We start from the raw sequence: 143,337 nt of genomic DNA on the forward strand, positions 1-143,337 counted from the left end.
GAGCCGTCTGCGGCGGCGGCGCGTTGCGCGTTTAGCCTACCTGCGTTACGCGGACGCGACTATCGACAAATAGCCGCTGAAATGCAGGCTTTCCACAAAGTTACACGGTCCATGCATGTCTGCTGCCCCTCCATGCACTTCAAAAGCTATATTTCTATGTGCGTAATGTGCGCGAACGTGGCTGGAACGCGGTCGCCAGATTCACCCAAAGCGCCTGTCACACTAAATGTGAGCGGCTCACCCGAGAAGGAGCCAAACTTACCTGAGTTCAGCTCTTGACACACACAAAAAAAAAAAAAACCAGAAAGTGGGCTTCAGGTTCCCAAAATGTTCCCTTTGTTCTTCTTAAGAGAAGCGTCCTTTTCCTCTGAAGTCTACGGTCGGTGGCGTCTCAGGAAAACCATTGATTCCAACTCACAAAGTCACTATTTCGGCTTATTTGTTGATCATTTGTTCTTCTGAATGAACAAGAAGTGTATCTGTGTGTGTGTGTGAGAGAGAGTGGAGCTGTGCTTTCTGCAAGAGAAGAAGAAGAAGGAGAAGGAGAAGAAATATACGTGTGACAAATTATGCTACCAAGAAACAACACATCATTATCCTTGGGCCTGGGGCTCAGTGAGTCGTAACGAGAGTAATAGGAAATCCACGGTTGGGGAGAGAAACGGTCGTGCATGGCCGGTGGAGAGAGACCGCGCAGGGGTATGGATGCTGGAGAGACTCGCAAAATTATGGCTCAAGGCTATTGTAAAAACTGTCGAGCGTAAATGACTGCGATTTCAAACATCTATGGAAGAAAGAAAAGAGAAAAGGGGGGAGAAAAAGCGAGTATTTCCCTCGCTGTTATAGAGAGAACCGTCAAGTTTTAGTGCGCATTGCTAATTAGTCAATTTCTCTCTGCCTTCACAGCCCGACGACTTTGCTGCTGAGCTGAAACTGCTAATTTCTGGGACCAGCCTCTTTTTTTGGCTGTGAACTGGATGGATGAATGGCTTGTCTCGCACAAATGACAAAAAGCCCCTGCCTTAATCTCCATCCAAAATAACCCCTCATCTCATTCTGCTCCTGCTAGTCCTTCAAAAAAAGAAGGTGCTTTAAGACACAAACTCAAGTTTTGCATCTGTATCATAAACACCACATGCACTATATTATAACCTACTAACATTGTTTATGATGTTTAATTAAAGGATGCAAGATGACCCCGTCTGCCCCTTTATTATTATTATTTTTATTTTTTTGTAATTCTGTGTGAAAACATAATAAAGCCACAGACACAGTGGAGAAATAACCCACGCCCAAAGTGATGCAAAGTTAAAAGGCATATAAAACAGCATGAAAAACAAAGTCTGACATAATCTGATGTGCCTTCAGGTGTTGTTGTGCAAAGTCTGTCCTGAGGCTGCAGGCCTGGAAACACAAAGCGATGGAACCTGATACGGCATCCATCAGAGCACAGTCGCCCCGCGGTGTTTGTGATAGCCCTGCCTGCAGATTCAGATTCCATAACAGACATTCACAATCATTGACTCTCAAAAACACACATTTGTACATTAAGTCTCATGTTAATGGACACTTTTGGTGTTATTAGCGCACACAGAGTAGTGGTAGTCGTATAGTTTGACCCCCCCAGGGCCGTACCTAAGGCTGGAGGCCAGGATGCCTTCTGCTAACATTTTTTTTTTTGGAAACAAACCCATTTAATCCTAACATCTAAATTAAGATTTAATCTTTTGTAAGACCCTGTTCATAAATAATCAGTTAATGTAATTCTAACAATTAGTGAATTGACATCAGATGGTTGCAAGGTTAAAAATAAGTTGGAAAAAAAATCTACACTTTTGCAAGTCCAATTAAAAACAACAGTTTGAAATGACTTATTAGGACAGAATTAGCTGTCAATTAAATAAAGAGCTCAATTAGAGTACAGACAACTTACACACAAGGACTCCCACGGGACCAGGCGTGACAGATACCTCACAAGTTATGAAGTGACAGATAGGGATAACTGGGTTTGTTCATGTTCTATGAAACAGAGCAACACCGTGCCACCGTCGGAATAACAGGCCATATATATAGGCGGCGTTTGGAATAGATGGAACCACAACGTGATTTGACGTTTGAGCATTTGACAAGCACAACGCCGGCATTATATCCCCCACTTCTACTGGAAAAAAACACACAAACTCTGCACGATGACTGATTATCGTACGCCGGCTCGGAGATGCTAATCATCGCTGAAGGAAGCCATAATGCCGTAGTATTAATTAGTTACTTGTTTGCATTGTTGTGCACAACTAGAAATGCCTTACAGTCGCCCCACAGTATTCCACTTTGGAGTCGCGTGCACTGTTATCTGTGTTAGCGCTCAGCTAGCACTGCATTACCCAGGTCTCGAGTGAGCTATTCTAATGCAATGAAATGGCCATTTCCAACTCTTTCAGCTCTTTGTAGCAACTCAGTCTCCCGAGGCCACTGGTCTTAAGATTGCAGGGCGTTTATGGTTGTAAGTTGTTGCAGTGTGCAGAGAGAGGGGGGGGGTGGGTGGGTGTAGGGGGGGGGGGGGTCATCAGATAAGAGAAGAATTTCTAGACTAATTAAACCCTTTGAGACAAAGAATCGCACCACAGTGATTTACAACTCTCTGTACCAGTTAACCCGATTCATATTTATCTGTCATATTACTCAGATACCATATCTACCTCTATGGGTAAAAGCCTTTTGTCTGAATGTTACAGGAGCATGAGAGGAAATATCAGAGAACATAATGTCAGTTATATGAGATTTAAACATTGCAGTTAATTCACGACTTTTCAGAAGCTGAAAAAGGTGCAAAAAGATCCGTGCCAGTGATTATCTTAATCTGCCGAAACTGCTAAATAAGACCTTTATTTTATTCTCAGCTGCTGCACAACTTTCTGCAAAATGCTGACATTATAGCATGTACGTCTCCGCACAAGCAACAAATCAGACATTTCTGTGGCTTTGAATAGCTGATTAAGGAGCGAGCATTTAATCTAATCAGTGCGATGGAACAAAACAAAAGGAGCAGCTCCAAAGTTGCGAATTGCAAAGTCTACCAGGCATAATTCCTTTTTGCTGGCTGCTGCAGAGGGGTATGCTAAGATAGAAAGTATTATTTTCCTAAATGGAAGGTGTCAGATGGTCACGGAGATGTGATCGGCTGTTCAAGATCACTGCTTCCCATCTGCAATTTGTGACGTGTGAAAGATTCAGCCCAAATGTGCTCACCAAGCGTAAATCCTCAGCACTTTCTCTTATCGTGGAAAAGCAAGATAACCAGCTGTTTACAGATCAGAGAACATATCATATTAATATCATGGAGAGGGCGATAGCATCTTGTTTGTAAAATATTTTGTTAACTAAGTGTGGTGTGCTATAGCGAGCTATAAAGTGGAAGTTGTAATTTATGTGTTGGTTAAACTGTTATAATTTTAAGGGTTTTTTTGTAGGATGGAAAATATTTAAAGGGTGAAAATGTGGAGATGCTGCAGGAAGCCCCTAAAAGAGACTTATGTGAAGTCAAATTAATGCAGAATGCAGGTTAGAGAAAGAGCAGCATTACACCTGCAGTTAAATTTAAATGCAATATTTACCAAAAACACATACGAGTTTTATTTGATTCAACATCTACCTCCATGTACGGTATATCATCGCAGACGTGTTCAGTTATACTGTATGTGTGATATGATATGATATTAAAATGTGATGTATGATAATGCAGTGTGACTGCTTTAGACATGGGGGCGGGGTGAAGCATTGAGATTGGACGTTCCTGATTCAGAGTCCCTGTTTAACTCATGATGGCGACGGTTTGGTATCTCAGGAGAGAAGCTTTGGCATGAAAGTAACAAGTTCATTTACATGCAGCATTAAACTATTCTTAAAAGTGAGGCGATGATGGAGGGAGGAGGTGAGATCCAGCAGCTCGTTCCCCTCCTAATTGGATTTACACCTTCCACATGGTGATCATCAAAAGGTTCTAAATTGTTCTTGGTATCTTTATACACCAACCATGAAAAGTAAAAGTGAATCGGCGTTGATAACTGATTTTTGAATCCATAAATGGGGTTTTCAATGTTAAAATGTAATATTTATTACTGACTCCATTCTGGATCTGATCCGAATGTAATTCGGTGGTAAGATAGAGGCCCCCACCCTACATGACGGTGTCAAATTCCATAAACATTGGTCAATAATCAACCGAGATATTTAGAAACAAAGTTTGAAGCTCCATTGACTGCAATGTTACAGGAAATTTCAAACTGATCCATAATCCAGGATCTCTTCTGGATCATTACCAAAATGTTATCACCTGTTCCTGCTAACATTCCAAACATTTCCTAAAAATGTAATCACGATCCGTCCAGAAATCCTTTTGTTATCTTGCTAACGGACGGACCGATGGACAAGCAAACGCCGGCGATTACATAACCTCCGTCTTGGTGGAGGTAAATATTTTAGACATATATTTGGATTCTGGGACTGATTAGCATCTACATGTCATTTTAGATTACAGTTAGAGACGATTCATAAAAAGCTCTTGGTGTAATAAATTGGTGGCTCTTGTATTTGCCATTCAGGGGGTACCGGCGGCCCGCTGCCTGAAACCCCCAGATCCCCACCCATGGTGTAACCACCACAGACACGGCTCAGAGCGTCAGCCAGCAGCCGCGAGGTGAGCAGAAAGGAACAGGCGGTGTCCTCTTCAGAGTGAGCACAGGAGCGTGCACGTGTGTGTGTGTGTGTGTGTGACATTTCTCAAATGACAAAAAAGGATGCCAGTTGTGCAGCTGAAGTGGGAGGAGACATAGAGATGGTGTGGAGACTCACCTGAGGGAGAGTCTGGGCTGTTGGGACTAGGGCTGTAGTGGACACCTGGAAATATGAAGGGGCCACAGGAGGTGGTTTGGGGGGGGGGGGGGGGGGGGGGGCTGGTGGGAGGCAGAGGGTTGCTGTTGCAAAGTCTCCCCAGCGTGATGCATCTACCTTCAGGGTGGCAGCAGGCGTGGAGTGGGGTGCGATGGAGCGAGCACGGACTCAGTGGCGCGGTCACCTGGGGACGCTGAAGCTGCTGTAGCAGGACTGATAGTTATTTCTTGGGAGAATTGCAAGATGAGCCACTTTGTATTAGCAAAAAAAAAAAAAACCTTCTGCTAAAACTATCGATGTTCTGAAACCTGTAAAGAACAAAGTTAGGGTGACACTCACCAGAGAAGCAGATGAAGCATGATTTAAAGTTTAGATCACCCCCCCCTCCCCCCCCCAAAAAAGGAAAAAAAAAGATTGTTAGAAACATGAAATGTAAACTACAGACACGAACTCGGTTTCTCCATTTTACATTTCAATGTGTACATTTCTCCGTGAGTCAGAATTAAGGATGTCGGAGTCAAACTTCAATAAATCACTTTGGCATTGGGAAGCCAGCAAATTATTCCATATTGATTTGAAAGTCTCAGACATTCAGCTTTTTTAATTTGCAGCCAGGCTTTTCTGTTGCGACTGTTTGAGTCGTATGCTTTAGGAATTCAGTGTCTAATATGGTCAGCACTCCCAATTATTCACTCCAGTGACAAGTGAAACAAATGGGACCAACCAGTGCATCCTGCATTATCTACACCCCTAGGATTCCCCGACAATAATTAATACAATGGCAAGCTGCTGTTACCAGCCCTGAAAACAGGAGCTCGACAACATAAGCTCTTGAGAGGAAATCACATCTAGCAGTGAGGTCGTATGCGTTCGGGCCATGGGCAGCCAGGTCACATCCCGCCATAGGAATACATCCGGGTGTAGGGTGCCGTTAGCATCATCAGGGTATTACTCACATCGTTACACCGTGATTGTAAGGTACATGGAATATGCCAAGAATGATAAGAATGTCGCCCTGACCACAGAGATGCACACGCAAAGCAAAGCCTGTCCCATATAAATCATGGAGGCTCATTAGTATGTCACATGATCTCACTGAAGCAGCAGCGCTGACCGCCTCGCCGCTATGGTGTGTTACTCCATTTTGCTAAAAATACATGCAAACAGGAAAACTATAACTTGTGATTTGCACAGTGTAATGTGAGCAGTTTGATCAATACATGTATATATTTCATTGGTCTGTCAATGCAACAAAATCAATTTCATATATAATAGAAATAAATGACCAGTGTTATACGAGTTGTAATGTAATCACAGTAACCCCATCTTATTTTAGCCCATGAGGATATTAACAGGTTTGGGTTGTTTTTTTTTTAATTATAGAGGAGCACATTCCCCTAACATCCATTAAAGGAATGCCACGCTAATTTTAAATCCTCGCAGCAGGCATTGGCATCAACAGAAGAAAAAAGTGGATGAGTTTCTCTTTAACAGCTGTAATTTGTGTTTTCCAATCACCATGCTGATTTCTGCTCATTATACTCCGGTTTCACACCGGTAAGTGAGCAAAGTTTGGATTGATTGACTCTAATTAACTAAAAAATGTTCCAAGCCATGGATTTATTATCATGCTAGCTAGCCACAAATGTCAGAGACTTTCACAAATTATTATCCTGTTAAGATAAATATCTTTGAAATCAAACAAGTGTGGAAACACGAGGTACACGCTTTGCTGTGCTGACGAATGCGTTTGGCATGTTTTCTGCAGAGTTCCACATTAAAGACTCACCTGGGCAAACACACTTGTTCCAGTGTATTGTTGAGCTGCAAAGTATGACTGAGTGACAGATGCTTTCGTCACCTAAACTTTAAAGAAACGCTTTCCCTCATAACCCACGGCTGTTTGTGGCGATGGGAGGGTGGAGCAGATGTTTTAAACGCAAGCCGAAGGATATTGACTGCTGCCATACAAAGCAGAGCAGAGCTGCCTGGTCTGCTCCAGAACTTGGCTGTGCCTCTCTCATTGATATTTTAGACGTAGCACCGCTCTCCTCTCACATTCTTACCTTGACTCCATCAGCTCTATGGCTCAACTCTCCACTTGCTCATGAACAAAGGCGGGAAGGCTTGAGCAGATGGCTCCTTTTTTTTTTTTTTTGCTGGATTTAAAAAGATTTCCGTTTTTGGTTAGCCTGAGAGGACAGAATGTCGCTCTGATTCACGCCAACGATCAGAAGCTGATCACTGAGGTGAAGCCAATCGAAACGGGCCCATCGTCTGCATGATGGCGCCGGGCTGAAATTGAGAATCATGCTGCTTGTAAATCAGATCTTCCTGACGCTGCTCTGCAAAATGTGCTTTCATACAAACTGCAGAAATATCTGAAAGCGGCTTTGATGTAATGGAATAGATCACAGTGGAACTAACATTTTACATTTCCTCACCAAACAGAAACAAACATCCAGCAGGAGAAAATACATCTGAGCTGTCAGACAGCCTCTTCGGTGTTTCCACAGTCCCGACTCTTTTAGAGCAGCAGCATTTTGAGGCACGTCCGGAGATAAATGCGATGACATCTAGTTGTGGCTCACTTTCATTTATTTAGGGGATTGATTAGAGGTAAAGCGAGGAGATAAATGCATTGGGGAGGCACTTTCATTTGAGGTATGATCATACAGCCGGTAAGGAATATGAGACGGACGGAGCATTTTTCTCTTCAAGGTGCTTTTGGATCTCTCCTGACATCATCGATTTGGGAGAGGCTCATACGAGGCGGACACACTTAACTTTTGACTGTTGCTTTAGGAAGCATGTGCTTAAATTCAAGTCTGCAGAAAAAACGGTTTTTTTATTGATTAAGTACTGCAAAAGCTTGATTATTATTATTATTATTATTTACTGAAATAACAGACATGATGACAATCCCCAGTTTGAGATGAAATGACTAGAACATATATCAGTTGTATGTTTCTTATGTTGTTGTGTTCACACTGCCCCCTTCTGTCCACACGAGCAGAAGAAGCATCAGGCATGACAAAACAACAACAACAACAACAGCAATTCTATCAACCAGATACAGAAGGACAAGGAGGGCAACACATATTTATAGGCATCCACCTAGAAAACTACAAAGAAAAGCAAAAGCATGTTTAATCCATCAAGGATTATGTGACCCTTATAATTTCTAATTAAAACGATAAGTAAGCAATGGCGAGATTTAGACAATTATTGATCTTGCAGGGACATTTTTTAGTTAACTTTTAAAGCCTGTATGGAAGAGACATTAATGTTCTGTACATTAGTGGGACACTGTTGAGACATTATGAAACAAAAATCAATTTTCCACAAGTAGTAAATGTGATTCAGTTAAGATTCCAAATTGAAAACAGTGTTTCCCCGGGGTTCCTTAGGAAGCCGGTGGATAGTGCACACACAACATCCTTTCGTGCACACTATTTACCCCTGGATTGCTTCAGGCTAATGTCTCAATAATTTTCCCTCCTTTCTCAGGTCCTTCCCACAAAGGACTTAACTAATGATCCATGGACAAAATGAAGCATTAAAATTTATTCATTAATCATTCATCTCCAGCTCATTGAAAATGCTAAACTTCCACAAAATTAAGATTGAATATTGAAAAGTGATTGAGGGAGACAGCTTTCGGAGAGCGGGGCGAGTGAAGGAGTCTGGACCGCGGTGACAAAAAAAAAACAGGGTGTGACAAAGAGACGGCGGTCTCCGCATGGGCATGGTCAAGGTGGTCGAGGTGAACGCGGCGCTAGTTAAGGTCACAAGGTTTCACTAGTTGTAATTAGATCTTGGAATCTGGAGAAGCGTAGAATTTCTGTCAACATTGCCTGTAATTATTCTCTTTTCCAATTAATGGTGACATAGATTAATTATCTGATGAGGCAAAGCCAATTGCAATCATTCACCCAGCTAAAATTAGATCAGTCCTGACAGCAGCATGAAAGTCACCTGTTTCATTGTTATGGATTTGCTGCAAGTAAAGGGTGTGTGTGTGTGGGGGGGGGGGGGGGGGTGCTAGGGTAAGTAAGTTGTCTGGTCCAGGTGAAAGTCCAATTATACCGCTATTTGAACCGAAGGCATCCAGTCCTTCCTTCCTGCTTCTGGACTGGCTTGTTGTTCACTACGGTGGCGTCGGTGCTCATAGAGTCGTCTGTCAAGGAGCTCAGGAAAGTTGAGATGAGCTGAATTTCTCCTGACAACCCCTCCTGTTTAAATTAGGGACAAAATGTAATAAATGGAAACACGCTAATTAGAGAAATGCTGTTGTCGAGAAGACAAAAGTACAAACTCCTTGTTCTGCACGCATCACACGCACAAAGCTGACGTCGGATCAGAAACGGCGAGAGTTAAGTTAATTTCGTTTTTCTTTTTCTTTTTTGTGGGGAAGGAGAACGAGCGGCTCCTGGTCAACCATGTCCAGGTTCAGTGCTCTTCTGTTTTAAAAACCTCAGCATCCAGTTTTTCTATTAAACTGTCTGGCACTGTCAACCAGCTTGGGAATCTGAACTGGCCCAGCCATGCAGAAATTCTCTGACTAACAATTATATCAGCAACAGGATCTTGGATTACTGTCCCCTGGGACTGGGGCAGTGGGCGTCTGCTCCAATCATTACTGGCCGTTCAACAAGGCTCTACGCTGCTCTCTGCTGTTGGCCATTGTCAATTATGCCATCCCTAGTGTAAACTTGCAGAACACAAAGCTGAACTGCCAGTTCTGGCAGGGGTGTAGCAGGATGACAGCCACCCCCCCCCCACCCCCCACCACCACCACCACTCCTCCCCCCCAGCCTTCCTTAACTCGAGCTACTTTTGAGCTAACTGAGATTCGTTATCTGAATCGAGGAAGACGTTTAGGCATGACTTCTCTAACCTGACCTCTCTTGTGTTCTGCTCACGGGGTTAAGTGGTTATGATGGATTAGAACAGGCCTCACTGGGATCCCTCCTGGTTTAAACTCTGGTTTTAACTGGTCAGTTACCGGCTGTCATACTGATCAGTGCTGCTGGTCTGTGAATCATATGTTGGATTTAGAACTATTGAAATACCATATGCATTACTGCAGTCTTCGCATTTAGATCATTGTGTAGCTTGTGAGATTATGCCTGCACCATAACCTTGTATTTTCTTTGGTCCTTTTTTCCATAAAGGTTTTTCTACATTAGACCCAGAGCTGGGCTGTTCATGAGGAGCCAGTGAATGCCGGCTGCTCTGACGAACCCTGTGCTGGGCTGTGACGGGTGACGGTGTGGTGCGCTTGAATACACCGGCTCTTTTGTCCTTCACACTCTGCAGCTCTCTGATAGCTCCTCCCCCAACTGTGCCATACTCCTCCCTAGCTGCCTTGAGCTGCGATCTGCTGGGGCCTTTTGAGGCTGGGCCGGGGAGACACGGCTGCTCCCTGTAATGTCTGAACCAGACCCATCAAAAAACATGTCAGCAGTGGGAGGGGGAGGAGGAGGAGGAGGAACGGAGAAAGAAACCACTTAATAGTGTTTTTAATAAGCACTCCTCTGAAAGACCTCTAATCAAATCTGATCGTATTTTGCCTCCAGCATAGCTGATGAAGAGGAATTTAATATTTTTTATTTACAGATTGCTACTAACAAACATGAACAGTCAGGAGTTTGAGATGCCCTCCTGTTCAGAGTTCAGATACATCATTTAAAATGGTGAAAGGGTGTCTGGGTAGTATGATCGCATTCCACCTGGCTCTGCGGTAATGCTGGACAGGACATTTCAGAAAGATTCATCACTGTCTTGCTGCCCGCTTTGCCCTCATTTCACATCGCAGCACAGATTAGACACCGATTATCCTCTAAATGAAGCTCCTTACTCTCCAACCTTGCGGAATCTGCCGCTACTCTTCCTTGAGAAAGAAGGAGGGTTATTCTATTCCCGAAGAAGAGGCTGCAACACAGATACCTTCCATGTTGTTAATTCAGAACCCATTCTGATGGCTATAAAAGCCACAAATGCCCCTGCTAATGGGGCACGAGAACAAATAATGCGATGTGACCAAGCACAATGTGTTGGGTATATAGAGTTATCTCGCCTCACACACAGAGTCACTGCATAGGTACTCTAGCAGACGCATCATCCATCACATCAGGCTGTGATCTGATGAGTGGATGTATAGAGTGTGTAATGTGGCGTTTTTAACTCCACCATTGCAGCAAGGCACAAAGCTTTGGTGAATGTTCGCCCGGCTGCCCTTGCCTGGTAAAGAAGACACAAGGCGACTGACTAGCAGGACGAGGCTCAAACAATGCTGAGCATAACAGAGAGTCACTGTAGTATGAGTAGAATGCCTGCAGTCGAATAAAGGGATTTACCATTTTAATGGATGCTGACAGTTTGTGAAGTTTTCCGGCCTAGTTTTACATGTACAATGTGCAAATACCTGGGCTGTTTTTATTTTCTGGTTGGTCTCTCGAGAAAGAGCCTGGCACCAGTCCAGTTCACCCTGGCTACAGAGGCTGCGTTGTTTGAAGTATTTCACCAACGCTTTGTGCATCCTCTTCTGCAACAAAGAGAGCTAGGAGAAGAGAAGGCAGAGAAAAGGAATTGGTAAGGCAGGAGAGGAAATTAATGGCAGTGTTCAAGAAGAATGATGGAGGGGAATAGAGAAAGCAGTCAATAGCCCATTCTGCAGTACACGGGCCTGACAGGAATTTCACAGTCTCTTGGTTTCTCTGCCCACTCGTGTGCACTCATCAGAAACCAGTCACATCTGGCTGCCAGGATGGGGGGTTAATTTTCTCTAAATGCTTCAGCAGTTTTGTTCTAGCCGAGGCAAACTCTGTGACTGCAAAGCTGATGAGTAAAATATTTCTACTTCACCCAGTTTAACTTTATACCAATCCCCTCAAGACATATTTTACACATACACACAGAGCCATGAACCCCCCACTGAAACCAGAAATTATTCCGAGTCTCTCGGAAAGACATGCTGCTTGCTTTATTATTTGAACACAGTTTCAAGCAAAGAGGTTTAAACTCTGATAGATGCCACTGCTCCCCCCCCCCCCCCCCTCCATCTCTCTACTCTTCCTACAAAGCTTATCATTGCTTGGCAATGTGTTCCCCAGTGCATTGAAAACTAAAGCGAATTAGCTCAGTCATCAGCTCCTGAAGGAAAAGACAATAACGAGAATGCTCTTTATGGTGGAGCGTGTTAAAACCCAAGAGCCAAAAGTCTTCACATAAACGAACCAATGCAACATGTAGAATGGGATCAATAGGATTATGAGGCGAGGCACACACAAGCCAATTGAGATCAGGTTCTAATTAATCTTTAATTTTTGCTGATTTCAACTTATATTTGTGCATCTTTGCATGAATTATTAATCCTATTCAAACATGTTTTGCATTATTAAAGCCTTTGCTTAAATGTCATAAGGACTAGATGAAGTAATTGTAGAATTGTTAATTGATTTCAATTAAATTGATCATTCTATTAAAATGATCCCAATGACAAGCACAATCATATGAATGCTGCAATCTGTATACTCATGTAGAAATAAGATATCTTATATCTTATATCATATCTAGTCTGTTAAGTATGCTGAGTTTGGAAAAACCTTCAAATGAGCACATGTCTGTGACTCAGGATTTTCAAATTCTGCTTGTAAAAAATATTTATGGATGATGGTTATTGGATATAAATAATCATACAGTGCAATAAATAATTTAGTGATATCAGTGAAACTTGAGCTCTTTGCTTACATAATAGCAATATTACATCATAACAGAAAATGCCTGAACTGCACTGAACACTCAGCACTTATATAAAGCAAAATGTGCTCTATGAGTGCTGCACTATTTTTACTGCTGCATGAATGCTAGTTAGCATTGGTGTGTATGTAACATTCTGTTCTGAGCTAATGCAACCATTTTACACTATGATGTGCAGTTTAATCAACAGAGCATGTTATGACATAAACATTATATTTTTAATAATAATCGAAGATGAGTGCAGAGTTTAAAAGCTTTCACGTTAGGACTATAGTCTACTCTACATTGTTAATTTATACTTTAAGGTTTATTTAAATTATATGGTAAAAGTCACAATTACAAACCAACCTCCAATCATTAAAAATGTATTAATGTGTTAACCGCTTTAAAACTGTTAACTTGAACTGCATATCAGGGATGCTTCCTATCAGGACTATAATTTCTATATGAGTACATTTACAAAGAGATGGTTTTCCTTGTGTCCCTTTGTTGAATATAATAAAAGAGATTCTGGGCTCTCCAAACACAATGGGTGTGAATCATCACACACACACACACACACTCATGGTTCAATGTCCTGATCTCACAGATGATTCTGCAATGATAATCTATTTACCTTATAGCCTCCAGTTACTAACAAATCAATAAAATGCACTAGGTGTACTAACTGGGACATAAAATACAAACATTACAAGGATGATTATAATTTTAAAGTAGGAAAGGGAAGCGTTTAGATTTTCTATTTAAATCAGATGTAATTGGCCTGCATCTTCATTTCCGACACTTTTTTTATTATTATAATCTTGTTGTAAAAATAAATACATTCAGACAGGAAACACTAGCTGAGATGCTGCCGTTTTATGCTTGAAACAAACAAAAGTGAAGGCTGAATCTGGAGTAAAGGAAAATCAGGCTTTGATCATGAGCGTGGAAAATCCTGTCCACAGGATTTTATTTTTGCATGCATTTTTCACTTGATAACATTCATGCAGTCAGATGAGGAATTGCTCAAGTAAAGGTATTAGTCATTCTTGGAACAAATAATATGTATTTTTCATTTCATTTTCTTTTCCCTAGTACTATGGCTGCTATGCGTAATTCTATTCCAATTAAATAGTGTCAAAAACTATAAAGATTAAAGAGCAGAATACTGCTGTGCTGTCGTTCTCATTTTGTCAAGACCTCTGCACCTCGTTGTGTGAACTTTACGTGTCCTTGCTTTTGATCTCTAAACAGGGATTTGTGTGAGTTGTGGTGATCAGGGGCAAATTTGTAAGACCGACATAATTAAACATTTGACCACCTTGTACCAACTACAATCAAGAAAATGGGGCGCTGAAGTATTTACATGTACCATCAACCTCTCTTTTTACTCCCCTTGGTGGCAAAATTACATAGTGATCATTACATTGTGTCACATCCATCATCCTCCCCCACTCAAGTTATCTTGTCATTATTGCATTGCTGCAGTAACCTCCAGACAGGTTACTAAAATAAAACACTTTTAAAATTCCTGCCCATGTGAAGAAGAGCGATCAAGTGCAGAGAGGAATGGCATGAATATAAGATAATAACATAAATCATTATACATTATATAGAGCAGGTGAGAGGTATAAATACATAAATACAAGTCATACCTTTGTGTAGTAAAGGAGATGTTTGTGTGTGTGAATTTTCTCAGTCAGTGAAGACACCGCCTCCTTCTTGGCCTCCATCAGGATCTTCTGGAGAGCTTCGTACCTGCTTGCCAGTTGTTTGTTTTCCATCAGTGCAAATTTTAATGCCTCCTACATGTATTGAGGAGAAAAAAAGGTTATATATAAGAGACAAATGAAAGCTATGTGTCACCCACATCTGGAGTGATCTGATCTTTTGATTCTGAGTAATTCCAATTACATGAAAATATTCAGTACTGATTCAAGAACGGTTTATCTTCTCCTAAAAAAAAAAGATCTTGCCATGTTGCTCTCACTAAATCCATTTTAATTGAGTTAACAGGAGGGCAGTATGACTGATTAGTGTTTCTGTGAGACTAAATAAATGTAACTAATATAAAAAAGAATGGCATTTAAAAAGGGGATAGGGTTAGTCAGTTTGTGACATAATGGCCAATAACAAGTACAGTATAACTAATTAATTGGGTCAAAAACTGTCCATGAATCTATCTGGTATTCCTGATTTCTGCATCTGAAAAAGGTCAACAATATACTAAACTATACAAGGACTGGAACCTCTCCCACCTAAATGGGAATTCAAAAATTAGGGCCAGTACTAAAATGTTTTATAGTATGTTACATTGGCAGAAGAACAACTGCTGCGGTTGCATTAAGCTGTGAGATGTAAAATGCAGTGAATGATCACAGAGATCAGTGTACAGAAGGAAAAAAGAATGTATGCTGAGAAGGAAAAGAGAGTCAAACAGAATACTCTACATAATTTACAGTCAAAATACGCCGAGCGTATACAGTACAAAGTACAAAATGTGCTCTCTGTATTGGTGATCTTCATTAATATATAAAATACAGACATATAATTTGCATTTTTCTGGGAAATCAAACACAAAAATCGCAGACTGTGTCTCTGCATGTCCTCTGCTCTTTTGAACAATGTTTCCAAAATATTGAGTATGAGGCTCGTGACTGTCTCAAGTCTACCTGCAGACATAATGAAGTGTGTCTGCAGTAAAACAGAACAGCACTAAAGTGATGCGTTTAACCCAGCAGAAAGAGGGGCTGTAAACATGACAAATGCCTGCTATTGATTTCAGGTTTAATTACTCCATGCAGCACTGACAAAGCCCATCTGACGCTGTTGTGAAGTGTAACTGGAACAAATTACGCTTCAATGACCATGCAAAACTGATAGCGTAGGCAGTTTGGATTGTTTACTTTGTTTTCGCCAAATGCCAAGCCTTGATCGAATCAAAGTATAGGTAGAAGTACGACAGACGTCCGTGTGTGTAGGGGTTCAATTGAGAGGAGGCGAGATAAACTGTTGCACCTGAATGTACCCCTGCCATGCAAACACATACTAATTACCATCCAATTACTAGTTATGCTGTCTAGTTTCTCATTTAAAGAGGCGCTGCAGCCTTCATGAGTTAAAGGAATATAGTATTTAGTCAGAATTTTTAGAAGAAATCTTCTTTTTGAGTATTTGAAAAAGCCTAACCATCCTGCTTCATGCACTCGGATTTCTGAATGCACACTCTTTTTATTATGTTATGCTAATACAGATATTGCATGAGCTATATATTGGTTTCAATGATTAAAGTAACTATTTTTCTTGGAAGTTCAGGCTCTCCAAGATCTTTTTATTTGGCGAGAATCGAGTATTGTTGTTATATCATCTTATTTCGTCAAGTGAAGAGACTAAACCCTTTTTTGCATGGGTAACTTTTATCTGGCTAATGGGAGTTGTGTCAATGAGGAAGACTTCTAATTCTTAAATTGTCTCACGCCAACAACTTCTTTAAAGTTGCTGCACTTGGATGCATGGCAGCTTAAGCTCCATTGCCTTTTCTTGTTTTGAACTAATGCATTCTTGATCACCGTTTAATGAAACTATATACCACATGGCGATTTCACATTAGATAAGCCATGTGAAACCCCCATCAGCGAAGAGGCTCTGGCTGGGGCTGATAATCCTGCAGATGAAAACCTTACAATGAATAGAGGTTTCTCGTACAAAGGAGAGTTCAAATGAATGCCATTCTGTGTTCAGTATACGAACGTTTTCACAAGAGCCTGTTTAGACATTAATACGAAAAAATCCAGATTATATGCTGATTTGACATTGTGAACTATACATTGTGAGTTAACACTAAACTAGCTATTGAGAACACCTGCCTACAGGTAGCTAAATAGGCTCTGCATCACACCACGACACGCATCATCAAATTTGTCCAGACAAAAGACTATAACTAGAGAGAGTTTTCATTTGTGGGGAAAAAAGACACTTAAACAAGATGGACCTTTCTTTTCTCTGCATCATAAGGGATGTATTGTGACAAGTAATGTGCTGACACTAATCCACAAACAAATAAACAATGAGATGTTTTTAACTGTTTGTCTCTGATTGCACAGTATTTGACACATGAGAAATCATGTATTTGCAGAGAGTTATGGTGAACATTTCGTTACCTCTGTGTCTTCCAGTTCTTTTTTTCTTGCTATAACATGAGCAGTGTGTGTCTGCATGGATCGCTGTGTTTGTCGGTGGCAGTTATTAATATCAGACTGCAAGGTGCTCATTATGAGAGCAGCTGATTGGGTTTTGAACTGTGCCACATCAAAAACACTTCTGGAGAGGAAAATGAAACGCAAAAAATTATAAACCTTATCTATCTATCTATCTATACATTCATACGTGCACACAAATAGATAGAGTTCAAATAAACTGGATAATTAAAGAAATACCACTGTACAGGAACGTTTTGTCATTATTCGTTAAAAAATAAAATAAAATAAAAATATAACGAGCAGTGCATGTAACTAACTCACTGAAGTTGGGCTATGGCCTCTGGCATGCTTTCTGCTAGTCTTTCCATTTGATCTGAGGCAGCTCTGTATTCCTCACTCTTTTTTTTAAGGTCCCTGATTTTGCCCACGGTGTCATCATTCCTCTTTATAGTGGCAGTGTGTAAATTCTGAAAATAAACAGTAGCATTAATGTTACTTGTTCTGTTTTCAAAGTGCTTAAAGCAAGAGATTAGTTTGTTCAAGAAAAGAAAGATGACACGATAAATAGCTGAGACCAGCTTTATGCCCAATGAGCTTTGCAGAGGAAACCTGAGACTGTTCTAATACTGAAGAAGGATTGCTTTATGCAACCCTTAGCTCTTATTTTCTTACCTGAGCAGCTTTCAGGTAGTCACATTTGAGTTTTTGCTCTTTATTGAGGTTGACTAATGTGTTCCTGTGTTCACACTGCATCTTCTCCAAATGTTCCATTAATTCCTTGATTTTCTGTACAAACCAACATTGATCACAAAAGCAGTTGTCTTTATCTCTGAATGCACTTTTGTTTTTAACAACCGGCTTTTTTAAATTATCACAATTAAGATTTGTCAGTACCTTAACTTTTATCTCCAGAGCCTTTGTTGCTGAGGATGCGTGCTCAAATTCTTTCTGAAGCTTTCGGTTAGCTAGCTCTGAGCTCCTTCGCTGTCGATGCACTTCTTCATTTATATTTTCACACTGATCCTGATGCACAAGAAACCACAAGGCAGAATGTTGTTAACTTACAGTCTTACAGTAAAGCATGTGCAGGGAAGGAAAATAGAAATACCGGTAGTCAGTGTGCAACATTTTGCAAATGAAACATTCAGACATTTAAAATGACCTTTATGTAATGTATAATGATCAGTTTTAGGACTGAGCTTTGTGAAGCTTCTTCGTGGTTCTCTCCACACAGATATACCATTAGTCCGCGCCACATAAATTAAAAAGTCTGCAAAATGTTAGAGATGTAGATTTTAATAATAATGAATACATGAAACTGTATTACCACTGATTTAGATGTAAACTTTACCTTCAGAAGCTCCAGGGCATTCACCTGACCTGTTAGATCTTCCCTCAGTTTCTCTATCTTTGCCTGTTGGACACAGACAGAGCACCGAAAAACATTTAGGATAGCTTCACCCATACAGCATTCATGGAACATGCACATTTGCTGTCACTGACCCTGGCCCTCTGTTCTTCAGTGAAGGTGAGTCGAGCCTGCTCTTCCAGGTTAGTTTTGACAGCACTGTGTTGGGCCACACATTGGGTCACTTCCTTCTTGGCCTTTTCCACCTGCTCATCATTGTCACTGATTTTTTGGAGCATCTGCTTCTTTTCCTCACGCATTTGTTTCACCGCTTTCTCACTAAGATAAATCACGCAGAAAAGGAAGCATAAACATACCATTGTATGTCCCGCTGAATATAGTCCCAAATATGAGATGCTGAATGTTTCTCAAATGTACCTCTGTAATATTTTTATTTTATAATCTTCTATGATTTGCTCGTACTCAATATTTTCTTGATGAAAAGCTGCAAAAACATTGCGTTTCGAGTTGAGCTGCTCTTCTACGCAGGAAACCTCTGCTTTTCCAGTGAGTCTCTGCAGAAAAGGTAAAATACAGCATGCAACTCAAAGGGTGCACTTATCCAAAACAACTCAGAGCACCATGAATTCAGACATTAGCATGCATACGGTAGCCCCAGTGAGAGTCCAATCGTAGCCTGGCAGTTATGTGCCATGCTCCACCCAGTGAATGAGCACGATGCACACAAGTGGCCAAAGCAGCGGCAATAATAAAAAGGCTTTTAACACTCCTTGAAATACTTACAGTTTTCTCAATATCTTCTTGCAGTGCAATTACTTTTTTTTTTAATTTCTTATTCCGTTGTATTTCATTCCCCATTTGGAGTTTCAAATGCAAAATCTGTTAAAGAAAAATATTAAAACATTAATTTGAGTACGTTTGTTATTTTCAAAAGCCACCCTTCTTTTTAAACTTTGTAATTCAAAATCGGTTACCCCGTTTACTTCAGTTTTCTGAAGTTCCTGAATTTCAGGGACACGCTGTCTAATAGCTGCACACTTTGCTTCTGCAAGGGCGACCTTCTTTTCGGTAGCCTTTATTTCAGCACAAAGACCTTCCTCCTGAATCTTCAGTTGGTTTAAATCATCCCTGAAGAGGAAAAACAGCTTCGCATTATTGTTTTTTTTTTAAAGTGATAGTGCTGGGGATTGTCACACAGTGCAGTCACAACATTGTATGTTATCACATGGACCCACAATGCTCTCTGTAGAGCAAGAAACCCATCTACAACTCTGTGTGTAAATTATATGGAATATGCAGCCCTTACTGTAATAAAGAGAGGTAAAAAAAAAAAATAGTTCTTGGCTTTGTCATTACCAAAGACAAAATGTAAAACTTTACAATCGGCCCTGTTCAAATCAGTTCCAGCATCTGTTTGTGGCAGGTTAGATGGTAGTGATTACAGTAAAGCAAGGCTTAAGTGGTGAACACCTAAAGACCGGCAGTGGAGAAAATGATTGGAACATAATTTTTTAAAGATTGTTTAATTACTTTGTTCTTTTTTACATAAATTATGCAAAACATGTTTGTTGTTCACACAAAGTAGGACAGATACTCACAACCTGTTAGCCAGCTGATTCCTTGTCACCATCAGTTCATGCTCCAGTGATTTCTTTTCATTGTTGGAGTCCAGCTCCATCTTTTTCAACTCATCCTGAACCATGGCGAGATCACTTTGTGTTTGTGAGTATATTAAATCAGCCTGTAAAAGATTGGAGCAGTTACAGTAAGACCGTTAAATCCCCTGGATATTGTTAGAGAGCAATTTTATAAAGGCATTGATAGTAAAACAATATATTAAGCTGTTAATCCATTTTCCTATAGATTGATATTCCCATACCTACAGGGAGATGCTTCCATGTAGGTAATGGCTAATGTTAGAAAATCTAGAAACCTCATGATGACTGTTTATTTCAGACTGACTGTTGATTAGCAGGGTTACACAAAACTTACAACAAATATGATTTAAAAAATATTGAATATTATGGTCAATTCGGTATTTAATATGATAGTGTTAAACCTGCCTTGGTGCAAACAGAACCCATCAATTTACCATCTACAAGATGTAGCCTAACTTGTACTAAAGAAATGAATGCATGAAGAGAAACAAAAAGTCAGAGAATTCTGAAACTTATTAGGATTCTTCCTCTGGGGACCAAAAATGCCTGAACTAAATTTCATGGCAATCCAGTCAGTTGTTAAAATGGAATGATTTTCCTCTAGAGCAAAATGTTGGATGAACACCGGACCATTAGACCAACAGACACTTGCAATCCCTAAAGCCATATTAATTGTGGATTAAAAATGGAGTTAGAAAATAAAGAGTGTCAGAGCGAGATAGAGCAAGCGTGAGACCAAGAAACTAACGAGAAAATAAGAATGTAACCTTATTTGGTGTCTATTTAATTGTGCTTAATTGCTAATGTATAAAATGTACCTGAGTGTGCTTTCTTATATTGAAAGTAAATGGTTCAGGATTAATATGCAGATAAAATGTAGAAATTAGAGAAATTACTAAGGACATGTAAACATTTCAGAAAAAAGGTTGTGTCAACTGTACTATGCTTATAGCAAACGCGACCTGTTAGCTGGTTAATCTAATAAAAATACACAAATAAATCAAATGAGAGTCTACCTCAGCCTGTGCAGCATTGATTTGCGTCGTGACGTCTCTCAGCAAGTTGAGGTTTTCTCTCACAATGGGAATTTGTTTTTTGGCAAAGCTGACGTCTTCATGTAAGCGCTGGTTAAGCGTCTCAGTGTGAGACAACTGCTCCTGGGCCTGGTCAAGTTTCTCTCTTTCCTGTTTCAGCCGCCCTTTCAGTTCAGTGAGAGCTCTAATGCTGGCCTCATGCTCTAGAAAAACATTCATCAAACATTATGATGTTTCATTTGACTTTTCAAGATGTATCATAGAAGACAGAAGAAATAATAATAACTAGCGTCTCGGTCACTGACCCTTCTGGACAACAACAGAGTGCTCTTGTTGCTTCCACTGTGAAATGCTGTCAACTCTGTTCTCCAGAAATCTTTTTCTCCTCCTCTCTTTATGGAGAGCTTCCCCGGCATGCTGCCGATCAGCCTCCAGCCGCTCAATCAGATACACAACCTCTCCCAGGACCTCATCTATTTTCTTCAGTAGTGGCGATAATGGACAACTTTCTAGAGGGTTAAAAACTTTACAAGATTGACACGCTCGGCTGCACTGAAAGAGTATTTTCAAAGCAATACACAAAAGCAAAACGTACAGAAAAACATACACTTAATCCAATTTAAGGAGAGGTGGACACTAAATAGCATCTAATTATTATTATTATAATGTAGTCTTGGAATAAAGGATCTAATTCTAAAGCTTCTCCATGTACAAGCTGAACCTTTGTATTCATTCTCTCATATGTGTTTGCATTTGTGAGTGTTTTCCTTTACATAGTGTGATAAAAGATAAAATATCTGAGATATGACTGGATTTTTTTGATGTTCACCTCTTGCACTAATTGCGATGCCTTTGATGGACAACTCTGAAACAAGTTCATTAGCAGAGTCTCTGGAGGGAAATCTGTTAAAAAGGAGTTACATTTTCACGTCATATCTTTTTGCTCTACTGTATGTAATAAAAACCAGTAAAAAAAAATAAAAGATAGCAGAGGACTTCACCTTAATGTTTTGTTGTCCTGGTGTTTGTCCTGGTCCTGTTTTTTCTGGTATTTTCCAGTCTGAAATAAGACAAAAGGAGAAAAAAACACTCTGAAATTGGTTTTTAATATTTTCTGACAATCTTTCGCAGATTTGATGACATTTTGCAGGTTACCTGTTCATACCAGTTTTCTACTGTCGCCTTCAGCTCTTGGATGTGGTAAATGGCTTTGTTGACGCATGGTAAGGGACTGTTGAGCAGAATGCAAGTGCGACGTCTACCGGAGCAGACTTCAAGTTCGCCGTGTTCATGATCTTGAAACACAACAAAATGAAGTTCTGTGTATCCAACTTAATTTTAGGTTTATGAAAACAAATAACTGATATCAGAGAAGTAACGGAAAGCCACTTCCACCTACTAGTCATGGACTGATCTGAGTTTTTTTGATACCTGTTCAAAATGATGATTGACAAGCATAAAGCAACCAAACCTGACCGAACCTGTAAACCAGTTTTATTAATTATCAGTAGAATTATCAGGACGAGGACTGAGCTGAGAGTGAGCGCTGCAGGACTCTGCCAAATGTTGATCCTGTTGCTCCTCTCCTTCTCCCGAGTCACACTAGTAGGGAGAGCTAAGGAAAGAAAACAAACTAATTGTCCAAATGCGGTTGCAAAAAAATTAACCTTTCAATATTTTTTCTAAGCTGACCCTAACCCACCCAACCAACAGGCTATGGGTCGCCCTGCATCATTACTAGTGATAGCTTTCCTTTTATGTAACAGCACAAAGACCCTTGAGCATGATGAGCCAAGCCTAAATGAGAAAAAAACTAAGAAAAGAAAGGTTGTTGGAACAAACACTCAGCCATTTTCATTAACTTTATTTTGAAAAGTAATTAGATAAATGCATTTGGCTGTGAAAGATGTTCTGTGTGGTCCTTACGTTCTCCAGATTCTAGTTGCATAGATATTGCAATAAACTGGGATCATCAGTAAGAGGGAAGAATCAACTCATTTTTATATCTCTCAATGAAAGTAAGGGCAAAATCCTTAGTGGTAAAAGGACGCCATCTGGCTGACAAAAAGGTTACATAACACCGGTGATTCAGGAATAAAAAAATGCCAGCCATAATTCAGCAGATAAATATTTATAGCCAGAGAGTATATCGCTGTGAATCGCATTGTGTACAGTAGGATATTAAAGAAGTACATTATATTCAGAATATCAACTCTCTGTATCAGTATCGTAAACTGCAGTGTAATATAAGGTTGTTGTTTTTCTTTAATCGCTGTGAAGCCCATAATATATATTGCTTTTTCTATTTTCACTTTGAAGATCCAACATCACCAAACTGTTCAGACTACACGTTGTTAGTACGATTATTATTATCATGACTATTATCATGCTCCCGTCTCTGGCAGCTGAGGCTTCAGCGGGCGCTGGGAGAGCTCTCTCTGGATGCATCCTCGGTGGGAAGAAAGTTACGATCAACTTCCTCCCAATAATCACTATACCCTCAAAAACCGGCGGCGATGCTGAATAAACAGCCCCCCAAACGACATTAGGTTCTCATGTTTTAGAAAAACTAACAATTATCCTCTAGAATGAAAAGTCCTGCTGAACTGATGCTGATGTTCCCTAACCTGTATCGCTGCTGGAGGACGGGTTGCAAAGCGCTCGACTGTATTAGTGCTTTAACTTATCTTCATTATTATTACCATCGTTACCGGCACGACCATTAATATTATCATTATTACTCTGACTGGTTTGGCTTGTTCTTGTTCTGTTTATAATCTATCCCAGTTCCATCCACCTAATAGGTTGGTTACCACAGAAACAAGCACAAAGCCTACAACAAAATTTCTGGTAAACTCTTTCTTCTTTTTATCGATTATTGCAAGATAATTTTATTTCTGCTTAAACTAATTGACTTATTTTCTTTAACTTTACAGTAACCTTCTGTGCAGCCTTATTTACGAGGCACGACTTGACTGCTGGGCCTCGGAGGAACGCATTCTACTGAGTACTTTCTACTTAATTGAGGTAAATTGTTACAAGACCCCTTAATTACAGTTATCTGTCCTCTGTGTGCAAACCGACGGGTAAATAATCCACTAGTGGAGATAAAAACTACTCTTTCAAGGACCTACAGCCAGACAGGTACTTTAACATGAAAGTACTAATAGCACTCCTTAATTACCGTACTATGATACTGAAGTATTATCCGTTGTGCCTATCTGTATTGTTTTTTGACCTGTATTGCACCGCGCAGAGCCCATTTAATTCAATTGCATCACTGTGTGTAATGACAATAAAGTGATATTCTATTCTATTCTATTCTATTCTGTTGTGTTCTGTTCTGTTCATTCCACTTGGAGAATACAAACATTTTGAGGGCAGATTATAATAGAAGAGTAATTTCATTCAATACAGAAATGAGTATTTGTGTAAACTCGCTAATGGTACAGGCAAAGACAAAACAACGCCAATATGACTAGAGAACTTTTCCCATCAGAGATGACAGTTATCTCACCATGATGCTGCATTGATTAAGAGAATGGGCTGAGACTGAGCTGACTCAGACCAACGCAAGAACAGACGAGGACAAACGGAGGGGACACCCAAAACGAAGGCCATCTGTAGCCGAGTTGTTCAAATGAATAACACAAGAGTGACAAAACAATCAAAATGCCATCTGGATGATATCCACCGATGACAGGGTGTATGTAAACAGACTGATGTGTTGCACCACTGCCTTCTACGCGCACCAATTATATCAAAGTTAATTAGCATTCATTTCTCTTCATTTTTATTGATAATCTTAAATTATGAAAAATGAAAAGCAGTCCAGATGGAGCACTAACTGGACAAAAGCTTACACCCGGGCCAGTTATAATATGTGGTCTTCACACATCATGCAGCACCTTTCAGACCAGAAGGGCACGATATGCAGTATTTTTCTCTGTCGACATTTTGCAGTGTGGTACTATTAGTCTTCTCACCTTGTTCAGTCGGTTGTTCTTCCCTTGATGGGAATCTGAGCGGCTCGACGTCTGGCATTGAACTTTGTGTGATCAGCACAAATTTAGCATTCAAGTAGATGATGAAGTTCATCAACCTGAAATCCAAAGAACAAATGAAATACAACTGGAAATAATAATGCACATCTTAAGTTGCACATAAGATTTATTATCAGCTCAAACTTTCAAGGACATTTTAAATTTAAGTTGCAACTGATACCTTCATCTCCCGCAGTCGCTCCTTTGGGTAAAGTTAAATACACGACAGCGTATTAACGCAGCTCATCATAAATTAATGCGCACTGGGGGGTCGTTGTCATGGCAGGAAAAGTGAAAGCGAGAAATGACTGGCTATCGCCTTACTTCTATAAACATATCTTTTAGCTGTTTTTAAGTAATTAATTGCTATTCTGCGTGAAAACGCTGCTGCTGTGTTTTCTCCATAGGAATAAACTAAAGTCGGTGTCAATATCGTGCACTGGTTGCTCAGCAACGAGGGGCTGCGCTAGTGAATGGTGAGGTATGTTTGAGAACAGCAATGACGTCATGGGTTTTTATTGAAGCGACACTTACAGTACAGTACAATAGAATCCGAGAGGGCACCGAATTAATGTAGAACTGATGCCACATATATGCAAAATGAAACAATTATTAATGAAAAAATTACTGTAATGGATTATATTAATTTATATTCATGAATAATATTTTTAAATATATTTATATAACTTTATTCGACTATTTTGTTTTACAGTTCTTACTGGTACAAGGTGACATTATGTGATGCAATTGCATCTACAAATGTATTGCCATCATTTTGAGCTTACCCGAGAATTGATTGCAAAAGGTTTCGCTGGCTAATAAGTTCAGATAATGACCAGCTCATGAGGAAAATCATATTCGATTACACAGCCTATGAATTACATTTTAGTTCCTATGCGTCTCTTCATATATAAACACAACATATAAATCGCTACACGAATGTAGGCAAGCGTTTTCAAATCCAAATGCTTCAACGACCATAATTAGGAGGTAATAGTTAATTAATAACAGTAAAGGATGTCACAACATGTGGGGGGGGGTCCACCCCTCCCTGTTAGAAAAAAGACTGGCTACTAGAATTAAAAGAAGACATTAAGACTTCTTGCTGATCTTAATGTTCACAGCAGTTTCCTGAAAGGCTATTACTATAGATGACGTCATCTTCCTAAAGCACCAAAATAAATAAATAAATAAATTCGAAAAAAATCGCATCTTTTAAAATCTCCCCCCCCCCCCCCCCCCTTTTATTTTTATTTTTATTTTTATAAAAGTTTCCTATTTTGATATGGAGCTTGAACATTTTTGGCAGAAAGAGCTGCACCTTGGCGCAAAAGAAAGATTCCGCATTACGTCATTGCGAAGGCCACGCAGAGGACGCAAATGCTGCCCGTGGACCGCTCGACTTGCTGCACGAACATTTCCACGACAGCACCAGCGCGAAAGGAGAAGCGGGCACAGCAGCGATGCAGCGATGCAGCGATAAACGCTGATCGCACCGGCGGGACTCGACCTGCCGTCGGATTCCTGGGTAGAAACCAGTGACGCTGCCCGACATGCCCTCGCGTTAGACGCTGGTAAGTCCCGCTGCAGCTGCTGGAGGCTGCCAGGCAGCGGAGGAGCGACTTTAACCTGCTGCGCTTCGTTACTCCGGGTAGAATGAGGTCGCCGATCAAGTTACAGCGATCGAAAAACGTGAATGTGTGAAGATAAAATAAAATAAAATAAAAAAAATACAAGTGCAGGCATGTTTTGCTGTAACAATGAGACCTGTCTATCGTGCGCACAGGTGTCTGTGCGTGACAGGTGATGCCTGAGCTCAGCGCTGCCTGTTGCCTTTTTGTTTTACCTTCGGCTGGCATTGCTGTTTCTTGTTTGCACCTCTTTCTCCATTGCTTGTTATTTCAACACAAACTGATTCTGTGAACACATTTTTTTTTCTTAATTGTTTCCTGAGTGTGAAACGTGCAGCACAATCTGTCCCGCTTAGCCTGTCTATTAGATGCGTAAAAACATGTGAATCTCATCATTCGCTGGAGCAGCCAGTCACCGGCCACTCACTGACTCACCGTGGAAAATAGCACGGAATAAATGTTGACGTGTTTATGTTATTTTCAATTTAGGTTGGATTTTTGTTTGTGCGCAACGTAGATTTTCGCTGGCGAAGAGCGTATCAGCTGTGCGTAATTACGCAGAAGCAACTACACATTAAAGGTGAAAAACTGGGGCTATAATCCTTGTGAAAATATTTATTTCCACATTTATTATCATTATCTTTATATGAAGTAAAAAAAAAATCATAACCTGCAATGTTATTGATAAGACTGATTGATAATTAATACTCTTATGGCTTGCTAGCAGCCTTTTGTTGATAATCAACATTAGCTGGGGATCATTCCTAGCCTCAAACAGAGCTAACATGAATTAATTTTAGTTGTAGTAGGAAAAGCTTTAGTTTTAATCATTCTTAGCAATGGGCTGGTCCAATAAATTACCAAGTGACTGGGCCATGAATTCATATAAGCTGCTGGGCATTTCACATTTATCAGACCAGCAAATACACACTAGCCAGATTCTTCACTGGATTACAGCAGATCAACGCCAGAACGTGGGTCCTGCAACATCCCTCGCTCCAGCATACCATAAATGTTTAGGTGTGCTTTGTTTAAAAGTTCACACGGTTTGGCCTTTTTTTGCTACTGAAACCCTGGTGATCATCGTGCAGCGGACAGACATCACTGGAACAGGAAGATAAACACACACACACATACACACACCTACATAGCAAACACTCAGCACAGTGTCTTTATGGCTGCGTTGAATGCTAACTGATTAGCCTAAAGTCAGTACTGCAAGCGTTTTCGTTCTGGTCAGGGGATGGGATTGGGATGCCGGCGTAGTTTCTCGTCTCCTGATGTAAAAATAACTCTGGCCAATCGGTGGTAACAGCTGCGATGAACTGCACTGACTGAGCTGGCTCCTCTTTAACTCGTATTGGTGTACAGTACTTGTGTTTGGAAATGTTGCACGACCATCTGTCCGGTGGAACATAAATTAGCAGCATATTCTATTAAAAAGTCTTATAATATAAATGACTAATCGGACATTTTTTGTTGTTGGCCTGATATGCACTTCGGTATCCAGCCAATTGGAGTCTGTGTAACATTAAACGTTTGAGTCATGACTGGAGACCCTTGGTTTGTTTTTACCAGTGCTTCAATCCTGTGAATTCCTCCTGTAATTTGAATGGTGCGCGATGATTTGTTCTTTTTAAAGGGCAGTTATTTTTCCAACGCTGCCACTGCGGCGGTACCACGGCGGAAGAGTAATGTTTGCTGGGGCACATGCCAGGATTGGAGGTTTGTGATCCGCAACTAGAGAGCCAGTAAATCTGCGCAAGAATGTGGAGCCTTCTCGTTTGCCGTTAAAGATAGAGGCAAGCGCGCGCACAGAATCCCTTCCTGACAGTTTGTAATTTCAGATACCGGTATCTTGAATTGGTCTTTTTTTCAATTCGGGCTGCATTTCTTATATGTTTTCATGCGAGACAGGCGATGTGTGTGATGTCGACTTGGTTTGTAATGACTTGACTCAGGCGAGGGAGGGGGGGGGGGGGGAGGAGCACCGCCATGGTGCTCTATGAAAGGTATGTGGATCTACTTGTTCCCTTCACCCTTGTACGGTTTCTGTCGGCTGTGTTACGTCTGCGTTGTAAGAGCTCAGGGTCGCGTTGCTGCCACGGTGGATGCGCTTTCTGATGACGTGGATAAAATGGCATATCAGAGACTTCATCGGGATGGCATTGGACTACTTGCTGCCTGTAGTGGCCCAACTAACATGTGTTGTTATTATTATGTTATTACACAGCTTTTCTGTTTTGTTGATATGCCATTAGTATTTACCTATTCATAATGTTATCGGCGTTTGCCCAAATTGCACCTGATTCAGCAATTTCTGGTAAAATTGTCATTTTAATCTTAAAATCCCTTTTTAATCTAGGCTTCAAAGATTCCTGGCGCTCCATCGACTTGCCTGGCATTAGAGGAAGAGCACAGGAAGGTGCCCAGGATGCCTACGCTGTTGTTTGCTTTTTAACACTCTGTGATTTCTAATTTCCACAGCGTAGGTCACTGCGGCATAATATTGGTTTCTCCCAATTACTGTCAAAAGTAATTTGAAATTCCATGCCTGAATGACAGACTTGCAGGAAATAGTGTTTTCAGGCCACTCGCCCAGGAAGTGCTCAACTATTGTCCCACCAAGCGTTGCATCGTAAAAGAAATTCACTTTAGGAAATAATATCTTCAAACTTTGTTCCTCTGCATTGGAAAGATGGTACGGTGTGCGTGTCTGTGTGTAAGGGGGGTATGGGGGGTTGACTAGTGCTATGTTTTTACAAACAGAGCGGCTGGGATCCTTGCTGCCATGGCAACAAACCACATGACTCGGTGTATTAGATTGCCTTGAACCTAGTGCAGTGAGGCATGGTGGGAGCAAACTGCTCTGCCCCGTTCCAAAGTCTTGTCCTTGTCTTGTGAAAGTTTTATTATGTTGGCCACTATAGGCTCACATCCGACACACACATTAAATATAATTATATACTGTATATTTAAATATGTACCCATTTAATAATGTTTCTTCTATATTAGAAGTCGTCTTTCATTTAAAGTTTGAGGGGTTAGCCTCAGTCAAACCCGCACCCATCAAAAACAAACAATCAAACAAACACAATTGTTGTGTTACCTTCAGATGCCACTGTTAGGTTTGTTGCATATAGTTCTAATTCGTTTTACTCCAAGAGCTTAGGAGCATTTAGTGAGTCAATAGAGTTTAACGACCGTGTGAAAGCTGCGTCTTCATGGAGATTGAGCTGGTCTGTTCCCAAACTTAACCCTTTAGGCCTCTTGAAGGTTTGTGACACCAGGCGGCTACCTTCTTTTGTCTGTCTGGAAATCGAACCAAGCATTGGTCAATATGACATGATGAAAGCTACTCGAGAACGATAGGGGACAGAGAGGAAATGTTATTTAAATGATGCAATATAGTGCACTATTTATTGTTTTATCACAAGGTCTTGAATGTGCAATGCATGAATGTGCATGCGATGTTGAGTAAACCAAAGCCTGAAAAGCACATTAAACTCAATGCCCAACTCCAACCCAACTTATGTTGGGGTTAAGTATCTTGCTGAAGATTATCGGTATGTAGACGGGGGGGGGGGGGGGGGGGGACCACCGACCTTCCAATAATTGGAAGACGCTCCCACACCTAAGCCATTTATTCCATTCGTTCAGCATGAACATTGGTTCATTGGAACATTTTAATTTGTCTGAAAGTTCAAAATAGCTGGAAAGATTCCATATCTACAACACTGCTTACATGCATACACACATGCATGCATTCATAAGCTGGACTTCACAATGATCATACATTCCTGTGGTTTGTCTACTCCTGGCGAGTGTTGTATAGATTCTGTATAGATTCTTCATACACAGTCGCTTCATAATTGCTTTGTGATTTTTCTGAAAATGCAATTCAGTTTGGCGCTTAAATACAGGATGAAGCTGCAGCAACATAAATATTCATATTCTGAACAATGTCTTAGCTGAGCCTGTTGCTGTTACAGGCAGCAGTACACGGGCAGTGACATCACTTTCTCTCCTCTTCATCAGAATGATTGAAGACTACGGTCGGAGTGGCGACAACATGGCAGATCGAAGGCAACTGTTTGTGGAGATGAGTAAGTGATACAGCGCCTGATCTATGTCAGACTGTTCTTCTCGATGGCAAGAAAATTTGAGTAATTTCCCTCTTAAATCTCATTTCAAGCAAATATCACGGAGATTAAATCTTGCCACTGTCACCGACATTCCAAATACTGATGGAGATGAGAGGGCTGTGACCTCATGCTCTCCAACGTCTGACAGTACAATGATACATCTCTACAGAGACCCAAAGTGTATTTTAAAATATACTTTTCAGAAATTACCTCATTTTGAAATAACTATTTTATTTAGCACTAAGCCTAAATCTGTATTGCAATTTCATACTACATACAAAAACTGTGTGTACCAACATGCATCAAAGTCTTTGTGCATGAAATGGCACAAATTGGAAATAGCTCAGTATGAAAGAACTGGTCCAAAAATAAATTACCCACAATCAGACCTCTTACTGTGAAGAGAAGTATTTCATTAAATATACATACATTTATTTGCAGTATTTATAATAATATTGTGTATGAATTTGTTTTGTATATTTTGTCTCTATTTATTCTATGGATTTCTTATTTCATTGTGTCATTTGTTTATCTAATTTTGACGATCTTGGGCCTCTGGCTCCAAACTTCCACATCATCCGTGGCATTTCTCTCATTAACTCATGAGAAATTCTATCTCAGGGGCTCAGGATTTGGACTCGATACGATTATCAACATACAGAACAGCCTGCAAACTCAGATTTGTGCAGAAGAAATGCAATTGTGAGTATGACGCACAGCACATTGAAATATGCCACTGCAGTTATAACCCCTCCCCATCAAGATATTCCTCCTCGATTTGCTCTCCAGTACATTTGGTCGACATTTGGAACGTCATCGAGGCTTTCCGCGAGAACGCCATCAATAGCATGGACCTCAGCGCCGACCTCTCTGTGGCTCGACTCGAAATGGTGCTGTCCACCATTGTTTACCAGTTGAACAAGCGCATGCCCACCACCCACCAGATCAACGTGGATCAGTCCATTAGCCTGCTGCTCAACTTCCTGCTGGCAGCCTATGACCCGTGAGTATGGAGTCTCTTGACTGGCAGCGGCTGGTTGTGTGTTTTCACGTCTTGAGGTATTGGCATGAGTTAATGTAGTGTGAAATATAACAGCTTATTTACCGTCATACTGTCACAATAGGTACAGTAGATCTAAAAAAATGCAAAAAGATGAGCAAAGCATGTTTACGATGATGGTCACTGTAATTCTGTACGTTTGCTTTTCTGTAACAATTGATCATTATTTCATGGTGTTTTTAGAATCTGTAACCGCAATGTAAACTCTGTCCCTCCTTTTAGGGAGGGCCATGGCAAGCTGTCTGTCTTTGTTGTGAAGATGGCCCTAGCGAGCATATGTGGAGGGAAAATTCTGGATAAATTGAGATGTAAGCAAGAGAGCAAATCTTAATTTACCTTTAATTATGAAAAATGATGCTCGAAACGCCCACATTAGCTTAGCTTTAATAAATAAACCGATTGTTCTCACCGTTTCCAGATTAAATAATGTATAGCTGTTGTATTCGTAATGCAAAGTTCTTACTGTGTTATTTCTCTGTTTGGCCTTCACTTATAGTACACAAAAGAAGCAATGTCCAGCACTTCATATAGTGGGCGGAGTCATTATATTTATTATGTGAAGGATAGCGTTTATTACATCATCTGCAGAAATCTGTGTGAACAGCTTCAGTGGCTTGTGAAAACAAAATCAAAGGAGGGGCTGTATTGCTGTGTTTTACAACAATTGACTTGAATAACTGCATTTAATGTTTGTTTTCACACAATAAGTGGGATAATTGTATTGTGTTACGCTATAATTAGCTGATTGTGGTGGCGACTGAGAATTATTTATTTGTTTAATGTCTCCCTGCACTGTTGCCAGATATTTTTTCGCAGATCTCGGATTCTACTGGAATAATGGCGCGCCCACAGTTTGACCAGTTTCTGAGGGAGGTTCTGAAATTGCCCATGGCAGTTTTTGAGGGACCTTCATTTGGTTACACTGAACAAGCAGCAAGAACCTGTTTTGCACAGCAGGTGAGAAACTACTAGAATAATGTAAGTGAACCAGTGACGTTTTTTATTTAATGCAGTGAAGCATTTTCCTCTTCTCTGCACCCCACAGAAAGGCGTCTCCCTCAATACCTTCCTGGATACGCTGATGTCAGACCCGCCCCCTCAGTGTCTGGTGTGGTTGCTGCTCATGCATCGGCTCGCCAATGTAGAGAACGGTAAGACGTCACACAGAATATTCACAAGCGCAAGAGCCGGCGGGGTCGGGAAAATTAAAGTTCAGCCTTGCATCGTTATCTTTAGCCGGCACACACGAATCAAGCGTCGACAGGGAAACGCACACAAGATAATAAGATGACCTAAAGAGGCCTCACTCCCCAAATGTAACTGTGTGTCCGGCTAATGCGTATGTGTGACGCACTCGTCCTCACCAGTAACCTCCATGTCTGCGGGGGACGCACTGACGCGCGTTCACGCTCGCGTGCACCATGCCGCAGTCATACTGACGCGTGTCGCTGAGATACGATGAAGGTTGTCGTCTGAGCAGACTCGATAGCAGGAGATAAATGAATCCTTCGCTTGTTGCAAATGTGTGAAGCCATTGCCTTTGCTACCGCAGCCGTTCTACCCATCTGCATGCATGCATGCACGTGTCGAACCCCTCCTCTCCTCCTGCAGTGTTTCACCCCGTCGAGTGCTCCTACTGCCATACTGACAGTATGATGGGCTTCCGCTACCGCTGCCAGCAATGTCATAATTACCAGCTCTGTCAGGACTGCTTCTGGAGGGGGCATGCCAGTGGTTCCCATAGCAACCAGCATCAAATGAAGGAGTATACGTCATGGGTAAGGAGAGGAGAGGGAGGTGTGTCTGCACTGAACCAGACGTTTTTAAAGGTGTTGAATGTGTTTTTTCTGATGATGCCGTGTGTTTCGGTGACATCAGACTCAGCCCCTGTGTCTCTGTAGAAATCCCCTGCGAAGAAGTTATCCCATGCCCTCAGTAAGTCACTGAGCTGCGCATCCAGCAGAGAGCCTCTTCGTCCTATGCTTCCTGAAATGCCAGAGAAAACGCTCAACTTAGCTCACATAGTGTAAGTTCCTCCTCCAGCTTTGTTTCCTCCTTTGCAATGCTGTAACTGAAGGCTCTAGTTCAGTCACGATTTTCTTGATGCTGCCTCCGAGTCTGAGGTGATCCCAGTCGATCTCATGGGTCAACTAATCGATGAGGATTAATTATAGCCCTGGGGATGCCTGTAATCTCTAACGCGGCTGCCATGTCTTCCTCCACTTCACGGGTGGGTTGTGTGGATTTCTGAGTGATGAAACCGCCTATGTAAGCAAATATGGCATCTTGCACTGCACACGGACAGACTGAGACCCCCCCCCCCTCAAAGACTGAAAGCCATAGAAGGTCTTTACTTCCTGTGGCAATAAAAATAGACAATGCATCATTGTGAACCTTCAATTGTTTCTATTATATTTCTATCACTACACGATGGGCAGATACTTAATTTCTTCTTTCTAACTTTGTTGAGTTTTGCACCGTTGCAAATAAAACATCCAATAAATGTATTCTGATTCTGATTTGTAGCGCTCTAGTGCTGTTCATTAACGACCCCCCCCCCCCCCCCCCCCACCACCATACTTTAGTACCGGTATTTAAATCTTCAAAATGAAGGCACATTTGGATTTGTTTTCATGTATTGTTGCAATATTTTATAATCCCCTAACCCAGAATTGCAAACAGTTTTCTTGAGCTAAATATTATTTAAAAAATGTACATATACTGGGTTTTTGTAGAAATGGTATACGTACCTGCGACCAGATCAGCAGCTGCAGAAAATGGATGGATGGATGAGATTATCTGATGGTGCATATTGTGTTTCATTTAAACATAAAAATCCTTTTTTTTCCCCCAAAAGGATGCTTCTTTTTGAATATAAAAATAACTGCAGTATGTTTAAGATATTTTAGTTCCGTACTGCAGTTGTTACTGATACAAAGATAACTGCTATAATTTCCTATCAGACGGGGGGGGTTATATTTATATTTAGTCTGGTTTCTGCTGGTTGTAATACATTATTTCCATTTCTTTTTTTGTTCTGTACTTTCCTCAGAGATACATGGTGAGTTTGCATTGATTATCTAAGATCCCAAACGTGTTTTTGCACAGTAATTCAAACTCCCATCCATGCTATACTGACACTCTCTAGCATCAATTTCCTTCTATGTGTTTGCTGTGGTTATTGATTACTTCCTCCCCTCATTGCATGTTTTCCATTGTGCATTGCACCTTTCATTGTCAATCGCATCTGACTTGCACATGTTGATATATGCACACATGATTATCCACCTTAAAGGGAATTATTAACAATACCAACTCTTTCCTGCTTCCCGTCCAGGCCGCCGAGACCCGTGAACATCACCACTGACTACTCCCTCTCCCACTCCATGCCGACATCAGGGAACCCTTACTCCACCAAAAAGTGAGTGCAGCAGCCAATCAATGGGTGTCCTAGAATTTCCAGCAGATCCTTTCAGGTTTCTACGCTACCTGAAGACCTTGTGCTATAAACTCTGTCTTTGCTTTCTTTTATTTCCTAAAGCGTACGCATAAACGTTCAGTCGTGTATCGCTGCGTTCGTTTTTTCTTTTCGTTGTGCTCTCTTGTGCTGAATGTAAATGGCTTGCCTTGCAGCAAGAATAATGATGCTGGGCAAGGAAAGCACTTGACTGGGGCTGCTCTCTACCTGTTGAAAGGAAGAGGGTAAGTGACACAGGTGTGCCAATGAGAATGACTCTGCAGCTCCGACGCATGCGTGATCTAATATAGATAATAATCGCGGGGCATAAACTAGCGTGCTTATCGTCCTAAGGAAACCATTAGTGGATCCGTTTTCTTATAGAGGAGTTTTATATTGTCGTAGTCAAGGGGCTATTTGAAAGATGCCAGATGAAGCATGCATCATAAAGATCATTGGCAATTATTTTGAATCGTCTATTAAAATCTTTTCATTCACATGGAAATGGGGAATATTAAGCTTCTAACGTTGGCAGCCGAGCGATGCCCGCCGCATCATCGATGTGGAAGCTGTAGCCGTTAAGTAGTACACATTCCCAGGCTCATTGTTCATGATGTGTGTGAACAGGTTTAGGTAAAATGGGACTGACTTGTTTCTTTCCTCTTTGCTTTTAATGCTGTATTTTCTTAGGATGAGCATACTGTATCAGAGATACTGGTTTCTTTAGTAAAGGGCTGCTGCGCTCCGGTGCGCCTGCACCTTATGAAGGCAGCGTTTCTATAGGGAACACTACTCCCTTTCATTAATCAGGTTGATGGAAACATAGACAGCAGTGAAGAGTGACTGGAGCGCATATAAGAGGATCTGGCATTGCTATTTCTGCTTTCAGAAGCTGAGACACCACGTAGTATGGATATTTTAGGTGGTGTGCCCTCTGGAGGTTGAACTAGCTTTTGAACAGTACCATTTTTTGTTCCTTGGCTTTTAACCCAGTTTGTGTTTTGTACATGCGTTCTGGTGGTCTTATTCCTCTTTAGTGAAAGCTTCCTGTCTGTGTGAATGCAATACCTGCTAAACCTTGAGCATTTACTGACACGTGTGATCATTCAGAGTAAGTAAATAATCATTGTGATTTTATTTTATTGTGATTTGGCAAGTTAATTGAAGTGAGCTGAAATAGCTAAAACAACTGAATCTGCAACGCTTGTGGTAACAACATCTATTTGTTTAAATTGATTTAGATGACCTACTGCTAAATGCCTAATTAAACACTTTCAAACTAAAAAAAAATACAGTTTGACCTTACGTTGGAATCAAGACTAATTATTATTAATATTATTCTATTTGTTTTCTGGAAGGATTAACCACAGGATTTTATTTCTTTTTTTGTTGCTGCTGTTTTGAGACATTTTACATTCACAACTAAACACTATCTTGGGGGCAGATTGTTTCACTCAAATATAGTAACCTTCTATAGTTTAAATAATAGAGCAGAGAGAGATTGATGCTCATAGAATGTAAACAGTGCATGCATTTTCTAGATTTTGCCGTGCTCCTATTCTTCATGAGCCTTTATCGCTGTTGTTCCGCCACAAACACACCGTGGCCTCGTTTCCCTCTAGTCACAACACGACTGGTTGTTTTCCAGCCTCTTCTCCTGCTTCACCTCCTTTCGGTGCTATCTCCCCCCCTCCCCCACACCCCTTCCCCGTCTATTGTCACCTGTGCAATGTGATGTTTGACGTGTTTCGAACCCTGCACTGTTCCAGGTGGAACTACAACCTCGATGTTGCTGACAGACTTGCTGATGAGCATGCTCTGATTGGCCTCTATGTGAATCTGCTCAAAAACAACCCAAGAACATGGTTAGTCGGTGTGGACTGTTCTCACCAAGCAGAGGAAGCCTTTTGCTCTGCTGCCACTCTGTAACCCTTCTAACATAACCTTATTCATAGTCTGTTACATCCCCAAAACTGCATGCTGTCAGCCTCAAATGTATTTTTATTCAGCTAAAACACTTCCAGTTCAATTTGAAAAGATTACAACTACTTTTTGCTCAATACAATAAATTTGGTGATTCTCCTGGGCTGTGAGTTTGACATGTGGTTTATCCAATCAGAAATGGTTTTAAGAGTTCATTTCTGCAAAGAGAATGGAAAGGCCGTGGGCCTTCACACAATTTTGTTATGTTAGCATAATGACAATAAAGAACCTTGAATCTTGAAAGAGAATAGATTCTATCTTGGGGGAAGCTACAGTTTTCATATTGGGGTCCTTAAAAGACCTTGCAACTATGCACATACTACATTAAAGATCACTTCAATGTATTGTTTGCATAATTAAAGTAATTTTAACATTGTATGACTCCAATTGTTTTGGATGGTAGTTTAGGAATCAGTGGCAATACTTTCAATGCTTTCAGCCTCCGTCCTTAACTGGGACTCTCCTCATTTGCCCAAGATGAGCGGATTGTCTGGTGCGTTTGGTCAAATACCAAAATGAAACTAGTGCGCACACTGACTGGCCTTTCTCTCATCACTGAGGATATTACACATTCTCACCTCATCCCGTGGGAATAGACTTGCATTGACATGCTTGTGTGTGTGTGTGTGTGTTGTAGTGTTGGATTTGCTGCCATCTATCATCTATTATATTAACAGCTTTGACAACCTCCACACATCTTCACATTTCTCTACACATTTCAGTGCATTTGAGTGGTTTCATATATCAGGTGGGCTTTTTTTCTTCTTCAGTGATCAGACTGTTTAAGTATCGTTCTGATCTTTTTAAATAGCAAATGATTTCTCCACCTCCATTTTGACACAATAACCCAAAAACATTTCTGCTTTTGTGGTTTCATGTAAGTAGCTTAGCATGATTGCTGAGACCTCTGTTGTAAAACTCATGAAGCTTTCCTTGAGATGATTAATCTAACTCTTGAACAAGCTATATATTTGCAGCATATGGTGCAGCTGTGTGCTAACTGTGAATCCCATCTCTATTTTCCTCTTCATCAGTTTGCTGGAGAGCAGCAACCATCAAGATGAGGAGCACAGTCTAATCGCCCGCTATGCTGCTAGACTGGCTGCCGATGCTGCGGTGAGACGCTTTATTGAACACGTTATCTTTCATTTGTGTCCAGTGCTAAAACTCTACTATATTAATGAGAAGCAGGCACCTCGTTCTATCTTCTCTTTCTACCCTATCATTTCTATGTCTGTCAATGCTCTCAGCAGGTATTGATTGATGCCCCCCCCCCCCCATGATTCAGTGGTAAATCCACTGATGTTTGTTGCTTGGTTTTACTCATAGGCTCAACAGCAGAGGCTTCCCACAGACCTGCCCTGCTACCTCGATGCCAACAAACAACAAAGGCAACTCATTGCTGAGCTCGAGAGCAAAAACAGGTTTGGGAAGACCGCTCCAATGGTGCTGCTCAAACTGTTCTATTTGCCTCTTCTTTCCATTCTAGAGCAAGACATTCAAACTGTATTTATTGTTGGACACCTATAACATATTTAACACATTTATATTTTACCCGGTCTTGCATTTCTGTCTGTTCCAGAGAAATCCTGCAGGAAATCCAGCGGCTGCGCCTTCAGCATGAGGAGGCCTCCCAGCCTCCACCTGACAAGGGTCTGCATAACCCCACCCTGCTGGCTGAGCTACGACTTCTCAGGTGACTGCTTCCACCCTACTCGGTGTCTTTTTGCAAAGGATCTTTTTGCTTTGGCTGACATGCTGTCATCGCTTGCTTTTCTTTTCTGTCCCTAGACAAATTACACAGCATATGCCAGCATCTATAGATGCTCAAGCACCCCCCCCCCCATATTGCTTTTGACACGCAGTTATGTATCATCACGTTGAACAACTTGTTTCCTCTGTTAGGCAACGCAAAGATGAGCTCGAACAAAGAATGTCTACTCTGCAGGAGAGTCGAAGGGAACTTATGGTGCAGCTGGAGCAATTAATGATGCTTCTCAAGGTACTATAGACAAACCCTTCATCTCGTTGACATCACAGCAATAAGACACACAATACAGATCATGTTTCTTCATGATTACTGAATGAACAAACAATATGTTTCCGGCCGTACCACATGAGGCTATTGTTACATTTGCTTCTTGGCAAGGAGAAAACTTTGTTGCATATTTATGGACGTCCTGCATGTACTAGAGCTTGTTTTTATTTATTCTTTGGCTGTTTTTTTGAGACAGATGGTAAGCAATATGTCCAGATGATGAATTTCCGTCGTGATACAAATTCTTCCCAGCTGTGGGTGATCATGCCAGCTAACGTAAAGCAAACGTGTGAGCAGCACGACCAGTAGAGGGCGGCTACCTTTAAGGGTGGAGCACTGCGGAGGCCTCGTTTGTGCCTGACTGTATAACTAAGGGACATTCTCAAACCTTGGATTTATTTAAGCTTCTGAGCTATTGATGAAAAATGTTATGTATTTATATATTATGTTTCATATTTTTGCATTAATATATAATCTCCATGCATGATGCTGTGATTTTGTAAATCATGCCACATATTCTACCGAGTAATTATGTCAAGATGAGGAATCATCCTGTCAGATCAGAAGCCCAAACAAAAAAAATAAAACATACAGAGGTAATATAGTTATAGTTATTTTAGCTAATGTTATTTTCATTTATTATGATGGAGTACAAGTTCAACAAAATCTCAAGAGCAGTGCATTTAGGCTTTAGTTGAAAAAAAAATTCAGCTATTTTGAGCGTGTTATTTGTGCTTTTCTCTGAGTATAGATGTAAAATTGGCCTTTCAAAAGTCTTCAGTTTAATTTGTTGAAACCTGCAGAAGCACTTTTCCCCTTTAGAACACGGTTTCTCACTTAGAAATGCCAACACAGTGGTGCTGATAACACTAAAATGTGGGCCGTATGTGCTGCAGACTCAGGGTTCCGGATCTCCACGCTCTTCCCCCAGCCACACCATCAACCGGTCGATTCCCACACCGATCCACTCGGACTCAGCTGGCACGACCCCGACTCACACACCTCAGGACTCCCTCATGGGCGTGGGAGGGGATGTTCAGGAGGCCTTTGCTCAGGGTAAGCATCTGGAAGACTAATGATGGCCAATGCGTGTGTGTAAAAAGTAATCACATTACTTATGCATGCTTCAAAGGTCCAAGGAGAAACTTGAGAAATGACCTACTCATAGCTGCTGACTCCATCACCAACACAATGTCCTCACTGGTTAAGGAGCTCAACTCGGGTACAACTAAATTAAGGAACACTTGATTTGCCCTCTGAATTTTCATTCCACAGCTGCTTTAAAATGATATTTTTCCCACAGAGGGTGGAAGTGAGACTGAGAGCACTGTGGATTCGGACTATGGGCGTGGCGACCTATTGGCCACGCACTCTTCAGATTCCTTTTTCACTTATAAACCAAGGTACGTTCAGGCTAACAGTGAAGGCTTTAGGTGGCTCATTAGTCATTTTTATGTTGCATCTCTACGGTCACAACTTGTTTAACCAGACTCCTCTTCCACGCGTTTCTCCCACTTTGGCACGTTTCGTTGCTCCCAGTTCAGATTTCCTGTCATTGTTTGCCACATTACCTTCAGTCGTCAGACTCATCTCAGATTATCTGTCACAGGAGAGCCAGCACTGCAGAAGACATCTTTGAAAACGATCTGGAGCAGCAACTGGAGAACGACCTCAACCTAGAGGAGCTGATGCAGCACAGGCAGGAACCAGAGAAAGCGTGCATGGTGAGACCGAGATGTACATTTTATTATATTAATCCTTGCCTGTAATTACTCCTACTTGGATGTGTTGCCATCGTTTTCTTATTGTGATCCAGGTGACGCTGCAGCAGTAACTGTATTAGTTCATGCCACTGGTGAGTACTGACATTGAAAAACACTGAGACTGACTGTGCTTGAAAGTCTCACGATTTCATCTATAATATTTTGTGTATTGTTAACAGGTCAGCAACGAGAGAAGCAACAACAGTAACACACACTGGAACAGATGACACTGGGCCGATGGTAGAGAGCACTGGCGACGTGACGGATTTAAGAACAGATGGCTGAATCCAACCATAGAACACATTTGTGTAAAGAGATATTTTTTAACCAACCACTTATTTAAGGTAATACTGTGAGCTGATGTAAATAGATTAATTAGTGATCTGTCTATTATACCACAGGTGCCATAAAAAAACATCACTTTGCGGAATTATTTGTCAATTTTTAGTCTTTTTACATATGAATGGTCAAACGAATGTACAACTACACTGTTAGTGAAGGATGAACTTTCAAATTCTCATTTCTGAAAACTAAGAGCAATGTTTAAGTGTTCATCTGCTTTAAAATACGAGATATGTTACAGATTATGAAATGTCTGATATTTTATAAATGTGCAACTTGTATCATTATTCCATCTATTTCCTACTGTTTTTTTTTTGTTTAATTTCTATTTTATTGCTTTTCAATTTGTTTATGAGGCAAGCCAATCCGATATTTGTCTTTTATGCGATACATCCATAGTAATATAAATGAACGCTGCCTTAACTGATTGGATGACCCCTGAAAGGAAAGCATTCAAACTGTCAATGCGGCATGTAGCTAACAATGAAACACATCCGTTGAGCAGCAGCGCTCATTGTCTTCACCGGACTTATGAAGCTGAGCTTATTACATATGATGCTGGGAAATTAGTTTATTTTCTGCAGATGGCTGCGAATATGTAGAATTTGCATGTGATTTATCAAAACATAATGTATAGATGGATTGGTTCTATTATGTGGAGTATTTTAAAATAGAAAAAAAAAAAAAGAATTTCAAAGCACTCAGATTCAAAAGTTTACATTGGTAAAGGGCATTGAAGAAACTGTGTTTACTATTAACAGTTTATGAGTTAAAGTCAACCATACATTTTTTTGCAATTGCTCAGTTTGTTAGCAAATGTGCACACATCTCTGTGTGACTTGCACACCATCATCATACACACTCTATGTACTTTCTGAGTGTCACTTTTTTGGAAAGTGGCAAACCGATCTAAAATCGTAAATGTGTGAAATATATCTAGTTTGATTTTTGAGTAAGTTCATAGCGGTGATTTTGCATGGTGGTGATGCATAATAAAGTGTTGACACAATATCACAATTTTTTGTTTGCCTGTGAACTCCTTTCTTCTTCCATCCCAGAACGGCACACTTCATTTGGCTTGGTTTGGCATTGCACATTTATTATCTGTCATAAATGCACTGTTGGCTGCCTTCAACCTATTGTTTGTAATGCATCACATAGACTCACTATCTGAGATAAGATAAAAGCCTCAATCAATATTATCAGTTTTTTGTATTAGTACCTGTAGTAGTAATTGTCTTCTACACAGGTACTGTAAAGAAAACTGATAATAGATGGGTCATCTATCAATGTTTTTGCGTAAGCGGCATTATCTGGAAAAGTGAATCTTCCCCCTATTGATCCTTTCATTCAGAAGAGAATCCTCTTGGATAGGAGGTGAAATTTCTAGCTTTTTTTTCTTTTTTCAATTCCGGTTGACTTAATTCAAAACATAGATCCTACAGATACTGTATCTTTCCCCTTGTTCCAAGCGCATTACTGCACCCTGGTGTCAGTACTGAAGTCATGCAGTTGTGTGTCAACGGGTGAACATCAAGTTATAAATGCAATATTTTCTCTCTGTAATTGACTCTGTTAAAGACAATGCTTCTTTTGGTCACTAAAAAGCAAAGTTTATAGTTAATATGTTGCTGTATTTCCCTCTTGTAATAATAGTGAGGATAAAAATATAGAGTATGAATTTGTGAAGTGGTTTAGTCTATGATAGTTTATAAAATGTCTAAATAAATAATAACAATTTAATACTTGTTCTACAAGTCCATTCAGATTTGCTTTGACAATTTTGCTGGATCACACCAAATGAGCAGGCTATTCAATTTGTTTAAAATTATTTTAAATGGTTCTGCTTATTAATATTTTTTGTTACATTTAATTACAGTAACTGTAGCATTACAACTCAAAACAACAGATGATGGTATGGTCTGATATCATGAACTAAGCCATAATTGCACATTATCGGATTTGATATTATTTTTTAAATGCTTCTCTATATATTTTTTAATATATATATATATTGTTTTTTAATGTTATACGTGTGATACTATTTAATTTTGGGGGCGCACGTTCCGTTGAATAAGTATATATTTATTTACGAGAATTTACTGCGTTTCTCTTGAGGGAAAGTGATGAGACAGAGACAGGAAGGAAAGCTGTCTAGTATTCTGAATATTTTGAACGCATCGAGACACGATTGGTCAAAATCCAGGAAGCGATCACTCGCAAGCCAATGAACTGCAAGACCGATTACAACCTGTCCAATCAGCTACGTTCACTCACCGCTTTGCTTTGGTGGGCGTTTTTGAGGGTGGGGTGACTCAGCCGGAACAGAAAATCTCAAAAACACATTATAACCTGCGGCTCGCAGTTCACTGGTGAGTTTATATGTGTTTCGCTGTCCAAATCTTTAAATATTATTTGAAAGCGTACAATATATGAAAGCTGTGGAGTTTTATTGTGTGTGTCCTTTGATACGGATCCGGTTCAGCCCGTTTGTGGGCTGTCACTGTATTGACGGAGTTTGGCAGCAGCGATATTAGCTTGTCATAACTTGGTCGTTAGCTTTAAAACACTGTTACTATCGTTACTGTAAGCGACGTCTGGCTTTGATAAGCACTCCTTTGTTGCTCTGTCATTGTCTAAATATATAACCGCTAGCTTACAAATGACTCATTTCGAATGCTTTTTTATTTTATTTTTAACACACAGTGTCCGTTTGAATGAATGGTTTGCCATGTTAGCCGTGTAGGGTGAGAAGTCCCCTTTGTTTACAAAGGGACGATCCTTTTCCTTTGCCACGAATATTCCATAACCTGAATGGTAAACCCAACGAACACGTGTTTCATATTCCCGATGAGGAAATGTGACTCCTTTGGTATTTTCACAATGTTTAAGGGCTCTTTGGGTGGAGCTGCCACCTCTCACACAGACGCTCTCCTCCATGCACGGGGAATGTTGAAGTGATATTATGAATGGAAATAGCAAGAGCAGGTCTGCCTTTCCTCCAAGGTGCCAGTGATTCAAGCAAGCAATAAGAGCATGGAGGCCAAGTAGAGTAGCTACTATATCCACATTGTCTTTCTTCCATGCAGTTGGTCTGGGTTATTATTACCTATTGTATTCAGTTCTGAATAAATACATTTCTTTTAAAACACAAAAGCACATCATTCATTCCCTGGAGAGGGCATAAATAATCCTAGCTTCTAATAATAATTCCTGCTTGCACCACCCTTGTGAATGGACATGTCTTTTCCTCTTTTCCTCTTTTTTTTCTTCCTGAAGTTTGACACCAGATACACTATATTGTACACTACACACTACTTGTATTCTACAGCCTATAATCATTTGATATATATATATATTAAAAGATTTAAGAGTAGATATTTAAGCTTTTCCACATTTGCTTTTTAAAAGAAACAGTGTGAGTAGTTTGAGCTGAAGGAATGTGGCTGATGATCCAAATTACGGCCACAACTTCACAGAGAAACACTTTGGAGTTTGGACCATATGTTTCTTTTTAAATTCTCTCGTCTAAATCCTACCTGAGATTAGGCAACTTAATCTATGAAGAATGCAAATCCTTTTGGAAGCTCGTACAACAAGCATTGATGGACAGTTTAATATTAAATATTCTACTTGTTCAATCCTAAATGTTTTCCTGATACTTTGAAATGGTTCTTTTTCCACGTTTTGATTCGACACATTTAATTGATTGTTTGACTTGTTACTCTTTAAATTAAATGACAAATGGTCAGTCACAACTCATTATTGTAGCCCTAAAATGATCGTGACATAGTTTAATCAGAATGATGTCATAAATTAATCAATTACTTTATGTGGCTGTTAATGAAAACATTTTAAAACATCTATCACACCATTTGTTGGCCTTATTTCCCCTTATTGCATCGATTAGCATTAGGATGCTTCTTTTATTTGCTCCTTCCTTCAATCACGTTTATATTACTTTTATATACTTTTATATACTTTTATATACTTTTATATGCATGAATATCGCCTCTGAGCATTTGATTACGACTTCCAGTTGATCATCATCATTTTGCGGACTGAAATATCAGGAACATCAGTCACGTGGTACAGGAACAGTCAGCCAGCCCCCCCCCCCCCCCCCCCCCCCCCATCAGTCACGTGGTACAGGAACAGGCAGCCAGCCCCCCCCCCCCCCCCCCCCCCCCCTGTCAGTCACGTGGTACAGACTAGTGCAGCGACGTCATTAGGTAGAGATTTGTGGAGAATAAGCAGACCCGGAGGCGCGGCGCTTTCGGAGCATTTGCGTCGGTCTTCTTCTTCTTGTTATTGTTCCCCCCCCCCCGCCGCCCCCCCCCAGCCAGAGGGAGAACAGTGCATCTGTTCAACATTATAAAGACCCAAATGCCCGGTCCCACCCAAGCCCTTTCCCCAAATGGAGAGAATAACAACGACATCGACCCGGACAACGGATCCAACATCATCCCTTACAGGAAGAACACAGTGCGTGGAGAGCGCGCGTACAGGTAAACGCGGACGCGCTTTGATGTCGTGTGAGGAGCAGATCAAACAGGAGACGGAGGTCTCCGGCCTGCTCCTCCTCATCGCGGGTTGCTTTTAGCCTCGGCTCGCCACGTCCTGTCAGTCCGCGCTGCGCGCTGCGCGCTGCGCGTCCCGCAGATCCGCTCCCGCTGGTCCTTCTGGCTGTGAATCACATTATCGTTATTATTGTTGTGATTGTTGTTGGTCTGCAGTGAATGTTTTTGGTAGATTTTGGAGGCGAGCTCGTGAAATGACAGGAATACAGACAAACCGCCCCCGTTCGCTGCTTCGAGATTATTCCCACAGTGACGCGACACAACGCGGATTGAGTTATCCACCCTGTGTGTGTGCGCGTGTGTGTGTGTGTGTGTGTGTGTGTGCGCGCGGGGGGGGCTGCTATGGTACAAGTTTATATTTTTTTTAATTCAGGCATTTAGCCTGATATCGGCTGCCCGGCTAACAAAGCATGCTAACAGCTCATGCATCCGCTTTGTTGACATGCGATTGGCTGCACTTCCTTCCTTCCCAGAGAATCATCCAATCAAAGTTCTCCCCCTGCGCTGCTCTGATAACCTGCATCTAACGCAGCAAGGCTACTGATATCCATATTAGCTTAGCATGACGATGATTTAGCATCATTTAATAGCTTATCAGTCGCTGCCTGATCACGTGACTAACAGGGCTGCTTAAATGACGCTTTCCTGTCTGTGTTTGCAGAAATAATCGAGCCACATTCTAGTTCTCTTTATCATCCGTTGATCCCGTACATCATCAGTAACCAATCAAACTGTTTGGAGGAGCTGCATGGGTTAAACTGATAGTTATCTTTCATCAACCCTAACCATAGAGTACACACACACACACACACACACTCTGTATGGTAAACACTGGGATTGAGTTAGCAGATTACATTGTGAGTCTGGATTGACTGGGCTGTGAAACTGTCTGATGCATTTGGCACGTGATGTGATATTTTGGGATACGCTTTAGGCCTTCATATCTGGAGAAGCGTCTTTCAACCTTACGTTTACCATGCGCCTGGGACTGGCCAACGTCTTTATGTTTAGCGACAGAGTGGACTTGGATTAATATAAATTAAGAAGAATAATAAAATATATTTGGAAGCGGTCTTTGCATTTCGACTGGCACAGATTGGTTTTACCAAACTGCTGGAATTGTTAATAAGTGGTCTTTTGTTGTATAAATAGTTTTGTTTCAATCCACCGTTCAACATCTTGCATTGCGGTTTGTGTGTTTGGTTAAAGATTGACAATAACTGGCCACTTGATTTGTTTGAAGTCAATCTTATTGTATGTGAGAAACTAACCTGAGCCAGGAGGAAACCGCTTTTGTCCTTGAGACAGTGCTGCTTATTCATTGCTATAATCTATGTATGCATTTTTATTTCTTTATTTTTTTGTTGCAGCTGGGGGATGGCGGTCAACGTATATTCTACCTCAATAACCCAGGAGACGATGAGCAGGCATGACATCACTGCCTGGGTTAACGATCTCGTTTGCCTAAACTATACGAAAGTGGAACAGCTTTCCTCAGGTGAGAATTTAATTTTAAACACTCTTGAATCTCCTCTTCCTTCCTGTGTTGTTTTCTGTAGAGGGGAAATGCATTTTGGAGATTGTGCTTACCTGTAAAGAATAGAACTCGTCTGATTGTCTGTGTAAGTTGACGTTTAGATCGACCTGTGGGAATGGGCTCACCTCTCCTGGGCACAGATCGCGTCTATAAATAAACCTGTATCATTTGCACCTGCTGTGACCAGGCAATCCGATTTCAGCCCCACTCCTCTCTCAGGCTCAGAGGTTTCTGGGACTTCTTGTTTCGTGCCGTCTAGATGTGTTCATTGTACATTTATGCAACAGTGGACTCAATGCGCGGTTGACCTGGTGCCCTCTTTTTCAGTCGGATAAAGGTGTTAGCAATGCTACTGAGAATGAATCCTGTTTTTTTTTTTAACCGGGATGTGGGAATGAAAATGGCTCAAAATGTTGTTCTTTTGTCTGGCAAAGGTATTCTTAATGTATCTGCACCTCTATTCTTTCATTTTTCTTCACTTGGCCACTATTTTATCATGTTTTTAGGAGCTGCCTATTGCCAGTTGATGGATCTGCTCTTCCCTGGCTGCATCAGTCTTAAAAAGGTCAAGTTTCAAGCTAAATTGGAGCACGAGTACATTCACAATTTTAAATTGTTACAGGCATCTTTCAAAAGAGTGAATGTTGACAAGGTGAGTTTGATTAACCCGATCTGACCCTTGACATCTACAGTTGTGGTTTTGCTGAACATTATATTTTGCTTATTTATGTTTGGATTTTCCTCCCCTTCCCCTCTTTTAGATTATTCCTGTTGAGAAACTGGTCAAAGGCAGATTTCAGGATAATCTTGATTTCATCCAGTGGTTTAAGAAATTCTTTGATGCCAATTATGATGGCAAAGAATATGACCCAGTTGCAGCCAGACAAGGTCAGGATGCCATTCCCCCACCTGACCCTGGTGAGCAGATCTTCAACCTGCCAAAGAAGTCCCAGCATGCAGCCAGCTCTCCTACTGCAGGTAATGCGTGACATTAGTTCATTTTGCACTCCAAGCACAGTGCGTTTGAAATAGTTCCAGACATCTTGGCAAGTTTTTATATTTGTTACCTTGTGAGACGTGAGAAATGCTAACATTTACATCCATCAACAATTCCTCTGATTTATGTTCCAAGATCAGAACACAGAAAACGTAGAATGTCCTGCAAATGAATAATTTCATTCCTGAATAATAAACCTTTCTTTTTTACAATAGGCGCATCAAGGTCGAGCTCTACAACCCCCAAGTCCTCGACACCGACATCCCGACCTTCGTCAGCCAAAAAGATCCCTGTACCATCCGCTCCTGCCAAAGGAGAGAAAGAACTGGAAGCACAGGTCACACAACTTACCGAGCAAGTAGGTTTAGGAAACGTCCCGACGGCTGCGCGTCATGTTTCACTATCGTTCTGAAATCAGCAATCGGGCAACCATGTTGTTCTCTTCACAATGGTGGTCGTTTGCCTGATCTCGTGTCCTTAGGAGTCCAAACTGTTGGAATTTTCTCATTTTTCCTGGGTTCTTTTATCTCGTTTTAAGAGGTGTACGGTCAATAATGAGTCAGGATTATGAAACGAATCAAGTTTACTGAGTGTTTTCAGTAATTACAAAGTTGGTAAAGGAATGCAGCGCTGGACTCTTGAACAGGGGATTCTGGAGGAGAGTCCCGATTGTTTTACAAGGAGTGATCTTTCTAGTGGACGTTGACACCCTCAATCCAGGCCAATTTTATTTATTTATTTATTTGTTTATTTAACAGGGACAGCGCACATTAATAAACATTTCTGTAAACGTGCCAGAATTAGCCAAAAGGCTATTTTTCATCTGTTGTCCCTGGACAGAGATTCCAAGGCCCCCAAATATATACACATATGAAATAAAATTTATAAAAATACAGATATAAAATAACCACATAATTAAAAACTCTATCAAATAAAACAATTTCAAGTAACGGTAAAACATAATGTCTATCAACTCAGATTTATAAAGCAACTAAAACCAATGAAGATTTTCTGAAAGACTGGTGGAACCCTCGTAGATGTAAGCTGTAATTACTTGCAGAAGGTCTTCTAAATCTTTCCTTGAACCACGAGAAAATCGTTTATTTGCTGTAAAATGAAAATTCATTTTACAGCTTTTCTGCTTTTCCTTTTGTTGTGTTCTGTGTCAAAAGGATATTTATATGCAGTTATATTTTATACAGTGAAAATATTTGTTCCGATATGTGGCAGTACAGGTATATGAATAAATGAAACTCCAGCTGCAGGCAAGTACTTTTCATAGACATGCCTTTAAATGTAGAACGCACACTGAAACCAGGCTGTGACTTTTGTTTTTGTAGGTGAACACGTTAAAGCTGGCACTGGAAGGAGTGGAGAAGGAACGGGACTACTACTTCAGCAAACTGCGAGAGGTTGAGCTACTGTCCCAGGAACAGGGTGAAGAAAATGCCCCTTTTGTTGAACGGTTGATGGAGATCCTTTACGCCTCAGATGACCAGGTCAGTGACCTCAGATTGAATTCAGCACACTTTGAGTGATTTTTATCCTGGACTTGGATGCATTTTTTTGCAGCAGGAACATGTTGGTGCCATTTTTCCTAGTGGTTAAATCATGTTGAATTTATTAAGCAGTTCAAAGAAACAAAGATCTCTTTGTCTTTGTGTGTGATTACGTAAGCTTTCCTTGCGTTATACATCAGTACCAATAATACTAAGCTATTTATGCTTTTTTGTTTTTTAAGGAGGGGGCAGAGTTGCCTGACGGTGATGGACAGGAAGTGGAAGAGCAAACCCACGAGGAGATACCAGATGATCAACAGGAAGAGCAGGATGAATACTGACCCCATTTGTCATGCCCTTCTTTTTTCTATGTGAGAGCTGTTAAAGGATTTTAATTTTTCCTCATGGTTCTTTTTTTTTTTGGTCTTCCAAGACTGAGCACATGAAGCAACCTCCTGAATAGGATCACCATCACAGTTTTTATTTTTTTGTATCCCTCTGCTCACTGTTAAATGTTTTTTTGACTTTTTGTGAACTGCTGTGGCAGACAAGCTCAGACCATCACAGAAGTCTCTGAGCACTCGGTGAAGAGTCGACTCAAGAGCTACCGTAGATGTGACGAAATGCAGAATTTCTGACAGGTAACTATGTATATGTCACTGCAAGGGATAATTTTTCAGTGTCTGTCCTTTTCATTTTGATTTAATTTTGCATATCAATGATATTAATCAGACATGCAATAACAAAAGCCCTGAAAGGGCTCGTAGTAGCTCTTATTTAACCTCCCATGTGTTGCACTGACATTCGACTCTGTGTTGGACAATCTGTCCACGGACCCTCACCATATTTATTATTATTATTATTATTACTATTAGTATGCCTTAGAAATAGTTCTACATTGCATCATTATGAAGGAGGACAGGAATTCAAGGAATTGTGAATAAATGTGGTTTCATGCCTCTCAAACACAGATAATCAGTGTCCTCGCATCACACAAGGTGGTTTGCTGACAGTTTACTTGGTATGCCATGATTGTAGAGAAGGAATAAACATTGTGGAATAGTCTTATGATGCAGCATTGTAGGTTTTAAAGCTCTGCTGGAACATGTGGTCTGTTCGGTTTTAGTTCATTTCTTTTTAAACACAGGTCTGAGGTAGGTCAGTCATTTCACTGAGTAATTTGCCATGCTATATTCCAGCAAGTACATTGTATACCCTTTTATTAATACAGTACTGCATCTACTAATATTAAGCTGGGCAGTGCACCATAATAAGTTAGTCATATATTATTGTGTAAATGAAAAAAGAATGTAAACGCGTACTGTCAATAATTAATCAATGGTAAATGTTCTTTTTCCGTGTCCCACTCCGAATGCATTCCCCAAAAATGTGTTGCATGTTTGCATTTTTTTGTGAATAACTTGACCTGCTTTTTACATGTTTAATAAAAAAACAAATGTTAAGTGAGCCTTATTTCCAACCTACCAAATGAACGTGTCAGATGGATGAATACATCGGCGTCCACGAGCACTGTCACTAACGGTGCAACGACTCAGTCGTGAGAACTGACGTTATCTCCTGCAGTTATCAGTAAGCTATCGAATGCAGTACTTTAAAGGTGGGTGGTTTATTATACCTGCTCATATGTGCGCCACAGAGCCATGCAACGCAGAGCATGAGTGCAGTAAAAGAGGTATCCATTCTTTAATTGTTTTACTCGAGTTAAAGTACTAACAGTAGAAATAATTTTAACTCTAGTAAAAGTGGCATGTATTAATGAAATGTAGTTCTGTTAGTAGAAGCCAATTTTACTGACCTAATTTTAGGTACTATTATTATTTGTGCTTAGTGATGTAGATTATGTGACGGAAGGCACCTTGAGATTCTACCTGACTGAACGACGCCTGACGGGGTTTACGTGGTGACTCATTAAATCCACTGGAAGGTCCATCGTTCGGGATGCAGAGTTTACGCACGGACGGCCTCCGGCCCACGCTGTGTAGTAACTCAAACGCACCTTCAGATTGAGCAAGAGGAGGCGTCCTGCTTAGCTTACTAGTATGCTAGCAACTGGAAGCAGGAGGTAAAATAATATTAGGTAACGTTTTGTGGACACACTCGCAGTGGTGAAAAGTTATTTTTTACCTTTTCGCCATGTCTTCAAGAAAGGTAAGAAACACGCAGCTATCTGCTCTATGCTGATTCTAAAGGATAGGCTAGTTAGCTTAGCCACGGCTCCGTTAAGTTTCCATGTGTGTACTGAGTTTCCTTCATGTCTCAGAAACTGTCTTTTTGATGGTTGTCACAGTTAACACTAATAATAATAATAATAATAATAATAATAATAATGCAGGGCAACCAGGGCCAACAATAAGAGCTAAAGTTATCGAACGTCATGTTGCACTTTAAAAAAAAAAATGTATTTCAACATTCAAAATATTTCACATAACTGTAAATTCTCTATTTCATTTGTTCACGTCATTGTAAAAGCGTAAAAGACTCTACAAGGACCTGAATGGTGTTTCTTTCCCGGACAATGTCGGAAGCAGTTTACAAAAAGTGGGAAGAGAGCCATCATCATCATCATCATCACTTTCATTCATCTCTTCCGCCAAGAGCTGGAAGAAGTGTGGAGAAAGCTTTGAGGACACGCCAGGGATCAAGGTTGGATCATCTGTGTTGCATTACCCCCCCATTACCCCCCCCTCCCCCCCGATTCTTTCACGCTGTTGATGCTCATTGTGTTTGTGACGCTCCACACAGACCGGCGTTAACTGTAACGAGGACGCCGTGCACATTGCGTGGACCTCCAGTGACAGTGACCGGTCTGACGAGGAGACCCCGGATCGGCGCCAACGACGTCCTCGTAGTGCGGGGAACGCCACGGCGCTTCAGTCGTGCACCAGAGAGCTGCACCGGCTCCGTCCTGATAATGGTACACACATGCTGAATATGACCTCATGATGTATGATGTATTTAGGTACGTATGTCCGTACCTAAAATACGAATATGGTGATCTTGAGTGGGCGCAGTTAAAGAAAGGATAGAAATATTGTGCATAAGATGCTGGTATTTGACATCAGACCTTTCACATGTGCTGAGCTAAAATAAAGACTTCTCAGACATGTCATGTTTACCACAACGGACAAAAAGAGAATTATCAATCATCCCATCCGACATCCTGCACTTTCTTCATTTTCAAAGGGGCGAGTCAAACTTATAGCGGTTGTTTCTGTGAAGTATTTGATATTGTTTTGTGTATTCCTTCAGGAGAACTTCCTGTTATCGACACGGACAGCGATCTCGAAGAATACGAGGAACAAGTTGAGGACAATGGGCAGCAAATCTCTGACTGCGACTCTCTTGACGAAAACGCTGAAAATGTGAGTGAACAATATTTATTTTATATTTGCTCTCATTCGTTCGGCCGCCTCCTGGGAACCACAAGTGCATGAATAATCTTGATATAACCTCCCTGGAACAACAACAATACGTTAGTTTGGAGGATGTACTGTGTATGACTCGTGTCATAAAGGTGTTATACGCTCAGATTGACACTAGGGGGTACCACATTACCGTTTACGCTTCACATGGCCTGTTTTTAATTAGAAGCGTTCCGTGTGTTCAGTTTTGCTACAAGTAGAACCAGAAGTTTTAGTACTTTTCCTGGTGTCCAGTAACACAACAGATAACATTGTTTTCACTATTCTAAGCCTGATGGGCTTTGCCATCAGTTTAGGCTATCATGCAATGAACATATTTGTGTTAAAATATAGTAAAACAATTATTGTGATATTTTGTCTCGCTTTTAGTCTTTGTATCCGTGTCTTTTTAGCTGTTTCGGCTCATTTTATTATAGGTGGCTTGCAGTCTCACACCAGTGCTGCTCGGGGAACGTTCCAGATTCAAGTTATGTTCAAAAGAGTCAAAGTTCACAAGCTGGAGATGGCAGTAAACCAGCGATTCAGTGTGTAGGGAAAAGCCACCGCTTATTCATGAGCCAGAAAGTTGGACGTAAAATGGATGGAAACGTATGAAGAGGAAACGGTTGCTTCATTTTGAAAAGTATTTAAAACACAGCGGACTTGCTTTACATTTGGTAAAATTATGAGCACACAAATGGGGTATTATTGATTATTAACTGTTTTCAGCTGCCTAAATGTGGGGCTTCACCCTTTTTGTTTTGATTTAAGCAAATTGGACATTTTTAGGGGGGGTTGGCCTGTTTATAAAACAAAATGAGTCATTTGCTCAATGACATCACCAAAGCTCCGGGAAATTGGGATGGGCCTTCTTTCCCACTATTCCATGAACTTTGTGAGAACACGCTATATAACAAGAGAGAAGAGTGCGCATTGTCGTTAAAACGATGTACACTATTGTGCACTCACTGAGCTGTCTTCCTCTTGTGGGGCCTCCTATTGGCTGTGCAGACTTGGAACGACTGCTCCTTCTCAGAAGTCATTCAGGGACCGTGTTTGTCCAAGGCAGGGCTGGCATGGAGAGAATGTATAAGGAGTGGTGGAGGCTTTGAGACGACACGCAGCGTTTCACCACTTCAGCACGCACTATAACGCACAACCGATCAGATACTTGCTGCCAGATTACTGAGATTGCAGTTTTATGCTAATTTCAGCAGAGGGTCTTGCAATACTGCAATCACTAATGAAATGAGGTTCTTCAAACTGTGCACTCACTTTAGTTGTAACGACAGCCCGTGGATGAAGCGCCGAGTTTGCAGGCCGTGCAAAGGAAGCCTGTAACCAGATTAGCATCGACGCCACAGACCCAGCTACTTCCCCTCGTCACACTTTTTCAGATTGCTGCTATCAGCTCTCTGGGGTCAAAGACGACTTGAGATCACCTGACATGAGACTTTTGGACAGAGATCAGCTAGAAAGACGCTTAACTTTAGTTTCATGAATATCGCTGCGCCTACATTTACCGGTATGTGGTGTTATAACAGTTTGGTTATCACTCACTGCACTGTCCGTAATGGGATCAATATGATGAAGCGTGGAGTTTAGTATCGTATTTCACTACGCACACAGCAGAGATTTATTTATTTAGAACAGCAACGTGCTACCTAGCTTGAATCCTTTGGCATGTTTGCACGTGCAAATTAATCCGGATCTAACAGGACGCAGAGAAGGATCCCGGTCCAAGTTTATTGCAAAGTGACTCGCATGATGCATGCCCGCCAACTTTTGTTTTCATTTTCGTCGCGCTGAAAACGCTCATCCGTGTCTGTGAGGCGGCCGACTGAGTGTCCGCATCGCAGCCGAAGCGTGTCGCGGGCTTTAACGGGACGTCTGTCGCCGCCACATCAGCGTCACGTCAGACCGGGGTCGCGTCGATAGAGCGGAACAGCAAAAATAAATCTTTTTTACTACAGCAACCATACGAGTGGGCGATGGTACGCAGAGCTGTGTGCTTTCAATGCGTTCAGCAATGGGAGAAAACATTTTTGAGCCCGGGCCAGGAACATTGTGTTCCTTATTCTCTGTGGCTGGTTGGAGTGTGACGTCTGCTGGCGCTCAGCCTAGCAGGGTCATGTTGATTCAAATCAGAGAGCGCGTTGGCTGCGAGGGCTGCGAGGGCCTGGTATGCTGGTCTTGTCTGCACATGACAGGAACTCAGGTTACTCGTGGATTTTTCCATGAGAACCGATCCTCTCAGGTGTAGTGAGTGGTGATGCAGCAATAAAAAAAGAAGAAGATTATTTTGTTATCTTGTAAATGTTGATCACATCCACCCTCCGTAGTTTAGAGCTTATTGATTACATTTCATTTTTATTACTTATTATTTATTTGCCCAAAACACTCGCGATAATGTATTTGAAACTTGATTAAAGTTTTGTTCAAAAATGAAATCGGGGTAGGTTATTTCTTTTATGCTGAACTCGACATAAACTTTACCTCTAGGTGACGGGCCGTGGGTCTGACGGTGAGAGCGTTGGCCCCGAGGTGACCCCCGGCCGGCTGCGTTCCCAGAGCCTACCGCTCCGTTCTGGCGACGGCAGCTCCAGGTCGGTCGGTGACTGGCTCAGATTGGCCCAGGCGATGCTGCAGACGCCTCAGAAACCGATCGACAAGCGGTCCAAGACCCCTGAAGACTCAGCCAAGAAGAAACGGAAGTTTCAACGGTCCGTGTTTGCTTTTCAGAATCACGTTATGATGTCGCATTCAGCTTTTCACGCAGAGTTTTACTGGATGTAGGCGTTTGTCACAATAAGATATGCATTGTTGCAGTTTATTATCTTGTAATAAGACAAGAAAGTACCACATTGCTGGCTGCCAGATGACAAACGTTATTGCTGATGTTTCCACAGCAGAGCTGATGATAAAAGGGCCACCTGCTGTCATGATGTGGGCCCTAAATGTCATAGCTGTCTCTAAGCCCACCTTTCCGACAGGTGTAGCCTGTAGCCTTCCACAGTTTGCTTTATTGCCGCAGAAAAACGTGTATTTTTCTTGGAAACAAACACTCTTGCACGTGTTCACCTTCGAGCCGAGCGCGCCATCTGAACTTATCGAGTAACATCATCTATTTATCCTCATGTGCACAGCGGAGGTCTCGCTGAGCGCTTGCATCGACTCCAGTGCAGACAAAGGTCAGCCGTCAGCTTCTGGAGGCACCAGTCCAGTTCTGGATCCTCTGCAGGTGATCAATACAAACGTTGCCTCATGATAGACTATGATTTGTGAGAGGGATGTGCAGGCGTGAGTCTTTTTTTTTGTGTGTGTGTGATTGCATGGAGAGGCCGCGCCGGGGGGGGGGGGGAAGTTGCTGACAGTACATCAATCACTGCGGCTCTGAACTGAATATGTAGGTGACAGGAAGCTGATTGCACTAAGTGTCTTCTTTCCCCGCCTGTGGTGAATAAAAACCCACTTGTGTTGTGCTGTTGAATATTTCCAAATAATAGGACAAAATTGACGACCTAAAGGGTCACCTTCGTAGAGCGACAACACCGCCCTGCTCTGATCTCGATCCATCGATGATTCGAGGATGTGTGGAAGAGTTGTAGCGCGAAGCTGTCGATGCAGTTTCCAAAATATTTCTCTCTGAGACATTTTTGTTTGTAGAGCAAGAAAAGTCATAAAAACAAGCCTTCAGTTTTTAAATCGTCTTAACTAAACGACTGCTAATTTGCGAACGGACAGATCTCCTGCTTATCTTTCTTTTAGTCTGATGTAGGACCTTTCATGTGTGACTTATTTCCTGACATAATGCTCTACCCAAAACGTATCCGATCATTAGTGGAGAGTTGGAGGACTTGTGTCTGATGTGAGTTTGTGCTGCTGCTGCTGGTGATTTAAAAGTACAAACGAGACACCAAACTATCATGTCAAATGAATGTTGAACACGACCACTCCCTTGATAATATTTACTCTATATTGAAATACTGCTCTGGCCTCCCTCATAGTCGCTGAACTCCGGTTGTTCTGCAGTGTTCACCATTCAGTGCATTTAGCTTTATGCACAGCTTCATCTGCTGCCAAGCTGCTCCGTTTTCTCTTACTTGATTCGTGGCTTCGCGGCCTTTTCTTGATTTACTCCTCAGATTTATCTTTGTCAGCTTTATTACCCGGGCCAAAAGCACAAGGCAGTGTCGTGGTGAAATTCCAAACGTTTGCTCACTCCCCTCCAGTGGGAATCCAGCTCAGCCTCGGTCAGTAATATCGCTAACAGTTATGCAGCGAGAAGTGCTCTGATGCTTAAAGCGAGTTGCTCCATCCCCCGGACGCAGAGCGAGTTCCTCAACAACCCCATAATGAGACCCACAGAGAGCAAGCAAGAGTCTGTGACGATGTGCGTACACTCCATGCACACGCACTCAACATCTGTGTTGTTGTTGCTCCGATCTCCAGTGGACCGGCCTGGGGTGCTGGTGCTGGAGGTCTTGGGGGTTCAGGAGGAGGGCAGCATGCAACTGGCCCACTGTGAATGTCATCGCCCCCCCAGGGAGGGCCACCAGCACCTTAACCCTGTCACTGAGGAGAGAGGACCCATGCTGGTGTTATTCACCAGAGAGACCGCGGCCCAGCTGATCCCTGCACCAGGAGATGTCGTCCATATTTACCCCCCATGGTGAGCGGCTGCTTAAAGGGCCCATATTATACTCTTGTACGTATGAAATATCTGTGACAGTCTTTGGTCAAACTAGCAAACAGATGCTGCAGGACAGCGTCCCTCTTACCATGCACGCAATGAATGTGCACGTTCTAACGATGTGACGTAACATAAACGTGGATTTCTGCCAGACGCGTTTCTGTACTTGATTACAGAACTACGCAGGATCGACTGGGTGGTTTATTTTGCTGTTTTTGAGTTGATAATGACCCAAACCCTCCATAATAGTTGTGTAGAAACATGGGAAGAGTAAGTTCTTTATAATATGGGAACTTTAAAGGCCACCGAGGCTCAATGTTCCTTCATGTCATTTGACGTCCATGTGGGCCGACACTCCAGGGCTGTTTTCACTCGATCCATTTGACAGAGAGAATCTTTTCTGTGCAAGTTTAACACGCAAACAGTCCAGCATGGTATCACAACTCGGCCCGTAGCCAGTCGCTGCCCAGCATGTAGGTAGAAGCCTCTAGAATTAAAACACACAGGGTGTACTTTAAAGCGATCTGAGCACGTTGGATTCAGCAGTTAAAATAAATCTACAGGATTCATTTATCACGGTAGACAACAAAGTAAAGGTATTTTCATAAAATGAAAAACATCAGATACGTTTTACAAGTTTAACTTTGGGGCATAAAGTAACAAGGCTAACGTTTTTCATCTTGGACTGCTGGTCTGCTGTTCAAGATGAATTGTAGTCTGTTGTAAGATTTAGGACTACAATTATTGTTCATTATAATTTGCATTATTGATCAGCTGAGGTGAAGCATTGAAACACATGACCGTACTTGCATCTACAATAAGACGGACCGTTGGAGGTTCTCTCCTGTTGAAGATGAATGCTCACACTAATCAATGAAACTTTTGTCTTGCATTTCCATGTTGATAATGTTTTGCTAGATTGTCTCTTGGCAATGAGTAGCAGACTCTCAAATGAATGCCGAGCAGGCATCGGAAAATACTCAAAACTGATCAATCGCAGCAAGAAGTTATCATTAAATGATGTCTTGAGATTCACATAACATTGAATATTACAGCCCCTAGTTTCTGGACTGTTTTAGTGTTGCAGGGAGGCAGCGGTCGGCTCCAGCTGTTGGGAGTTTGGGTTGAGTGCTATCTGGAATATCCAAGCTGGCGGAAGCGCAGGGGCCTCCTCAGCGCACTGACGTCACCAACAGCTCCAGGGAATGCTTTACATTCCTCTTCCTGGCAGTAGTTAGGTCATTTCCAGAAAGCAAGGGGGGAAAAAACACAGTCGGATTATTTTCTGGAGCGTTTGGGAGCAGCGAGTGGAGCGAGCCCAAGCAGCGAGATTGAAAACACATGTCGGTTTGAGAGTATCGCTGGTTTCAGCACCTCTCCGACCTCGTTGTTGATTTATATTCCATCTCCAGAGAGAGCGCAGCCCCCTCTAAACACACCCATTCCATCTTTGACAGAATTACTTTTCATCTGACCTGGCATCCGTCACTCTTCTATTGTGTGCAGAAATTACTATCGGCAGTTGCTGCTTTTGGTCAGCGTTTTTAAATCAATCGACATTTTTAATTCAACAGAACTCCGGAAATGATCATAAAACCGTCGTGAGTCAATCTCATGACAAGCTAAATAGAATCATTTATTCAGCTTCAACTTACGGAACAGGTTGTGGCGGGAAAAACCCGGAACCTGCGGCATGAATGCGTTTGGAAAAATACCTGAATCGGCTTCCGGCGTGACACCGAGGACCTCTGCGATTCTTGCATCGATTGGCTCCTCCCTCCTCCCACACCTTTTGTGTGGGCCGAGGCGTGAGCGGAAATACCTGACAGCATTACTCACTGTGAAGCTGTGACGGCAGCAGCCGGGGCCACTCCTTTACCCCGGCTACCTGTAACATGACGGCAGCTGCCCACTCACCTGTTCTCAGCAGGGTCACACTTCCTGGTTGTTGAAACGAACGGAACATTCTGCTCCGCCGAGAGCCGGGCTGTCACATTACTGATCCCGAACAAACATCACCATTATACAATGTATGAGGTCATTTGTTATTAAGTCAACATGTATATCACAGGACTATACAAGTTCACTTTCCAACAATAGGTCTATTCGTTGTAAAGCCTATTCAGATTATTTTTAAATTCATAATTTCATTCTTAAAAAGATGATTTTTTTTCATTGATATTCAGAGTACAAGCATTACGTAATCATGCTTTCATGATTAAACGTGTTGACTGTCATCATGACATGTAATTAAATAGTAATACTGTTCTTGGGTGTGAATGGAACTCTGGTACAAGGCTGTTGTTAAAGGGTTTACCGGTACCTGATTTCATCTTTGTGTGCCGTAAAGCTATGTAAATATCAACCTTCTGCTTATTGATTCATTGACTAATGGATAATTATTAATAATAATAATGCTTCTGTTTGGTTTGCAGAATGACACATAATTTACATTTTCTTGTTTAAGAGCATAGACTAAATATTTGAAGGACGTTTGCCTTATTAAGGGGCGTGATGAAGGCCTCTCTCATTTTATCCCAGCTGGACCTCCCGAGAAGTAAGTGTGTTTAGTAGATCTCAGGATATTGTCTTCCCTTCTATTTTCAACAAAACAAAACTCTTTCCCAGCGTCATTTTCCTGGTTCATCCATCGTCGCAGGGCTGAGACGAGCTGGGACACGTTTGGCGGTTTCAGAGACAGTGCGTTTGGCTCTGAGTCACTGGCAAAAAAAAAATCACCACACAACTTTATATTGTTGCTTTAATTGACCGCAAACATGTCAAACAATAATCTTGCTGCTCTTAAAGTTCCTTTATTCGTAGGCCTTTCAGGTGTGTGCTGTTTAATGGAGTGCAAGAATTCGGTTCAGTTTCTCCCTTTTTTGGCTCACGCAGGTAAAAAATTCATTCCAAGCTTGAAACATTAAAATCAGCAAGACTTCATCCTGTTGGATCGTGATGTGCCGGGGAGTCTTTTTTTCCACAAATGATGTCAAATTTGGAGAGTGTATTGATTGAGCTGTTCTGTGCTGCACGGTGTAGCCTCTTAATAAGCCTCAGCTATGTGGAAAATGTATGTTCCACTTCAGCGGGAGAGAACAGATGCGCCCACAAGCCTGTAGACCTGTAGAGGTGGTCGACATCCAGTCTCGAGTTCTCGCCCACCTGAATTTGTGCAACAATCCACTTGGTGTTCTTCAAATTCTGATTTTTTTTTTTTTTGCTTCCGTTATCAAAACAATCCCAATGCATCGTTAAGCATGTAGATTTTCATAATGGCTCCAACGGCTTCGCACCATTCAGTGCAAATCACAGCCATGCTGTAGAATGCAACATTAATGCTGCTCTACCATTGCTCTAAAATGAATGAACTTTATCTGGTTGCAGGCAAAGTCTTTCCATCGAGGGTATTGGCGTTGATATTATTCTGAACACACACTTCAGCCAGAAAGTCTACCCGGCTGTGAAACCGGCTGACGCGTCGACTCCTCGGGGCCTGCTCCCTGCAGAAAGGTGCCGGCCATACTCGCTGTGTAAAACATTTGGTATGCTGGAGGTTTGCAGAGCCACAGAGGGCAACGGCGCCGAAGAGGTGTGCACACTTCACAATTTAAAGATTGAATGAATAAAAATGTTATTCTGAAAATGTGGATAATTATAGTTTAATATACACAACACAGAACTTTCATTTACCTTTTCTGCGTCGTCAGTTGTAGAAAAATGTCATCTCTCCAATAAATCAGTATATAAACGGATGAATGAATCTAAATTTATTTTCAAAATCTGTCCTAAGTACTAATTGCAGGGAGTCATTGGCTGCACCTTCCTTTTAAGACATCAGTGCAGCCTAGAGAAGAGCTTATCATGTTAGGTGTTGCTCAGAACCATGACTTTTGTTGACTATATATAGGTGTGTATATGCTGTATATATTAGTACAATGTGTGCGTGCATGTTGAACAGAACTAGAATTATCACTGCTGTGATGTGGGAGTGAAAAGAATGTCAGAAAAGCATTCCATAGGATGAAAAAAAAAAAAGTAAAAATGCATTTAACCAAACAAAGAAAACGTGGTTTCAACAGAGCGTAGTGCTGCAGCCTGGTGATTATTATCAGTGTCAACACTGATAATGCCATCTAGAATAGAGTCATTGTTTTGTCCAGGAGTACAACACATTAATATCATCTTATATGATGTTCTAACACTTAAAAAAAGAAAAAAAAAGCAGCAGCTATTTGTTTTCTAGAGGCTGAAATAGTGTTATTGCTAAAATAATGACAAATAACCTTTAGGACTGACTCAAACTGCAACGTGATGGCTCAGCAAACTGTACAATGAAATTCTGCACGTTATGCCCTTTTGAAATGCTGCAAAATGTTTCTTCTTCTCTTCGCCTAATGAATGCACGAGTTGTTGTCAGGTGTGATGCGTCATTTACATGAAGCAGCATCACCGTTTCTTCTCTTTCTCCATCAGACTGCCGCTGCTCCTGCATCTTGCACTTTGACGAGACGCTGCGTTTCTCTGCTGGAGGCCATCGAGGCCCTGGGCCAGGCTGGTTCTGTCGGGCAGGATGTGGAGGTGGTGGTGCAGAGAGTTTATTCCATCCCTCTACCGGACTGCTCGCCCATGTCCATTCGTAAGCCCAGAGGTCACTCGAGGACCACCTCCGCCCCCCCTGCCGAAAAAAGCAAAACCAGGTAATGTTGGGGGTTGCAGATAATGAGTGTCCCAGTGAGACCTATGGTTTGTCGTTTCATGCCAAAAAGGACTCAGAATAAATGCATCATAATTTATCTGTCATCTGCATCTGCATGAGTCTGTCAGAAAAATATTGCATGCTGGTCATCTTGCACCGCTCCTCCTTGGTGGCATAAAGTGTATCTCAGTGGTCGAGCTATTGTTCGCAGAGGGAACAGCCCACCAAGCGCTCCCACAATCTCGAGCCATATGGCATTGTTTGACGAAGGCCACAAACATTCCTAATTGAATCCAGCCGCTCTGTGAGCAACTCTGGCCAATTCTCAGCATGATGTTTTCTCCAGGAAGCCCACAAGGGTTGACTTGGTGCCGACGCACGCTCCCACTGGGTAGAATGGGTTTGCAGTTTATTACATTCACTCTCTAAAGAAGACCTACACACTTTATAATATGGGGGGGGGGGGGTCAAAGTGTCGTGTCTCTTATTCTCAGCATAGTTTAATAACACCTGAATGGGGTCGTTCTTAGCTTTAGTTACTTCATTTGAGGGTGTGTCGCATTTATTAATGCAAAGTGATGTAGCTGATGCCGCTTGTAGCCATTAGTTGATCCATTCATGATAGTAAACCGATTATCTTTGGGAAGATCAAGATATTTTTTAGAAGTGAAATTCCAGCAGGCATTTTCTACTGTTCCTTACCTTTTTATAGACGGATAGGAGCTACCTGTTTTCACATCCAGCGAACACGGAGCAACAATAACCACTGGTTTGAAGTCATTCATTCTCCTCATATGTCGCCATCTTTAGAGGAGAATAGCTTCTCAGCAGCTAAATGTGCCACTTTTTTCACCAGCTGTTCGCTAACCTTGCCTAGATACAGTTTATAGTTTCGGTTTATTATACTGTCTTACAGATAATAATAAGTCTAATAATAATAATAACAAGTTGAAAGTCAGTAAAACGCTTCACGCTGCTGAGGGGGGGGAACTGGAGAAATGGTAAATATTATCTGCAGGTTTGTCGCTATGAGTCACTTCACGTTTAATTGGGGCCACTGTAAAAAAAAAAAAGAAAAATCCACCTGATTATCCGTCTTGTTTTGATTGAAATGATGATCAAACAAGTACATATTTTATTCCAGGAGCATCTGAGTAATGGTCATTACGATGGTACACGCCGTTCTTAGCTTCCTGTGCGAGTGAAATACTTACGGGTTTACTGGGGTTGTCTTTTTATAGTCAATGAATCAGAAATGTTCTACTTGAAACCCATCCAACGAGCCTGACCTGTAGTTGCCTGGCCCTCCCCAGGCATTTTGTTTTTGTCCTCTGCTGAGTAATAAAGAAACGTATTGGCTCTTCTGAGCGAAGAGGCCAGAGGCGAGGGGAGGAGAACCTGGGCCAGCTGACGGGCCAGCTGACTAAGAGGGCATCACGCTTCTGCCATGCTGCTTCTGCCTGTAAACAAACGCCGCGCTCTAACCGGAAACTCTCCCGCCCTTCCATCCTTCCACCTTCCCTCTTTGCAAACTTAACTCGGCTCATCGAGCTCATTCACTAGTGAAAGAACAGAAAGACGAGCAGGGATCAAAAGGTCATGATAAGGATTTAAATTCACAACAATCTGGATGACCCCACCTGCTGGTCCCTGTGGGATTTGAACATTGTGAGATTTATAATCTAAGGCCTGAATTTCGTTATTTGTCTCCTTAATTTTAGTGTCACTCTTTTTTATTACCATTTTGTTTTTCTGAAATATAATAAGGCAGTAAAGTGCACAAACACTTCTGATACTTATACCCATCCATAAGAGGTTATGACTTGAAGTGATTTGCAGAAATATCTCTTGTAGTATTTTTCCAGGATGGCTGTGGAGAGGAAGTTAGCCAAACTGGCAGCCCACTGGCCCCATTCTGTAGAAAGACGAGGACAGTTTGTGCCTCTCTTATTGTCCCCAGCCTGTGTGACTCACTTCCCTGGTCAGCATGCTTATTTGATCTGTTTGCTGTTTAGCCTCTGTTTAACACACACACACACACACACACACACAGAGCAGAGACGCCAGGATAATATATATGCCTGAAGAGTTAAGTTCCCGTAAATTCAGAATAGGATAAACAAGAAGATTAACTGTTTGCAGGAAGTGAGAAGAGTTGAGTGTTGTGTTTTTCCTTCTCCGCGGTAAAGTGGGAACACAATGTGCTGCGAGGATCCTGTTACAACCATGTTTATCACTGGGTCTGCACCGATTGGTGGAGAACACATAGAGAGGAATCCCGCCTGTCGGCCGCCCGACCAATGAGACCTCTCTGCTGTATCTTTAATGCGTGGGTCACTTACTCGGTGCGGTGCCAAGTAATGTGCTCGTAGGTTAGCATGCACACCAGTGTGTGTGTGTGTGTGTGTGTGTTTGCACAGGCTCGGTGGGTCACAGTTCCTGGAAGAAAAGCTGAGTTGCTGAGAATTCACTTCGCTCACAACAAATTCCTGAAAGCAGCCAATGGCAGAGGATTCTCTGAGGGAGTGAGGGGCTGCTGTTGAGGAACTGTGGGCTTGTGAGCCACTAAAAATATATATATATATATCTGTCAAGTGTCGTGTCCGGTTTCATTTCAATCATTTTCAAGTTTGGACAAGCTCTACTAAAAGTAAAAGTGAACATTGATCCTCATCAAATCTGACTCTTGAAGCTGCAGAGTCAAAGATTGATTTGGTGATTTTGCCCTGGAATCTTTAATTGAACTTTATTTCTATAATATAATGTACATAAACACCATCACTGTTGCAGTAAATACTCTTAAGTATACCAAATGTATACTCATATTCAGCTTATGCATCCTGTCTGCCTAATGTTTGGCAAGTGTGCCCAGATGTTCCAAGGAACTAATTAACCTTTAAATGCCACACTGTAATTTAAAAATATATAATTTGAATGGCTCGGTTTATTGTAGGACACCAGCTCATTTGTGGTTTGAAACCGTTTGCTTTTCAGGCGTTAGATTTTTATCAAGGAACTATATATGATCTGTAAGGTCAGTATATCTTTGTTTTGATCAGCTTTTCTCACACATTGCTGTCGAGCAAAGCTTATCAAACCCGTCGCCACATTTATAGGGGTTTGTGCTAGACGTGCTTTGCAAAGTTCTGTTAGCCAAAATATTGAAAACTACCCTATTTGACAATGCTAAAGAAATGTTTGGAGAAAAAGAAAGGTCCCGTATCCAGATCTTGACCTGGCTCATCGACCAAATTTAATCACTTCAAAGATCAAAAAAACTAAACCAGAGCGATCACATGGCCTCCTTGGCCGAGGCACTGAGACAGACTCGCATAAATTCAGCATAGTTTAAACTGTGTTGCTATGGCAACTTGTGCCAGGAAACGAGCATAGTGCGGGACAGGGAAACTGTCACGGTCGGTTGTTGAACCAGAGTTTGTGAAACAGCGAACTGATGGAAAAGAGATAGCACAAACGCTTGAGTTCTGTGAGATAATTCGATTTCATTAATCCCACCCAGTAAAAGCTTTACGTCGAGAAAAATATTTAAATAAGCAATAAATTAAATCAATCTACAATGATAACGAAAAGTAGCAGCTAAATCCAAAACCTCTTTTCTATGTCTCTGTGTAGATAAACCGTCAGTTAATGTTAATTTCATGGCGTCTTTTCCTTTCCTTTTTTTTTATGTTTTACCTTCATCAGGTTGTGTGTTTGAAACAGTGGCGTGAACATCTCTGCTCGCCGTTTGACTCTTGCTGGTTGCCGTACTGGATCTATTTGTTCTCTGTTCGACCTCTCGGGCCGCTTTAGAGCTGTCTGCGCTCAATCATCCCGACGACCTGATCCCGTCTGGGGTGCGTCAGGTTGGAGCTTGAGTCCATGTTTACGGACCAGCTTTAGGCCAGACTGATTTGTTTGATTCATTCAAGTCAAGACTGTGGGACTAATATCCTCATTTTTCTCAAACACCTTTTACAAAACAAAAATGATTGTCTCACTGCTTGTTGATTTGCAATCACTGTATGCCATACGGTCTTGGGATTGTGAGGAAGGAAACCAACTGGGACTAATCTCAGTTATAAGATCGGCCTTTGCCCACAGACGTCAAGAGGAGTGTTTTTTCAGATATCTATTTGCAGGTCTGTGAAAACACAGGCAGGACCCCATGTTTACCAACAGAAGACATTTATAGGCTCAATCAGATGGTTGAAAACATTCTCAAAACTTTCCCAATGTGTGGGATGTGCACATGCATGCACATGCGAGACAGCCCTCCTCCCTGACGCTTCTTGTCTAACCAGGCCGGGGATATGAACTCTACTGTTTACTCTCGGGGCTGGTACAGCGCCGTGTCTGAGCTTGACTGGATACTGGAGCCTACATCAGCTCCAGCTTCACGGTCACTGGGAGCTGCAGAGTGCAGAAATACACGGCAGCACATCGCTGCCTGTCAAGTCTGTGGGCCAAAGGGCTTTTCTGTCACCAGCAGCCTGTCAAGCTAGCAGCAGGCATTAATGCATCCAAATGTCAGCACCGAGCTTAACTGCATATTGCTACTGTGAGCAGTGGGCGATTTGTTCTTGTTATCGCTAGTTTGCTAAATGTTTCATTCATTCCTTGTGGATTTAAATGATTGACTTGTCTGGCACAAAGACGCATCTGAACTGCTCGTTGTTACAGCAGCGTTTTCAATGCGAATGCATTTCTGAAAAGATAAATAACGTCTACGTTAACAGGTTCAGGCAGGACCCATGGCCGTAAACCTGTAACCGTTTATAGCTTCTCATATTTGAAGAATGTCTCGGACTCTTTGTCTCTGTCGGCCTAAAATTTGACATGTTTCAAACCTGAAAGGTTCTGTGCCCCTCTGTTTCATACTGATAATAATGCATACATTACATACTTAAGATGAGTCACTGAAATGTATGCGGATTAGAAGAGCGAGGGATTTCAGTGATGCAAAAACATTCTGTGTAACTAGAATGATTCTAGATTAGATTCTGTATTTGATCTGATTAAAAGTCTGATTTCACCTCTACATGCTGTGTTTGCTCTTTGTTTGTTTCCTCCAGGCTCTGTGTTCTTGTCCAGGATGCCTATGGGATGTTCAGCGAGGTGCAGCTCCATCTCCTGCCCTGTAATGACGCCCTTCACCGGTACTGCGGCCTGTGGCAGGGGAAGTCCTGTGTGCTTAGAGGCGTTAAAGTAGTGCAACGGGTCACTCGAGAAAGGTGAGCCCTCCGTCCCGTTCGTCTGGATGGCCGTGCACAACCGTGGATGAACGTCAGCCTGAGCCCACTGCGAGTTTGTGAAGCAGATACTAAATGACAGGTTATCTTATCTCTCTCGGTATCCATGTGGGAGAATAGCCCAGAGTAAATGTGTGTGAAAATATGAACTGTTGAGAAAATATTCTTTTGAGAGGCGCTGAGCCTCGAGCTAAAAGGCCTCGCATTTGCATTTAGTGAGTAATTGATGCGTCAATCTCCAGTTTTAGTTTCCCATGTTTAATGTTCAGCCACAATTACAGCACAGTGATAATTGAATGTTGGCAGCTCACATTAACCTGGGTACGTGTGCTGCGCTGCCAGCAGTGCATCTGTGTTTACATGTAAAGTGATACCAAGGTACACGCTCTGTCCCTTGTGATTTTCCACCATCAGGATCCCAGATTAGAAGCAGTTAGACGAACTGACATGGGAACGTTTGGAGGCTGGCTGGGGGGCATGCTTATATCCTTGCTATTTCCAATGCCACAGCCATCTATAATGGCTCTGAAGGATGTCTGTGGTCGGGGGCTGTGATGGATGAGCTCTCCCCAGCACTCACACAAGGGCCATCTGATCAGCCCCCCCCCCCCCCCCCCCCCCCAAAAAGAAGTGAGCCTAAAATCAATACATTTGGCAAATTTAAAATTAATGATGTGCACATTGATATCAGTATTCTCATCTAATCTTCAGCAACAAGGAACATTTCCAGGATGTTAAATTATTTCCTGAAAGTAGCCTTCCTGAACAGACTCTCCGAGAGCAGCACGACACCAATGAGAATATAATTTCATATTATTAATTACAGCGAAGCCTTGACGACGTTGCATTAACGCTTTCTCAACATGTCCGTAAGCATGGAACCAAAGTAACGCGAGTTGAGTGAGTCCTGTAGGGTTTGAAAGTGTTCGTCGCAGGGTAGGCCTCACTGGACCTGAATGGGCTGCAGAACCAGTTCCACACAAAGGAGCCCTGTGATTACAGGCGGACTAACAGGTTGTTACCTCCGACTGATGTGACAGCCGATTCATGAACGAATAACTAACACTGACTGGCCACCCTGAACTCAACTTGTAGTTCTTATAAAAGAAACGAGGAATCAAGAGGTGCACAATGTCCTGTCCGGTGTCCCTACCTTCTAATTTAAGCTCTAATTTATGTTTCATAAAGGAAATAGTATAACAGCACTCTAGTCTGTCACTATTGCCATGAGAGTGGGCAGCATTTACACTAGGGCCCTTTTTAAATGACTTGTAATTGTTTGGTTTTTTTCTCAGCCGTGTAATTTTTTATTCTTGCCAATGATGCTGTGATTTCCTCGGGCTGTGAGCTATTTTCCCACCGTTCAGTATCTGAAGACCTTGTAAAAACAGTTGTTGTTGTGCATCTGCTCTGCCAGCCCAAGCATGTTCTCTGTTCACTCCGGGTGACGTTAAAACCAGCTCTGTCTGAACACATTCGCGTTTCGCTGGACGTGAGACTGGCTGTGAAAGCTCTCTATCTTCCCATCCAAGTTCCTTATTTACTATTTTATCCTCCTCCACAGCCTTTCAGTGCCCCCCCCCCACCCTGTCCTTCATGTTTCTTTCCACCTCCTCTTTCTGTGTCTCAGGCGCAGCAGGCTTTTCAGCTTGATTGACAGCCTGTGGCCCCCAGTGATTCCTCTTAGAGATCATGGAAACACAACCAGTATGTCCAGTGTAAGTTCTTACCACAGCAGGGACCGTCTATTGTCAGCCAGCCCAGTTGGGAAATGTATTCTCATTTTTCTAAGTGGAATTGAGGCTGCAATTAATGACAATTTCCATTATAAAGTATTATTCTTACTCTTTTCCTCAGTGATTATGTGGTTTGTTACAATTATTTTTTAACACATGTTGCATGCATATTTCGTAGTAGTAGTAGTGTCTGTAACGGGAAATAATTAATGTGTTCACGTTGGCTGATTCTTGTTTTGTCAATCCATCCTGTCAAGCATGTTTTTCTGTTGGCACAGAAGCTGTGATAATCGTTGCTCATGGGAATCAAACGCATCTCGCTGTGTCAATCTAGTCGATCGTTGTTGCTGTTTTGCCTTTTCCAGACAGGACAGAGCGCAGACAGAGTTTCAGTGAAATTTCACACATTTCCGAGGCCCCTAAATTTGTGCGTCACATAATTATTTTCTTCATTTAGATTTTCTTTAAGGCATATTTTTCCAGTCGCAGGGGTCAGGTGTCATCGCACTAATTTATATTTGATACATGTAACCAAGGATCTTCGTATGAAGATGACAGCTTAATCTTTCATCCCATCTGCACATTTCTGATTGGCTGCTTGTTTCGCAGCAGTAATCATGCAGGGCTGTAACAGCCTACCTCAATAAAGCCCTGAACAAATGCAACACCGGCTAACGTTGCTTCGATCTACGCTTTAAAGCCAACCTGTAGCACCGTGTAGTCTTGTTTTTATCAGAAATTTAGTATATAAATGCTGTAATGGGGAGGGAAATGCATTCATGTTGAAGATACAAATGTGTACAATGTGTTTTTGTGTTTAACAAAATGTATATGCAATGTTTTTAAAATGTTTAATCTCAGTGCAGCATGTTCTGTCCTCTTTTACTGCAGAGAACAGTAGAGCCGGGTGCTACTAACTAGACGACATATCTTAAATACACTCAGTACAAACGCACACAACGAAATGATATTTACCGCCTACAGTGGGCCCCTGCAAACACTCCACAAACACACACACATGCATGTACATGTAGGGGCCTCTTAGCATGCATAGAGGGCACAGGGTCAAGGCCCCGCCGCCGTCGTTGTGAGGCACAAATAAACATGCAACAAACACAGAAAACATTCTAAAGCAAGCAGGGACCAGTGTGTACTTTAATACCGGAGGACAAATATTGGCTCATAATGTGCACGATTGCTTCTTGTGTTTTTTTAGGACAGCAGACCAGCAGGTCCAGCACCGAGTTTCTGCTACCTGTTGTCCGGTCAGGAGAGCTCGGTGGAAGCTGTGGAACCTGTTGAGTCACTGCTTTACTTTCCCCCCTCAAAACAAACATTACGAGACGTACTGCAGGTGAACATTTACCTACGCGCACACACACACACACACAATCTAAAAACATTTCAGTCTGTCTCTCTGGCTTACTTTTAATAGATCAATCTCAAGCCTGTTTTTTAATCTTTCAGAGCGATCTTAAAACCTTTCGCTGCAGTTTTGCTGCGACTGTCTTGTACAAGAGAATAAAGCAGGTGCGTGTATCTCTCTCCCTTTTTTTTCCCCTTATTCCCGATAAAACACTGATACATTTTAACTAAAGTCTGAAGAACGTAATAAACATTGCGCCTTCTCGGACTACTCTGTCATCCATTTAAAATCATTTGAACCCAGACACTGATAAGACTGAGCTCTGACGCAGAGACCAGCGATCATATCGCTGTGTGTGTGAGGCCCAGGTGTTCTTAACCATTGATTGGTGAGACCTTTAAACTTTGGCCAAGATGAGATAAGAGTTCAGAACAAAGTGTTGGACTTTGCCGCACCCTCTCAACACAGATCCACTGTTAAAAGCTGTTCTAGACGCCTGTTTGATTCTGTGTGTGTGTGTGTGTGTGTGTGTGTGTGTGTGTGTGTCTCAGTGCAGCGATGTAGGCCAAGGCGAGGTTTGGTTGGTGCTGACAGACGGCAGTCTTCAGGAGGAGCAGCCAGAGAGGCCGTGCAGGCGAACAGCGGCCCTGTGTGTGAACACGTCCTGTGTGCTCACTTCCTCTGTCCTCGAAGCGCTGCTTTCCTCCGCTGTCTGCCGCATGTCATTTAGAGACGCCGTCAAAGAACACGGTAAAACATTGCTGCGGCCTGATGAGTAATATTTAAATGGGGACAAATAAACCCATTGGACTCCCACGGTAAAACAGTATCTAATGTCCTGATTGTCCCGAGACGTCTGAACTGACTCTGCAGCTCCATTGGACTTTACGCGTTTTAGCTCATTGTTGAGCCTTCTGGCTGCAAGCTCTCCTCAAACTGCTGACACGGCGCCGTTTCAACATTTCTACTGTACCGCCTGACCCCGATCCTGGAAACTCCTGATGAAATATGTTAAACAGTTAGCGCTGCACCACCTCAATCAGCTACAACAATAAACCGCTGTCACCACTGAGGAGGATTTAATCCCCAGTAACTAACATGTGCTGGATCCGATGCATTGTGGGTAATGCTCCAACCTCAGCATTGAACGAGGAAGTGGACTGCATTGAGGGAAGACCTTATCTCTAGTGCTAGTGAACATGGTTGCCCTTCCTCCAAGTTTGTTCCCGTTCACATCTGCTTGGTTTTGGGCTTAAGTCTGTCGGTACTCTTGATTATTTAAGCCTTATGTCTTCCTTCCCTCGTCACATTCCAGTGTTAACATGTCCGCGTCTAGGTGTGCTGCTCGGCGTGGAGCAGACGGTTGTTGAGGTGTGCGCCGACGATCATGGTGGCGACACCGAGCGCTCAACCAGACCAGAGTCCGACTCTCTGTCAGGGCCCCTGACCCAACTCGTGAGACTGGATCCCCTGAGTCCGGAGGCCACACCCTACTCTCTCTGCTCTCTGACAGGTCAGCCCCCACCCTTCTCACGTTGAGTCCTGTAGTTTCCCTGAAACTCGCTTCGTTTGAGGTGAATCCTGCACGACTTGCCTGATGCGTTGCTGTCAAGGAGGAAGAAAAACCACTTGGGCTTGTTTTCCCATATGCAACTTTGCAACTCGGCGAGAGGTCATGTGACTTTAAGGCATTGCTTTGTTATTTATTATTTGTCATCCTCCAGCATGGGGTTTCTATCCGCCCCCCCCCCGTTTTGCAGTAACCGTGACTGCACCACATAAAGCCTTAAATTTCAGATGAGCTTGTGAAAATAAGATTGATGGAATGCCGTGTAGTTTCCCCCCAAAGTTCTCCTTTCTTTACCCTTGAAAGCACCGTTTGCTGCTTTTAGATCTGCTCGGCTAATTTAAAACAGACGCGAACTGTCCTGCTTGTTGCATCGACCTCGTTGATTGAAGTATCAGTGAAAAGGCCTCATTGTGAGCTATCACTCTGCTTCGCTGTGTGAATGTGGTGCAGAAACAGGTTAAATCAGATGTCGAATCTGCATCTGTTGACTTCATGTCACAGTTGAGGGCAAAGATCAATCTGCGATCCCTCCTTTTTTTTTTTTTTTTTCGGGATCTCTGGCCCTCTGGATGTTTGGTCAGGTGGCCGGAAAAGAAAGCAAACGAGTAAACTTTTAGCATGCCATTCGCAAGTTCTATCTTCTGGAAATTACCAGTGGAAAAAGCCTCAGAGCGGAAAGAGCGAGAACAATTTATCAGTGGTATATTCAGTATCTTCTTTATGGTCTCTGTTTGCAGTTAAGTCTGTTCATGGTACTGCATTTATCACCGCAATCTCTGATACAAATGCAAAGGGATGTGTTTATCTCTTTTACAAGCTGCCACAAAAATGCTCTCACGTCGGTGCTGTGCTCCCATCAGCAGTGGTTCCCCCAGAAACTGTTAATAATAAAAATAAGCATGTTGTCAAGAGAAAAGAAATCGAAACCATGAAAAAGGGAAAATGTCCTTGGATGTTTTCCCTGCGGTGAGTCTGTGTGTTTAGATTAAATTCTAAGCTTTCTCTTTCCCTGCAGGAGTGATAGTCGGTGTGGACGAGAGCTCTGCTTATACTTGGCCTGCCTGCAGCCACTGTGGAGGAGACAACTTGGAGATACTGGCAGGAATACCGTAAGTTCAGTACAAAAAAAACACATCATTACGTTAAGCATCATGTCAAATCATCACTTCTTAATTTTTTTGTTCCTGCAGGGAACGTTTCCACTGCCTTTCTTGTAAGTCAGCGGTCGAGAAGCCCGACATGAGGATTCAGATGGAAGTCTTCCTCAGTTCTTCCTTAAATGATTGCACTTTGAAGGTTAAGGTGAGAGGATAAGGTTTTATTTTATCCAATACCTATAAGTTTTTGTCCACTTTAAAAGGTTCTTGAGCTGATTAAGTATTTTTACTTGCGTGAATTTATAGTAATATTCCCACTTTTAAAGTAGCTTTGAGCCACTTTCTTGCACAAAGACAGAAGTACTTTGCCTCTGCCCAAATATTGCAGTATTTCAGGGCAGCATTTGCATTAGCACTTGCATTGAGGGGATAATTAATAGGAATACATGTCTTTATTATCTTGCTGAAAGCTGCACCAAAAGACAATCAGGTCCATCTTAAGCGCGGCAGCGCTGGAAGGGAATGAGGTAAGTTTGCTTTTCACAGTTACATAACACCAGAGTGAACTCCTTCCTCACAGCGTTGGTCTGCTGCCAGCACGTCCTAAACGTGCGCTCATTTGCTCATGTCAAGATAATGAAGCCCGATCCGAACCGAACAATAAAAATGGCTTCGTCATGCTGCTCATTGATATGGTTGAAGGAATGTGCTGCCAAAATACTGATGTAATCTTCCACCTCCTGTAGTTAGTGCTTTCTTGAATAAATTAGCGTGCAGTTGTTGCACTATTAACGTCGCACCAACGCCACTTTTTCTTCATCTTCTGCAACAATGCTTTTTTTTTTTTTCTTTCAGGGAAGCAAGTATTTGCAGAATAAAGTGTTAGATCAACATAAAGACTGCATCATAACGTGAAAGTTAGGGACATTAAGTGCATTTAGATCTTGCAGTGTAATCATATATATATATATAAGTTGTTTTTCATGTGGAGGTGGGTTTCATTCTCATGAAATGAAGCGTGTTGTGAAGTTGTATATTTCAGTTCTCAGGTTACGACGTGGAGAACATCCTGGGAAAAGAGGTGGGGCCGCTCGCCGCTTACGTCCAAGTCGTCACCAGGCAGCCGGCCCTCTGGATCGGTCTGGAAGAAATCAGTAACTGATGATGGGCTGTTCTCGGGCTTCAGCTGGCTGCAAGGATCTGCACACTAGACCTTGGTCTAGGTCAGCCTCTTCGACCCCCCCCCCCCCCCCCGAAGGCCTCCCTGACAGCTTGAGGCTGTGCTGAAGAGACAAGGTCTTGCTAATGTGTCCAGGTGACAGCCCAAGGGCAGACTGTCAAAGCAGCCTCCCCCCCCCCCCAAAATGGGGCTTTTTGCATTTCTATACGACCGACCCCTCCCCACTTATCACATCAACCTCGGTCACATTACTGCCCCTGCATCAATAAAAGTTTCCCCCCTGACTTTCTATTCCATTGCTTTTTTTGACTTCTCATGATATGAGAACCCCCCCCCCCCCTCTCAGCAACCCCACCACCATAATAAAAGGAGAACTCACAGGCTACAACAGTTTTTTTTTTTCACATTTTCAGCAATTTTATTAGATTCCATAAACAAATGTTCTCAAAGTTTCATATAAACTATAGAAAAGTTCAGCTCTGGCTCTTGTACAAAGTTCGGAATTGATATAACATGTACCATGTTAAGTATAACATCGTGTAAATGCAGTGGTAAAATAATTTAATAGAGGAATAAACCCCACAGATATGGCAGCAATCATAATTCCCCAGCGCCATTATGGGAAGCTTTAAATGCATCTGTTACAGATGGTAAACCGGATTGTCTGAGGTATCGTCTCCCTAGTTCAGGGTTTCGTCACCGGCTCTCTGAGCCCGCAAAGGGGGCGCTGGGCATCTGCTTGAAGAACTCTCTGAGCCCTGCGAGCTCTCTGCTGAGCTGCTCGATGGTTTTATGCAGCCGCTCGTTCTCGGATCCCAGTTCCAGCAGCTTCTGCTGCATCTCCACGTTGCGGATCTTGGCTTTGTCCCTGCTTTTCCTCACCGCAATGTTATTCCTCTCGCGCCGCTGCCGGTACTCCAAGCTGAACCTGTCCACGCTCTTCTTCCCCTTCTCCCTGCCGATCTTCCGCGGGGAGGATCTCACCGACACCGCGCTGGAGACGGGCTCCGGCGTGGTCGGGGGGGTCGGCTGCCCCGTCGTGAGGCTGACGGAGGTCTGCGCGCACGTCTCGATCTGCGAAGGCAGGGACGAGGACACGTCGCTGTCGCTCCAGTCGGACTCCTGCTTGATGGGCGCGTTGAACGGCGCCTTGCTCGGCGCGCCGCCGCCGCCGCCGCCGCCCCCCCTCCTCTCCAACGCGTACGGGAACGGCAGCTGCTGGGCGTGCGCGCCGTAGAAGTCCACCTTCTCTTGTTTCACAGTGTTGAACAGGTCGAGGAAGAGCTCGTCGTTGCACAGCTCCAGGTTGGGCACGGCCGTCATGGACTCGATGTAGTGGCTGAAGTCGATGGCGCCCTCGTCGTCGTAGATGGCGGGGGCGGTGCTCAGCTCCACCATGGTGGCGTCGTCGCCCGGCTTGCAGAGCCCCTGCTGCGCCGCGCACAGCTTGACGCCCTCGTAGAAGTTAGCAGGCTCCATCGCCCAACTCATGGTGCATTGTGGGGGGTCCGGGCTGTAGGGGTCGCACATGAACTCGGGGGGGGGGCTTCCGCTCACGTGTTTGTGTTGGATGAAGAGTTACTTGTTAAAAAAGAAAACACAAGAAAGTTCGCTTCTCCTCGTCTTTTGCAAGTTCCTCCGTTAGAATGTTATTTGTCTTTTTTTTTTCTCGCCCTGCGCGTTGACTTTCAGGTTGCTGTTACTAGTTAAAAAAAAAAAAGTCAATCTGACACATCTGTACGTTCGCGGAGTGTTTTGTAGCGTTTTGCTCGCTGACGTCACACGCAACGCCCTCTCACAAGCCAGTCGAGGCAAAAACGGAGGTCACGTGGTGTCCGTCAATTTCCCCATTTGAGGAGAGAGGGGCGGTGCTGCTCATGCCGCCCACTTTTTTTTTTTTACTACGATTGTATGAATGATTCAGTTGTTTACATAGTCCAGAGTGGTTGTTCGGGATTAGGAATAATTTTATCGGCTGTCACCAGCCCTATGAAAACCTCGCTCGAAACGTGGTGCGAAGATATTTACGGATTAAAGAGTAGCACGATTACAGCCAATAAATAATCCATTACAGATGAAGGCAGTCAGAAGCAGCACGGAGAGGGTTCTTTAGGAGGTAGTTGTAAAAAATAAAAGTAGCACCTACTAAACTTTTCATTTTACTGGGCTGAAAGCTCCACTATGAATCCACTCTGTGCGTCAAAAACATCTCAAATGATTTTTATGTAGTTTATTACACTTGGCAGTGGATCCGTTTACATCAGGAACAGGAAAATAATTCGTTTTTTTATTATTATCATTATTATTATTGGAATCTGGATTGGCAGTGCAATGTGTCGAAATAGTTTAAAAATTACTAAATGGCCTAACTCAGATTGACACCAGGTCAGACTGCTGGCAAATACTAGGTATTCTTTTAGATTATATATTTATATCTATATAGTATAAAATTGTGACTCTATGTGTCATAGTATAACTTTCTGTCTACCGGCATGCATTAGCATGTAAGCAGTACTTGTAGCTGGTCAAAGGGAAGCTCGTTCTAACTATTACTCTAAAAATCACAACATATTCATGTCATTTTACATTTTGTTTGTAAAATCTTTATGAAAAGTAACACGTAACTATAGTAACAAGATAATTGTAGGGAATAATAGGGAAGTATATAATTATTAAAAGTAGTAAAAGATTGCACTACTCCAAGGTGTGCTTCTAGCCTTCAGGTTTTTTGTAAACTTCTCCTGAAGATTTGGTTATTTTCGTTGCTGTGTTCTATTTATTTCTTATTTACTTTACTGAGGGTCCTTATATTAAAAGATTTAGGCTTTGGTTTAATTTTGTCGTTTGCCACAAGGCCTATAAACGGCTGTCCCAAAAATGGCTCAGTGAACAAAATACTGTGTGGTAAAAGTGTTTCTGTGGAGAGGAGCCTACTAAAAGAAAAGGCAACATACTGCTCAGTAATTTACAAGATGTCATTAGGGGTCTGCAAAAAGCTGTGACCTCCAGATCTAAAGACAATCCATCCTAATTTGCAACTCTTGCAAGCACATTAAAGAGTCTGACAAGTGCTAGTTGGCCTACATACAGTCTTCTTATCCGGGATCACTTAGTTTAGAACTATCTTCATTTACACTGGAATCACATTAACATGATTTCACCACCCCACCCACCAATAAAGTATGCAATGCGGTACTTCCCCTCTAACGGTGTTCGAATATGGGCATTGCGCCACGTTGTGGTCAACGAGCTTAGATGCAGGATCGAGTCACTCATTTTATTAAATAAAATTATATTTGTGTCTCTAGAAATGAAGGTCCGATTAATCACGATAATAATAGATACATATCCTTAAAATGTTCGCATTTCTTCATGATTCGGATGTTTTAGTTTAACAATAAAGGACCAAGGCGGGGACAGACGCTCCTGTCATGTTTGGACGAAACCAAATCAGGCTCAGGGTATTAATGGAGATAAAGGCGCAGGGGCGGATCACGCATCGTAACTTCGTTTTAATGTAGATGTTTGTTTTTGTTATTTGTACTGTTAAGTCTAAATTTTACCAATTTGGACATTTATAACAGAAATTCAAAGTCATCCCGAGCATAACTCAACATAAAACCTCCCTACCAGATGGTAGACTCGACCGGAAATAGACGAAACATCCTGGCCCGCTATTGGTCCAAAGTTCCCCGCGAATATGACGTCACCCATGCTTTCGCGCCATATGTGCAGCAGTCGTCGCATACACAGAAGAGGTAAGAATGCGCTCTATCTGCTCAAGTTATTACTATTTGTTGTAATTGATCGGGCACGTTAAATTATAAAACGGTGTGTATTTAACGTAAGTTTTTATTTAGCTCGCTGGTTTCATCGTTTTGTCTCCACCGCCACATGTCATGTGGGTGGAGTTACTGTCCACCCAGCCGAAGCCAGTTATTGTTTAAGAGCAGAGGTTTTTACCAAATATAACAGCACCTGATACACATAACTCAGCTATGATGGTACATATAAACTAGCAGTAGCGTGGTATATCTGCAGATTAATTCTTAAAACTACTTCAGTCTCCTGGGGTGTGGGGGATAGTAGTGAAGCGTGTCAATCTCTTTCAAATTCCAGACCTTTCATTTGGAAGGTCAGTTAGCAAGTTAATAAAAATCAATCTGCAGGACGGTGTGGTAAAAGTCACTTAGTTCCTTCTGCAGAAGCAAAAAAAACAAAACAAAAAGGTAACTCGCTTAATTTCATTTTGTCCAGTGATCGCCCAACAATGTCTTCCCCAACATCCACTCCGAGTGGCCGTAAACGAGACAGGAGCGCCAACCCGGGAACCCGTAAGTTTATTTTCTCAACAGTTCCGTAGATTATTAAATTACAGGACGTTCATGATGTATGTGACCTTCCACACTGTTGGCTGTTTTTTTGTGTTGTGAATCCTCAGCCAGCAGCGAGGGCCCTACGTCACCTCCATCTCAGCGGCGCAGAGGCCAGGACTCCTCCACTGCGGACCTGATGCCGATGCCCACCTCCCCTCCCACCGACATGCAAAGTCCAGCAGCACCTCAGGACACATCTCTGTTCTCCAGCCCACGGCCCTCAGGTAGTCACCGCTCAATATGCCGAGTTGAAGTTTAACATTTATGTTTACCTCCGCCAAATAAAATACAGGAATACAACGGCTAGGGCGATCAGGGATACGGGTAGGAGAGTACTGGGCGTGTCTTCTGGAAGGAGACCTGGGGGGTGGAACCAGGAAGTGCAGATTTGTATACAGGAAAAGAGGTTAGCTAAGAAGAAGTGGGACATCGAGAGGACAGAAGAGAGGAAATAAGAGTACAAGGAGATGAGGGGTGGCAAAGGCCAAACAGAGGGCGTATGATGACCAAGAACAATTTAGAACCTTTTGATGATGATCCAGATCACCATGTGGACGGTGTAAATCCAATTACGATGGGAACGAGCCGCTTGACGGAGGTCTGCGTGCTCTGAGTGCTTTTCTGTCTTTTTTTTAATGAAAATGTTAATTTTCTTGAATAAACATAATTAGTTGATTTGTTTGTTGTACTACGCACCGGACGGAGCAGCGCTCCTAATCTCTTTGTATAGCCACTATGCAAAGACAGTAAAGGCTTTCTATTCTATTCTATTCTAGTGTTTTATAAATTGATTCTTTTTCTCTTGCTTGACAGTCTTACCCAATGAAGTGGACATGAGCTCCCCTTTGATGTATGGGACGCCGAGTTCCAGAGTTGAAGGGACCCCACGCAGTGGTGTGCGGGGGACCCCAGCCAGACAGCGCCCTGACCTGGGCTCAGTCAGGAAGGCACCGCAAGTTGATCTTCAGTCTGAGCTGGTCAGTCAGGAATAGTCAGAGTTATTCAGATTGTGTCTGCCATTTATTCTCATTTACAATAGGCAGAAAATAATTTATGTGATATTAAATCCGAGTTTTGCCTTTTCACATGCTTTTCCAGCCCGCTGCTGACGGTGTGGGCGCCAGCGAGCCAAACGCCGGCCAGAGACTTGTCATCTGGGGGACTGACGTCAACGTTGGGACCTGCAAGGAGAAGTTTCAGGTCTGAAATCCTATATTTCATCTATATTGTGATATAATGTCCTTGTAGTACAGAGACACTCATTTTTATGGGATGGTTTCGCTTTCTTCTCAGAGGTTCCTGCAGAGGTTCACTGACCCAAACTCGAATGAAGATGAGAACGCAGGTCTGGACCTGAATGAGCCTTTGTACATGCAGAAGCTGGAGGAGGTGATGTGGCGTTTATTTTAATAGTCTCTTTCTGTTAAATGATGCTTCTTGGGACACTCAGGTTTAGACAAAATGTTTTACCTCTCTGGGATTGATCTTGTTTTTTCTTTTGTCTGACAGATCAGTGTCGTTGGTGATCCGGTGCTGAATGTGAATTGCCTGCATGTGCAATCCTTCGATGCAGAAATGTACCGGCAGCTCGTCTGCTACCCGCAGGTAAAGTCATTTTCATCTAGTCAAACTGGCATGCATTTCCAGTTCCAAATAAAGAATTTCTCTCTTGTGGCTGTTTTGGCACACATTGATGCTCGGAAGTGCGTAATTTGCTCCCCTTCAGGAAGTCATCCCAACCTTTGACATGGCAGTGAATGAGCTCTTCTTTGAGCGCTTTCCTGACTCCATCCTTGAGCACCAGATCCAAGTCCGCCCCTACAACGCCCTAAAAACCAGAAGCATGAGGAGCCTGAACCCAGATGGTGAGTGGATTTGTGAATCCGTCACACGAGATGCTTTCAACGTGGCATCACACTTATTAGAACAGTCGTGTGAGATATCCCATCTCGTATAGAGTGTGGGATATTTTTTTTTGTGAATAATGCTTTGATGTGACGTGAGGCGCTCGTGTTCTGATGATTTTCCGTGTACTTTATGCGTTGCCTTCGCAGACATCGATCAGCTGATCACCATCAGCGGCATGGTGATCCGCACCTCGCAGCTCATCCCAGAGATGCAGGAGGCCTTCTTCCAGTGCCAGGTGTGCGCCTACACAACGCGTGTGGAGGTAGATCGCGGGCGCATTGCTGAGCCGGCTGCGTGCCGCCACTGCAACACCGCCCACAGCCTGGCGCTGATTCACAACCGCTCGGGTTTTTCAGACAAGCAGATGGTGAGACTCGAGCCCGGGCCTTGGGGGGGGGGGGGGGGCTTGGCTTGGGGCAGATTGGTTACAGTCAATCTCCGAATATGTTTAGTGGAATTGGTGGCGGGGGGGGGCGGAGTGTGACATCTGTTTGTTGATCCGGTGTAACAGGTCAAAATTCAAGAGTCTCCAGACGATATGCCGGCTGGTCAGACGCCGCACACGACCTTCGTCTATGCCCATAATGACCTGGTAGACAAGGTGCAGCCGGGAGACCGCATCAACATCACAGGTAAGAGCATTCAGGCTCGAGTGGAGGCAACCGAGCGGTCTCTGAATCCAAAAGTGAAAGACGTGCCAAGAAAAGTGTTCATGTTTTAGATTTTTAAACAACCAATTCTCAGAATTACAAGTAGTTGCATATTCATCTTTCCTCAATAGATTATTTTTTTCATTATTTCAGCTTCATTTTTTTAAATAGTCTGGATTTAATCTCAAAATGGCTTCTTTGTTATTGTTGTTACTGCTTTTCATTAATGCTTGATCAGAAAAGATTTTGAACACGTAAAGGAAAGATTTAGATGGAAAAATAAAAGCACAAAATAAAATGAAGCGCATATAGTGAACAATGAACTCGATATATAAATAAAACAATTTACAAGCCGAAAAGAAATGTAAACTCACGCAATCACACCCCGTCTTCCCTCTTAAAGGGCTAATATTCATAAATGCACTTCCTTCATCGCATGATTCCTGACACGCACGCACACACGCATGCACACACACACACACACTCTAACAGCTTTTCCACTTGTCCCTGCAGGCATCTACAGAGCCGTCCCCATGCGCGTGAGCCCCATTCAGAGCAACGTGAAGTCCGTGTACAAAACTCACATCGATGCCATCCACTTCCGCAAAACGGACGAGAAGCGCCTGCACGGCTTGGACGATGAGGCGGAACAGAAGCTGTTCACCGAAGACCGGGTCCAGACGCTGAAGGAGCTGGCAGCCAAGCCAGACGTCTACGATCGCCTCTCCTCTGCCCTCGCGCCGAGCATCTACGAGCACGAAGACATCAAGAAGGTGCGTCGGGACGGAGAATATATATATGAAGGAGTCATTCATGCCATCAGCGCCCTGGAGGTTCTCCGCTTTGATGCGCCGAATGATACAGAATAACCTTCAAGTATGATTCTCTGCACAAAGTTCCGAGTGATTTCAGATCATGGGATTTGAATGCCGCCCGACTAGATGGAATAGTTCTGATCGTTTGACAGCAGGGCTCGTCTCTTGGTTCCAGGGCATTCTGCTGCAGCTGTTTGGCGGCGCCCGTAAGGACTTCAGTCAGACCGGCCGGGGAAGCTTCCGCGCCGAAGTCAACATTTTGCTCTGCGGCGACCCCGGCACCAGCAAGTCCCAGCTGCTGCAGTACGTCTACAACCTGGTGCCCCGGGGCCAGTACACATCGGGGAAGGGCTCCAGCGCTGTGGGTCTCACCGCCTACGTGATGAAGGATCCGGAAACCAGGCAGCTGGTCCTGCAGACCGGAGCGTTGGTGCTTAGCGACAACGGCATCTGCTGCATCGACGAGTTCGACAAAATGAGCGACAGCACGCGCTCCGTGCTGCACGAGGTCATGGAGCAGCAGACTCTGTCCATTGCTAAAGTGAGTCTGACACATTTCCGACACGCACGGGTCAGAGAGCAACGCTCACGTCTTCCTCCGGTCCTCACTGCTTTCTTTGCAGGCTGGAATAATTTGCCAGTTGAATGCCCGTACGGCCGTGTTGGCCGCGGCTAACCCTGTCGAATCTCAGTGGAACTCCAAAAAGACCACCATCGAGAACATCCAGTTGCCTCACACGCTCCTGTCCAGGTGAACACCCTCCGTCGGCCACACCGAAACACCTGATGATAAATGAAATTCCTGCTCTTGATCGGTTGAAATCTTCATGCAAATTGAGAGCGTTCTTTCGCGATGAAATGGATCTGGCGATCGGCGCTTCGGGGCAGTGTGAGTTAAAAGCAAAGGGCTCCTCAGACGGTCGCTGTTGCTATGTTTTTAAATGTCTCCATGAGGGACGGCGTCATGCAATCAGACGGATTTAATCCAGCATCGACACTAATCCCCAATTACTTGTCTTGTATCGTCTTCATGGTCTGTGCTCTCACTTTTCGCGCTTCGTCAGATTTGACCTCATCTTCCTGATGCTGGATCCCCAAGACGAGGCTTACGACCGCCGGCTGGCCCACCACCTGGTGGCGTTGTACTACCAGAGCGAGGAGCAGATGGAGGAAGAGTTCCTCGACATGGCTGTGCTGAGGGACTACATCGCTTATGCGCGGACGTACATTAGCCCGAGGCTGAGCGAAGAAGCCAGCCAGGCCCTCATTGAGGTTTGCTTCTCAAGAACCTGTGTTCAGCGCATGCGTGTAACTTTTGCATCGTCGTTACTCGTCAAACTAAATTAGTTACGGTCCACGTTTGACTTTGTTCTCGTTTTGCCTTCAGGCTTATGTGGATATGAGGAAGATAGGCAGTGGTCGGGGAATGGTATCCGCCTACCCCAGACAGCTGGAGTCCCTGATCCGCCTGGCGGAGGCCCACGCCAAGGTGCGCTTCTCTGAGAAGGTGGAGACCATTGACGTAGAGGAGGCCAAGCGGCTGCACAGAGAGGCCCTCAAGCAGTCGGCCACCGATCCCAGAACGGGCCTCGTCGACATCTCTATCCTCACAACGGGTACCGTCGCAATATGGCGTCGCTGAAAGCGGAACATTAGGATTTTTACCATTAGCTTGAGCACAAACGAGCCAAACCGCCGATGCGTATTTAAAACAATCATTAGCTTGCAGACTGGCGGTGTTTGATTGGCAACCGTTTGTGATTCCCAGGTATGAGTGCCACGGCGCGGAAGCGCAGGGAGGAGCTCGCCCAAGCGCTGAAGAAGCTGATCCAGGCGAAGGGAAGGACGCCGGCAATGAAATACCAGCAGCTGCTCGACGACCTCAGAGGACAGTCTGAAGCGGTGAGTGTTTGATTTCAACTCTCGGAGCGCTTTTAGAAATCGAAATGTGACGGACAGGACTAAAAATACATTTGAATAAATAATTATTTGTAGGTATTTAAAAACAATATTATGATTACAATGCAATTTGTATTTGCTACAGTTTGACCAAATGTATTTTTATTTTATTTTTATTATATTATTTTTACGATACACACAGTTTGAGTCTGCGTCTCTTTCTTCTCTTTTCAGGCCGTCACTAAGGACTTGTTCGATGAGGCGCTCCGATCCCTGGCTGACGAGGATTACCTGACAGTCACCGGGAAGATTGTTCGCCTCCTCGCCTGAGACGTGACCTGCAATCATGCGTAGTCTGTGGGTTCTCATCCCATCCTGCCTTGTCCTCTTGTATAATACTTTGTAAAATTGAAGCAGTGTGTGTGTGTTGTGGTTAGTCAACCTGAATGTCCTCATTCTGCACTTTCTGTTCTACATTAAGGTAAGAACAAAGGAGAGGACAGCCAAAATAAAATCAATAGAGCTTATATTTAAAGTGATATGATTTCATTTGTTGTTTCCAGCGATGCTCTTGATTTAACTGTACATTGTAATTGCTGAGACTGAAGTGAGTGACTTGTTTCCAGTGTTGTCCTTGTGGTTTGCATTTATTGAGAGGAGAAAATAAAATGCTGCTCACTGAAAATGTTCAGAAAGGATCTTTTTGTTTTTGTTTTATTGCAATAGTTTAAATTATATCCCAGATGATACCCAGTATAATATATATCGAAGCTAAATTTATACTGTGAGATGTTCAAACCCTTGATTTAATCGTCATGACTGTGCTACTTTATAATAGAAACATTAAAGATAAATGGCAGTAATTCGGCTGCTCTGTATGTTTGTGATTTCTGTGCTACAGAAACTATTTGATGTAATTTTCCAAACCTTTTAAAACCTGGCCCAAATTCACTTTTTGAATCTATTTCTCTTAAATCCCCTAATTAAAAAATATAGTAACGATATCGCGTTTTCTCAGGATGTGCATTTTAAGTGAATGAGGGGCGGGGCCGGCTGCGGTGCGGCCTCCTGCCGGCGTGACGTCACAGCTCTGCGTGCTTCTGGACTCGGCAGGAGAAGATGGCGAACACCACAGGTTTGTGTGCCTTTTAAATTAGCATCTACAGTGACGCGAAGTGTCGTCGAAGCCTGCGGTCGCTGCGGCTTCTCCTTTAAACATATGCGAAACGAATCCGAATATAAACGAATACATGTGTTTTATGTTCCCTATCGAAAAAAGCAGCTGTTTAACGGGAGCCAGCTATCCCGTGAAGCTACCGTGTTTGCCTAGCTTACGTGAGCGAGTGGCTAAACCCTGTTGGTTAGCTGAGATAGCTCAAGGGGTCGGGAATAAGCGTCAGCATTAGTAAGAATTAACTTTACATGTTACACGGGAGGTCATACAGTTGCTACAATGTGATGGGAAACTGCGCAAATGTGTATAAACTGCTGTTAATATGATTGTAAACAACAGCAGGCTATGCTAGCTTGCGTAGTTGATTTAGCATCGAGCCTATTGTATCCGCGTTAGCGACTCGTTTGATTGTGAACGCATTAACTGTTTAATCAATACGTCCTTGAGTGCTTTAATATGTTTTAGCTCAACATTTATTGTCTGTATTTCTGTATTTCTTTGCTGTTTTTATAGTATGTATACTGTGTAAAGCGACTTTGAGTTTCCAGAAAAGCGCCATATAAATAAAATGTATTATTATTGTTATTATAAACATGTGGATAGTTTTATTCTTACTGCGAATTTTCTGGCACAACTTGATGTATGTGCGCTCATCTGTGTATATATATATATATATGGGGTTTTATTTATTTTTTATGTAATTAAACTGCAGTAAAATGATACAACAGACACGTTTTACCCTGAAAATCATACTCTGTTTGTTTCAGGAGTTAAAGTTCCACGCAATTTTTACTTGTTGGAAGAGCTTGAAGAGGGGCAGAAGGGGTTTGGTGATGGCACAGTCAGCTGGGGCCTCGAGGACGATGAGGACATGACTCTCACACAGTGGACGGGCATGATCATTGGACCGCCGAGAGTAAGTAGAGAATACTCGGGGGCAAAAACAAAGTCGAGCAGTGCGATCCCGGGGACTGATTGAAATGTGTTTCTGCTCTCTCTACTTTGTCAGACCAGTTTTGAGAACAGGATATACAGTCTGAAAGTGGAATGTGGCTCCAGATACCCAGATGCAGCCCCGGCTGTTAGATTTGTAACAAAAATAAACATGAATGGAATAAATAATTCCACCGGCCTTGTAAGTGTTCTCACAAATCTGATCTGCTGTGTGACATGACTCAGACATGTTGTAGCTCACTGTCACAATGACTGATTTCTTTTTGTGTGTGTGTGTGTATGTGTTCCTCACAGGTGGATCCACGTAGCATACCCATATTATCAAAATGGAAGAATACTTATACCATTAAATGTGTTCTTCAAGAGTTAAGGCATCTAATGATGGCCAAAGAAAATATCAAGCTTCCACAACCACCAGAAGGACAAAACTACTGCACTTAATCGTAATGGATTGTTTCGACCCTCTGTCTTAAACCATACTCTCTCGAAAAATTGTGTAACATCATCAAGAGGCTCACTTCGCACACCAACAATATTGTCTGCAAGAACAAGATCGGACTTTCTTATTGCATAGCTCATTCGAATAGAAAATGTCCCTGCGGTTTAAGCACTGAATAGATAGTTAAGACTACAAGACCACAGCTGTCCTGTCTGCCTTTAAAAAAACAAACATACTTTTGTGTTCGACATGTTCCAGCTTGAGTGGACTTGGAGAGGGAATTATGTCACCAGACATGAAAGAGTCCTAATAGTTATTTGAATCACTGAAGATCAACGTGTGTGTGTACGCTGTAACTTATACCTAGTCGAAGAGAAGCCAAATTTAGCAGGTTCTTTGAAATATGCAGATTTCTGGGTCTTGAACTGTGGCTGTAGTCTTAAAGTAGTGTCACAAGGTAAGGAATAAAAGTTTTTTTTTTTTTTAATAAATATAAATATATATATACATGTATGTATTTGACACAATACCAATATGTTTCTCTTCTGCAGCTCTTTAACATGTAACAGACGTTGAAGCCTGTTCGGTTCGGGGGGGAAGCCCCCCCCCCCCACTTGCATTTAACTTCTAGTGGCAGGTCTAAGAACTTGTGATTTTTCTGAAATTAAAATCATTGTCTGTGAATAAAACCATCCCAAAGTTGAACTTTATTTCATTTCCCAGCTGCACATACATTTGTCTGCTTTCCCACAAGGGGGCCTTAAGTTAAACGTCGACTTTGCAGATGTGTTGTGTTGCTCCTGTTGGGTTGTGTAACGGTAACCGGGGTACTGAAACTGCTGCTTGACACCAAACTGCAGATATTTGATATGCAAGTCGTGCATCATTAGAAAAACAATCAAAAAGCTATTTACTTCTCGTTTACGGGAATATTTAGAGTGTTTCTCTTTCTTAATCACTGATTGCCGATCCAGACCTTTTTTTGTTGTACAATTATTCTGCTTTCAGTTTGTACACATTGCGGAGTGGCAGAGAAAAGACGAGGGTCTGGCTCCCACTGAGATTTACTTTTTAAATCTAAGTTTTATTCATGACGCTGAATTAGCCAAATGTCCATTTAAATAGAATCAACGGCTGATGATGTCATTTCCAATGAGTTTGTTGTTTGAAACTAATTCCATGGCTTTTAATGACTCCACCAAAGAGGTCACATTTTCACCAGTGTGTGGTTGTTGTTTTTGTGTGCAGAGCTCCATTTTTCTACAGTGAAAAACATTCCCCTCAGCCCTTGGCAGGAGATTCATCTTATTTCAGAAATAATCAACCCCCCCCCCTAAAAAACAAACAACAACTTAATGATGGATGCTGATTTTTGCCATCTGCCAAGCTCCTCTTTGTAGACTTTTACAACCCTTGATAAATCTGCCCTCAGAAGCATTCAAGGCTTCCAGGCTTGATCTGTGTGACATGTAAAAGTGATGAACCACACTGGACCTCCGTGACCTCTTGGCTCTCTCTCTCTCTCTCTCCCTTGTAGCTGTAAAGCCCGAGTCCAGGCAGCTTGTCTGGTCTGGGAGCTTTTTGACGAGCATGTCTGTCGGCCACGTTGACCCCTAAACGCAACGGTGTGGCACGACAAGAACGCTGCGTGGGTTATGATTCAGATTTTCCCCACAGAAAAAAAAGAAAAGGGATAATTTGCTTTTGAGTCGTATTCTCTTAACTACTGAAACAGCTGAATTACATAAGAGGCCAGAAATCATCTTGTCTGCTTGATTTTCAGCTGCAATGCGAGCGACACAAACATAGAAAACCATTATTGTGTCTTCAGTAATAAGAAATAATTTGTGTACATTTGCAAATCAAAAGTCATGATTGTAAATCTGTTAAAATTACATTTACAGGGTGATGAATAATGCGCAGCTCTGACTGCCTGACTCATTTTCATGTCAAATGAACGCGGAGCTGTGTCCCCTAGAGGGCGCTCTACACCCATGCATGTCTTTGGCAGGGTTCTATGAGGGGACTTCAGCGTCACAGCGATGCTTCCAGCGTCCCTGTGTGTCCTCACGGGGCTATTGATAGAAAGCCAAGAAGCAAAAGGCTCTTTATATTTACCAAACCAGCAGATTTCCGAATTCGAGCATGATTTCTTATTTCAAATTTATGTCGGTAAAAGATGAGTCAGTGCGTTCTGTGGAAGATGATGACCTCACTTCCTCACCCGGAGCAGGGGTTTGACTTTCACAATGTGACAGTTGGTATATGTGTCCAGATTAAATCAGCATGTCTTGCTTGCTGCTTCTCTCAGAAGTCATGAATATGAAGTCCCGAGTGGCTTCTGCTTGAAGCCAATTCATGCAGCAGCACAGTTGCCCCTCACTATACGAAAGGGATCAGCCGCAGGTTACGCAGGCTTATTCCTTTATTCATGCATTTCCCAAGCAGACTTCTCTTAACCTCATGATGACTTCTGGAAGTAGGAAATCCTTACTTGACTATTTAACCTCCAGACCTGTAAAAACTGATCTGAATTTCGAACTCGGGCAACTGAACAAAAGCCCCGGCCGAGGATCAGTGAGCTTGTTGGACTCGCACCACCCGGCTGATTTTGGTTTCTTTATATATGGTGCCATCTGGGCAATAACAAGTGAGACCGAAGGAAGAAAGCTCGGTGAGAGCCGTTCATTGATCTAAGACGGGAAGGAATGCGGTGAGGAGGACACGCGTCTCGTCTACCGGCAGACTTCTGGAACCAGGCCTCCGCTCCCAGAGCCCTCACCTTTTGCCCCTTGGGGCCAAAAGGCTGCGTCTCGCGTCTGTTTGTACTGTTAAAAAAAAAAAAAAGCTTTGTCTTCTTTTACAGCTGCTGAGGGGAGAATGTGTCTTCCTGTGAAACTCCCATTTGGCACGTTTCTGTCAGTCGTCCTCTTCATCTTGCATTTAAAGTGGAAAATAAAGCCAGTAGAGTACAGAAATGAAATCAGTGTCAAAAATGTAAATAAGTTAAATTGTAAAACCTTTAAGTGAGTTCAGGTAACGCATTACTACACAACAAGGGTCTTTATTATGAGTAAGATCACTCCATGTTAAACACCTGAAACATAAAAATCTAATGAAAAGTGAACTCTGATGGGTTCATATGTGTTAATATAAAAAGGTAATTTACCCTGCTCCCACTGAACCTAAAGGAAGACGTGCTTGTATTGATATTACAGATCTGTGGCATGAGCTCCCCTAACCCCATAATAACGTGGTCTTTTTCACGGTTCCTCTTATAAATATTACTCACTGCTCTGAGATGTCATTTTACAGCTCTGCCCTACAATGGCAGCCGACTTTCCTGCTGGAAATACTACTTGTTCTCCAGTTCGATCTCAACGCATCCCTTTCTTTAAGCTCTGCCTTAATGGATTGCTTCTCTTGGCGGCCATGCAACAAGCTTTAGCACGTATTATTAAATTATTGATCTGTAATCTATGTAGACACCCAACAGACATGGAGTGTTTCTTTGATGTCCTTTCTCCTTCCACACTGTGAATGGAACAGAAACACCCTTTTAGCTTTGTTTATGTTTCTGCCACTTTGGTGACTATTGAGCTGCTAAATGCAGCGTTACGTTTGCCATTCTGTAGCCTGCTGTGGATAGAAACAACTTGTGGGCAGAGAGAGTGACCCAAACAGTACAGTTGGGGGGGGGCATAAATCCAAAACAAGCGTCTGAAAGACGCTTAAATGGCCGGTGGAGCCATGAAGAACTGTGACCTACTTCTCTATGAGTTCATTATGGTTCATTTTTGTTCTTTCATCCAACGTGGACATGATACAATAATAAAATGTTGTTTAGCGCGGCTGTAAGTATTTTTCCTCAGACCTTCAACCTATGAACAAACTGAAGAATCAAAGCAACTTACAAAGGCAACGCCAGGAATCTCAACCTGGTCAGTTAAATTACTCTTCATCGTGAGTTGAGTTCTGTTCATCATCCTCAGCATGCTGATTTCACTGCTGTCAACGGAATATTGTACAGATATAACTTCGATTAGCTTAGGAATGGGGCAGAAAATGTTTGTTTTTTTATCACCGTGTTATTAAAAAATCAAAGAGGCAGGACTTTTTGTGAGGCCTGGGAAGCCGTCGAGCGTTTAACGTGTTGTATTGACAGTGAGACAAATGGACGACCTTGTCTCTCACTGTGAGGAAAGAGGCAGATTTAAAACACATGTCTGTTGCGCACATCTTGGCCTCCGACATGAACTTCGCGGGGGCCATCCACACTGGGATTCGCTGCGGCAGCGAGAGCTCGGCCGGCTTGACGTTTGGACCCTGAGATTCCGAAGATGACAGCATCAAGTCATTAAGAAAGCTTTGATTTGAATGCGTATGGCTTGTCCAGGCATGGGTTTAAAGGTCAGGGTGTCGCTTGTAAGTGAACCTCTTCTCGGGTCAGAATGACACAGAACAGGGCTTCTTACAGAATGTTGCAAAAAGCAGGACGAAAAAGAGAGCAACTCGGTCCCGTCTGTGTACTCGCTGCATTCCGGGTTATTTATACAGAGTGAAAAAAAAAACTGTAGACTTCATGTCTCTACTTGGTGAGAACTATTAAATTACTGGTGGATGTTTTTAATTACTCCACATAAATGTTGGAATACAACACTTCTCCAGTGTTGGGGGGGGGGGGGGGGGGGGTCCTATAATGTCTCACATGTTTAGGGAAGCACTGGCTTGCACTTAATCACGGTGGTCCCTGTGTGTGATTCTGGCGTTGGAAATGTGGCTTTGTGAGAGAAAAGTGAGCATTCCTTCTGCTGGCGCAAGGGAGAGGAAATGGGTAATAAAACCAGAAGAAGAAGAAAAAAAAAGCCTCGGCGGCGTGCTGGAGCCAGTGATTCTGGGATCCACTTAATTGCTCTTAAATGAAAAAGATTCTTGGCCTCCCATTGGCTGCGTTTAAAGAAAAGTCCAGTCAAATCCGGCATGTATAGCAGCCAACTTCTCATTCTGCAGAATGAGCACTAATCCCTGTCTTTCCGCGGTGCCATCGGTAATATTATTATTAATATAGAGAAAGCTGCTGTTCACAGTCAGCGAGTGCCAGAGGAGGTAGCATTTCTCTTGCTCATTTAATGCAGTCGGAGACGTCACCGGGAAAAGAGGAGATCAATACTGAGTTGTTGAATGTTGTATCTCTGTGGGTTTCCAAACTTCTTCCAAAAAGCAATGGCAAATAGCCTTCTATGACTAGAAATTATGATCCAGTTGTGCATAGCGGTAGAACATCATGGCGGATTCTGATTAGCCTGCTATTATTTTTCATGATGTTGGCAAAATGTAAAATTAAAAAAAGGCTTTGCAAAGTTGGAAAAAAAAGTGATCCAGTATCCGGATCCAATCCTGGATTGGACTCAAAATCCAATCAACTTTTCCGTACAAAAACCACAACAGAGACAACCTTCAGAAACAAACAAACAAAAAACAGACCAACAAGCATCGTTGCTCACATAACCTCCTCCACGAGAAGTAGCTACTGTGAAATTTTAATCTAACCAGTAAAAGTAGTAGCTGTAAGATACACACACAGCATTTAAATGTTCAATATTTGCATATCAAACGGTGAAGCTGAGGTATAGAAACAGGATCCAATAAAAAGGTACAACCTCTATGTCAGGCATGGGCAAACCCAGGCCCGGGGGCCATATGCGGCCCGTTGGCCTTTTTAAACCGGCCCGCCAAACTTGTCCAAATTATATAATTAAATAAAATTGTATTATAATTAAACCTTATTCATTTGACCTTTTCCCTGTAATGCTGCCTGTAAAAGGTCAAATCCTTTAATGCAATAGCTTTAATGTGTCATTTATATTAGCTCACACAAATACTCCATCCATCTGTTCTTGGTCCGGCCCCTCTATCAAATTTTAGAACCTATTGTGGCCCGCGAGTCAAAATGTTTGCCCACCCCTGCTCTATGTTGTACTTTACTATTGTATTTGAGCAGATGTGCAGTTCTTAGCTACTTCCCATCATTCAGCATCTCCCACTACTGTCATGTTATTTGTTTCAAGATCATGAACTGCTGGGGGGGGCATCCAGTAGAGTCTTTTCTGAGTCCCCATCATTGGTCATTTTGTTTTTCGAGTGTGATGTCCGGGTGTGAAGATGCCACTCAGCGAGCCACTAAGGCCTGAAGTGCCACGCTAAGCTGTCATGTCGTGTCAGCTGCTCCTTTTGTAGTCATTAATTGTCGAGAGAAGTGTGTCACATCCTGTCAGGCTCACGGCTGGTGTCCCTCTGGTCACCCCTCGGTGCCCGCTGCCCACTCATGCTATTGTGGCAGAGATAGAGTCCGGGTCCTGCAGGATGTGAGACAATACTGGGAAGGAAGAGGAGGGAATCCCGGAGCCGAGTGTACAGAAGCCCGGTCAGTCGAGTGTCTCTGTAAGCAGTCCCCCCATGACTTCTCCCACCTCCTCCCCCCCGAGGATCTTTGTCATCCTCTCACTTTTGTATGTGAAGGGAAGGAGCATGAAGATTGCTTTTAGTCGAGCTGTCTGGCTCCTATACACTGGGCTTTCATTTAAGAGTGATATCTTTATTTGGTTTGCGTCTGCAGAATTTTCCCAATTTAGAATTTCTAGAAAACGTTCATTCTAAAACATATCAGATCATTTTGATATTTGAAGGACATTAGATGCATCGTGGCACCTGCACACTTTTACTGCAGGTCAAAAACAACCGAATGACATGCATGTAGTGGTAATCATTATATAGCCTACAGTTGTTTAAGCTATTTATCTATGGATGCTCTGTGTGATGGTGTAATTTAGCTTGTTGCTAAAGGCCCAGTGCTAGCACTATGATAATAATAGAATATATATTTTCAGCAACATTACTGCTTGCAATGGTCGCCACCTAATTTGAGTGATTCATGAGAAATCATTTGTTGAATACACAAAGTACAGCTGAGGGGAATGTCATTAGTTTAGCTCGCTTTTTATTGTAAAACAAATTATTGGACAATAAAAAAAAAAGAATACATTTTTCATTCATTCTCACCAAAGAAGTAATTCATCTGAAGGAGACATGAGTCAAGTAAATGTTGTATTCTGCTGCCATTGCTACAAATATAGCAAGTGCCACTTACTTATCATTTATGTAAATGCCGAATAGTGTGACTAATATGAAGTGTCATAATCCACCTGTTGTTAGTTGAAAGCCAAGACTTGAGCCTCTTAAAAGATGAAATGTAATCCAAACAAAAGATTTTATGACACCTCTGTGAACTCAGTAAGCTGCCTGACTGCGGAGGCCCAGACCCCCCCGTGTTCTCAGGTTAAAGCAAACAACCCCCCCCCCCCCCCTGCCTGACTATCTCATGTTTCCACAAGCAGCTTCACCACATACGTCTCACCGCAACAATGCTTCAGTATTCTGTCTGAAAACAGGCAACGCATGATTCAGGGCTCGATCAGAGGAAGACTACACGGCAAAGATGGAGGAATTAAGGAAGAAGAATCTGTGGCGTCGGGATGCGGTTGCAATTTTGCTCCTGCCGAGTGGCTGAAACGCAGTCGCAATCATGGAAGCAGTCAAGACCGACCTTTTAAGGCTCTGCCTCTGGCCACTTGAAAACGTGTCTGTCGACCACAAAGGATGATGCAGTGGATCGCTCGACAGACAAGTGGGGGAGCAAAATACATGTCCAAATATTTCCATGGCTCCTGTGGCCTTCTGCTTGCATAGTCCTGGCATGAGCTCACTGGTGTGCGGGTAGTTTGTGCTCCCTCAGCACTGTTCTTTCCCAGTCTGCAAGTATCAATGTCGAAGCCAACTAGGCATTGACAAAGTCCTCTTAGCTTCCTGTCCCAGTACCCACTAGAGTCTGTGGCTCCACGTGGTATTAAAGGCAAGGGGTTTTCATAAAGGCTTTGTGTCACTTAATACTGAAAAAGTGTGAGTCGTGCTCTCAGGTTTGACTTATAATATCTGGAACACTCTCATTGTACTCTGGTCTTCTGCATCCAGGAGACTGGGCAATACTGCAGCACTATTTATTATCATACGTTGCCTTTGTGGGCTGTAATGTCTTTTTAAGTGAGCCTAATGTATGAAACAGCCTTCTATTATTCCGATTAAGAAGGTGTTTTTTTTTTTAAAGCTCACTTTCAACTGGAAAAAGTTGATCAGAAAATGCCGAGTGGACCCTCCCTGGTATGGGTAAACATTCTTCTCAACTGCAGTTCAAATCTCCCAAAGAGAGACTCTCTCGCGTGTTTACCCGGTGAAACATTTGACATGAAATGTATTCCTGATAATGCAAACGCGAGGAACAGACGGGGCCAGAAATAACTCTCACAGGAAGATGTGGAAGAGATTAAGACTTAACCAACAAAAATTAGCAAGGGGACGTGGGAGGTTTGAAAAATGAGATGGGAATGAGGAGGGAAACAGGAGAGGTAAAAGGAGGTGAGGAGATGGTGCCTGCCGAATGGAGAGAGAGAGAGAGAGAGAGAGTGTGTGTGTGTGTGTATGGGGGGCGTCCATAGAGGGTTCTGAGACTCGATAGGCGAGAACTTAGCTGAGAGGGGGGGGGGCTGTGTAAAGGAACTCATAAAAGTCACTTTTGTTAGTGATGCATGAGGAAGTGAAGCCAGCTTTGGCACATGTGTCTGTGGTGCTAAATTAACTGTTAACACAAATAATCAAAGTGCAGGGCCCATTGAGCGCTGGCGCCAGTGAAATGAGGGGGAGAGGCTGGCTTGCTGCTCTCTGAGAAGTTGCAGCAGACCGGCGGCGAGCTAGCAGGTGGAGGTCTACCAGGGGCTTTCACAGGATGGAAGTGCTTACAAAACAGCCCACTGACAGAGGAAAGCGCCGCCGCACTCCTGCTTTCCAGCTATTGTGTCCAGGCGTGCGTCTCTTTTTAGATCTCTCTTTGTAAAAGCCTGTCAGCTCAGAGCGCTGAAGGACGAGGCACCAACAGCCACCGCCGTTACGGGTTATGGTAATTAAAACACTACTAATGTGGCCTTGAGGGTTTTTTTTTTTTTTTTTATCCCACAGGATAGACGTGAGGGAAAAAATACAAAATAAATCTCACCACTGATAATGCTCTTCAGTGTTTATGAGAATCTATATCCTCACTCATCTTTAACTAAATAAATCCAAGATAAGGAATACTTGGAATATAAATAGGGAATACTTCTGATCTTAATGTCAGAGCTACCTGAGATTACATTTGACTTGTGACCCCTTGACGTTTTGATATTAGCATTTTTGTCATGATTGATTGATTTTTTTTCCCTCTCATTTTTTCTTTACCTCCGCTGAGGAGGTTATGTTTTCGCCGGCGTTGGTATGTCTGTAAGCAAGATAACTCAAAAAGTTAGGAATGGATTTTTATTAAATTCAGGAAATGTTGGGAACAGTACCAGGAAGAGTTGATTACATTTGGGTGATGATCCAGAAGAGATCCTGGATTCTGGATCACTTTTCCAGTAACATAGCAGTCAATGGAGCTTAAAAATGTGTTCCTCAATAGTTGGTTTGTCATTGACTTATGTTTGTGGAATTGTACACATGAAGTCATGTAGGGTGGGGGCATCTATCTCCCCACCAATGCACTAATGCACTATGAAAATCAATACGCACAATCATGCAAAATGTCTTCTGGATCAGATCCAGAATGAGATCAAGGAAAATATTAATTTTAACATTGAAAACTCCATTTATGGATTCAAAAATCTGTTAAAAATACACACAAACTACAATTCAGTTTTACTTTCCATGGTTGGTGTATAAAGATACCAAAAACAATTTAGACCCCTTTGATGATGATCCAGATCACCATGTGGACGGTGTAAACCCAATTAGGAGGGGAATGAGCTGCTTGGCGGAGGTCTGCGCTCTCTGGGTGCTTTTCAAATTTTTTATTTGAAGCAGAAGCCAGCAGTCGGTTCGCTTGGCTTAGCATAAATACTGGGAGCCACTCTTGGCCCAACATTTACTCCTACTTTTAATCTGTAGTATTTTTCTATTTAAATGCAATTTTCCCTGTCCGCAGTCTATGGAGGTTTTTGGCAAAGCATTTTACTTCTTGTGTGAGAATAGTGCCACATGAATCTTTCAATCTTGAAAATATGAAATGTCTTTGAGATGAAAAAAAATTAAATGGCTTGCTTGGGGTTGGTTGAAAATGTAACCCGCCCTCTCTCAGGTGAGCTGTGAGGTTGAGCTGCATCCAGGTGTGGCTGGTTGTTGTGGATTTTGGGGACAGAGGTCCATACTGCATTGTATGTTGCTGATAGATGGCGTCTTAATCCTCCTCCTCCGTTCAGGGATGGTTTCTCCAGTTTGACTTTAACTCCTCTCTCAAACGATCCATCCGTCTTCCTTGACTAAAACCTGGACTTTACTGTCCTCAAAGGAGTGTCCTGTGTCTTTCAGGTCCAAGTGGACTGCTGAGTCTTGTCTTGAGGAGTTGTCTGTCCTGTGTTGAGCCAGTCCACCTGTCTCATCTTCAAGAAATTGAATGAAGATGTCGCTGCATTTGCGAAGTCACAGATAATACCATTGATGACTTTATGCAGGATTAAACAAATGGGCCACATTTAAAGTCAAAGTAGATTTATTGTCTGTTCAACTACATGCATACACATACAGAGGACTGAAATTGTGGTTCTCTCTTCTCCCTAAAAACGTAAAAAAAAAAACTAAGAACACAAAAAATAGAAAGAATATATATATATATATACAGTCTAAATCAAAAAGAAAGAATATATAAAATAAAACAAATACATTTGCCATAACAAAGGTCATCCTTTTTCTTTTTCCAAGCTGCAAAATCACAGTTCAGTTTCGAGGGGAAAATAAACACAACAATTTGGAAAAAGTAATACCCCACAGCTTCGTGACATCAGCACAAAAGAAGCATGGCCCCTGATGCTCTCCACTTCCCATGCAGCCCACAACTGGGCCGTAGACCGAGGTTGCCTGGCGCCACAGTCATCATGTGTGTCAGCCACTTGCAAAACTCACTGTTTTCCTTAGAGGATGTGCTAAGCTCCTCCTTTAGCCCTAACGATTTATTTTAGACTCCAGCATCCAGAGACCCCCTTTCTTGAAATCTTTCAGTTTATCTTGGCCATGTTGTTTCAATATGAACCAATCAGCTTTTCCTCCAGAGGAATGTCCCCCGAGACTTGCCTTAGTTTCCCCAAAAGGCCCATTCATTTTGAGGACACAAGTTTAACATCTGGTTTGTATTAAGGCTTTTTACAATAGCTCTCATCTTGGGCTCGGTCACACAACGGGAACAAAAGGACAATCAGTCCCCTCGGTAATAACATTTGAATCTAAATCATGAAGAAATTATTTGCTGCTGTTTTTTTTATTTTATTTTTATGAAAGGTGACAATGAGATAAAATAACAGTACTACTGAAAAAGCCCAAATGTCAGATCTGTATGGTAGAATTGGAGCTAATGCCATTAGGCAGCTAGCATAGCTTAGCACAAAGACTGGAAATGGGAGGACGTAGCCAGCCCTGGACTATGCAGATTCTGCAGATTCTGTCAGGTGTTAAATTATGTCTTCAGAATGTGAAACTGTTATCAGTGAAATATGTTTTCCTTGAATAACTTTGGAGATAGCAAGTTGTCTAGAGCTAAATCCACTGAGCATATTTTCATGGTCAAGGAGTCATGCTATAAGGATCAACTCTCATGGGACATTTGCAATGACATAATGGGGAAAATGAGCTGCCTTGGAAGAGGTTTGTGCTTTCTGAGTGCTTTCTAGCGAACTGATGGCATTTTGTTTGTTTAATCCATTTCAAAACCAAAGCATAAAAAGCAGAATTTGCAATTTTATGGGGCGACAGCCATGCAGCCAATGAAATTAGTGCAAAGAGACAGTCCAACACATTCCATCCAAACACAGGATTGTAGTTTTTCCGCTTCAGTTTCAGTGCAGACTGCACAAACGAGGAATAACAAGTAAACGAGTCAGCTATAGATACCGATACGTGGATTCTTTTTCAATTCTTACACAGCAACTCGAGCCTTTTCCCACTTTCTCCAATCATCAAGCCACAATAAACATCTCCATATGAATATGAGCATGGTATCAATCTTGCCTTAGAAAGAAGAGGAAGATACGTCTTTCCAGTCTTTGCAGTAATTTGAACAGGCTGTCCCTGCATGGATCTATTTCTACAACGTCTTCTTGCATGCACATATGGCTGGGTGTCTTCTGCAAAGTCTGGTTGACCTCCAAATGAGTGATCTTAGGCATCGTGCCACAGCAAAGTGCAGCATGGACAAGTGTGATCCCAGACAGGGATAATTTAATACTCCATTAATTAGCCTCCATCATCCAACTCGTCCCTCTGTGGGGTGCTTGCCCTCCGTTAGAACACACAGAACCATCAGGTGACCATCTCAGACAAAGGCTCCCAGCTCCTGATATCAGACCCTTTCCTCCTCTTTCCTTCTCATCATTTGTCTATCCTGTCCCGTTCAGCCTCTCTCTCCCTTTATCATTCGTATCACCCTGCAGCGTAATGCATGAGGTGCATACCAAGCGGAGGGCGTTTGAAACAAGCAAGGGCTCTTTAAGGCTCTTATCTGTATAGGTGATGGGAATTTTCTTTGAAGAAATACTCCATTTGAAGGGCCGTGCACAGAAAGACTAGTCTTTTGACCATAGTGCTCAGACTCTTTGACTATTTGCCTCATCGCACATCTGAGACAAAACTACTGTGCTTTAATTGAACATTGTCCTCCCGGTAGGCTGCGTCTCTGTGTTGTAGAGCTCTCATTTTACACCAGCGAGCCATTAAACATATGAAAATTAATTACAAGGTCAGATACAACTTTCCTAATCTCTTTTTTTGATGCTGTAACACATTTCAGGTTTCTTTAGTGAGCTGCCGTTCCTCTCTATCGTCACCGTAAAGCCAGCTGAACCCTGCAGCCGACAGATGTTTATAATAATGTCACCAAAGTTCAATGAAACATTTTAAAGTCCTTGCTCCTCTGTTAATCACTGACTGCCCTTGCAAACAAATAAGTTGTGCTTCACCAGCACAGCTCCCCATGCAACCAGACACGACAGCCTCAACTCTGGTGCGTTTGAACACGGTTGGTCAGAACTCATATCCTATCAACTATCCAGCGTCGCCTCTCCGACTGGCTTCTTACTCATCAGAACAAATGGAACACTTGTTTCATGACCTACAACTATGTATAACTTCTCGTATCAAAAGAACCATCCATGTTTGTTCATTTGTCTGAAGGACGTGGAAAAGCTGTCAATGTATTTTGACAAAAAAAAATTCTAAAGTCAAAAAACATCTAGATTACAATATTTATTTGACTAGGGGGGCTGTATGTTCGATGTACCTGCTGATAACAGGATTCCAAATGCTCAGAGTGGGTTTCCATGGAATTTGATGGTATTGGCATGAGACAGCTCTGACTAAAGCGAGCGTCATCATGGCAACGTCAACATAGTGCACGCTTTGTGTTGGATGCAATGATACATGCTGTCCTCATCATGGGACAAATTGGAGTGCACATATTGTGTTCACTCCCATTTCTTCTCTCAGAGGCCTGAATAATGATGGGAATTGCAGAAAGGCCTCTTATGTGAGAAAATTATTTTCCATTGGTGCAGGATTGTTTTGACAACGGCGTTCGCAAATGTACGAGCTTCTCTGTGCTTTTTGTTTTTTTCTGTGTTTATTGAGAATTCAATTTTGGGTTTACACCTTATGCTGTATAATAACCCGGCCTAACCATACAGCCTTCCGTTCTGCAGGAAATTGTTTCAGGAGAATACGGGATACGTTATTTGTTCAGGCAGATTAACGTTTAGAAGGTGTAATGTCTGGGCCACCTTTTTAGTTTTGGCTGTGAAGTAGTTCCAAAACACAGAGACCAGCTGTCTGATTGGCATTCCAGGTTAACTATAAAGTTGCAAACTGGTCAGTGTCTGGGAGGGACTTTATGAGCGGACTTTCTCATTTTAGGGGCGATTGGTTTGACTCCTGAGGAAAATGACAAACTGGGAGTAAAACAAAGCGTTATCCTCTAAAAATAAAGGCGGTTGCACCCAACAGTGATTCTGACTAAAGAACCGACCAGAGCAAGAATCCGCGTTCTCTTCACATGCAAGCCATTTATCTGCTTTTGTCACAAAACAAACCCTGGTCACACAAAAAGGCTTTGATTCTTGATCGTACTTCTGAATGAAGTGATTGAACAATTGGTGGACCATCATGTCACGAATGTAACCGGATGGGATGTAATTAGGCAGGCAGGTGTGGGAGGGAGCACCTGTGGCCCATTTGCCACTGATTGGGGATGGGGGGCGTATATAGGTGCTTCCCCTTCCTCGTTCCTGTGTCCTCATTTGTGTTTTCCCCGTCGAAGGCAGGTTGGCCGTAGACTGTCACTGCCTTGTCTCTCCTTTTCTTTTGTTAGTTTTGTTTGTAGAGTGTTTTTAAGGAGGTTTTTTTAGAGTGTTAAATAAATATTTTGAATTATTAAATGCCGTGCTGGTCGTCACTGTGAGCGGACCTGTGGGTGGGAAACCCGCTAAAACGAGCCGGGAACCAAAGGAACAAAAATAAATTGGATATCTTTGGGTGCAAGTCCTAAAGTGGCGTTGTTGGCAACAATCGTTTAGCCCCATATGCCCAACGCCACACTAGCATGACTAATCTACACTGTAAAAAATAACGGTGGCCTCTAATTCTATGCAATATAACGCTGCATCTGGGATTCTGCATCTGGACCTCCTCTGCATCGCTTTGCTACAGTAGGCTTTATGAGGGAAGGAGATAAGGCCACTAATTCAGAGGCGGTAGCTTTGTATCACGTTTCATATTAAATCTTGGCCACGCTCAGCGTATGGCGTCTTTCTGAAGCCCAACCATTTTGACCTCTGACCCACCTCCCCCCCCCCCCGGGAGGTTAGGTTTACAGCAGGAGCTGGCTGTGCAGAGAGCATGCTGTGAACTCCCTTATTTGATCCAAGAGACAGCTTGCTTGGGGCTGTTTTACCACCGGTATCATCCAGAGGATTAGCAACCAAAGGTTCATTTATGACTCTGGAGATAACCACGTACTGACTTAACCAAACCTAGAAAGTACAGACACACAACTAACCTTTCCTTTTCACAAAATTTCTCTTTCATTTTCAAGAACTGCTGCGTATCTTGGATATTTAATGGTCTTGTTTAAGGGTAATGTCATCTAGCAGTTACGAGAGACATTTTTATGCAATCTTGGATGGACAAGAGAGGATTTACAAACCTGAGAAGTCTCTTTGTGCATTTTCCAGAGGACAGGACAGACTCTGCTCTGTCGCTGTCTCAAAATACGTCCTTGGATTTCTCCCTCCCATTGAGGACAAAGTGTGGAGATGATTAGATGCCTTAAAGAGCATCAACACATCCTGATATATTTACACTCCTCCTAGTTTACAAATGTATTGCATAAATATTTTAATAAGTAAAAAGTCAACCTATTTTTAGAAAAAAATCTATTTAAAGGGGAAGATATTTAAGAATCATTTCTCAATAAGTGTGCTTGGACCTGGCACGGCGGTTTAAAACTTTTTTGTTCAGACCATTTCCGGCTTTCTGTATCTAATTCGCTTCCGTGGGTACTGTTGGTTTGTAGGACACCAGTAGCACCATGTTTCCTCTCTTTAATGAAGGACAAGCTTCTGTTTTTATTATTTGACTTCAATGCAGAACTTTAGTCACCTTATAACTAATTGACTTACATACCCTGCTGACCTTGCCTCGTTTTCTACTTATTTCAGCATTGCATTAAATTGAACATAGACTGTGTCCCACAAAAGTATTTCACATCTCTCTCCAAAATTGATTGAGAGTAACAATAGAATGAGAATTATGTGCAACTTGTAGTGAATTGGCAAATTCATGCAAAACGACTAGAGTGACCTTCAGAATAAAACCGAACAGCATCTTTTAACGAAAGTAAAGGTCAGTAAAACTTGCATTAAATATCTCCTGCAGTGCAAAATGGAGCGAAGAACAGAGTTTAGTGTGGCTTATTAAGACCTAAAGAAATATCAAATTAAACTCATGGTGCTAACCACAATGCATTCATCTTTGAGTCACAAGTAATCGGAGCCCCTGATACAGCAATTGTCTTTGTCAAGGAGGAAATTGATCAATGAAAAAAAAACAATCCTTTTTAAAACAGAAATAATTTAGACTTCAATAATATATCATCATTTTCAGGTCACAACTTTCACTTGATGATGCATGTAAGTTGATGGCAGTTCATTTTATCAGCTACTGAAACAACAAGCTATTTGGTCAAGGGCCATTTCTGGCATCCTTCATACCCGACAGAGTTTTAAATTGCTGCCTTGAGAGTTCACACTTGATTGTAATTTGCTTTTCAGGATCATTTTCACCCCTTAATTGAGATAGAGATTCATGTTGTGTGACTCAGCAGTGCTTCTGAATGAGTCTTGCTTCATCGACCATCTGTATTATCGATGGCCCAACAATACCGAAGCCCTTGACATGATGCCACACACTTGAAATTCAGGGTACAACAGCAGGGTGCCTAAACTCATGGTGGTAACAGGAGATATTCCTTTTTTATATGGGCCCATTATTTCTAGGTCAAGATCCCCCTGCGGGTTAGATCGGAAGACATTTTGCTTGAAAATAAATGAACACAAAACACCTTCAATGTGTACCTGACTGAAAGCAGTGACAATATTATAGTCAATTTCAATAGTCTTACGGTTATGCGTCAAGTGGGTTGGATGCACTGCAAATCCACTTGTCTTTCGCACTTCAGATCAGGTTGAATATAGCCCAGAATTTAAATGGATTTGCGGAATGGTTGTTCCAAGAATACTCAACAAGGTTCAAAATACAGGTGTGATATTACATTACGAGTTCTAAAATACGCTCTTTGAGTCCATGACATTTGCTCTTAAGAGGAGCAGCTCCACAGATTTGATTTCTGGGTTTGGTGGCGAGTGCCATTCCTAAACTATGTTTCTGATAGGACTTATGCTTTAATTTAAAATGAAAGGGAGGACAATTAAACTGCTGACATGAATGACCTGATATTTCTCAGCAACGTTAATGACTCCATTGGTGCTGATGTTTGGTGATGTTTAACAAACAGTGTGTGTATTTTAGGGGAAAAAAGCACAAAATTAATGGAAAACCATTAAGAGAAATAAAGGAACCTTTATGATCATACAATGCTTTTTTTTTTTTAATCAAGGTACCGGTAATAAGCTCTAAGTGTCTATTTGGAGGGTTCGACATTAAGTACCTAATTCCAGGCTCTTTTACCGCTACGTTTATTTCCCAATTAGTAGAAATCCTCTGAATAGCTGGCAGAGCATCTTGCTCGCCTCTCTCAAATGGGCCACAATTAGATGCATTGTATTGAATTAGCATTGTGGAGCCTAAAGTCACGCTCTTGTGAGGGGTAGTGTTTTATTTGTCACCTGGGAGCACTGCTCTGAGGCCAGGTCACAGCTCCACACAGCAGGGACCCTGTAAATCGTCTGCGGATGCCGCCGAGGCTGACCTGCAACAGGGCTGCCATTCAACCATCTTGTGAGGAATGCCTTCTGCGCCGCTGGGGGGGCTGAACGGAAGTTAGATGTGGTTTAAAAGGAACAGACGGATGAACCGTGTGTGGACAGTGTTTCCTTTGAAAAGCCTTTCAATGAATCCATTGACAGTGAGTGTGTCAGCTGATTACGAGTCCTTTGACACTTTTCACTGCTGTCTAATAAGAGAGACACACCGACTACTGAGACTGTAATATACTGCTTTATAGAATTGCAGTTATATATAAAGCAGGATCAGCAAAATTATTGAAATGCTGTGTTATGGCATTATAATAATAATAATACATTTCATTTATAAAGCGCTTTTCTAAATTAGTGGTAATAATTCAATAATATGGTTATCGTGGTCTAAAATTTTCACTTCACAGAATATAAAGTATACCGGCACATATATTTTTGTCTAATTCTGTACTTTTGCTTTTATGAAATGTATATAAATAATATATACATTCTAAAAACATTGTGATGTAAATCAATACCTAAATGCATCGTTCATCTTCCCTGATTTTACTAGAAAATCAGTTTTCTTTTTTTGGCATTTAGCATTTCATAAATGTTTTGGACACTAGCCATGTTCATCCACCTACTACCACCCTCAGCTTTAGTGACCATGACCCTGACAGGTGGTATTTCAGCCGGGAGAGACAAACGAACAAAGTACCGATAAGGGCTTTTCCTGATGTGATAATTAGATTGACTTTGAAAGTAAAACTCTTATGGATGCTAGGCTAACAATGCGAATATGTCCCTGTGTGATTGGATATATGTGATCACCTCATGATAGAAGCCAAGAGAATGTCAGAAGAAAACGAAATCACCTGTTTACCCAATAAACTTTTGGATCAAATGAAATATGTTTCGGCAATATTTGTAAAATGATCCGCATGAAAGGAATCTGGACAAATAACTGGAAACAATCTAGGATGTATATCAGGGCAGCAGCTGGCAACATACCCCTTCAAAATGAACACCACAAATGAAGATGCAACATTGCTTTAGCAAATCTAAATTGTGTAACTGTTAGCATAAATAAACTCAACAGAGTCTTAAAGCCAAACAAAGCTACGGACACAGTACCCAACTGTTTCGGACAAAGTGTTCTTTACATGTAAGTGAATAATAGAAACCATAATAGGAAGAGTTGCACGTTGCCCGTTTGCCATTCTGAAAGGATTATACTCTGGAGCTCATTTTTAAAGGCTTGCATTTGAGCAGCCAAAACACAATAAACCTTTTATTAGCTTTTGGTTTAAGCGGTTGCCACGTAAATTACCCATGAGACTGACGACGTTTGAGGAACGAATGACCTGATGGTATGAGAAATAAGCTACAGCTTATGTGGTGCAAGAAAATACCCTTCCTGACTGAGCTTTTGCTACAGCGTCATGTCTGTTCACAAGTGTCCAAATTAGTTTGAATGAGACATGGAGCGGACTTCGGAACCCTGCAAACGGAGCCCATGCATCATTGGAGCAGTTCATGGTCTGGAGAATTCCCTGAACGCTGGTGGGCGCTGGGTGATGATAGCATCTGTTCTACTTGCCTTTATATTGCCTTCGCTCGTTTACTGATATTATGCATATTTTCAAATTTGAGTAGTATTGACTCAAACGCAAAATATCAAATTCATCATCATTATATCGGAGTAACAATCCTCTTCCTTCTTGCTCTACAACAAACGATTGTTGTTAGGGCAGCGCGGTGGCGCAGTGGTAAGCGCTGTTGCCTCAAGGTCACAGGGTCAAATCCGACTTGGGACCTTTCTGGGAGGAGCTTCGTCCCAACCGCCAAAAACATGCTACTTAGGTGCTACACTAGGTGTGTGGCCCTGCGATGAACTGGCGGCTTGTCCAGGGTGTACCCCGGCTGTCGACTGCTGGGATAGCCTCCAGCACGACCTGCGACCTGGTAACGGACAAAGCGGTTCAGAAGATGAATGAATGAATGTTGTTGCATTCATGCTGTATTTTCTTACCACAGTCGTTTGTCAATATGGGATGTACTAATTTGTTATTTTTTACAAATGATCAATCCAGAGAATCAATATAATTCATTTGTAGGCTGTTTTATTCAGAAACACATATTCAAGCTTAAATGTGAATATCATTGATATCATGGCCATTAAAACGTTATGACATTAAACACATTTTCATAAGGCTGCATGAGCCCGACGAAAGGGAACTCAGATTAAAGAGGTCATTCTGGATTTCAATTTAAAGATGGAAAAATAGCTCCAAGCTCTCAGACTCGCTTCCTGCAGCCAAAAGCACCAAGACTGCGTCATCAAATTGCCAGTAGTGCTGCCAGTCTCAATTGCAATGCAACGTAATGAATGTGCTTTGCCGTAATAAGAAATAATTACAATTCTAATGGCCCGGCATATTTGTCTCCAGCTCTTTACAGTTCTTCCAACATTATTGCTGCTTTTCCTTTCTTTGCGTTGATTCCATCTCATCAGTAAGCTTTCAAGCCTGCTGAGACAATCTTATTATGGGACTCTGCTCACACGAGCAGGTTCTGAGGCCGTGATTACGTTTGTCCTTCAGCAGAACCAACATGATCGGCCTTTCTTCCGTCGTCATGCGAGAACAATGAAAACTTGAGTGTGATCTTCCCTGTCAGTTGAAACTTGCCTGAAGCTCACTGTGACTGTTCACTGTGAGCGGATAGCTCATGGCCAGCGCTAAATTAGCTGCAGCAGCATGGGGCCGACCTTAACAATGCTGTTGTTTTCCTCCTGCTATAGCGATTCTGTTTTATGGCCACACTAAGCACACGCTTTCACCTCTGCTTCGCATTTACTAGGCACATAGTCAGTGGAGATGTGATGTAAGAAGTGAAGAAAGACAAAGACAATAAAATATTTATTGCATTTATTATTTAGTGTAGCTTTAGTAGTAGTGTTTGCCACTTTGAGGAAATAACAAAACATTCTATTTGTAGTTTGCGCTGCTGGGCAAACTATATCATTTGCTTCATCACATGATTTCAACGCCCCCGGGTGTCAGGTTCATGAATGCATCGATGCATCGTCAGGCGGCAACCTGACATGAGATGTGTGATGAAGAGCCGGGCCAGCTTGTGGTCGGACCTGTGAGTGTGTTTTGCCAGTTAGAATTGGCTAAGTCAGGGTTTAGTTGGAAGGGTGAGGGAGGTGGTGGCGGGAGTGTGGCCTGGAGAAGTCAAGGATAGGCCTCCAGTGTTTGTTGATGGAGAGAGAGTCCGGGCAGCTCCTCCAGTTCTGAGGTGACTGTGGGGCTCGTAGGCTGCCTGGAAGGAGGGGGGGTCGGGGAGCAGTGGTGGCAGGCTGGAGGGATTTTTAACCAGGAGACTGTAACTCATTGTAGCCTGACTCCACTGGCTTGGGTGGCAAAGATCGTGAAGTCCTGGACATTCATCAACCTGCCGAGGAGGGCCGACTGACTGGAGCCAGGCTCTGTTTTCCTCCCCCCCCCCCTTCCTCTCCCTCTCACCGTGTCAATGGGATCCAGTGCGACTGTGCTGAGGCGGCCGCCCAGCGGAGACAGGCTTGGGTCAGTGCAAATAATCAGGCCTCTGATGCCTCAGGGGGGGTAAAATACCCCAAGTTGAATATGGGGGATCCCAAAGGAAGTGAGGGACTGGGGTCAGGCAGTGGGTCTGCCTCTCAAAGGTCACAATATGGGCATGCTGACAATAGTTTAAGGTCGCTCAAAGCCTCGTAGGCTTGAACGATATTTGGAGTATTCTCGATATGTCGATGTTGCTGCGTGGATGGAAGAATTTTAATGACCTCTGCCAAGGAGGTCACTTGGAATTGAGGTTTGTTATCTGGCTGTTTATATCTCAAAAAGGTTTTTAAATGGTTTCAAATGCTGTTTTAGAGGCTGTCCCTGGAACGGGGAACTGGTGGTGGTGGGGGGGTGGATTAGATTTTGAAGCAGATCTGACTAAAAATGTGGATCCAGGAAAATTGTTTCGCAGCTTTGACAGAGGAATGTGGTCTCCTGGTGCCCGTCTCAGTATAAACAGCACGTCCAGTTTAGTGTAGTTTTAGTTGTGGCTCGGATGGAATTCGTTTGAACGTCAGGATTCATTTCATGTGATGAGCCCTCCTGTAATTGTGACGTGTTGCGGTTACCTTTCCTATCTGCGTGATGGAAACCTGGTTTAATGCATCTAGTGAAAAAAATAATAATCCTGACGATCCTACATCATGAGCTCTTCAGCTAGCCTCACATCATAGTCTGTTTTCTTTCTTTTTTTTTTCATGTTCTCTCACATTTTTTTTAATTTTGTCAGAGATGGCCCAAAATTGTGGAACGTCTTAACCCAGACACTTTAAAGTGGCTGTAAATACACAGATTGTTGCAATAAAGCTTTTTAAACAGGTGACACTTAACACACGGCGAAGGCCAGCCGGCGTCTTAAGTCCTTCATTAGAGCATTCTCATGCTTCAGACTGTCCAGGGCCACGGAGACATAGCTGACCTTTAATAACACGAGATGGGAGGAAGCTGCATGGAGGACGGGGCTAAAACATTAGTCTGGACATAAGGGCTTCTCTCTGTAAGTCATCAGCAGCTTTCCTATGACTTGGTCCCAGTGAATGGCGCTGAGTCAGAGCCTGAGCTCTGAGCATGGGAAAATGTAAAGGGAGGAATGTGTGGGGGGAAACACTGTCTGCCCTGATGGCACTCAAGAGTCTGGTCTGTGTCCTCTCCGAGAAGAACTTTGTCTTTATTATGACTCCGACCTTGTATTTACAGTAACAGACTGATGTTGTATCAGTGCCATTAACACTCATTCTTGCATTAATACTTATTTGGTTTGACCCTCTTTATTTCCAGAGGTAGCCAGTAGCAGCTCTGTAAAGCCATTTTGTGTCCGCCTTTATGAACATGCATCATAATAAACTAAACCTGGAGCTTAGTTAAAGCGCAGTGAAGTGCCCCGACTGTGACCTCCTTTCACACTCCCGTCTCCATTTTCAGCATCGGATGTATTTCTCAACCGAAGCCACCATTCATTCTCACATCTACGTCATTCCTTTCTGCTCATTTGCCGTCCCGTCGTCGAGCCAAGCTGAGCTCATTATCCATTTGGACGAAGGTTTTCAGACATTTGCTGCATCTTTTGTGCGCGTTAACAGCCTCTTTCCTGCACTGCTCATGAGTTCTGAGGTCTCACTTCCAAATACCCCCCCCCCCCACACACACACACACATCACATCACCTCCCTCAAGGTCTCATGGGAGCTCAGCAGTACAAATTTCCGTTTATACCAGTGGCTGGGGCTGACGACACCGCAGCGCTCTACCCCACAGATTGACGAGGCCTCAGATGCCGATTTACTGTACATGGCAGCCACTCTGGAGCCGCCGCACATCTGGAGTGGAGTATGCTTACTGAAAAACAGAGGCCAGCCTTGGCCCAAACAAGTGTAGCAGAGCAAAACCGATGAAAGGCAGCCCCCCCCCCACCACCACATGCATCCTCTACCCCCCCCCCCCCCCCGGCCCTCCTCTACAGCCCAGATCTCTCAGGCTAATACAACGTCCTTGGAAGGACTGGATTCTGTAAACAAAAACTTGAGAGAAGCATTAAAAGACATGGCAGAGCTAATGATGATTGTGGTGGGAATGTCTTCACCAAAGCTGCTGAAGTCGCCACTTTGAAAGTGTGTGTGTGTGTGTGTGTCACAGTGAACCACATTCAAACTGAGATCCCTATGCTTTGACAATGTTTTTCACCACCATCACTTTCAAAACTGTTGCCTTAAAATAAGAGAAAAATGAAAGGAAGAAAAATGCATAAATTCTTTGTGACACATTTATTTTCTTTACATTTCCCAGACATTCGCTTTATTTAGCTTTAGACCTGACTAAAACTATATACATAACGAAATGCTATAATGTGATAGCGGTAATTACATGCCTTGGAGATTCAGAATGGCTTCAAATACTGACGTGGCATCCAAAAACAACAAGAAGAGAGCAGTTGGCTTCCTGGAGGAACTTCATATTTTGTAACGGGGTCTTTCGCAACTCACAGCTGACATTGTTCCCCATGAGGAGCAAAGGTTTCCAAAAGCTGCGACAAGGCCAAGACTGAAAAAAGGAGCAGTAAAATGTCAAAATACAAGACAATAATACAAAAGAGAAGTCAAGACTGACTTTCTCCTATTTTTTTTTAGGACTAAATCAAATTAATAATCATGCATTTGTTTTACATAAAATTGACTAAACACACTTCTTCTAGGTTGTTGTGTGATTTTAGTGTATTGCAAATACAGTAAAAAGGGTGCATTCAGCTTTCTAAATGCGCTTTGCATCCTGCCGCTGTTGCCCTCAGATCGGATGGCTGCCGAGCTCCAACCGCAGCGATGGCGTCAGGAGTCTCCTGCTCGCCATATTAAAAGTCTGTTTCTGCGTGTTTGACAGCGTGTCGGTGTGTCTGTGAATGTGCGCGAGGTAAGAAGTGTCAAGGAATTCATTGTCTGTTCTCCACCTGTTATTATTCTGGTCCCAATCAACCTGCTAGCCAGTCTGGAGCCAGTGGCCATCTGGAAACACTGCTCTGTTTAGAAACTTGGCAAGGATCAGCACTCCGGGGCTCTGACCTCCCACACAAATCTGGAAACAATTAGGGCAAGACAGTCTGGCTGATTACTGTGAAAAAGCCCAGCGTGGATCCCCCTGATGGCTGAGGGGACGCCAGATCCTTGTTAGAGAAAATGCAAACTCAGTGCTACAGAAAGAAAAAACATGCTCGCTTTTATCACACAGCACTCTCGGGAGCGTGTATCCTTACTTTGATATTTTCTGACCTCTCTTTTATTCTCACAGATGTGGGTTGAAGTACAAAACCCACCCACCCACGCACACACAAACAAACAAACACAATTTATTGATCAGCCTTTGCGCGGTGCACGGAAGGACTTGCTGCAACTTACATTTATTTAAAGGAAACCAACTCCCATAACCTTCATCCACATGTTGACTCACGCTTGTGAAAACCGCCAGTGTTAAATCTAAATATAGAAGCTGCCTTTGAAGCAGGGAAAAAGCAATAAAAGAATAGGAAAAAAAATCTAGTCTTTTTTGAAATCACATTTAATCACTTGTTTATTTTGTTGCTGCAAAATAATGGTTAAACATCTCAAATTCATTATAGACGAAGCCCCCCCCCCGATCACGTGTGACACCAAAACGCCCCAAAGCCTCACATTTCACTCTTTTTGGTGACAGGTCATTTGGTGAAAAGGAGTTTACCATCTCAAGAGTAGCAAGAGACCCGGAGGTCACTTCAGAACCACGACGGTACTGAGTGCTGGAATTTCAGTTTATCAGCATGATGAAAAATGTTTGTTTCTAAAAACATTTATTCATTCCAAATTAAATTCAGTTTAAATAACCATCATCTGATGTAATTTTTGCACATTAAAGCAATAAAATAAGCCTTTGGCTAATGAAATATAAAATACCTGCTTTGTGATGCTGTATATGGACGCGAGCGAGTGCAGCCATCTAAGGTCAGAAATAACAAAATACTTCAATATATTGAATTAATGTGCCATTTCTTTTCTGTCAGAAAGTTATTACTCATTTTTCCGACCACGAGAAAAGCCTCCAAAAGTTGTTTTGTGCAAGGATCTGATTCAAGTTTCACCACATTATATCACCTATATATTTTCAATATGTAATAATACAGACAATATATGTACTGTATATATAATTTTTTTCCCCCTTGTTTCTGTTTCTCCCTCCCACATTCAAACTTTTACCAGGATTTATGATATTCTGTTGCACAGACCATATCAATAAAACAGGATGGCTGCTTTTAATTAGCAAAGATTATAGGAAATGGGCCGAGAGCCCAATAGAACATTTCCAGGTGGAAGTCCAGCCTCTGTGCTGAGCAGGAGCAAACTCAGCAGCTATAGTTTCAAATGGAGCGGGATGGAGACTGAAGGTACATTACATGGTACTTTCCCCATTTCTGCTTTACTACTTATGTTGTTGGCCGGGCTCCGGCGGTCCAGCCAAGGAAAAAGAGTTCAGGTTCTTTACATTATTAGGGAAAAAAGCCGATACCAATATCACATCAAAATACTTTATTACAATTAAACATGTATTATCTATGCATCAATGGTTATATTAAGTTGACACACTACATTTTAGTTAAGATACCGATGGATTTATGCTTTTTACTGTTACATTTTGTTGTGCAAAAGACAGGAGGCGGAGCTCAAAGTGGCGGCGATGAAAGATGCTGAGGTTCTCCTTGCGAGTGACCAGGTTGGATAGGATTTGAAATGAGACAGTGAAGGTTAGACATTTTGGAGACAAGGTCAGAGAGACCAGACGTCGTTGGTTTGGATATGGCCAGAGAAGGTAGGGAACATTAAGAAGTGGTTCTAAATTCAGGGAGAAGGAATCGTCGCAAAATCAGAAGTTAAGAAATGATTCATTAATGACCCAAAAAAATCTACTTCAGCTTTACGGCTTCACTGTCATTTTACGTCTCTGGGCTGAATAAAGTTATGTCACTGAAACCATCACAAAAGTTTAAATAATTAATGTCTCTTTGGGAATGTGCTAATGACTCCCAAACTTCTAAAAACTTGAAGGTTGTCTTTACTTCATGCAATATATACTATTTTGTGAGATTATTATAGGTTTTTTGTGTAAAACCTTAATGCAAAGTAGTATTTCTAACCTGTTACCAGTAAATATGCATCAACTTTGTCTTTAGCCATTTATCCTCTAGCTGAACGGAGCTAACATTTGTTTGAAGGAGGATATGCAGGCACAGGCTGCCCGAGACAAACAACCATTCACACTCGCATTCACACTAATTGGCAATTAGAGTCAGGCTCAACTGCATGGCACATTTTGGACCGCGGGAGGAAGCCAGAGGTCCAGACGTGGTACACGACAGAACATGCCAACACAGAAAGGCCTCAACTTTGGATTTGAAGCCAGAACTTTCTACCTTGCCATCCAGACTATTGGTACGCTGCTCGCAATGACAACATCCGCAGTGCACAGCGACATCATCGACCCCAAGTATCTCAAAACAATGAGTGAATATAAGCAAATTAACTGCAGCGTCATCTCCAACAGCAATGACGGTGCTGGGATATATCTGTACAATATAATACAATGGTAATGCATATCAGTAATACAAATAGTCTACCACTGTACAGGGTTAAATAGTTCTCACATCGTATCAAGGTCGGAGAGAGGAGAACTTTTGAGAGCTGCCCCCTGATAATGATGTCAAGTGACTTCTGAATTACCGTCACTTTGATATTGTGACATGAAATCAGCAGTTAGTTATAGTTCAGTGAATCATCCCAGCGCTGCAAAACTCACTTCCTCATTCGACAAACCTCTCAAACCAGTAAATATCTACGAATTGTCATTCTGATTAATTGTCATGCTCCCTCTAAAATTAGACCATTCTGGAATTTACGACCTCCATGACAACAGAAGCCAAGCTTCGGTCACATACACAAAAAGCTTGCGCTGTCTTTAGTGTCAACCCTTCTTCTTGTTACGCTGCAAATGGGGAAGAGAGAAAAGATTGCAAACAGGATCCTGAGCAGGCAGCGTCTGGTGCCCGGTGCTGGTGTATTTTTGACGTAGCAGAGGAAGAGTGAGGGCAGTGTCCTTCCTGGTTCTCTTCCTGCACAAACTGGAATTTAATTCAGAATCACTCCCAATGCCATTGTTTTACTGGCCATTGATCTTTGAGATTTGCTTCCGCTTACATGCTGAATCGTCCTGGAAAGTAACTGAGTACATTTACTCAAATTTCTAAAGAACAATTTGGAAGAACTTTCATTTTAGCCGGAAACCTCCATGTTATACCTATAGAACTTCTAAACTGCTCAACATTTAACGCGATACATTCTTCAGTCAGCGCTGGTTCACAGTGTTCAAGGTCAAGCCAAGGTCCTTTGTTAAAGTTGTTTTGGGGGCCTTGGAATCTATGTCCAGGGACAACAGATGTAAAATAGCCTTTTGGCTAATTCTGGCACATTTACAGAAATGTTTATTAATGTGCGCTGTCCCTGTTAAATAAACGAATAAAATAAAAAATAAAGGTTTATAAAGCAGAACGTTATAATTTTCTAACCTTTTCTGATGTATAATTAAAAATGTCTCATGAACTGCTTCCTCTTAATGTCATTCAAGAATGAAAACAAATTGGATCCGGGATAATCGCAGATCAGGAATGTTGAGGAACGCTTTACATTCAGAACTAGAAAGGCACAAAGCACTCAGAGAGCGCAGACCTCCACCACGCAGCTCTTTCCCCTCCTAATTGGATCCATCTGTAACTGCTTGAATTATGTTGCTAACAGACAGTCAAACAGATAAACAAACTAACAAGCTAACGCCAGCGATTGCATAACCTCCGCCTCAGCAGAGGTAATAATTCACAGGTCAAATTGTTGATTAGCTGGTGGCAGGTGAGATGTGGGCGGGGCTCGCTCGAGGTGAGGCCGATCCAGGTCTGTGGAAATTACCCAAATGTAGGAATTGAGGTTTAATAATAATAATAAAAAAAACTTGTGTGTCCATAATAACCACCATGTGCAGAATTCAGACAATTCTCAACAACATTCCAACACCGGGAGAGCATGTGTGCAAACCACACATCATTATTAGGCTGAATGAACGCACCTGTCTGTTTGGGCCCAGGTGTTTCCTGCAGGTGATGATGGGGCTCCGCTCCAGTCGGTGCTTATCAGAACTGCCTTAAAGCTCCTCCACCATGCAGGTCCTCACAGGAGCTTATTTAGCCAGCAATGATAAACAGTAACAGTCTACCGTTAGAGACTGAAATGTTGAATGTCCTCTTGTTTATGAGTATTAGGCGTTTTACTGGCCTCAGACGGCTGCTTGTTTAACTCTGAAAATAGAATAAATAAGGTTAGTCTAATCACTCCTATTCATTTATATAGCCAGTGTTTACGAGTTAAAGGAGCCTCATTAGAGCAATTCTACATGTCTCTGTCTGATCAGGCACGAATGTTGGTGCGCTTACATTTTAATAGTTGCGTTTGGTACATTTAGAGCTTTTATTTCAGCAGCACAGGAACTATTAGGAGGAGTTAAGTGCATCAGCACACGGCTTGGACTAATTTGACATCCGTCTGTGAACAGTTGCTGAAATTTGCCCAGTCACTTCAAGTTTGAAGAGGATCTGCCGTCTTCCTGGAAACCGTCCACTCAGCAGCTTTGCGTCATCAGTTGGAAAAGAAGCAGCTTTGTCTGACATTAGAATCTCACATTTTGACTGCTCACGCAGGAGAGATTTATTATTCCTGTTCATCCATTCACTACGGAGACGGTACATTTAATTGCAATGCAGATTGCAGAGCAGGGAATGTCGATGTTGTACATCAAACACAATGGTAAAAATAAAAGAAAACATATTTATGTAAAATAAACATAGAACATAAAGAGCAAACACAATACGCATTCCAGTGCAAGGAATGATGGGTAATATGTGCAAAGGCTACCAAAATCATCAAATCTGGTAAAGCAGCGAAGTCATTCCAACGGGGTTAGTGCTGCGATCGGTTATCGACTGATTGATACCTTTGGCAAGGAGTTTGTGCTTTTGTTTTGCCGGCGTCTGTCTGTCTGTCTTGAAATTTTCATTAACATTGCAGTCATTGGAGCTTCAAGATTTGACCAATATTTATGGAATTTGACAGAGTCATGTAGGGTGGGGACTTCTATCTTACCACCAAATTTCATCCGGATTGCATGAAAAGAAATATCTAAATTATTAATCAGTTATCGAAAATATTGTCTTATTGATTAATCCACTAATTTACTCTAATGTTACATACACCCCGGCAACCTCATTTATATAATAAATACATCACAATTTATTAGATCATCAAACGTTTTGCATGTCTAAAGATAAACTACCTCAACAGTCAGTTAAATGTATTTCTGTCTGGAGTATGAAAAACTGAGCATATGAATCCTCATTTGTGAGGAAAGAGGAACGTGTGCAAACAAATAAGCAGCATCTGACAGGTTGAAAATGTTTGCCGAACCGCAGTGAATTACAATGAGAGAAGCAGCGAGGCACAGCCAGGAGCAAGGAGGACCGAGGCAGTCCAGGTTGTTATCGAGTTGAAGTGTGAGGATGCCAAATCTGACACAGCCGAGCAGAGATGCACTCTGTTATGTCCCATGTAATCCTGCAGGTGGAGTGGGTCCTCCTTCCTGTATGTTCCCACCGAGCATCTAAATCACACCTATCTGTCCGGCCCTCCTCTTTAAAGACTGGGAATATGGAGCCTCACACAGTCACAAGAGCAAATGTTTCAATTTAAGACGAGAGAGGCCGGGGAGGATTGTTACCGGGGACATTTTTCTGTCTGATTACGTCCAATGGGACTCAGGAAAAGTTTCATTCATAGGAGTGATAAAAGAGCAAATTTAAAGAAGAGAGAATCAATATTTTAGGAAAGTGGTGTATATACAGGAGAAGTAAATTATTCCTCTGGATGTGAGGGATTAAATATTGTATCAGGATCTGGTTTTGGATGCGGCCTGAGCTGCTTTTATTGCTTTGATGGTGTTCTGCAGTGAGCAGCTGACAATGGTCAATGTGAGGAAGGCAGGTGTTTCAATTTTGAGTAGCGGGTGGTGAGAGAGACCCGCCGGATCTGTTATTTCTCATTACATCATGCTCAAAGCCAAAGGGAGACACGTCTGTACTGTAGTCTCTGCTTCGTCTCCAGGAGAAGGTGAGACCTGCTGCCTACTCCTCTGGTAAGTATGAAGCCAGATCGAGAAGAAGCGGCTCAGCTTGAGCTCGAAGCCCGTTCAGGCGGAGGGACAGCAAGTCAGGCTCCAGCTCATGTGTGCAACCGTGTCTCTGAGTAATCCATTTTATCCAAAGGACATGTTTACCTAAGAATCATTAAAAATAAGTTACTGTGTGTGTGTGTGTGTGTGTGTCCTATCACACAGTCTGGACCTGATCCGTGCCTTTGATCGACTGACATCTAGCACGACCTCCTCAGCCTCGTGACGCCGGAGTGTCACTGAAATGCAGAGATTCTTTCAGGGGAAAAACACACTTTGTCTCAGCTCACGGTCCAAGCAGCAATTATTATGTTTCCTTTATTATGAACAAATATTTTCTGTAGCAAACCAGCTGGACACAAACTTAACTTGACAGATTGGTGATATAGTTGACCAACAAATGTGCAGAAATAATTCACAGATCCAATTTGTATAATATGAGAAATACGACATGTCGCTTGACAGTTCAATCCTTAAAAAAACGTTAAGAATCAATTTGACGCGATGGGCCCAAAAGCTGGGATGCTGCAAACTGTGATGCTTTGATCATCCTTTTTAACATGTGCCCCACTGAAGGCAGTACAAAGACTACACTTAATGATATAGTTGTGTTGCCTTACTTCATTAATTGCAGATTTTTGTAAATATGAGGTCATGCTGAATTTAATAGCAGCAACACATTTCCAACCAGTTGGGACATGAACAGTAAAAGACTGGGAAAGTTGGGGAATGTTCCAGAAGCACCTGTTTGAACATTAAACAGGCAAACGGCTCGATTGGATGCTTAGTTCCTTACAGCTCTAATTCATTGGTCCACCTTTCACATCTCTAGATAGAAGTTAAAAAAACAAAACAATTTGAGTATTACTTTTAAACTTTTTTTAATTTTGAATATGTGGTTCTAGGGAGCAAGAAGTAAAAATGCCATACTATTTGTAGTTCCTGCTTTCAACCGCTCGACGTACACCTAGAAAGTAGTTTAGATTAGCTCAGCATGAAAAGACTAGATGTTTGAAAATGGATATAAATAAATGTCTCTTTATACACTCCGGATATTTTCTTCCTTAAATAAAGACATCCAGCTGATTCAATCCCAGCATTTAAATATATATCACGTTAATTATTGAGCTTCAGAGGGGGTGTTTATGTGGGTTTTAAATTAACTGGATGCAGCAAAGAAATGTATTTCTTTGGCTTCAGTGCTAAACCTACCTGGCAGCTAATGTGGCTTCATTTTTTACCTAAGATGTGAACTGCAGCTCTCAGCAAGAAAGTGCAAAGGCATATTTCCCAGTAGGGTTTGCTTTTAAAGCATCTGCAAGCCTTGAAGGATAAACAATGCCTTTCCTTAGCAGGTGAAGCCGAGTTGCCATTTTCACCATTCAATCAAACGGGACAACCGCAACACACTCCGTTCTTATTTGGGAAATCATTCCCACCCTTGTCCTGAAGCTATGATCTCTAAACACTAGCTCTGAAAGTATTTACTAAAACAGTGGTGGCTCCTGGCTGCATGTTTTAACTTGTAATCTGTGCTCAGATTCACAGCTCGCAGCCCAGGAATGTAGGGCTTTTCTACTTGCTTGGGGTGGTGTTGTTGCTGCCAGTCTATCATTATACCAAAGCTGACACAAACACACATATATGCATGCACTCACACGCACAGATTTTTGTGTGTTTCTTGTGCACACAATGATGCATGGTGTTATATTATATGTGCTAAGGCCTTCGGATTTGACTCGAGAAATTCTGAAATGATGAAATTCAGCAAATATAAAACTTTTGAAAAGTGTTTTTGAGCTGCAGCAAATTACGGATGACTATAGTTTATGCTTACTATAGCTGGATTTACTTTCAGACCGCATCACTCCGCGTTTATGGAAATGTTATCTACGCGCCGTACAATCTCAACGCTCATTTATACTGTACACACACATACACACAGAAGATGCATTAGGAAGAATCTCGGATCAATGAGACTACGGGATGAAAGAGAGAGCGGAGTTCTCGCCTGTGGTGGTACAGAACGCAATCCCTTTACATTTTAGGAGAGAAACACGCCGCTCTGCTCAAAGGAGTCTCACCTCAGATGACAGACTTTCCTGGAAACCCTGGTTGAAAAAAAACTGTTTCCTTTGCTCCAGCTCCTGACAAGGAAGCACTACTGATGTAAATGCACGCATGTAGGACACATCTACACAATGTGTGAACATATTTTACACTAACATGATAGTTCAGACACATTTGGACATTTTAGCTGTTACTCTGACTGACGCTGAGGACGTTTCAGTATGTTGATCCTCTTTTGTATTAGTTCATAATACAAGAGTTGCATTGTTTCATGGTTAAATTTAGCACCAAACAAACAAATATAAAGCATGCACACCAGAGCCACTTATTACAGCATTTATTGCTGTAGTTTGGAATCGTTGCCAAAAGGCAAAAGTGGATTTTATAGTGCAACATCTGAATCATAATTCAAAATGCTCAACAATTATAAATGCTGCAAAGGCAATCAAAAACAATTAACAAAATAAAAACTGAATATATTTGATCAGGCTCAAATAAAATGATTTTAAATATGAGATCAAGTTGAATGAGTTGAAATACTAATACAGATTAACCAAATGTGAATTTAATTTATGTGAATTCAATTAATTCACAAAGTCAAATCGGGTCATAACCATAAACCCAGCACGGAGGCTGACTTTCTTGCTGCTTGAGTCTTTTTTTTAATATTCATAAATACATGACATTACACAGCTGTTATCTTATTTTATTCATGCTTCTCATTTGAAATAATAAAAGCTTATTTTTTTCAGGAACCAGTGGAGGATTTTTCTTTTTTTGACCAATAAACTCTTAACCTCTGCCTTTGGGCTCTTCGCAGAGAAAGTTCCTGTTTTCTTCATTACATGGATAGAAAACTCTGAAAGTGATTGGAAATGCCCAGTTCACCCACAGCCGCAGGCTATGATTACTGAATGACGGACACTTGGAAGGCGATATAAAAATGTGTTTAGAGATACTTGAACCTGCAGAGATGCAACACATCCTGACTACAAGAACATGAAGGTTTAGGATAATGCCCGGCTGGCTCGATGCATTTAATTCACAATTCCTAAACCATAGTGAAGGGTGCATGTCCGTCAAAGGAACATTGGTGAGCAGTGTGGGTAATTTTAAATACCTTTGCGAACACCTTCTTGGCAGCTCATTTTCGGTTCAAGCCTCCTCTATTTGTGCAGGGATATTTAGCAGCAGGAAAGGCTTCAAAGCGCCCCCCCCCGTGCGAGCACCTGTCTCTGGAGATTGAGTGGCATTCCTTGCTTTTAAGAGGATTTTATTTTGTGAAGTCAGGAAGATGGACCATGGGGCTAATCTATTCTGACACTACCATGCTGGATCTGCTTTTCATTCAGGCAGAGCAAACAAAGGAGGGAAGACAGATCATTTTTTTTTGCTTACTCTCTGCCCTCATTGTTAAAGGCCTCCATTCCTTCAAGGTGTCTACGGGAATTATTGTCCGTAAACTTGGTGTTGTAGATCCATATCATTACATTTGTTCCGTTTGCTGAGAAAAGCAGTGGTGTTCAGCTCTCAGTCCGCTGAAATTACCTGCTGATGAAATGCACCAGACTATAGGAGGCTTAGAAAGGGCTTAAGGAGTTATATTTAAATTCATGTGACTCCATGTTGGTCGGCATTTATGTCCTCTTTGAATTTCCAAGCCTGCATGAGGGCTGAAAATCTTTCATATCATCTTGCTCAGCGTTTTCTTTTTTTTATTCAGCACAGGCTGAAACAGGCTCTGGATTGATATGTTCATGTTCATGGCCAGACATGCAGGTCGCTGATTCGCTGATCTGCAGCTACAGGTGCTTCTTGGGCATAAACACAGGAGAGGAAGAGGAGCAGGAGGATGAATCCGGAGCTGAATGAACCCCAGTTATGATGTGCCCTTTAAAACTCTGGCTTTAGGACTGTGGAAGTCTCTGAACGAAATATGAATTCACTCAATGCCTGTAGATGCTTTTAGTGCTTTAGTGAGGGCGGGACATTTCAAGACAATTCCTGGGATTGTAATTGCTGTTATGATGTATTATCTTCCACATCGGCCTCACAACAGCAGCATCACAACAGCAGCATCACAACAATCCTATAATTTAATGCTGGAATCCTGGGATTTTCCAGTCCCTCCATCACATCTTTAGAGGCGCAAGCCATACTATGTGTATCTGGTTAGGGTGGTGATTGAATCTGAATCCTCCAACTTGTCCTGACAACTCGGAAGGCTGGTCGTCAATAGAGACACCTCAGCAGCGTCATGTCTGCTACCTGCACCTGCCACAGGCAAGTGCTTCTACCTCACAAAGGCATAACTTAATGCTTGAAGCAGGTCCCAGCCTGCAACCACACCCCCCCTCCCCGCATCCTCTTACTCAGCCCTGGCTTGTTGTTCTCCATGCTTCATTGTTAGACCGCAAGAAAGGCAGGAATAAAAGACGTACTCAACCTTCTTTGGTGGCTTTCTTTGCCGCGACTTCACGTTATAGAATAGGTTTCATCCTGATGGATGGTTTCCTGCACTGGGAAGCTTTGCTGGTGATTTTCCAACCTTTCTCCGAGCTGACGAACGACCAGGGCTCATAATACCGTTTAGAAGCAGCTCACTATGAGCCTGGTAGATTAGCATATCCATTTTGATTTCTGTAGCGACTCTTTGTACGCTTTGATGAGGTGGGAATAGCCAAGTTTTATTAGAAGGGTTTTAACAGAGATGCTGCAATGTTCCTCCTCCATATGGCCGCTGTTTCGTATCTGCAGTGCAGACCACTGTAAAATTAAAGCACTTGATCAACAGTGAATCAGTGAGACAAAAGTCAAAGCACGATACCTCTGTGCACATGATAACCCCCGGATGCATGCTCAAACAGATATTATTTTGAATTCCTCCTTCTTTATCTCCATCCTATGCGACTGCTGCCAATTACATCACCAAAATGCTTTGCTTCCTGTTTCCTCCCTTCCCTGAATGGCTGATCATCCCTCAGTGGCAGTCAAGCACACCCACAAAGGCAAACACATCGATGGCACATGCACTTGTGTGTGTGTGTGTGTGTCTGACTGGGTGAAGGGGATTTATTCATGTCTGGGTATTGGAGCAAGTAGTATAAGTATTGGAGCATTATTCTGCTCTGGGGGGAAGAATAAAACGATCAAGCTATTTCAAGTGTGTTCTCCAAAGTTACTGTATTTAGAATGTGGAAGTGAAAGTTGAAGTAATAGCGATGCTAACTTTGGCTTTATATACACAACAAAATATAAATGCAGCACATCTGTGTTTGCAGATAATTCATGCACAAGAAAGCTTTTGATTTGATTAATACATTCAAAATCTGTGTTGGCAAGCATTTTCCCTCCCTTGACGGAGATAATCCAGCTGACAGGTGTAGCGTATCAAGACGCTGATGGAGCAGAGTGATTTTTACAGGTGTGCACTGAGAGTGTCACGTTTACATCTCTGTGTATATGTTTGTGGTGCCTCGGTTAATTCAGAAAAGTTAAGAAAAACAGATATTTCAGTCTTGTGTGAGCAGATATGAAGAGCATAGATATTAAGCATATTATACATAGAGGCGCCGGTTTATGGCCTTTAAATAATCCCCCCCCCAATAGCCTTCCTGTCCTTCTGTTCAGCCCCTGTGCTTGCCGGGCATTAGTAATGTCAGGACAGTTCCATCAATGCAAAAAAGATCCTCTTTAAAATGTTGTTGTTTTTGCACCAGGTGTTTCTACAGCTATATTGTATTTTTTGTATTGTTTTTTTTTTTTTACTCCGCAGTGTACTTTGAACAAAGGACAGGGATGAGAGTCGATAAGATGACCACGCATTAAAAAATCTTCTCTTGCTGTGCTCCACGAACAAAGCCGAGTCATTTGCCATTGATTCTTCCCCGCCTCACCTTCCGATCCATATTGCTCCTCCGTTAATAAAACCCACCTCTGGGAGGCTGCACGGAAAGAGGGCAGCTACACCTGTGGCTGCCGAACAAGTGTATCACTGTCTGCCTGCTCTGTCCGGGCTTGTCGGGCCCTCTAACCTGGAATGTGCCGATGAGACAATCAGGTGCAATAGGCGCGTGGCAGCTTGCTGCAGGGAGAGATAACTTGCTCTGAGACACTGAGCAAAGAGTGACAAGGACTTTCCACCCCGCCGCCACCTCTCTAAAACCCTCGGACTTGCCAACACAGAGGGAGTCATGTGACGCAATGGCGAGCAGGATGGCTGGTGTGGAAGCGGCAGTTCTCCAGGAGTTACGTCTATATATTAAACATAGGCTCACTTGACTCCTACAGCGACTCACGGCAAGGGCGGAGACTTTTCTGTAGCCTTAGGGGGCAGAAAATGTATTTTCTATTAAGCAAAGGTCATGAGAAATGTTCCGGCTTCACAGGAAATGCATCGACGCACGTAATTGGATAACCTATCAGTTTTGGGGGCCGCAGTGATTGAAGTGACACTATTTGCTTGTGATATTTAATCCGATGAATTGGAAAAGTATAAAAAATGCGAAGTGGCTACTCGACTTTGCAGGACCAAATGCTGCTGTAAGCATTAATCTTTTATCATCATGTGCTCTGGAAGCGGCTTGACTTTAAATCTACGGTCACAGAAGTGGTTGGGCTCTAATTTTCATTTGATTAAGCGTCTGGGAATCAGATTATTCATCTGAATTCTGCACGCATTTCTAGGATATGAAAGGCTGACATTTTTCTAAGTATTCCATTCTCCTACTCCAGTCACACCCCGACCACTACCCACACAATTAAACAGCTCGAGCCTTGGGTCACAATGCAGTTACGCCATGTTTTCCCCCAACTTCTAATAGCCATTCACTGCATGAAAATATAGATTAATGGTTTGATAACAACATGTCTCGTATGTATCTGGAGGCACTTTTGCAAAATTGTATGATGTTTTCCTCTAAGGGGATTATTATTTACCACTGAAACTCAAGCAGGACTTTTTGAGAAGAAAACAAATCTTCTCAAGTGTTCCGTTTTCCAGAATGTGTGTGTTTTTGTTGTCCAAGTTTTCCTTGGTGGCAGTGAACAAAGCGTTCTACTGTGGAGTAGTTTCAGCAATCGCAGACACAGTGTCTGTACGGGGAGTTCCTGTCCCTGGCCCAAACCCACAGACCAACAGCAAAGAAGGACAAGGTCAACCATTGCCTCTGCCTTCTTTTGGCATCAAGGAAAAGAGCTTAACTTCAAGATTAACTTCTCAAGTTGGAAATCCTGCAGGCCTCGTGTCAGTAGATTTCTTTTGCATTTTGAGTGATGAAAAATACAATCTTTAAAACCTTGTTTCTTTTTTCTTTTTTTCAAAAGCAACTTTAATGTTCAGTTGGTTGGTTTCCTTAGCAAAAAATAAGAGTGCATCTGAAATACAGATTACATCTGGTGGGGGAAGATGCTTCAAAGCTAGTGGGTGTTACAATCTTTGTTAGGGACCACTGAGGACATGAGCCTCTCATTTATATGGATCATTTGGGACACTGTCCTCTATTCCATGTTATATCTAATTTATCATCCCTCACCATGGAAGAAGTGAGGAGGAGGAGGATGTAGCATATCTAATCTACTTTAGTACGCACTAATCACTAGTATGATCTATAATAGTCTAATCCATATTAGTGTGCATCCATATTTCCCTTTGGGATTAATAAAGTAATCTGAATCTGTCCATCATGGAGGTAGCATATCAAAAAATCTATTATTATTATTATTATTTGCATTTAATCTTCAACACGGCAACGATGCACTGTAGTGGTGCTTTTTTCTATTTAGGGATTTTGTTTGCCATATTACTTTTTCCCGTTTCCATGGTTACAAGTTGAATCAAGTCTCTTCTTTGAGTGGGATTTGTCTCGGAAGAGTGTTTCTGAGGCAGACTCAGTGTTAAATATTTTTAAGCAAACCTTTATGTACACATCGCCCATGATGAATGAATGTGAATTCTCAGACATGCAATCTGCATCTTAAATATTTTATTTTTGCCTACCTTTCTTCAATTAGATGCACCTGTGTCAAGGGATCCTGAGTAATACCTGCTTGTTACCGTTATTTTTTTATCCTTGCAAAACAGACAGATAGACAGACATTGTGTACCTATATATACTGTAGATACAAGCCAGTGTTTTTACTCTGCTAATTACCAATTACGTAAGTAGCACATTGATAAAAGAGTGTTAAGCGGCAGATTAATTCTCCTCGGATATTCCGGCTAGTCGTTTCCCCTTCTTTCTATTGTATTATTGATAAGATAAGCTTTGAGGAGTTTTATATTTACTGTCGAGACAAAGTAGTTTGATATTCTTTGCTTATACACGCGATAAACTCGTCAGTTCTGAGTCTAGTGTAGTTTAATAAGATCCTCCAGCCAGCACGCCATTAGCGTGGTAAAACAACCAGCTCGGTTCTCTTCGAGGGAAACAAAGCACACATTAGCACACGATCCCTCAAGCCTCAATGTGTTGGCTTTATGATTTCATTTTTGTACAGATTAAACAAAAGAAATATGACAGTAATTTCTGACATTTTTAGGTGCCTGGTGACAAATTGTGTTACTTTTTGTGCCAGCCCCCCCCCTGGTTTTAATCTAATCTCAGAAAGATAACTATGATAAACAAAGGCTAAATTAATCAGATGCTTCATAGTTGCCAATCAGACACAAACATTAATTGAGTTGGCTCATATTCACAAACACGTGACTTTAATTAAAATACTAAAAGACTAATGCAGCATTATGAATGCACTCCTGAGCTTCTCGCATCGCCCCCCCCCCCCCCCCCCTGCAGCTAAACTCAGACATGGACACAAATACAAGGAAAAGAGTCTTGATACGATACAATAGCCCATTATAAAAAAAAACACCTAAATATATGATATAACTTCTCAAGCTAATGAGGTTAGGAAAAAATCCCAGACATTTAAAGTTGCTCTGCTAACAGAATCCATCAGCGCAATCTTTACTGACCTATGGGTTGTGAGCGACTTTTAGAAATATTTTACAGTCCATGTTAGTTTAACTCTTTGCTTGGGAGACCAAAGATTACTTGACAACTATCAGAGGTTGGAATTCCAGACTGTGCTGCACATGATAAGAGAAGCTGAGCGGTTGTAAAGGATAAAAGCAAAGACACACACCAACGAAAACACCAGCACTCTTATCAGATCACGATAGACTTTGTAGATCCTCCCTAATCTCTGTTTGTGCTTACTTTGATAAAGCTTTCACTGTCACATTAACGCTCTGCCATATGTGATTTGTCACCTTGACAGAAATTAAACCATTAAATTAATTCAACAGAAATGTAAAAAAAAAAAGCAACATGCTACAAGTGCTGTTCAAAGCGAATGAGCAATAAATATCATTAATCAAAACAAAATTAAGTTTAGCAACTGTGAAGAGATGAATATGCTAACTGCATAATTTTGTTTTTGAAACGTGGCTCAGTTAAGGAGAGACTATCGTCACCAAAAAGAGCACAGGAGTTCCTAAGATGTCGCTCTGTCATGTATAAGTGATACGCATGATTATAAAAATGCACTTGACAGGATAATACAGATGATGCAAGACTTATTTTCTGTAATATTATTCTGACAGAGCGCTTACGCATCCACCCTGACAACTGCACCAAGCCTGCAGGGGGGATGTCTGGCCTTTCGCAATGCACAAATCTCCAGCGTCATTTTAATTCCAGATTATATCCAGTCCGTGCTCCGGTATCTGAGAGAATAGTTCTGTATAATAGCTGCAGCATCATTTATGAGGAATCTGACCTTTGCCTCATGATAACACTAACATCATTAGCATGATTGGAGCCAGAGCAACAAGGCTGTTTAAACAAAATGCCAAATCCATTGATCATAGTGTTAGTATTTCAGAACTCTGTAGAATTGCACCTTATTTGAGACGGTTCGCCGTTTGCCTTCATCTGGTCAATTAATCGTGGAGCCGATGAATGTCTGCCACAATCACATTTACTGCATGAAACGGAAGGCATAAACATCAGACAACAATAACATGCCTGTCAATATACGCGTTGAGGCAGATTATACGTGCAGTGACGAGCGTAATTGTATTTAATGCACACGCACACTCAATGTACTGAATGTACACGTCCATATTTGCACCACATATTGGCTTTATTTTAAATAATAGCAATTCTTCACGTTTTCATGGTGTTTCTTATAGATGTTGACTTGCTGTTACACAACCTTGAGTGGATGTCCGACAGCATTTCACCGCCATGCTGCATGTGTGTGTGACAAATAAACTCAACCTGACCTGATTTGAAATATGCAGGTTGCCATCCGCAGTCCGCGGCCGGTGCATGTGTCTACGCAAACATTTTGACGGGTTATTTTTGCACGAGCGGCTGGGATCACAAATAATTGCCGACAATTTTCCAACAACATTTCACAGTATCCTGTGAAATGTGAGAATATACTTTGACTACAAATGGCAATTTATAGGTGTTTACCAATTCGTGTGACATTTGCATATAATTTGTCATACGTGAAATGGTTGTCTGAGGTTTGTGAACTTCTGTTTAACATATGTGATTAGTGGTGTTTTGCCACAGCCAATAAAAGATGGCTTCTCATTGTGACAAATGATTTGCAGGATGCAAGTCAAGAACTGGAACGTCACAATTACGAATGGCTCTGCAGGCTGGAATTCCCATGAGTTTTGCATCCCTCTTCCATGGATCAAACAATAGATGTGAGACATGTTCCCTTATTTTGGGTACAATGTTAGCATTTTGCTAACAGTCAATGACTGACGCTGCGGATTATTCCCCTGTACCAAAGACAAAACAATACTACCTAGAAATGATTCACAACACAAAGACGACACTTTGTTTTGGCCCAAAATAAAACCACACAAAGCAATGACACATAAAATAAGACTCAAATAAGTGTCTCTAGTTTTAGAGAAACGTACATTTAAAAACTGAAATGTCAGTAGCTCCTGCTGGACTGACGCTAATGATGTGTTCAGGAGTCTCCCTGAAGGACCCCGTATCCCTCTCAATGCTGCAACGGTTATTATTCTCATTGGCATTGTTATTACTACGTTCACGGTTTGTTTATTTTGTTGTTGTCTGTTTGTTGTTGTTGTTCGTCCTGACTAGGTTTCATCCATCACAGTGCTGTAGTTTGCCGCCGACAGACAGACACACCCAACTCACTGCCATTGTTTTGTGTTGGCGTTGTCTTTGTCTTTTAGTTCATGTCACATCGACCTGCACTTTATGAAGTAATGCCATCATAGCACATTATCGAACGTGGCCATCAATTACTTTAACAAATCATGTTCATTCGAGCGGACTCACGTGGGAGCTACCCAGTCTGCACCACATCCTTTGTGAGTAAGCGCAGCATCAGACGCTGATGCAGTTTGGACTCCGCCTCCGACCCCAGCGTGTCATCACGGTCAGGGCTATTCGCCGAGCAGTAGTTACCTGACATGCAACGAGGGAGATGCCTTCAAGTAAACGCAGTCCAGATTCTGGCCTAGCTCACTTCAAAGCTGGAGCATGCTGATAACAAAGCAGACCCTGAAGAGTCCCCCCCATCTCCTCTCCCGCTGAGATGGGGGGATGGCTGGAGGGCAAGGGTGCCGATAGTGCTGGTGGTGTGTGAGGGAGAGAGAGGAGGTGTGAAGTGGCCTTTGACAGTGCAGCACCTGCTGCGTTTTCACCACCAAGCAGCTCCTCGCCATTTGTCTCGACTGACTGGTTAGCTGGACGGTGGGGGGGGGGGGGGGGGGGGGGCTGGTGCTGGTGGTGGTGGGGGTCAACCAGGAGGCACGCTGATGGGGAAGGGTGTTGAGAGAGGTGACGGAGGTGGGGGGTGTTGTTGTGTGATCGGACACACCTTTTGTCATCTCGGTGGAACATTCCAGCTGTCTGTGGCAACTAATGCTGCGTTGTTGTGGGACGATGATGTGTTCCCTCGACGGGCCTTTTCTTCCTCTCCACCCCTTTGCCCAGTGGTATGTCTCACATCGACGCCATCACCGCTGATCTCATCCAAGAGGCTTTTGTTTGTTTGTTTTTTTAGTATAACTTCAATCAGAGTCCTAAATTTGTGCTAATCTGAATGGGGTTGTTATTATCTCCCAATATAATCCAAGTTGTGCCTTGAAAGTCTTGCCTTATCCCACCTCACTCAGGGGGCTTGGTTTCTTATCAGCCGGGGTTTCTCTGTGGCTCATGGCACAGCTGGATTGGGTCTCCTGTGATCAGCCCACTGGAATGAAAGCATCGGTGCAGACCGGCCGATCTCCGAAAATACTCAAAGGCTCTGGTGACGGCAGAGGAATGTACCAATGACAGAAGATATTTATGGCGAGGAACACTGTGACTGCTAGCTTGGAAAAACAAACAAGCTATCTCCCTGTGGAGGATTGTAATACTGATGTGGCGTTTGTAAGGCTGGTAATTGCAAAACGTCGTTCCGTACAAGTGTTCAGCTGCTTTGTGAAGTTATGTTTGAATTCTTATAGAGTGCTGAAATATTTCCGACTCCTAAGCACAAACGGGAAAACATCAAGAGAAATATTCTGCTCGACGTAAAACAATTAAATGAAATAAAAATGCGGAGGAGTTTTTATTTCACTGTGGATTTCTTTGTCGAATTTGTTTCACTGATCACAGAAAAAGAGAAACCAAACAAAGAGAGAGCCCGACATGCAGGCAATGATCTTCATTCATTTTGGTTGTGCTTGACTTCATGATGCAAAAAACAACAACTATGGATCTATTAAAGAGAACCAGGTCCAAAATATCACAAAATATCACACCACCATTAAAGTGGTTGAGGTTGTAAAACATGCTGAAGTTATTGTGATAGTTTATTTGTAGCGTTGGCTGTGCTTCAGATTATTCAAAGCCTTCTTGTCTCATCCAACTGATAATAGGGGACATAAAGCACAAAGACAGAATAAATAACTCAACTGGAAAGTGAAGCTGCTCAATAAAGCCCCTGATCTGATGCCTCTTAAATTGCGGAGTGCATCTAAACACGGAGAGTTTGGCAAGTACAGGCCAAGGAGTTCCTTCTTGTTCATGGTTATTATATAGGAATCCAATTACAGTGCACAAGTTGGCGCTGCTTCCACAGGTGCTCACATTGGGAAGAGTATATATGCTCCAAACACAAAATCACCCTCAGAAGCGCATGAATATCCATTTATTTGATTTAAAGGCAGCCTTTAACTTAGTTTTTTTTGTGCGTGTTGTGGCAGAAGTGGTTTAAAAATAAAACCTGACGTGATGGCTGTGATGGAGCCTCGAAAGTCGGATGTTTTTCTTTGTCTCGTCCGTCAGAGATTGCGCTGATCTCATTGCTCATCATCACAGCAGTGATTTGTAAACCTCTTTATTAAAGCCGCTCACAGCGGCTGCTTCCGTATGTGATATTGTTTTCAAATGAACAATATACACTTACCTGCTGCATTTTAATGATTTGATGAAACTTTTTCACTGAAGCTGTAGTTTGTGCTTTTGTTGGACTGACTGCATTGCATTCTTGTGTTTCTCCTCCAGTGAAGTGGGCAATCGGGAACACCTTTAAATATAACGTGTTACAAAGCAACGTAAAATAAAACTACAGCTGCTATAGGTCGATGTAGAAATCTATTTTATTTCCTGCAGCAGAAAATATATACATTATCTATGTAACTTTTTCTTATTCCCCTGGAATCTCTGTTGAGCAAAGTAGTCCTACCTTTTCCCAGAGGAGCTCCTCTGGAGGTTGAGCTCCTGTCGAGGCTTGTCAGCAGAGTACAATACCCAGAGTCTGAATAATGTGGCCGGGAGCTAGTTTATTCAAGCACCTTTTGTTTGTGCTCCATACTCACCTTTTCCCTTGGCTGATGATCAGATAACCATGAGACAGAGCGGGGGGGTAGTCCAAGAAATGACCAGGTTGCCACTGGCTTGTTGCAGAATGTTGTGATTTTTTCTGAAACCAGATTATAGTTTGGGGCAAACATTCTAGAATGATAGAAACAAACCTGAATCTAGCATATTTAAATGTGTGGTTTGTGGCTAACACCACTCAGAGGCCTTAAGTCAAATAGCAGGGTGAGCCTTTCTCAAGCAGCAGCAGTATTCTGTTTCACTATTTACTCATAAATTAAGAGAGGTATTGCAGTAATATGTGTGACCCTGAACATCTGCTTTATAATGTGCATACCTGGGACTCTACTGAGATATTTATCTGGCGAATTCTCACAATTTAGATCCAAGTTTTTGCCTTGATGAAGTTGTTCAATATAGATGTTAAGTTGGAGGATAAAACTGTTCCAGCTCTCTGGTTAGAAACATCTCTTAAATTCATCTGGTTTCAAAAATCAAAGCAGAAATTCAGGGTTGGGGTTTTGCAGTGGGGGTTATGTTCTGCATTGGGAGCAGATACTTCCTGGGGTCAGTAGGTGGAGACTTCAGGTAGTCACCTCACGCTACCAAAAACTAGTCCCAGACAAAATAGCTCCTTAAAATAACTTATGAAAACTTCAGATCAAGTTTAATGTCTTTATGAATTGCTAATGATGAAACCCTCTACAAAATCCAGTTGAAAATGCTGGAGCAAGCATGGCGAGGAGCATGCAATAGGGAAAAAATGGTTCAAAGAAGGTCAAAGCCCCAGCAGCATTCCAACATGCATGCCGTCTCCTTCCTGCTAAAACCATTCCTGCTCCAGTTTGCTGCAGTCTTATAGATTGTGGGTGTAAAATCAACAAAGGATAATTGGCTGAAGTGATTTCTTTTGCATCTCGTCACCAGTGGGTGCCATGGAAAGCAGCCCTTAACATTGATTGTCTATATTCATTGTGACGCAGCTGCAACGTTAGACGGCAAATAAGAAAGTTCTGCTCCCATTATTATTTTTACTGCAGTTTGCAATTTCACATTCTCATCAAATGTGAGAGAACACAAAGACAGTTTTGATTGGGCCCAATACCATCAAACCATTAATTTAATGCTCAATAAATAAACAATTGAAAAAGAAATGCAATCACAATCAGTTACTTCTGGGTGCCTGTGACCCAAATACATGCCGTTATTAAAGTGAACATTTGCCAACTCGTCTTATTTGCAGGCTCTGTTGTATATGTCACCAAATTCTCATTACTCTCTGTTCTCCTCCTCTTTGTTGTTTTGCTAAATGAGAGTGTGGCTTTTATTCCAATGCAATAAAAGCCAACTATGGTAACCAAATGACATTCAGTGTGAACGCAGACAGTATGCAGGAAGCTCTAGAGGGATTCATTTACATGCGCCTCTGATGCATGTCAAGGGAACCCGTGAGAAAAGCATTCCAAGACCTGCTTTGTCTTAATAAATGACAAAAGTATTCATAATTAATGTTGTTTTAAAGGCTTCTTCTGCATGTAAATGTCAACAAATACGTAATGAAATTATATGTACCTCCATATCTATTTAATCGCATAAAGCAGAATATGAGCCACACAAATAATGAGGGAACTTGTTTGCACTAATTGGATTTTGTTTAACCTGAATACATCAAATCTGTATCTATTTGAATGTTGATGACGCAGGTTAACCCTCAGTTAAAATAAACACAATCAAACCAACTAATTGCGCTCATGATATGACAGAAATAACAGCGATGACTGTTGCTCTCATTTCAGCAGATGTCAAAAATAATCATCACAAAGACCATCCGTGCATCCTTCCGTGCATCCATCCATCCATCCATCTTTCACCGCTTATTCAGGGCGGGGTCGCGGAGCAACAGTCTCAACAGGGATTTCCAGACTTCCCTGTACCCAGCCAAGGGACCGTGAGTGTCCAGTAGTTGTTGATGGCCATTCGTTGAGCCAGCATGGCTAAAAGCTAAAATCACAATCATTGCCTGAAGACATCAAGGCAGCCAAGTAATTGCATCATCAGGATTTAAGAGTTTAGCACTGAGCACATTCTTGCTGATGATATCAGGGGAGGGTCTGCATGAAAAAAAAAAATAGCTTGTGCCAAAATCATGTCCTGGGAAATCTCAAATACTCATGAGTAAGACGAGTTTCCAGGGAAATGAAAGTTTGGATTTGAGTGGAGGAGGATGAATCAGGCGAGGACGGGAAAGGTGCAGTAATACCCCCCAGTGCCCACAGCAGATGGGAAAAACACATGAACGGTTATTCCGAAAAGCAGGCCTGACGTCTAAAAGGATTAAAATGAACAATTTGCTGTCTCTGCTTTTCAAAGCATGACATCATCAATATTCACATTAAAAGCCGGTTGTCCCCACTTAGCGTCCCAGCAGTCTCTTCTACCACTTTGTGGACCTGGCAAACCCTCAAACATCCTTGTCAGTATATTATTTAATGACTGTGATGTCTGTCCAGCAAAACTTTTATTAGCCTGGATAGATTCTATTCCAATGGAGGAAAGGGACTTGAGACTCGACTCCGGAGAGCTGATGAACTTTCCAACTGCGCCATTGACAGCAATCGTGTGGTTAATCACTGGTCACTTTAAAAATAAATCTCTGTATTTATCACGTTGAATTCAATTTGAAAAGGTGATTGTAACTGAACACAACGCAACATTGCATGCAAATGGGGGGGGCTCTTTATGTGTGATGAATCTATCACGGTCCCAGAAAACAAGGCCATGTCTTTTGGGCCACCTTTGAAATGTGACGGCCTTGTCGCGGTTCTGTGACGCACTCGGTCTTCAAATGCAGCCTTTGAAGGGTGTGACCCTTGTTCTGAGGCACGGCACATCGTGTCGTCTAAAACTGATACGAGTGTTTGTTTACCACCTGAGCGTTTGTTTACAGCACAGTATCCTGAGTATGTAATGAACACATCCTTGTAGTGTATAAAACTTTATTTTTGTTAGATTTACATCTCTGAATATTTGCTTATCAATAAAAACTGATCCCCATCAGGGGCGCATGGCGACTCCTGGGTTTCATCTTTGACTTCCTTCGCTATAGTAGCGTAGCGGGTCAGCTCTTTCATGCACGCCTCGCGGCCTTGGCCGTCTCACGGCCTTCATTCGTGGATGGAGTGTTGCTGATTTATCATGAGAGTGCAGAAGCATTTAAACCCATATACAGACCCACTGGAGAGTAATTCCCAAGATCTGTGTCTAGTGCAGGATAACATCCATTCCCTCTCTGTTTGGGTAAATATTGGACAAATCAAGAGACAATTAACTTTGTTTGAGATCTGCCTCTTTTTCCGGAACCCGGTCCAGTGAGATCCAGAGATTTGTAGGTTTTCTGATGAGACACGGACAAGCCGTTCCCTCTCAGCAATGTGTGGATCGGGGGGGGGGGGGGTGTTTATTCCATTTCAATAGCAGCAGTGCAGCTTGTAATTTGTCATCTTTTGTGAGCGAGAATCCTCAGCTTCATCAGCTGAGAGCCAGCTGCTGAGATGACTGTTTGTTAAATTTACCTATTGATTCTTTCACCCCCGCTGTTATCGGGGTGATGAAGAAACGTTTAGAAAATCAGAATCTAGTGGCATTACACTTAAACTGATATTGATCCTCGGCGGTGGGCTTTCTTTGGCGTGGTCAGCCACGTCAATAGAGTACATTCTACAGCTTTGTCTGTCTCTGCTGGACTCTTTACTTTAGCCTTCATCATTCCTGACCCACATGGAGGGGTCACACCACTGCAGCCTGCGGCCCATCTTTAAAGCCTTTCACCAACAGTCTTGCCACTTAATTTCATCCCCATGTTCTTCAATGGGTTAGCATGTAAGACTCTGAGACAAAGAAACTCTTCAAAATAATCTTCCCCGGTGATTAAATTACGCTCGCCTGATCTGCATGAATCCAATTTATCAACAGATAGACTGCAGACGCAAAACAAAACAAAAAACAGCGCACAGTTAAAAGAGAGCAGCACTCCCCCTCCAGCTGACAAGAAGCACCCATTCTCTACGGATACAAAGTCACCTAAGGAGACAAACGGAATAAAAGGGAATTGTTTTTAACAAGATGCGGGAGCTTAATAAGCAGACAAATGTTCCTCCAGGCAGTCGGAGTGAAGGGGAATACACTCATCTCCTATCTGATATGCCGGGGTTAGAGAAGAAGGCCGGGGATCATTTCCCGCCGAGGACAATGAGTCCTCAGAGGACAGCCTTAACTTTATTTGTTCCACTTGATGGTCATAAAGGAATCATACTCCCTGATTCACCATAAAGTCAGCAGGTTTCAGAGTGCTGTGCCCTACTTTGCATCCAAACACAGTGCTCTACTGCTCTACACCCCCCCCCCCAAGCACTTACACTTACACTTACATGTGCAGAGTGAGGTTGCTTATTTTACATGACACATAATGGACATGATTAGTGTTATGATCTTAGCCTTTAATGAGAGTCAAAATGAAAAAAGAATGGGCTGGCAAATGGAACAACAGCTGAAGAAAAGTTGGTGGCAAGCATCCCATTTTATTTAATAAAGCTGCAGCAATTTGCCAAACAATGAAAGACAGATGGAAATTGATCTGCAGCTATTTTAATAATCGAACAGTTTTTATGATTTTTCAAGGAATTGGTCAAACTTATTTCTGCGTGTAGCTTGTAAAATGTAAGGGATTTTACTCTTCCCTCTGTCACATCGCAAAGTCAGCAAAAATATCTGTGGGTTTTTGATTGATGTTTATGTAAGTAAATCATTTGAATACATTATCCAGTGGCAATTATTACAGACATGTTCGATCTTTTTTTTACATTTCATAGACAAAATGAATCGATTAAGGGTGATAATATGCAGACAATTAAACAGTAATAAAATGAAAAGATGCTTGCAGCCTCAATCTACTGAACACGACAGGTGAAATAGCCTCATTGTGTTTTTTTTTTACTTTTGGCACAGAACAAATCAAATTTAAACTTATCTTCACACATTACACTGCCAAATACAAGAAATAGATCGCTTACCTAATTACATATTTGCACTGAGAATGATATATGCATTAGTTTGGTGTGAGATATGTTCATTCTAGTTGACTCCTAAGAATAACTTGATCAAATGTAACACCTCGGCATGGAGATACTTCTTTCTTGCAACGACCACAATATTTACAACTTAAACACAGTAGTGTGACTAACAGCAGTCTCCACACCCAACAAATATTTGATCTAACATTCATTAACACTTCCATCTGCCATGCGATTTAAAACAAATGAGTTCCTGTCACCCCCCCCCCCCCCCCCCCCCCTCTTTTCCCACCACCATCACACATAAATCAAATATTAATGTTGGAAAGGAAAGTAGTTAAGACATCGCTGTTATCTGGAAAAACCAGCCAAGCAGTTAATTGTTATTGTAGAACGGGAAAACTTGCAAGATTTGGACGCTAATAGGCTTCATGCATTCATTGCTTTTTTTTCTCCCCTGTGACACCAGCATTGATAAAGTTTTGGCTGTGGAATGAAACAGTTCAGATTCTCAGGAGAATGGCGAGGACGATCCGCTGCACTGCTTCAGCCGTGCTAGAGTTTAGAGTGCGCTCTCGGCGGCACTTTGCTTTTATGGGGCAAATGATCTGAATAAAAAGGTCTGGCTGCTTGTAATGGTTCTACACGACTCAGGTCACGGCGGAGGATTCAACAGGATCGGTGGACCTGCTGCTGCTGTCGTGGACGGGCCCTGGACCCGCCTGGTTGCATCCGAAGAGGGGCAGCGATCGCCTGAAATGCATCCTGATGGTGACTCACAGTGAGGAAAATACCTGCAGGAGAGTTCATCCTCTCTTTGTGATGAAAAACAGTCTGTTAGTAAAATCAAGTGATTCAGGCGTCAGGGCAAGTGGGAGCACACTGCAGGGTTGGTTAGAAAGAGATCTGACTTTGACTGTGTTCCTGAGGCCAGGCATGTTTTGGGCTCTTACTTCTATCTGTTACAAGTAAAGGGCATATGTCAAAAAAACAACAACAAAAACAAGCAAATGTAGCACGAGGAAGTCGTTTAATCCTTGATGGCAAGCATCCCAGAAATTCAAAGAGGTTGTCAAAGCGAATGCAAATTTTGAGGTTTATGTGAGAACATATTAAACTCTAAATATTTGAGTGGCCTGTGCCCCCACAGCGGTTGTTGTTATTGAGCAGTGAGATAAAAAAATAAAAAAAATAAAAATCCCCTTCGTGAGTGTCAGAATTAGCATTTCTCTCCTAAAAAGAAAAATGCTTGTGCATTCAAACTTTACGCACACTTGGGTAAAAGAGAGCATCATGGGCCCTCAAAGGGTATAACAAGTGAGTGCAGATCAATATCGCTAGGATGTGTTAAATTTCAAGATTGTTTGATGTCTGGACAGGTTCACGGGGAACAGGTTCAGGCCTGATTTGAAGCTGAGTCAGTCCTTGCCTCATTTTTTTTTTTTTTCGCAGATCTCCATAACACGAGACGGTTTCAAGCAGGATTAAATCACATCTACTGTTTGAGCAAGTTATTCCGATCGGAGTGTGTGAGATGATCGGCCAGTCCTGCTGGAGGAGCTGCTCCCAGAACCAAGCCAAAGCAGATGGGGGGAATAAAAATCAACTCGAAAGATGCCAGGATTCTATAAAATGTCATGAAACTTTATTTCCAAAAGTGTCATGAGAATATCAAAATCATTCAGCATCACAGTTTTCACTGTTAATATACAATCATCTCAGTCTCGCTTACATTCAATATATAAAAATAGAACAGGAAACATATGCGTTATTGCTCGAATAACATTGAGGCACTTGAATTTGTTTTGCTATTTGAGTGCTGGCAAACTGTTTCTAATGACTGTGCAAATAAATGTAACTCTATAAACTAAGTTTGCACTTGTTCCCTAAGTAACAATGGCTTTCAGCATTCCTGCAGTTGTACTTGCCCTGTCATCCACAATGCTTTTTTTTTGTTTTTGGTATCGTGTGCTTGGTTTTCGTAAAAATGTGAAGGACTGCGTAACAGTCATGGAGAGACATGGGCAGAAACACTGTCGATAACATTGTGAAGGCGTATAAAATGCTGTAGTCATGCAGGAAAGTGCAGCACGAGCAGCACAGGCAGCTGAATACACGGTATGACAAAGCTTGACACTGCAATCGCTGAAACAAAAGGCATGTGGAGCACAGAGCTATTTGTCACTCTGAAATGAAATTGACCACTTGCAGATTAAAAATAATAACAGACTTGGGAACAATGCCCCCCCCCCTCCCTGGATGAGATTCCCTGACAGTTCTCCATGGGCTTGGAAAAAGTGAAGAAGCAAAAGAGGGCTTGTCTTTCTGCTGGTGGAAACGGTGTCCCAGTTCAGTGTGCTACACAACAACCAGATTCCTCATGCTTGTGCAGAAGAGACATCCTGGAGAAGGTTTTGGAGCAGCTCTTGCATTGATATTTTTTCACATCCGAATGGGTCTGTAGGTGAGCCCTGAGATTGGACCTGTCTGCGAAAGCCCTGTTGCAGTGAGGGCAGGAGAACGGCTTCTCGCCTGTCATGGGGAGAGATGAGACGGAGGACATTGTCAGACATTGGTACACAGTTGTATACGACTATAGAAATGGTCCTACAGAGGCCTGTAATTTCTGCTTGGGTTAAAATAAAGCCTTTAAAAAAACAAACCGATTCTGTTCCTGGCTGATTATAAGAGCGTAACACCAGTATTCTTTTCAACGCCACAGGAAAACACATCACAGCTACTGCTGAGAGCTGTTCCCCGCTTCCTTTCTGTGACTTCATTAAACCAGATCTAATGAATGTGCAGACCGACGCTGACCGTCCAGCCTCTTCGCCCACTCCCCCTGTCCACTCACCGGTGTGCGTCCTGATGTGTCCTTGCAGCAGCCACGGCCTGGAGAAAGCTTTGCCGCATATTTTACAAACGCATGGCAGCGTGTGAGTTCTGATGTGCATTTTGAGCGCTCCCAGGCTCACGTACTCCTTCTCGCAGTATTTACAACTGAAGGATTTCCTCGCCTGGGCGTCGCAGTGAAGCTGCTTGTGCTTCAGCAGTCCAGAGTACGTGGAGTAGGACTTGTTGCACAGACTGCATTGGAACTTCTCCGCCTCCACCCCGTGAGGGTCTGTGATCTTGGGCAGCATCTGCTCGTCCTCATCGCTCCTCGGGCTTTCCGAGCCGCTGTGGTCTTTAGACGAGGTGTCGGAAAGCGATGAGGGGTATCCAGAGATGGGGGAGAGGTCGCTGGGGAGCGGCGACAGCGGCAAGTTGCTGGTGGTCCACACTGTGATGGGACTGTACGCTGCCGGGCCGAGGATCTCCGGCTGGGGGATCACCGGAAGGGGAAGGCCCCTGTAGATGTGCGGCGTGAAGAACACTGGAGCAAGCAAGAAGAAGGAAAATCAATGATCACATGTCAGAGAAACTTCCGTAAAGTGCAGACAGAAATAAAAGTTTTAAAAAGTTTTTTTTTTTTTTTTTTGCTTTACTTTGGAGACGTTACCTGTCGGGTTCTCCAGCTCGCTATAATTTGGCTTCTTTGCGGAGTTGATGTGTTTCTTCACCAGAAAAGAGCGCGGCATCTTGGAAAGCAAGTGGACAACTTTTGACAAACTTTGTTTTTTCCTCTCTCTCTCTCTCTCTCTCTGTCTCGTAAAATATCGCGCTCAGAGACAGTTTACTGTGCGAAGACGGAAATCCTTATTGCTTAAGTCCAGCGGAGCGTCATGGTGCGGCCGTGCGCTCTTGGAAACAGTGCGGCCAGCGCGCTGCTGTCAGGAGCTGTAAATACTCCCCATCAGGTGCATGGGAGGAGCCATCTGCCCCCCCCTACCGCGTGGGCTGGGAACTCAAACCAATTAAAAGTCGCTTATCCGCGGGGTCTTTAAAATGTGCTTTCAGTCTATGGGGGCGCGCATGCCCCCCCCCCCCCCCCCCATGAGGTCGGGTGGCCCCATCCTCCTGACCGGACAGGTGCCCCCCCGCTGCGTCTCTTGTGTGGGTTTTTCCAAACGACGTTGTCGTAAATGACATCATGCGTTCAGCATTAGTGAGGAGAGGAGCAGCAGAGGGGAGTTTCAACTGGACGCGGATCTCATGTAAAGATAACTGCGCCGATGCAAGAGGGGACGGAAGTGGAATAAGAGCCGCAGGCTGAGATTGACGGGATTATTTAACATGCAATCACTGCAGTTCCACTGATTGTTCTGCAGAGCCGTGGGTTTTGATTACCCTTTGTGGAGCCGCACTTGAATTTGAGAGGACGCCACGATGGCCCAACTGAAAACTGAAGGGTTATAATGGGGGATAATAATAATAATAATAATCAATTTTATATCTGTCGAAATCTATGGATAAGACAAAACTGTGACTTTATGATTGATCCCCGACGTGGGCCAAACCCGCAGCCATCCAGTCTGCGTCTTTGCCAAAAGATGGCCGCTCCTATATAACGGAGTTGTGTTTGGAGAAAGCCACACGTTTCCTTGCCAATAATGCAATCAGGCATTCCTCCTTGAAATGTAAATCTGATCGTAAGTTCCCCTCAAGGTCAGACACGCCACCTTAATCAAATTTGTACCTGCTTCTGCTGAATTGGCCGTGCAGAGGCAAACTTAGCAGTCTACGCCCCCTTGTGTTCAACTTGGTCCCTCCTGAGAGGGGGCATTAGCTGAACATCTGCAAGTTACAATGCAGAAAGAGGAAGCACAAAGGCCGAAGCTTAGAGCAGTGGTGATAGTGGGGAAAAGCTCCTGGAGCAAATATGAAAAGCTTCTTATGTGTGGGGGTGAGCCTTAAGTTAATTGTTAGCTGCTTATCTTATCTAGAATACATAATGGCAGATCACGAGTAGTTTCCCTTTGTGCTTGCTCGGATTAGAAAGGGGGAAGGTGAGGTTTATCTGCACATAATAAATAACAGTCACACATCCAGCTCGCTGTACAGAAACTATAGGATGGATGGGAAGAGGTTGTGATCCGGCGGAACATATCGAGCACCGTAAAACGAATGCCTTAAAATCAATATTGCCCAACAACCTAAAAAAAAAAAAAAAAAAATCCTTGACGCAGACCATGTATGGTGTGAAATGCTGCCTTGCACTTTTCATGCTTCAGAAATCTTCCCATTGAGAGAATGCGGCCGCTGTTCAGCTCACAGCAGATGTGGGGGAGTAAAAGCATGGCGTGCAACTCAAATCATATCACACATTCTGAAGAACAGGGCTTGTAATTTACAAGCTCAAAGATTAATTAACAGAAAGGAAGCCGTACATCCTTGGCTCTGCGTTGTGTAAGAGCAGGATAGTGTAACGCCATGCTAAAATACGCTCAATTAAAGCATGAACAGGTTTTAGATGTCTGGTCAAGCATAAGTCAAAAGGATAGCAAAGCTTGCTTCTGTGGAGGAAGCAGCAGATTTCCAACACAGCATCCAGGTGACGTCTCTCCATCCTCCTCATGCGGCTGTTTCCATTCTAGTCTCAGTCAAACCTGCACGTTTCAATTCCTTCACATTTAAATTGTGTACGCGGTTTGATCAGATTGGTTATGACATGTTAAATCTGATTCCTGCTGATTCCTGATTGGTGCATGGACGTACATGACATCAGCTTTTACCTACCGGTGACGAAAACTCATGAAGACATGATGTGAGATTTCAATGCTGATCCAGACCCAGGTTGAATATTTTTGGTAATATTTTACTCCATCACTCATCCTGAGAATCTGATAGAGAGAATCTGCTTCTGGGAGACCACCAATATGTAATTTGTAATTTTCTGAAGCTGATTCATACACTTTGATTCGGGCTCTGTGCTGATAACATTGCTCCCAAATTTATATTTTAAAAGTTTCTGAGTTCTAGCCTACTGGACAGATCAAGCTTTTGTAATGGGGGGGGATGGATGGTTGCATTGCAGCTTATACAATTATTAATTTCCTCTATTTAGCAGGCCAGTCGAAATCATCGTTGATCATCCCATGGATCAGTATTTGGCTCATGACAACAGAAGAGGTTCAATAAACTTTAGTCATTTTGAGACCATGTGGAGAGCCTTGAAGTCTTTACAAGGACCGTAATCCAGATGTGAATCGTCTTTGATTTGTTAATGGTTCACAGTCAAGGCATGAGAGTTAGTGGAACAGAAAGAGCGACACTCAGCATGTAACCCCGAGAACAGCTGCTTGCGTTAAGGAAAAGCAGAACTCATCACGTACTGGACCAGAGCTGCAGGTTTTCACTTTTAGTTAACAACCCTATCAAAATAAGAGATCTGAGTCGAGCTCGAGTATAAAACGCCCACATGCTCCTCGGGTTACGAGTGAGGGCTGTCAATGACACCGCGCTCAGGTGGCAGGTTCCATTAGACGTCAGAAGAGTCAGCTTGTATCATGCGTGGTCGAGGGAGTCTTCAGCTGGCACGGTACCAGCATGGAGGATGATGTCCAGCTGCTCAGCGCTGCGCAGCTGCTTGCAGGAGGGCCTTGGGGAGAGAGTCCAAATCCAAATCCATTTGCCTATGCACATTATGCTTTCAGGATGTCCGCCCATCAAATGCCGTGTATGAGACCCCTTGAGGGACTTCCAATTTGGCTAGATCACCTACTTTGACTCAAGGATGAGCTGTTGTTGGCCAAAGGTCAGTGCGACATCAC

At 42.4% G+C, this 143,337-nt stretch overlaps 8 protein-coding genes across 8 annotated transcripts; 5 read left to right on the forward strand and 3 right to left on the reverse strand.

Annotated features, from left to right (window-relative positions):
* Positions 1-8,832: 8,832 nt before the first annotated feature.
* On the reverse strand, positions 8,833-24,937 carry LOC137904668 (coiled-coil domain-containing protein 178). Its single transcript, XM_068748872.1, has 20 exons — positions 24,880-24,937; positions 22,049-22,164; positions 21,895-21,953; positions 21,723-21,796; positions 21,199-21,402; positions 20,876-21,096; positions 19,800-19,942; positions 19,176-19,329; positions 18,985-19,080; positions 18,619-18,755; positions 18,336-18,519; positions 18,184-18,246; positions 17,727-17,855; positions 17,505-17,618; positions 17,154-17,299; positions 16,794-16,953; positions 14,289-14,438; positions 11,318-11,452; positions 9,028-9,122; positions 8,833-8,887 (listed from the first exon to the last, which is right to left on the reverse strand). The coding sequence occupies exons 1-20, from the start codon at positions 24,935-24,937 to the stop codon at positions 8,833-8,835; spliced, it is 2,493 nt and encodes an 830-aa protein (XP_068604973.1).
* Positions 24,938-30,606: 5,669 nt separating this feature from the next.
* dtna (dystrobrevin, alpha) lies at positions 30,607-42,365 on the forward strand. Its single transcript, XM_068749018.1, has 19 exons — positions 30,607-30,673; positions 31,502-31,715; positions 31,995-32,080; positions 32,575-32,729; positions 32,818-32,923; positions 33,384-33,550; positions 33,674-33,798; positions 35,110-35,193; positions 36,999-37,094; positions 38,247-38,325; positions 38,542-38,636; positions 38,795-38,908; positions 39,118-39,214; positions 40,147-40,306; positions 40,383-40,472; positions 40,554-40,653; positions 40,860-40,974; positions 41,067-41,105; positions 41,193-42,365. The coding sequence occupies exons 1-18, from the start codon at positions 30,607-30,609 to the stop codon at positions 41,082-41,084; spliced, it is 1,968 nt and encodes a 655-aa protein (XP_068605119.1). The 3' UTR covers positions 41,085-41,105; positions 41,193-42,365.
* A 3,376-nt stretch (positions 42,366-45,741) lies between these two features.
* On the forward strand, positions 45,742-51,430 carry mapre2 (microtubule-associated protein, RP/EB family, member 2). The gene is made up of 7 exons (XM_068748559.1): positions 45,742-45,863; positions 47,306-47,433; positions 47,979-48,124; positions 48,234-48,450; positions 48,685-48,827; positions 49,810-49,968; positions 50,211-51,430. Exons 1-7 carry the CDS (start codon positions 45,742-45,744, stop codon positions 50,307-50,309), a joined length of 1,014 nt encoding a protein of 337 aa, XP_068604660.1. The 3' UTR covers positions 50,310-51,430.
* Positions 51,431-52,050: 620 nt separating this feature from the next.
* Positions 52,051-75,259, forward strand: spidr (scaffold protein involved in DNA repair). The gene is made up of 20 exons (XM_068748649.1): positions 52,051-52,137; positions 52,459-52,632; positions 52,732-52,903; positions 53,239-53,351; positions 54,572-54,586; positions 55,893-56,113; positions 56,537-56,631; positions 57,843-58,062; positions 61,471-61,675; positions 62,560-62,783; positions 67,858-68,016; positions 69,665-69,752; positions 70,987-71,124; positions 71,238-71,300; positions 71,688-71,886; positions 72,452-72,649; positions 73,722-73,815; positions 73,897-74,008; positions 74,274-74,330; positions 74,846-75,259. Exons 1-20 carry the CDS (start codon positions 52,123-52,125, stop codon positions 74,963-74,965), a joined length of 2,682 nt encoding a protein of 893 aa, XP_068604750.1. The 5' UTR covers positions 52,051-52,122; the 3' UTR covers positions 74,966-75,259.
* A 115-nt stretch (positions 75,260-75,374) lies between these two features.
* Positions 75,375-76,689, reverse strand: cebpd (CCAAT enhancer binding protein delta). The gene has a single exon (XM_068748616.1). It carries the CDS (start codon positions 76,511-76,513, stop codon positions 75,680-75,682), a length of 834 nt encoding a protein of 277 aa, XP_068604717.1. The 5' UTR covers positions 76,514-76,689; the 3' UTR covers positions 75,375-75,679.
* A 2,564-nt stretch (positions 76,690-79,253) lies between these two features.
* On the forward strand, positions 79,254-85,225 carry mcm4 (minichromosome maintenance complex component 4). The gene is made up of 16 exons (XM_068748372.1): positions 79,254-79,317; positions 79,425-79,583; positions 80,173-80,336; positions 80,458-80,559; positions 80,653-80,748; positions 80,869-80,964; positions 81,086-81,224; positions 81,414-81,634; positions 81,779-81,899; positions 82,431-82,690; positions 82,908-83,273; positions 83,356-83,483; positions 83,797-84,004; positions 84,120-84,348; positions 84,501-84,634; positions 84,866-85,225. The coding sequence occupies exons 1-16, from the start codon at positions 79,254-79,256 to the stop codon at positions 84,959-84,961; spliced, it is 2,583 nt and encodes an 860-aa protein (XP_068604473.1). The 3' UTR covers positions 84,962-85,225.
* A 517-nt stretch (positions 85,226-85,742) lies between these two features.
* ube2v2 (ubiquitin-conjugating enzyme E2 variant 2) lies at positions 85,743-87,903 on the forward strand. The gene is made up of 4 exons (XM_068748373.1): positions 85,743-85,766; positions 86,573-86,721; positions 86,815-86,940; positions 87,054-87,903. The coding sequence occupies exons 1-4, from the start codon at positions 85,751-85,753 to the stop codon at positions 87,198-87,200; spliced, it is 438 nt and encodes a 145-aa protein (XP_068604474.1). The 5' UTR covers positions 85,743-85,750; the 3' UTR covers positions 87,201-87,903.
* Positions 87,904-138,346: 50,443 nt separating this feature from the next.
* snai2 (snail family zinc finger 2) lies at positions 138,347-140,370 on the reverse strand. Its single transcript, XM_068749028.1, has 3 exons — positions 140,187-140,370; positions 139,539-140,060; positions 138,347-139,216 (listed from the first exon to the last, which is right to left on the reverse strand). Exons 1-3 carry the CDS (start codon positions 140,263-140,265, stop codon positions 139,035-139,037), a joined length of 783 nt encoding a protein of 260 aa, XP_068605129.1. The 5' UTR covers positions 140,266-140,370; the 3' UTR covers positions 138,347-139,034.
* Between the last annotated feature and the right edge of the window lie 2,967 nt (positions 140,371-143,337).

This window comes from Brachionichthys hirsutus, chromosome 15 (assembly GCF_040956055.1).
Source record: "Brachionichthys hirsutus isolate HB-005 chromosome 15, CSIRO-AGI_Bhir_v1, whole genome shotgun sequence".
Classification (NCBI taxonomy): domain Eukaryota; kingdom Metazoa; phylum Chordata; class Actinopteri; order Lophiiformes; family Brachionichthyidae; genus Brachionichthys; species Brachionichthys hirsutus.

Coding starts and splice junctions, on each gene's coding strand:
- dtna (XM_068749018.1), top strand. CDS start 30,607: ATGATTGAAGACTACGGTCGGAGTGGCGACAACATGGCAGATCGAAGG. Junction 37,095..38,246: donor AAAAACAACCCAAGAACATG/GTTAGTCGGTGT, acceptor CCTCTTCATCAG/TTTGCTGGAGAGCAGCAACC. Junction 40,473..40,553: donor GGTTAAGGAGCTCAACTCGG/GTACAACTAAAT, acceptor TTTTTCCCACAG/AGGGTGGAAGTGAGACTGAG.
- mapre2 (XM_068748559.1), top strand. CDS start 45,742: ATGCCCGGTCCCACCCAAGCCCTTTCCCCAAATGGAGAGAATAACAAC. Junction 45,864..47,305: donor CGTGGAGAGCGCGCGTACAG/GTAAACGCGGAC, acceptor TTTTTGTTGCAG/CTGGGGGATGGCGGTCAACG. Junction 49,969..50,210: donor TTTACGCCTCAGATGACCAG/GTCAGTGACCTC, acceptor TTGTTTTTTAAG/GAGGGGGCAGAGTTGCCTGA.
- spidr (XM_068748649.1), top strand. Junction 71,125..71,237: donor CATTACGAGACGTACTGCAG/GTGAACATTTAC, acceptor TTAATCTTTCAG/AGCGATCTTAAAACCTTTCG. Junction 74,009..74,273: donor ATTGCACTTTGAAGGTTAAG/GTGAGAGGATAA, acceptor TCTTGCTGAAAG/CTGCACCAAAAGACAATCAG.
- mcm4 (XM_068748372.1), top strand. CDS start 79,254: ATGTCTTCCCCAACATCCACTCCGAGTGGCCGTAAACGAGACAGGAGC. Junction 83,274..83,355: donor AGACTCTGTCCATTGCTAAA/GTGAGTCTGACA, acceptor CTTTCTTTGCAG/GCTGGAATAATTTGCCAGTT. Junction 83,484..83,796: donor CCTCACACGCTCCTGTCCAG/GTGAACACCCTC, acceptor GCGCTTCGTCAG/ATTTGACCTCATCTTCCTGA.
- cebpd (XM_068748616.1), bottom strand. CDS start 76,513: ATGTGCGACCCCTACAGCCCGGACCCCCCACAATGCACCATGAGTTGG.
- ube2v2 (XM_068748373.1), top strand. Junction 86,722..86,814: donor TGATCATTGGACCGCCGAGA/GTAAGTAGAGAA, acceptor CTACTTTGTCAG/ACCAGTTTTGAGAACAGGAT. Junction 86,941..87,053: donor TAAATAATTCCACCGGCCTT/GTAAGTGTTCTC, acceptor TGTTCCTCACAG/GTGGATCCACGTAGCATACC.
- LOC137904668 (XM_068748872.1), bottom strand. CDS start 24,937: ATGCCAGACGTCGAGCCGCTCAGATTCCCATCAAGGGAAGAACAACCG. Junction 19,081..19,175: donor AGAAAACTGAAGTAAACGGG/GTAACCGATTTT, acceptor TTTCTTTAACAG/ATTTTGCATTTGAAACTCCA. Junction 17,300..17,504: donor ACTACCTGAAAGCTGCTCAG/GTAAGAAAATAA, acceptor GTTTATTTTCAG/AATTTACACACTGCCACTAT.
- snai2 (XM_068749028.1), bottom strand. CDS start 140,265: ATGCCGCGCTCTTTTCTGGTGAAGAAACACATCAACTCCGCAAAGAAG. Junction 140,061..140,186: donor CGAGCTGGAGAACCCGACAG/GTAACGTCTCCA, acceptor TGCTTGCTCCAG/TGTTCTTCACGCCGCACATC. Junction 139,217..139,538: donor ACACATCAGGACGCACACCG/GTGAGTGGACAG, acceptor TCCCCATGACAG/GCGAGAAGCCGTTCTCCTGC.